The sequence below is a fragment of the Carassius carassius genome, chromosome 41 (assembly GCF_963082965.1).
Source record: "Carassius carassius chromosome 41, fCarCar2.1, whole genome shotgun sequence".
Taxonomy (NCBI): domain Eukaryota; kingdom Metazoa; phylum Chordata; class Actinopteri; order Cypriniformes; family Cyprinidae; genus Carassius; species Carassius carassius.
In genome coordinates, this window is record NC_081795.1 from 7,582,289 (window position 1) to 7,726,467 (window position 144,179).

The window sequence follows — 144,179 nt, forward strand, 5'->3', positions numbered from 1 at the left end:
TAAAATAATTTCATATATAAATAAGAAAAAATAAATATTAAACTGTAACTATGCTTCCACTATTCGAGCTCACTGATTGGTTTAAAAATAAACTGCCAATTTATCTTAGATATTTTTGCTGCATATGCTACAGAACAACAGCAGTTGTGCCAAGCGGTGCCAGCCTGAGTTATTTTATGTTCATTGCCAGTTCATTCAATAAAGACAGTTAACAATCTAGCTTCTAAGTACTAAGTTATTAACCCAACAATAGCAGGGTCAGTTCATTTTTGTGCAGTGGGCCGCGCAAACATATGTGTTTGGTTGTCTGGCCCGCGAGTTGAAAAAGGTTGGGAACCTCTGGTCTATAATAAACTGATATCCAAAGCTACTTTTGACTAATCATTCAATCACCTTGAAACAAATTGTGTCAATTTTAAAAGATCAACCCATGAGTATGAAAGACATTGCATCTGCTTTCTGAATGTGTTTCACACATATACTTCTCAAAACCACTCACCGATGCCTCAGAGTAGCTCACCACCTGCCTAAACTCCTCACTGTATCCACAGCACAACACTGGCTCTTTATGGGACACAGTCTGACTGCCTTTAGGCTGTGGTCTACAACAGATGGAATATGGAAGGAGAAAGGATGCAGAATGCATGACAACTGATGATGAATAACGTGATGATAATTCTAACTATACAGATAACCTAACACCTTATAACCAAAGGATACTTAAAACAGAATTTGAAATATTCATTAGATATCATACTTTGTCTGAAGGGATAGTAAGACGAAGGAATCTGAGGCAATGTAAAACCCCTGCAGCTGAAGAATAGAGGCACGAAGACAACTCTCCCTGGATCTGACTTGCATTTGGATGTGCAGTAAACAGACATGTCTCATCCTTAATATGCCATATCTAAAAGAAAAATAATAGTATCATTCAAAAATAAAATATTTCCATATTTATCTTGCACTGCTCTGTTCCTCTGATTAAAGGAATATTTCACAGGAAATGTAAATTCAGTCATCATTTACCTTTATGTTGTTCTAAGCCCGAATGACCCTCTTTCTAATGTCAAACATAAAAGGACAATATCCTGCCCAATTAACGTTTTCAAAACAAAAAAAGTAAAGGAGGACTGGGGCTGTCAAGCTGTAAAAACGATTCATATGCATCACAGAAGCATTATAAAAGTGATGCATATGAGTTGCACGTCATATTGCAAGTCTTCTAAATAGCTTTATATGATGAAAAGACCAGATCTGTCTGATTCATGAACTAATAAACAACATTTTAACAACTGTTGTTTAGTAAACTGGATCAACTGATTTATAGAAGAAGAAAAATACCTTAATGGATCTTTATTCTTTATTGGCTTCTATGATTCATTGAAGAACCATTGAGATTGATTAAATCCTTTCCATTTCATGAACGTTTCTTTATAGTGGAAAAAAGTTTTTATTTTCTTTTTTTATATTATATATTTTACCAAAAGGTTCTTTGGAGAACCTAAAATGGTTCTTCTGTGGCATCATTGTGAAAACCCTTTGGGACCTTTATTGTTAAGAGTGTACTTTCTAATGAAGGAATGACTTTAAAGACTTTTTACAGTGCATATGTACTTGAATCCTATGGGTCATTTTTGTATTGTTTTTGTGATTTTGGAGCTTGACAGCCCCCGTCCTTATTCACATTCATTATACTGACAAGAGTGATAAGGATATGCTTTAAAATTCCCCTTTTGTGTTCAGGATATAGATAAAAGAATGTCATATGGGTTTAGAACAACATTAATAGACAAGTGGTGCAATGCTGCATTCGTGCTGTGGCTGAGTTTAACGCCTGTTGTTTGTTATTTGTTTTTCAGATCAAGAAAGTTTCAAGCATTCAGATTTGAATTTTCAGTAATGAATTCATTTCTCACCTTAGCGGTGTTGTCTGTGGAGACTGAGGCAATACAGAAGTAGGAAACAGGGGCGGTGTGACCTTTCAAAATCCCGGTTGGTTTTCTGCCATTTCAAAATGTTAAATAACTAGCCTGGCATAAAACATCAGTATTTGAACACACAGTATCATAAGTGTGTATTTCATATTCTCTTAAATAACAGAAAAGCAGTTGTCCAGAAGAATAACCCTTGTGATTAACCCTTGTGCAGTGTAATTTGGTCTACCCATTCAAAAATGACCGGCCTTTTAAAAATTGCTAGTAAATCTCTCATTGTGCTATATTATCTTGGATTCTTGGATTTAATGTGCATAACAGTGTTGTCAAATCCAGTTTTTTTTTCTGCCGAATTTATTAGAGATTATTAAGATTATTTTATACTGTTGCCATGGGTTGTTTTTATTCCATGGGTTGAAGCGAACCACCCTGATCCCCAGTACATAATTTTGACTGAGGAGGACCCCTGCGGAATGAAATGTTAATTTCCAGTTTCTTCCAGAACATGACTGGGATAGTTTTTACTGTGATTGGACTAGAGTAGCAATTGGGCTGGTTTTGTTATGCAGACTTGGCAACCCTGGTGCATTAGCTCAGATAATTGAGATCTATGATCAATTAGTTCCAAAAAAGAAAAAAAAAATACAAAACCTGTGCTAATTAAAAGTTGCCTTGACAAAATATTGATTCCAAGAGCATAATGAGAGATTTACAAACAATTCTTTGTGGCCGGTCATTTTTGACTGTGAACACCACAAGGTGGGAATTATCACATTTTTGTTACCTTACCAAAAAAAAAAAAAAACTCTCTGTATCAAAATAACTGGAACACAACATGACGGTTAAAAGAACTGAAATAATAGAGATGCCAGTTTATGAAGACGATATCATCAGCTATAAGGCACACCTAGGGACGTATTGCATCCACATGGGCAACAGCTTGTCCATCCCATCGGTGACCAAAATATTTGGATTCTTACAGAAGTCAAAGGTTGTGACTCCTTTAGAAACGGTGAAGTTTCTCTGTGCAACTTTCGTAGATTTTCCCTCTCCACACACTTCTGTCTTCTCTCTCATCTGCTCTTGCATGTAGGTTGATGGATGAATGCTTCCTAATTAAAAACAGATTGTCAAACATCCATACACCCATATCTACTCAAACAGATCCCAGCTGACCGATTCCGAACCCTTTCCCCTCTTTCTGAGTCACGGTGTGTTATTCAAATGAGGTTAACCAGAGCTTCATTACATGGAAAGCTTTGACAGATCTCTCTTCTGGCATTAAACATGCAAGACGCCACAGTTGCTATTTTCTTTCTTCTGCAATGTTAAACAGACTTCACTCAGAAAGAAGTGAGAAAGCAAGGCACACTATTTTCTACACACTCTTTGGTGAATTTTAATGTCTAGTTCATATTTCATCCTAAAATCAACATTAAAAAATAAATAAATAATAAATAAAATGAACCCTATTTTTAAGATCATTAAGATGTTTTGCTCTGTGATGTTATTTTTATTCATCTAATCACATTTTGACCATTATTCTCTTTATCATGGTGTGCCTATATGTTTTTCTTTTGCTTGTATTTATCATAATTTCTTTGTAATACAATAATGAGGAGAAGAATGTGCTTAACTGTCATAATCACAGTGTAAAAAACTGAATAGAACAAAATACTGTAACATTTTAGACCCTTATTTTTTTATTTTGCAGAAAGGAGATCATTATAAATAATTTATAAAAACAAAAGGATTCTCTGCAAGTATTATCCTTGGATCATCTCTCAATTCACTTTCAGTGGAATATTTGCACTGGATTTCAATGTACCGTATATTTTTGTGAATTGTAGCATTTGAACAACACTCAGAGAAGGAAACATTGAAATACTACTACTACTACTACTAATAATAATAAGAAGAAGAAGAATTTAACCTTTGACACCAAGTCTTGGTGGAATTTCCATCTGCTAAATTAAATTTCTGGAGATTAAACTGCATGGTCAATCTTATGTTTGGCATGTTGTCAACCTGTGGCAATCTTTTCCATAACCTAGGGCATAGATGCATAAAAGAAGCTTACATGACAAAAAAATAATACACAAAGGACTGTCCAGGCCATTTATAGGCCTGTTTGGTTTTTGCTTATGTTGTAATTAAAATAAACATTTAATTTATGGCCTGGACTGAAAATAAGGTAAAAATCATAAACAGTAAGCAAGGTCATAAAATATTCTTAACATGTCAGTTTTCATTCACATATATCTGCTCTCCACAGATCAGTATCAGTTTACTAATTAATTTATTCATTAAATTATGAAAATCTGGACATTTTTGCATGATTTGCTCCTGTAATTTTGTTTTACGAAACTGCACATGCAAAATGAGTATTATTAAAAAAAACCTTGTTTACCTCAGCTTCTCCCTGACCGATTTCATTAGCAGGATGTTCACACAGCCCTAGAGTGCCAAAAGCTTTGAGATTAAACAGATACATTGTATTATATGAAATTCATATTGGACTAAATACATTTACTTACTTGAGTATCACCTTATACAATGATACACTCAAAAAAAATTTACTTTCACCTTTGCCAATTTTACTTAATCCGTTCATGTTGTGATTACTTAAAAAATAAATTTAACAATGAGAACTTAATTCAATCTAGTGTATTCAACAAAAAAGTGTGTATTGTCAGCTTTACTTAAAAATTATTTGTTCAGCCAACATAACATTGTTGCATAAAAGTAACAGATTAATAAAACCAATACAGGACTTGCATCTCATTGGCTGAGGATTTAGCAGTGTATTATGGGTAATTGTTGTTCTGTCACCCTCTTGCAGAAATGTAGCACCATTAGATAGGTATGTGAGTGATAGGTAAGGTATATGAGTTGATGAAATTGTTCTGATTAATTTTAGAACAAAACTAACAAATAAAAATGAAGTTTTGAAATGTAACAATGCATTTTTAATATATTTGTAATATATTTGGTAAACTATAATATAAGAAAGATCCGTCTGTTAAATTGTATGGATTATTTGCACTCTGGTTAATTCAGTGTTATGGACTTAATTCTAATTAGGGGGGAGGTGTTCCTGAAATGGCATTATTCAAATTTTATGTCATCATTAATTATATTTTTAATGTACAATTAACTCATTTGTTGCTTGTTGACTCTACTAAGGTTTGTTAAATTTACTTAAACTTATTTTGTAAAATGAACTAAATTATTAAAAACATTGTCCAAAACATTGCAAATTAGTTGGGCTGACACTATTAAATTAAGATGTGCCCAACCATAGTAAATAAGTTGAATCTACCTTAATAAATCAAGTTTACCCAACATAAGTACATTAAATTGAAATAACTGAATTGCATAATGCTGAAATAAAGCAAATTAATCACGTGGAAATCCTTTCCATGATTTTTTTATGTTCGTTCAAAGAGTTATTTTTTTGAGTGTACATTCATTTGTTTAATCTCAAAGCTTTTGGCACTCTACACTGAAAAAAAAAACCTGTTGGATTAACATAAAAAAAATATGTACATCGGTTGCACATAATAAAGTTAGGTTTACGCAACATGATTTATACATGTTAAAGCTATATAATTTGTGCTTGTTAAACGAACATGATTTTTATATGTTCAAGATACATAATTTGTGCTTGTTAAATAAACATGATTTATATATGTTCAAGATACATAATTTGGGCATGTTAAATAAACATGATTTATATATGTTCAAGATACATAATTTGGGCATGTTAAATAAACATGATTTTCATATTTTTCCATTCATATATAAATAAAACTAACCTGATTAGGTTTTAGAATACTATAAGCTGACTTTAATCTATAAATGTATTTTTTACATCCACTAGTTTTAAGTACATTAACAACATTACTGTACAGCTTAAAAGCAGTAAGACAAGCAAACACGTTTCTTAAATCAAATCGCTGTATTCTTTTTTAAAGTTAAATTTTTTTACACTAAGTGCTATTAGAACATTTTTGAAGTTAAAAATAGCTTAGATTCCATGAACAAATGTCAATGAACAATGACAGCACATCAGTACTCATTTAATTTACTCATAACTTTAAGTCAAAGACAAGGCACTGTCAAACACGTTGTGTAAAAGTTTAACAGTAATGACCATTCCTACAGTAAACTGCAACAAAACAAACATAAAGACAAATACACCGTCAAACAGGTGTAGAGGAAAAGTATCAGTATCAAGTAGTCAAAAACATACCTTGACATTTTTGTTTTCAATTTTAAAATCATAAGTCAAATTGATGCATTTCTTTGAACAGTACAACTCATTTTTATGTATGTCCTACAGAAGTGAACAGTATCAAGTAGTCTAAAACATAACATTTTTGTTTTCAATTTTAAAATCATATGAGATGTCAAATTGATGCATTTCTTTGAACAGTACAATTCATTTTTATGTATGTCCTACAGAAGTGAACAGTATCAAGTAGTCAAAAGCATACCTTGACTCCTATCAGAGTGTCCTTTTAACCAATAGACCATGGAAACAGCTCACTCATAGAGTCTGTTTCTGAGAACTTGTGCTTTCTTAGATAGAGTGGAGCCATCCAGCTCCATGACTATCTTCTGCAGTACCTCAAATGTACTTTTCATTTCAGGTGGGTAGTTCAGATTCAAGGCATACATAAGGCCAAAAAGCATTGCTGTAGCTAATGCAAAGTTGTCTAAGCCTTGTAAGATGTTCTGGCCTTCCAGGACAATCCCGATGTCGTCTGATCTGTCACGCAATTTGAGAATGTATATTCCCACTGTGGTCTCCTCTGTTGATTTTTGGAAGTCTTCGTCACCATCCTGCAGAATGCACAGACAAAATAAGATTCGACAGAACACCGGGCACTGCTCTAGTAACATTCAAACAAATGCAATTTCAATAATTTAATAATGTAGATATCATGAAAAATTTGAACTTGTTCATAACCATACAAGACCAAGAAAGACAGATGACTGATTACAGATTACTGATAGACCTCAGTTCTAGGATTGTGGATGGTAGTCCTACAAGTTTAGATCCAAGATATCCAATTGTGCAGTGGTCAGCAACCTTACCGCAGGCAGATGGATAATCACAGAATGGTTTGTTGGATCTGTCCTTTCTGAAACTTTATTAGTATCTTTTGCACCTAACTTAATAAAACATGCTATTTGACGATGTGGAATAATTCTCAAAATATACGTCCATATGCAATAGGGGTGTCGAAATTAATTGTTTCTACGATGCATCGCGATGCAGACAAGGACGATTTGGTATCAGTTCAGTAACAGACCATAACCAATAATAATGTACCGACGTGCTTTGTCGCGGTAGCATACAATAGCAGAGGGAGTTGAGACGCGAGTAATTAAAGCAACAATGTGTAATAGTTTAAGTTGATTTTTTTTTGCCAAAAAAACTTTGTTCTTCCAAAATTGTTCTCATTAATGTGTAATCACTTCAAACAACTAATTAAGTATTCTCGTAAACGTATAAGTTGCCATTTAAAATACATACGACTGAATCGTTCGAATGGCCAAAGAGGGACATACCTCGAAATTCAACCTTTGTGTGCATCTCTAATGGTAACGTAATACACTGATGAATGAGCACTGTTTTTAAACGAAAATTTATTTTAAAACAACATTTATTTGACCAAATTTAATTTCCTAATGGCATAAACAGGCTTTACACCCTTGAAACTTAAACTGCAATGTACCTGTCTATGTCACTGCAACTTCCTGAACAGGTGAACACAAGCACACACAAATCACTTTGTGAAGTAAAATTGAAAATTGAGGATGCAATTGAACTAACCTTGTGTGTATTTGACCGTATTAGCACAATAAAGACTCGAAAGATAACTTAGTCAAGTATCCAGGCGCTATTAGACAGGCTTTTAGTGCGTGAGCTTCACACGTTAGAACAGTGCATCAGTGCGCAAATTAAATGTTTAACTGACAAGGCATTAAAGCACATGCAAATTATGAACTTTTGTGAACTGCAGTGTCCCGTTCCTCTGCGTTAACATTTAATGTGAATATACGTTGTGTTGTTCAGTATGTTGGGACAGAGGCGCCAGCATGCACGACACTACGATATTTCTTCAGAAGCAGATTGTGGAGACATTTTAATCATCCACGATCAAAAATTGTCATATTGCACACCCCTAGTTCAGCTTAACATTAAATCTTGTAGGCTCTTTAATAAGCCAGAGTATCCTAATTGGGGCTTAGACTTCGAACTTCGTTATTCGAATATAATTCGAATATTTAAAAAAATTATGATATTTGAACGAATATTAGGCAGCCTTTAATATTCAAACCTTTTATGGGCATTATTTTATGTAAATGTGTTTGCTTGTAAACGTTGTTTTCGATTCAGATTGCGAGGCTTTTTCACGCATGGTGAAGTTGTGAATCGCGAGCTCATTAGCAAGGCTATTATTGGCCATCTGGGCTCCAGTAGGTGACGTGAAGCCTTGTTTATACTTTCGCCTAGATCTGCAGACTGCGGCGCGCACCGTCTATGGCGCGCACCTCCACAAACAGACGAGACATTAGCGCCTATTTTGTATATATATATATATATATATATATATATATATATATATATATATATATAAAAAAACAAACAATGGTCGCGCACCAGCGCCTACGACAATCGCGTCTGACGAGGAGTTCGAAATCTACTCTTGGTAATTGCTGTCAGATCGCTGAACAATGTGTCAGTAATGGCCTCTATGGTAATGGCTGGCTGGTAGAATATGTGAGGGAAACAATCTGTTAATGGGCCATAATGGCTGGTGGGATGTGCTTGTTTTGAGGTCTACCGAATAGGACATAACTTTATTTATTTTGTCTTTTCAGTAGCCTACTTAGCCTGACTGGCTTATTTTATTTATTTTTGATAAGAATAGTGGATAAAACCTGTCGAAAGCATACTGTTTGTGTTTAATCCAGGGTCTGATTTTTTATCAAAATAAATAAAAAAAACAGTCGTGACTGTGTTAGAAGGCATTTTAATGGTCAAAATATTATTAATAAATATTCAAATATATTCGGATATTCGTTTTAATATACAAACGAACTTCGAATATGATTTTTGGGCAAAAGTCAAAGCCCTAATCATAATATGGATAGTGTTCTCCATAAGGCCTGTTTTTAAAGGCCTATTAAATTGTAAAAATATTTGTAGTGCTTTTTTATTTGATTCTCAATTAAAACCACAATCTATAGCATTACTGTAAATAAAATGTAGTATTACTTGTTTGAGGAAAAAAAAAAAACAGAGCATTGACATTCAACAGAGCACTTAAGTATAACTTATTAATCCTGATCGGAACATCCCTACTTGCAATGGTTAATAAAAGTAATAACGTGTTATCTGTGGTATATTTTCACAGCAAATTCAGTCATTTTAAACCGTGAAAAAAAAATCCTGTGAAAGGGACTGATCAATTATCTAACTAGCAGGTTGATTAATGAGCTTTTTTTTTTTTTAAGATAAATTGAACTTACCACATACTCTTTCACTAAATTGTCTGGGTCCTCGTTGAGGTATACGCAGAGCCCCTTGATAATACACTCTCGGCCTATATCGACATCATCATCCTGGCCATGGGTGACAAGCAGAGCAGAGGTTTTTTTAATACATTTTTACCCCCACTGATCTATATAAATGACTGGATTGCTCATGGAATCCTAAACTCAAAAAAAGCACGAGGTTAAGCCACCCGAAGTGTTCGAGTGGCCATATTGCTATTCCCAACTGACTTAATATGCTTTTACGTACAACCTAGTCTTACAACTGGGTGTGCATCCAGATGGTGCAACCAGCCCCAGTTCTCTATTATATATCAGTGTTTTCCCCAATAAAATGTGTATACACAAACCAAATCCTGACATACTTGAGCCATGGGTTCCATGATGGTCTGCAATCTTCTTCCCATCTGCCCTCCTCGCTTTTGAAAGACTTTTAGAAGTTTGTCAGACAGCAAATCGATTTGTGACAAAAATCTGGACTGTAGGGATATGGTGGTAATACGCTTAAATTCAGCATTTATCTGAAAAGAGAATAAATAAATAAATGCATTTCAAAATACAGTTGAAACGCAATTTGTAAAGCTATACACTGAAAAAGGGTTAAAAACTATTAGCATTAACAGTTTTCATTAAAGACATACCTCGCTTACATCAAAAAGAGCTGGCCATCTTGCCCTGAAGTCTTGGATCATGGGTGTGTCACGAACCACCTCAAATCTTCTACATGAAAATGTCTTGTCCATTTTTATCCCAATCACCTTCCTGTTGTTGGTTTTCTTCACATCTGAAAGAAGCGCCACTCTCAGATTCTCAAGGCTCTCATCAGATTCTCCAGTGGGATGAGGGGGGCAGTAGTTAACTTCCGATCGCCGTGGTCTTTTGATGGCAGAAGCAGCACTTGTTTTGCCCTCTGGCTTATGCTTAACAGAGTTTACAACTACCTCAGGGCATCCCAGTTTCCTCAAGTGAGTGCGGTAAATTGCAAGTTTATTCTTTAAGCTAGCTTTCCAACCAGCATATCCTGTCAGGGAGCCTTTTTCGGTTAAACAAGGATGTTTCGAGGTGAGGGCCTCCCCAACGGCGTTAAACTCTTTATCAGTGACATAAACTTTATATTTCACAATTTCTTGAACCAGGCCTTCAAGAATGTTCGACTTCAGTTTAGGATCGGGAATAAGAAATGTACCCTTCTCTTTGTATGCTGCATTGCCTCGCTCAAGTTTCAGCTCTGCATCAAAGGACAACTGAGGGACACGGAAGACAGTGGGCCAAAATTGTCTAGAACTGGATGTCTCTAACTCTGTTGTGGAGAGTGTGTCAGTTTCAAGGCACATACTAGACATGGATAAGGATTCATCCAAAGAGGGATGGCAGAAAGCAGTCTCTGAAGTTGAAGGGATATCAGCACACTGTGGAGCTGAGGCCTCTGTCATGGGAATAATTCTGATTGTTCCTCTGTCCTGAACTTCATCAATTGAAATGAGGTTCATGAACTCGTTTCCAAATAGTGCATCCATAAACTGAAGCCTAAAGTTAGTTTTAACGCCACATTGTCTTTGTACCTCGGTAACAAGTTCACTGAGAGAACCTGGAAGTCCATTTTGAAAGTTCATTCTTTGACTGCTGTTGTCTCCAAGGATCACTTTAAGAATGGCTGGGGCCGTCATTGTCTGTCTCAATCTGTGAAGATGGAAAAAGATTTAGGTTTTAAATTTTTTTTTTTGCATATATATATATATATTTATCACAGTGCATGTGTCGTCACTTCCAATGGCGAATAGTAGGGTAAACGGACTTCTGGTCTAGTCTGTAGCAATGGTGGCGAGCACAGCGAGGAATTGTTGTGTTCCTAAATGTTGTAATAGTTCTACAAAACAGCCATATCTCAGTTTGCATTCTTTTCCGACTGATGAAAAAGCGAAGAAAATGTGGATTCATGCTATTCGGCGGGATGAAGGCAAACGTTTTGCAGTTTTAAAAGGGAGTACGTATGCGGGCAACACTTCACAAAATCTGACTACTCGTCAACAGCCAATCGTAAGTCGGATTCTGTGAAGTGTTGCCCGCAACCGAAAACAAACTATTACAACATTTAGGAATGCAACAACAATTCCTCACTGTACTCGCTGCCATTGCTACATTGCGACTAGACCGTAAGTCGGTTTACGCTACTATTCGCCGTTGGAAGTGACGACGCACACTGTGATAAAGGCCTATTAATTTGTTGATCTTCATTTTTTCTTCTAATGTTAACATGTATGTAGAGATAGCAGGTTTGTCAATTCAAATAACTAAGCTATATAGAACGGGAAATCAAACAGTAATAATTTTAGGACTGCAACTAATGATTATTTTCATTATCAATTAAACTGATTATTATTTTACCAATTTGTTGTTTACTACCAAAGAGGTCAAATATTGTGGGGGAAAACCCCTATATCTTTTTTTTTCTTTCTTAAAACCATTAAAACAATACCATTTACATCCAAACAGATGACTAGTTGTAGCTCTACATCATTTCAAATTCAACCTGAAAATTTACATTGGTGCCTGAAAAAGACAAAAAACATGGCCCACATGGAAGTTAGTAAATTAAAGTTAAATTGATTTGTTACACAATAACTCCTAAATTCAATATGCAACAACAAATATACTGAGAATATAAAGTGGCATGCTCATACAAGTCTAGCAAGTCAATGACAGACTAAGACAGAGCCCTTGAAATTAGTTGTCAGCATGCACACTATGACTTTGTATCTCTTCAAGGCCAAACTTAACCAACATATTGCATGCATATACCAAAAATACATGAAAACAAATTAATTGCCACTAGGTTAATTAACCAACCTTTTAAGAGGATATGCCTTTTCAAGGTCACCATACGGTCTGATCCCACCATGTAATCGGCCAATCGATAGGTGTCAGTGAGTTCACTGAGTGCCAAAAGCTTGACTTCTCTTGAAGGCGACAGGTTCAGTTCAAAGGCTCTATAGTGTTCATTGTACCACCCCAACAGCACTTTCACGATGAAGAACAAGTTCTCATTGATGATACACATCTGAATAATTTCAGCAAATTCCGCTAAGCCACTTGCTGATCCATGAGCAACTATCATACCTTTGCTGTAGGTTATGCCACAAATTTTTGCATTCTTTGCAAGATGCACTTCACATGTATTAGGGCATTTAGACTTAATAGCCAAAGCCACTTCATCTTTCAGCACATCAACTGGGACTGTGGACACATTAGGTACATCTAGGCTAGATTTACCATAGGATGGTGAGTTGATGTGGAAAGCGATCATCAGCTGATGTTTTGAAGCCAAAGTCAAAGGTATATTCTTGAAGCAACTGGTGTGTTTCACAATCTTCTTAAAGAAACCATGCTTGGCTTCGAATCGCATTGTCCAGACAGCCGTTAGAGGGCCAAAATACCTTAACATCTGAGGGTAGTGTTCAAGATAGTGGTGTTTTGGTAGAAGTCTCACATCAGGGAACAGCTCTAAGTACCTCTGTCGGTGTTCCACTATTTTACTTTCAAGGTATGAGATGGATTCATCGTTATGCACAGGAGCAACTACTAGCTCAACAATATCTTTTAAATCCATCAATACAAGCCATGCTGGTTCATTTTCTGGCACACAATGTCCATGTCCGCATGAGCGCGAAAATGACGTCATTGCAGTGTGGCCGTTTGTTTTTGTGTGTGTGTAACAGCGCGCGCGCCTCCGCATCCGAAGATGCACAACTTTGAGCCGAATCTGCCCGAGCAGACGGATATTAGTAAATCTCATCACACCGGCACCCAGTTTGCACATCTAAATCAGTTGCTTATATTTACAAAAATGAGCCTACAATAGCATTATAAGCCTTTTTAATAAAAACGTTCACGAAACTTAACGAAATGTTTAGTGAAATAAGAAAACATTTAACAGATTGTTATTAGCTGTACATGTTCTCATATCCATATATTTTGTTCTACTAATAATCTCAAGGTTTACTGGGTTTTACTTTTGCACGATTCTTTTCTAGTGTGATATTTGTGGATGTACTAAAATAAACATTGTCACGCGTGTTCTTACTTCTCACCGCACCGCTGATTCCTGGTGGTTTAGAGGACAATTACTTGAGTTGCCCCCTGTCGTTTCAAAGAATAGTACAATGGCGAGCGTGTCAATGCCTTGTCCGTTTGGGGAAATGCACGCGCAGTCAGCGGAGGCTCGGGCTGCGGTGCCAGGCGAAAATATAAACAAGGCTTCATGCAGCACGCCCACTCACAGCTGCGCCTCTGCTACCGCGGGCGTGTTTTTCCACATTCAAATATTAATTTTCACCTTTGAAATTCAGTTTTTTAAAACTATTCGAATATATATTCAAATTTAGAATATTCGTTGACAGTCCTAATGCTCATTCATGTTTATTTCGCGCTGTAACTGGTATTATTGAGGAAGAGAAGATCATGTGCTTCTCTTGAGCTGAGTGATCTCACGCCACAGCACCAAAACTGTATTTATGTTTTTGAATTTCGTAAGAAGACGGACGTATTTGAAATCTGAGACTTTTTTTTTTATATCAATAATAACAAAGCACAAAGATTATTGTGAGTTATTGGATGCGATGTGCGCTACAATGTTCCATTCATTCGTCAACTGAAAACAGGAATCCTGGTATTTAGGAATCGATATCGGTTCGTAAAAATTAGAATCAATTAAAATCAAGAAATCGATATTTTTTACCCAGCCCTAATAGAGAGAAATACTGAAAATAGAAAAAAGCAATCAAATATACTTGCAGTAGATTTACAAAAATACTCACCACTTCTATAGAGCATTTGCCAGTCAAATTGCACTTGACTAGATGAATCTGATCTCTGTAAAATATAAAAAATAATGCATTAGTTTTAAAGCAATAACATCTCCCCAGAGGTAGGCTAGTTAAGGATTTTAGAGAATTGAGCAATTTCCTTCTTAACTTAAAAAAAAAAACTGATAAATTCTTATTGTAACAGTGTTAACAATAAGTCTTAAAATGAGCTTTCATTAGTGAACAGTAGTTAATGTTTTTAACAGATCGTAGTCTATCCGTGATTCGTACTGACTAGGCTTTCGGCAGGCATGTGATTTGCGGATTAATTGCAATTTTAACCGCCATAGTTTTGTTTTGATAGTTTACACATTCAATAGATTTTAAACCCTTCCTGGGCTGGAAGAGGCAAAAGAGAATTTAATACTCGCGCGCACAGCCGCAGAGGCGCACACACATAGATGTGACACACAAAATTATGATTATTATTATTTATTTCAATTTGGATAGCACGTGAAGGCAGCATTAGAGAGCCAAGCATGTCACTGCAACTGGAGCTAGAGGCTTCATTTGCCATAGAAACAGTGTCCTGAGTCACGCATGGGTATTGGTTGGGCCAACCTGAAGCATTTTTTTTTTTTTACATTTTACTTTTTTTTCCCAGCATAAAACACAATTTTAAGACCATGTAAGATTTTTTGTGAGGATTTGAAATATGACAATAAATTTGAGTGTGGAATGCATTTTATGAGATTTCAGTATTTCCCAATTTAAGTCGATTACGTTCTGTAACATCCCCTCCCCCACCCCTTTGGCTCAACTCACTCCCTGACAGGATTTTTCCATTCGTTGCAATTAAGGCGTCAAGTGAAATTACTTGCTTTGAAGGAGAATTCGCAATAAACGGAGAATAACAATTATTTTCTTTTTTGATCAAGTTTAAAATATTATACAGTTCAGCCAGACGGCCTTTTAACGTTCTGTAAGTATCCCCTCCCTCCCCCACCCAAAAGTATTTGGCGCCATCCCTCCCTGACGCGAATTAGTTGTCATACACAGAATAAAAAACGAAAACATATGCCTTAAGGACTGTAACTTGCACAATTTGAAAAACGTTCATACAAGTCATGATGTAAAACAGGGGTTGCTGTTACCGTTAACGCGAACCAGCGTTTAACATTCGCACTAACTTTTGCCTTTCCATAAAATCAGTAAGGTAACTACATAAAAACGTTTACCCAAGTGAAAATACGTTCAAACGGACTACTAACTGTTTCTCAATGACATTTCAGTTCAAAATATTAATTACCTTCAGGGTTTAACGTTCCACCACGATAACTTGCAGATTCCACCTTCCAAATCGAGAGAGAAAATGGTGGACTGGCAAGCAGCAGAGCAGTTACCTTTGCGTGACGTGTTCGCAGGGGGCGGAGCTTCCAGAGAAAACATAACTAATTTCTTTCATTTAAACATGATTATTTCTAAAAGGTTGAACATCCTTCAGCATTAAATGAATGGCACAAGACTAAAATATGTTTAGATGAGAAACATAAAATAATCATGTAGGAAATACGAAATGCATTTGTGCAAATTCAACAATCTGCCCATTGCCATTTTTTCAGTGTAGGGCTGTGTGAACATCCTGACAAAACAGGAGATTATTTTTTATTTACAAGGAAAGCAAACATGGAAATATCATCAAATAAAGTAAAATGCTCTGAATGTATGAGCCGACATAACGTAACCTTCTTATTTCAAACCTTGTTTCTTATGTAATGTTATCTAATATTATGTTAAATTGTAAATGCAAAGCTAATAATGTTTTTAATAATTTTATGTTATTTAAAAAATAAATATTTGAAAACAATGAACATTAATAAAACACTATAAACTAATAAACTAATAAAAAAACGTTGGCGTCTGCCCAACAGTAATCCAGGTTTAAAGGCACAGTTTCTAGAAGACTCAACTGACAGCAAGGCTCCAAAGTGGAAAGCTCAAAAAACTGAATCTCTCTGGATCTGTAAAGTAGGAAAAGAGATGCTGTTTAAACTGGCTGAGGTTGAGATCAGATTTGGCTGTTGTAAAATCAGTAGGTTTTTCCTAAGATCACTATAAAGTTGCATAACTCTACTTGTGTAGCAGAGCAGTCCCCAGGCTGCTCCAAAGGAATTGTCCCTGTAATAACTGTAGGTTGCTTTGCATAATAGAGTCTTCATTTTCATCTTTCATCTTGATTTAAACTAGCATGCCAAGAGCAAAAATATTGCTTAGAAGGTTATGTACACTACAGCCCATATTAAAGACTGTAAAAATAAATGTATTTTAAGAGAAGTTTACCTGTTCCAATAATCAGTTTGTTATAGTCAGGCATTGGCACAAAATCAGCAGCCCATTTTGGTTTTCGACCAATGGATTTCTCTGCATATAGAAACAGAAAAAAGATTCAAATATAATAGTGGGTCCATAAAATGTAAAAAGCAGAACCTCAAAACATGTTACATAAAAAAAAGAAAAAAAAGAAAAAAAATTAGTGCAAAAAATCCAGAATGTAAAAGTAACCTACAAACACATTCTTCTTGTTCTTTAAATAAAGCTTGGGGGTCCAGAAGCTAACAACCTCATCTTCTCTAAGAGTCACAACGCTGTCATTAGGAGGGAAGCGGATTCTCAGAACGGGCTCCCCGCGGTTTAGAGACTTGACGATAGCTAGTAATATGAAGGCTGCAATCTTACTGCGACGCACAGTCTCTTCCTTCTCTTTGTTTTCCAGGTATACGTATGTGCAGAACTCAGTCTAAAAGAAAAGGTGGAACACTTAAATAGACTTTAATAAAATTTGGTGTGGAAGTGTGTTCAGTATTTTATGGTACATGTATGAGTCTTATTCACTAACCATGCAACCGCACATATTTGTGACTAAAACCTAAGCGAGAATGCTTTAATTTCTAACATTAACTGTAGGATAATGCAACATTTGAATATTAATATTATAATACTATAAAAAATAAAATGGTGGTATGGATTCATTACGTTACATGTTTGGAAATTTGAAATAAACTGAAGTGTGAACTTAACTTCAGTCATGATTACTATTTGACAAGGTTGGTTAGCAGTTTTTATGCACAAATATGTCTGTATTTAAGGTTAGTGAATGAGACTCATTTCAGCAACTTGCTCAAAGTTTTTTCAAGTGCAAAAACTCAGCTCAAAAAATTTGCATTTAACAAATTCTCTTCATCTATTAAACGAAAGCAAGTTTGAGATTTCAAGGGGAAAAAGTTAATTATCCATACTCACTCGATTTTGCCATCGCCAGTGTAATCAATCTTCATGAATAGCTGTTGAATCTGAGTATCTTTCTGTGACATTTCAAAAAGTGTTAGGCCAAGGAAATGGGTGGAAAGACAAGAGAGAGAAAATATGTCCAATCACATGATAAAAGATTAATCCATTTACGCAAGCAATATGATATAACTGAAACGCTAAACCTCTCAATACAGTATTTTTACAGACAGATGAAATCATCATATCTCCATAGAAAGGCAACGGTTGCAATCATACAACTGATTTCAAACCAGGGCATTTTTTCACAACAGACTGGAATTCTGCATAATCCAGCATATAGATGCCAGCCTTTGCAAACTCCTGCACAATACAACATTATTAGTCATTTAATTTAAGAATTCCAAATAATCCAAATATTTTGAATACTTACATCATAGGCCAGCTTAATTTGCTTTAGATCATGAATGGACATCATCTCAATCTATATTGGACAGTAAAAATAAATTAAACAAAAGTTATTAAAGGATTTCAAAGAGGAGTCTAAAGGTTTGAAGGAGCATGTATAAAGTATAAATCGACAAGTGTTGTTTGGCATTTGTTGAATGATCAAACAGCACCTGTCAAAAAAGTACACAGCTGCTGGTATTCGATGGGCTGCTGTTGTCACGTTCTGCTCCTTACATTAATGAATTCAATTCAAATTGAAATGACTTTGTTGCAGCATGATGTCCTTCATTCAATCGGTAGTCATGACAGATTGCTCTGCAATGGTGCCCATCCAAAGGTCATCCAGCTAATGAATGGGTGAATGGGCAAAGGTTTGGATTTGGCATATTTAATGAATGTTTGATATAGGAAGAGTAATCCATTATACTCAACTGACAACTTTAGGTCAGGAGATTGAAAAGAGTCTGATTAAAATAGCAGTTGTAATATGGTTACTTCCACATCAAAACCTGGGACATAAAAATGCTTATTGAAGATTAAATGGCTTGTCAACACAACATATGATATGGTTAAAAGCATATTAAAAGATACATATACATGCTGTAACATACCTAAAGTGGATGCTCTGTGCTCTGTTTAGAGAACAACGAGTTTAAAAATGCTAACCAACAAGATTAGAATTATAGGAGGGGTGGAGCCTGTTGAGGAGGGGGGTGGGGTTAAATACATATATTATTATATTAAATTAAAACATTATATTTGACTCTAATTTCAAATGCAACATTATGGATTTGAGGAGTACCTCAGTCCAGCTGCCCAACCCCCTCATATATCACTGTAACATTTCATTTGCATACCTTGGCTGGTGAAATGATGCTGGGGCAAGTTGCCATTCAATCTAGGTGGAATATAATTGTTGGGAAATCCAGCCAAGCAGCAGATGCTGCACAAGCGTGACCCTTTGACTTTTACCTTGAGCTCATAGAGGGTGCCAGCAGGATCTGCTCTATGGCGTTGTCGCATGTCGACTTTAGCAATATCTCCCAGGGGGAGAGAGTGTCGTCTGGGTTCTTGCCTTAAAAGCTCCCTCTCCAGCCAATCGGGAAGATGTTGGCTCCTCTCTTTAGAGTCTAAACAACTGAAGACAGACCCACTAGAATGAAGCACCCTGTCAGTCTGCTGTCTGTACCCCACACCCTGCTTCTGGCTCAGTCCAGCAGCTCCATGCACTGGTCCAAACTCTGACGAAATACTGCATAATTATGAATATACTGCTGAATATAATGTTTATAATTTTTGTTGTTGTTGTTTATAATACATTTTGCATTAATTTCCCTATTCAGTATATGTGTGTGTGTGTGTGTGTGTGTGTGTGTTTGTGTGTATATACTACATAATTTTTATTAGTTTTTTTAAGTATGATTTTATTAATTATTAATTGTATTATTTTATATATAATCAAAAGTGAATATTTTTTTTATTTTTACTATTTATTAATTTTATTATATTTATTTCAATAGGAACATACAAAAAATATTTGCAGAATATTTAAATGTCAAGTTATATCTTAAAGGTCCGATTCTTCGTGATCCCATGTTTTAAACTTTAGTTAGTGTGTAATTTTGTTGTTAGAGTATAAATAATATCTGTAAAATTCTGACAAGCGAAATATTTTATTTAACAGAATTCGCCTACAAAAAACGACCCGTTTGGACTACATCCCTCTAGTTCCTGCTGTAATGACGTCACTAAAACAGTTTTTTGACTAACCTCCACCCACATACAAAAAGGGGCGTGGCCTTGTTGCGCTCCGATGGAGAAAAAGAAGAGCTGCGTTTGTGTTTGTCGCCATGTCGCCGAAACGGTGTTATTTTCATCTTGGAGTCCAATCACCTTTGTTTGGCCTTCACGGGGACGCTGTACTTGGAGATTAATGGTTACAATTTATGTTTTACTCGGTTCCCGAAAATTATAATCCACATGTAAAACTATGCGCAGCATGGGCGTCAGTTTGGTTTGAAATGTGGTGGGGACAGAGACGCATTCAGAAGTGCATTTTCAGAAGTGGTGGGTACAATGATGCATTTTTTTTTCTCTTTCGCGCAGGTCATGTTTTGAAATACGTCCTGTATCTTATTAATGTAAATAAATAAAAATGTATACAAAAATGTGATGATGTCCGACTCGTTTTATGAAGAAGAAAGCCGTACAAAGCATTAGACATATGATATATGACCCACTAATCTGCTTCATATCATCATATAAGTACCATGTTGACAATATGACATGGCCATGACGTGGTTTAATGTACCTAAACAATGATTACCAATTTTCTCTTTCATGTTGCTTTGTTATAACCACTGAAAACGGGGAAAAAAATCTAACCCAAAATCGGGCCTCGCTCTACATTATCCCGCTTATTACATGGCTACCCACCAAATAAATCAATAATTTGACACAAAATATTGATTTAAAAAAGAGTTTATTGATTTAAACACTTATTTGTATTGTATTGTATTGTATTGTATTGCTTCCGCTAAAGAAAATAGTTCCGTCTCTACGATTAGAATCCTGCCGCGTCCACAGCAACGCTCTGTTTTTCATGGCAACGGTGTTATTATCAAGAAATAACAGACAACACAACTTAAGCACTACAAATTTTATTAAGATTGAAAAAGCAAAAATACGTGTAGCACATGAACACTATTGACTATCACACCATGATCTGACTGCTCTCAATTCACAACAACATGCATCCATCCAATCTACATCAGGCATTTTGACTAAAACTTGATCCATTCCTCATCATCCTCATCATCATCATCATCATCATCACAACTATTTCAGAATTCAGCAATAGATTCAAGCAATAATTAAACAAGATACTGACTACTCAACAATCATCTCCCCCAACACTTGCTGTATGAACGCAAACCGTAACTAGCTAATTAAGTTGGTGGCTAAGGAAGTCTAACGTAACATTAATTGCAAGAGAAGAATTAAAACAGCCGATCCCTTGTGTGCAAATGCACAAGACCTAGCCATAATACCAGCAAATCTTAATAAACATAAGTTATCGCGTCTTACCTTTGTGTCAATGGTCTGCAGACCCATGCTGTGTGTACAACAACATCCATTTGTTCTACAGGTTATCACTTTGATATGTTATAGTCCATGGCACTAGGATGCAACCTTGTGATATTGTATGAAGGCTAAATGACTTGCTCGTCTATGATACATTCGCCAGAAATTCTGGCCAATCCCAGCAAAGACTAGGTAGCCTCGTTCCCGCTCGTTCACTGTCCATTTCAAACTGTCAACTCATTTGAAAAACATTCTTTAAAAAAAAGAAGCGCGATAGTCATATAGACGGTTTCATCGGGCGCACGCGCCTGGACCTAAGTTAACTCCCGGTCTGTGTTGTGTATATCGGTCTGGCTGCAGTGCCTTCTACAAACGCGGTTAAAGTCAAGGCGATGAGTAGACTGAGGGCTCAGGTGGTTGTGCTGCGGGATGTGTTTCCCATACATTTATTTATTTTTGGAAACTCACCACAATTTTAAAACTGATCGATTTTCAAAAAGGCTTCGCTGAATAAACATGAGTAACGTTATGTACTGCACGTTTAATAATAATAATCCCTTACATTTATATGTTTAAATATCAAAACGAGGCACAGGTGTTTTTTATATCGCTGTATTTCTGAAGGAAGACTTGCATGTTATATGCCTGATAAAGCAGCGTGTGTGAGCGTACTTTGTTTACAGCTGTTACTGGGGAAACCTCCATTTCTCGCGCTTTATGTCTATGCTTTAAAACATCTCCTATTGGCAAAGAATGGATTTGCATTAAGTCCGCCTGATCCATGCAGCAAACATATTTTGTTTGTTATCAAAAAATATCTACTCTAGAGGGACTTGGCTGTTGTTATTGATTCTATTTGGAAGTCTACCGGAAGTTAAGTTAGGTCCGCAAAAGCGCGCATGCGCAGTAACGTTTGTTTATGTTGTTGCCGTTGAAACCGTCTATAGAGAAAATAATAACAGTGACACGATGACTCCCCCTCCCCCAACCTAGAACGTATCCCAATGTTACAGTTGTTGCAGTTTTAATGAACAGAAAAGCGTGTAGCCATCGCAGCAGCAGAACTCGAGGTTTAAAAACCCTCGAGTTTTTTTACTTTAAAAAAAAAAAAAAAGTGGTGGGTACAAAATGACTCATGACGAAATCTGGGGGGGACGCGTCCAACCCCGTCCCCCCCGAAATCGACGCCTATGATGCGCAGCACATTTTGCTGAGGACAGCGAGCTTCCTCAATTCGCACAAAGATTATTCTTGAAAGATGGAGCAGTTCCCTCTTTGTCTGGAGAAGGCGTTGTTTATGGACCACAACCGGTAAGTGTATTTTATTATTTAAGTTGGTGCGTTTAACAGTTTCTGTAACTTATTACGCAAAGGACAAAGCTGTTTAGCTTTGTTAACTAGATGTTAGGGCTGTGCAAAAAAATCGAATGCGATTTTCATGAAAGTGAAGTGACATTCAGCCAAGTATGGTGACCCATACTCAGAATTTGTGCTCTGCATTTAACCCATCCGAAATGCACACACACAGAGCAGTGAACACACACACACACTGTGAGCACACACCCAGAGCAGTGGGCAGCCATTTATGCTGCGGCGCCCGGGGAGCAGTTGGGGGTTCGATGCCTTGCTCAAGGGCACCTAAGTCGTGGTATTGAAGGTGGAGAGAGAACTGTACATGCACTCCCCCCACCCACCATTCCTGCCGGCCCGGGACTCGAACTCACAACCTTTCGATTGGGAGTCCGACTCTCTAACCATTAGGCCACGACTTTCATGCGTATCTCGTCAGTAAAAACACTCCTGTGATTATAAGTACATCTCCAGCACGTGCGTTTTTTACTGTCTATGGTTCAGATCAAGATTGCCAGGTTTTCAAAACAAATCCTGCCCACTTGCTTCTCAAAACTTAAACTAATCCAAAACTAGCCCAATCACGTTCCCAGGAGGGCCGCGTGCGCTAAGCTGCTGTCGAATCACAACACAGGAACCGTTGGCACAATCACAACTCGTTACGTTTTCTGAAGGAGGGACTTTATAGAACAAGGAAGTCATCAGCCCGTTTTTATGACAGTGAAAACAGCGGTATACAGATTGGTGAATTGTGTGAAAAATACTGTGTTTTTTTACACGCGAAACACTGCACACTGTAAACACAATCAAAGCTTCAAAAAAGCACGAAAAATGGGACCTTTAATTATTAGGACATAATTAAGTGAGGAACAACTAAATCAAATATTTACAGATTCATAATCAGACTAAAGAGCTTTAAATATTTTTGTTTACTTTTGGACTATAAGAGTTCTATACAGTTCTATGTGATGAAAGATGAAATATCTTTATATCTTAATATATCTTAAATATCTTAGCCTTTTCATATAAAGCCCCTAAGCTATGGAATGTACTTCCTCTGCACGTCAGAAATGCACCAACGTTGGATGATTTTAAAAAGTTGATTAAGTCACATTTATTCAAGACTGTCTTTCTATAATGAATTGTTGTATTGCTTTTGGTGTTTTGTTTTACTTTACTTATTACTTTATTACTGTAGCGCTTTGGGTCTAAGAAAAGCGCATTACAAATAAAATGTATTATTATTATCAGTTCTGTTATGACAAGAAAGATAACAAATACCTTGTTATACATATCATATATGTTGCATACCACTTTTTCCTGAATAAACAAAGAGAAAGTAGCAACTTCATTTAGTGAAATTTACACCTCCTACATTTCCTTTTGTAAAGTGAAAGCCAAGGGTGGGTTAAGTCAAATCAAATTAGAGTTGAGCAATATCTTCATATTTGTCTGTCAAAGTAAAAATGAATTATTCTTCAAGGACAAAAACTGGTAGTGTTCCAGCATGGCACCAGCATTTACCATCTTCCTTCTTCCCTGGCAACATCAAAAAATATGATCAACAGGAATGAAACTCAAGGTCAGACGCTGGAAAATGTCTGAATACCAATGTGGTACAAAACATATCCTCATACTGAGATGAAAGTCATGAAGCAGAACAAATTAGTCTCTGTAGCAGGAGCTGTTTCGAAGTAGCACTGAACAAATTACATTCATGCATTTAGCAGACACTTTTATCCAAAGTGACTTACAGTGCATTCAGGATATAATTTTTTTTTTTTACCTAACATGTGTTCCCCTGGGAATGAAACCGACAACCTTTTGGGTTGCTAATGCAATGCTCTACCACTGAGCCACAGGAACACCATATATAGGAATTAAGAATTAATTAGTAATTAAGCACTTTAAATGTGGGAATGGGAAGCCTCTTCAAGATATAGATCAATAAAAAAAGAATAAAGCAGAATACCTGGGCTTGTTATGGGTCTCAAGTTGGGCTCCTGCAGAGGAGGCCCGAATTTTTCCTGCCTAGCGGCATATCTAGAGGAGTCTTTGAGAGTGTCTCGTCTCCTTGGCTTGGCTTTCATTCTCCTTAGACGCTGCTTTCTTGTTTTGCTGTACAAGCTATGGCTGCGTACAGATCTCCCTGAACTTAGAGAGACCGCACACCTGAGTCTCAAGGTTTCCTCATTTTCTTCATTATTTTAGAGAGTCTAAATTTGATTAAGTCTAAATTTAGCCTTAGAATTTATTCATAGTTATCTGTGGTATTTATATATGTCTTGAATATATAAACTATACTAAAAATATTTATTTCAGCACTAATAGAGCCTTAAGAGATTTATTATTCCCAAGAGACAAATTATCAACTATTTTGTTCATTTCAATTTTTTTGTATATCTGTTTTTGCCAAATATGGCTAGCACAAATCTCAGAAAAATTAATTGCGTATTGTAAAACATGATTTATGCCTATTATCAGTTTTCATTTCAGTGTTTTATTAAGCACACCATTTAAAGATGCATAAAGGCAGTTTCATAAAAGCAGGAATGTTCTATCTTCTGGAAGAAAATCAGAACTCTAAATAATAAAAGAAAAAGGAAAAGAAAATGCAATGCACACATACTCATATAGCTTTATATAGCTTTCATGGTTCAAAATGGCATCTTTATAAAGGCCCAGGCCAGGCTGATACCCTCTCCAGTGTGGAAGAGTTTTGCATGATCACACCCCTATTCTTCCCTTTACATCCATCAGCAGAGAAGCTGGTTATGTGCATTGTCTTCACATCCTTATTTTCTGGTAAAAGGTAAAATAAAAAAATATATTATTTAACACGATAAAATCCTACACTTTAGGAATTATATTTATGTCATTTTTTTCTCAAGCAAGATTATAGTAGGATACTCCAATGAAATATCACAATTCTTGCTATTACCAATCAAATTAGTTTGATTTTAGTTTTAAATATTCAAATAAGGATAAAATAACTGATAAATGTCTAACAATATAAAGTGTCATTTAATGCATTTAAACCTAAAAGTATTCTGATGTTTCAGTCAGAACACACAGCATCACACTTTCTCATCAGACAATATCCTACAAAACTGTCAAAATTATTCAGGTGCGGTTGTTATTAGCATTGAAGAGATATCTGTACATTTACCTCCGAAATGTTTATTGTAGGTGGTCTCCAGTTTGTTGTTTTCCCGGTTATTGATGTGACTGTGAATCACTGTAGGAACTAAAATGTAAAAGTGAAGTTTGTTATTCTTCTCTAATCTGTGTGCCATACATATATATTACTGTTTTGTTATCAATAATTGAATAATTATCAAGCATTCCCTTTTTTAATTGTCAAATAACTGACTGCTGAACTCTTACATTTAAATTAATAGTTACTAAAAATGAAAATATGCTTAAAATGTTTTCTCCTGCAGGTGATCCTCGATGTAGATGAGTTAGTCAGAATAGGTTTGGTGAAACTTAGCATTATATCACTTGTTAACCAATGGATCCTCTGCAGGGAATGGGTGCCATCAGAATGACAGTCCAAACAGCTGATGAAAACACCACAAACATAACACCCCATGTTGTCCTGTAACACCAAAATCCACTTACATATTTTTTTTTTAACTGTTTCGGACTGTTTTCGTTCATAACTGGTGCTTGATGTGTGCATATTTTTCTCCTGATTCAGACAAGATGACTTTTTCACTAGAGAAAGCAATATTAGCTTGAAGCAATGGTTTGAAGTTAAAAATGTCTTGATGGTTTTGTTTATTACAAACATACACCTTTTTGCTTCGCAAGATGTTAATTGATGGACTGGAGTCGTGTAGATTACTTGTGGATTATTGTGACATTTTTATCATCTATTTATTTTAGACTGTCATTCTGGTGGAATTTATTCACTGAAGAGGATCCATTGGTAATGCTAAACTTTTCCAAATGTGTTCCAAAGAAGAACCAAACTCATCTACATTTTGGATGGCCTGAGGGTGAGTGAACTTTCAACAAATTTTCATTTTTGGGTGAACTATTAAATCTGATCAGGTTTTTTAGTATATTCTTTTGTGTTTACATTGTGTCTAGGCTAAAGCTAGGGTTGGTTGTCCTATCAGTTTCAAACAAACTACTTTGACCAGTGCACTGAAACAGAAGTGCAACTGTTTAGTGGAAGCTTACCAATACCCCTCGCCGCTACACCATGCAGCTTATTGCACCCATAGCGAGAGTTGTTCCCCAGAAGCTCAAGTTTCAGTTTGGGTGGGCGGTAGTTGTGTCTCATTTCAGTCTGGGTATAGTAATGGACAGGATGGCTGTGGTTAAAAGGTGTAAAGACTGCATGGTTCTTCATAATTCCTGTGATTTAAACAGAACATAAAAAAGCAATCATAAAATAACATGCAATAATCTTTGGAACCACAAGATTTGATATTAAATAAGATTCAAATGGCTTTGAAATGTATAAACAAATGTCTTTGCAGTAATTCCTTAAATTCACCTTGAGGTAATCCAAGAAAATCAGTCCTGTAGGTCGAGCTATACTGGGCACTGAGAGCCTTTTGGATTTCCTTCTCAGTCAGCAGGTGCTGAAGAGGGGAACTACCACCAAAATGCTTCATTTGATCTGCAGAATGCCTCCATACCATGAATGCCTTTGTGTTAAAAGAAAGAACCATCATTTACTAACCCTTATGTTTTACCAAACCTGTATGGCAGGACACAGGACACAAATATAGTACTACTGGTGTGCTTTTTCTGAAGCTTAACAGTCCCAGTACACACATTCATACAACCATTAGCATGAAAAGATGCTTTCAAACTACTCATCAACAAGCCAACAAACACAGCAAAACACAAAATGTGTTACAGTATGTACCTGGCTTGGGTGCGGGTTGTTTCTTCTGTTTCCTGATGCTGTGGCAGACCTTATGCAAGTAGTTTTGGACATAGGCTTCCAGCAGAAATCTTCACTGTATGCAGTTGCTCCTACCGGATCATCCAGTTTGTATGAATTTCTATAGATATTGCCAGATGTTTTTGGTCTTGTATTTGAAACAAATAAAAAGTTAAGATGAATGATACCTCTTACATTTTTATCACTTTTCTTAAAAAAAATAATAATAAATTAATACATTTCACCTTAGAGTTGGAATAGATGAAATGGGTCTATAGATGAAATCTCTTTTATGTGAGGTCTCATATACGTCCCATCTCTTGTTAACATCTAGATTAAAATGTACAGTGGAAAAGAAACTAAAACCAATACTGAATCATACTCAAGTAACATGTTAAAATCACAATAAACTTGTCTAACCATATATTGCCATGGTTGTCTTGACAGATTATCGCCCTCTGCTACTGTTGTCCAAACGACAATAAAGTTTTTAGGATCTGCGTGTACTGTTCACCAGGAGCTCCGTCGTTTGTACAGATCAGTGCATTCCAAGAAAATCCTCTGCTGAATTTTTATTTTTGACGCACCTGTTGTTGAAACGTTCCTGAAATTCTTTCGAAAAGTTTTCACTTGTTGATCTGCATTGCTAATGCCTATCTGAGGTTATCTGTAAGCTAATGTTGTTATAGGAAACGCACAACAACGGGCGCGCGAGCGAGTATTGCAAACTGACGCTCCGCGGGGGGCTTTTAGCAGATAATGACGCACATGAAGGCACTTCAAACCCAAAGACCCGCTGATAACATCAAGCGGCCAAAAAGGTGGCCCACTGAAATCACCGAAAGTTCCACGCATGCAATGCAATTTTAAGCAAAATAGCCCCACATGCAATAAAAACAATAAAAAGTTTAAAAATCTATATGATTATAATAGACCACGAGAACTGTATTTATTTTCTCAAACGTTCCTTAGTTAAAAGTACTAAAAAACAGAATCAGAAAAATTCCTTAGGATTTCTCTAAAACTTACAGGAGTTTAATTCGACTTTATTAGGGCCTAGCGCCGCTCAGTGGAAAACATAACATGGTGCATTTCAAGATTACCTTCTATAAATTGTCAAGGTATCACAAAAAAAAAAAAAAACATTTGGAACAAATGCAAATGTTATATGCAATATAGTACACATAACAAGGAAAAGATAAGCACTGATTAAAACCGGTGAAATAGTTTGGATATATTGCTCGATTTCTTTTTCAAAGGCAACATAACGGGCTTTTGATAAAGTTACGACGACAAATGTGTTATTTGTTAAGAAGCAATAAAAGATTAATAATAAGTAGCTTAAGCCTACTCATTATTTTCAGGATTCTTCACTGAATTATAAAGCCCTAAATTTCAGGTGATGTTTATTAAACCCTTGTGTTATACTCATTTTTAAAAGAAAAAAAAATCAATGAATTAATTTAATTTATATTTAATGAATTGGCCACTGTTTGTTGAATAGACCATCCGTGCATGGATAAAATCTAGTATTTGTACGATTTCAAAACAGAAACAAGAATTAACCGGCAAGGCAAACCATATTTTTAGGCGTAGACTTTTAAATAACTCGGTTATAATGTACGTGTAACGTGAATAGCTATGCATTGTGCTTTGCAAAACTCACAACAATTTGTTTTGATATTCTTTAAATGGGTTAAAGTCTTTATTAACGGTGCAGATCCCTTTAAAAACCCCGCGATTAACAGCCTGGTAGTAAGCAGGTATACACTATTCTTTTTATGTCTTCCGTCAGTTACCAACGCGCAGTTGTGCGGTGAAATCCTTGAAATGCTATGAATTCAAAGCAAATAATCGTCAAACAATTACTTAGAGACAGCGGCGTGCTTGCAGATACTACATTAAGTACCCAGCAGAACAAAACGGTGTCTGATACTAGTACGCGTGTATCAATGGATGGATTTTCATATTTACGCGCCGTTGAAAAAATATGACGTACAATGACGAAGAGCCAACCACACCTCTGCTCTCGTAGGTGCTATAGTGAGCCGACAGCCAATCACAGGCGCTTAAGACTTGGCGGTAGCCAATAGGATTCCTGACTGTATAATGTGTCTCTCGTGAGCGGAGGGTTCTGCACGCACTTGGAAGAGCGCTCGTCGGTGTTATTGTACTTCACAGCCCCATTATCTAGGCATCCACAGAGGCTGCAGATAAAGAAGGTTGGTGAGTTTTGCCAAAATATGCGTGTAAAGGTCTTAATTAACGATTTTTTCAAAAAGAAGTCGTAGATTGCAACACATTTCCCTTTTTAGTTGCGTATTTGGGGGAAAGCAGAGCGACCGATCTTTGTCAGAATCTATTCGCCAGTCATTCAGTCAGTGCGCTCAGTTACGTTACATAGTGAAATGTCCTGACTGGAAAAAATCTTCTGAAGATAAAATATGGTTGCCTTTTCCTTGTGAAATGACAGTATTCTATTAGTATTTAATGGGATGGGTTGTAATATTTGTCAGGTAACGTTAGCCATCCCGGGCAGCTAAAGCATTTAGCTTTTTGGGGTCTCAGTTAAAGATGTTATTGTGTAAGTTAAACCAGTGACGTGGGTGCCATTCTCACACTCAGACTAAAATAACACCGAATAGATTTAGCAGTCCCAAGGAAATGTTTTAGTCATTTTGTTAAATTTTTCTTCAGAATGGGACGTTTTGCGGCCGTGTTTAGTAATATAATATGGCTGGCTTGCGGAGGATACTCAGTGCGTTTTGTCTGTGAGTGGCGGGGGATGAGATAAAACTTAATCAAGCTTGTTTGCACTGCTTTTTAAACTCGTAAGAAAGCCCGAGGGTACATTTTAATAAACGCTGGTGTTTTCCAAGCAAAAACGCGCATGCGGGTTTACAGTTATATTTATATTGTTTCCCACCGCCGGTGTTGTGCGTATGCGGTTCTGGCTGGCAAACATAAAGGGAGAGAGTGAGGAAGGCAGCCATGTTGGCTCTGCTAGCTGTGCTCATGTGGCTTCAGTTGAACGGCGGACTTACGAGAGCGAAACGCCCATTGCATAGCGCTTATAGTTACAGATACAAAGCAGCTTCTTCCATAGGGGAGGCGATAATATGAGAAAGCGGAGAGAAACGGACTAAGTGATTTTTTTGTCCTCTAAATTACCCAGGAATGTGGGAGGAGACAATTGAAGGAGACTTTCTCTCATGAAGACGGCTTTTTCAAAATGGAAGAAGAAATATTATTGTTGCACCGTTTAGGCGTTTTAAGGCGGGCCCTTTGTAATAAATCTGCCAGGTCTTGGGGCGATGCTTCTGTGAATGTTCTGTTTATGTAAAATACACACAAATAAAAAATAAATACTAGTAATGAATATTAAATCATTAAAAATGTGTTTTTATTTACGAGATTGAGGATGTCCTTGTCTTTCACCGTGAACTTGAGGTGGTCTTTGTGCATCTCCCTGTCCATATCAATAATGTGATTTCACTGCACATTTTATCTTGCTGATTTTTTTTTATTCCTTTTAGAGTCAGTATGTCCCTCACAGTACATAATAATGATATATAGAAGATAAATATATATATGCAGAATTGCAGTGGCATTTATTTTAATGCATTTATGACTTTATGCGTTTATGTATTTTATGTCTCATGTTTAAACTATTGTTTTAGCAATAAAGATATATCTAAGTGAAGTGACATTCAGCCAAGAATGCTGACGCATACTCTGCATTTAACCCATCCAAAGTGCACACACACAGCAGTGAACACACACCAGGAGCAGTGGGCAGTCATTTATGCTGCGGTGCCCGGGGAGCAGTTTGGGGTTCAGTGCCTTGCTCAAGGGCACCTCAGTCATGGTATTGCCAGCCCGAGACTTGAACCCACAACCCTAGGGTTAGAAATCAAACTCTCTAACCACTAGGCCACAACTTCCCATCTACATACATGTAGGAAGTGTTTGCATCATAATAGTAAAAGAATCCAAATGATTAAAGAGTATAGCATGTGATGTCACTTTCTATTTATTTGAGGATATCTTTTTTCCCAGAGTGTAAAGATGGGGAAAGATCCAAGGAAGCCCAGAGGAAAGATGTCCTCTTATGCCTACTTTGTGCAAACCTGCCGTGAAGAACACAAAAAGAAGCACCCTGAAGCCTCTGTAAACTTCTCAGAATTCTCCAAGAAGTGTTCGGAGCGATGGAAGGTACTGTTCTGAAAAACACTGATAAAGATGATGCCATTATATTATGGATAAGTTGTGCTTTTAAGCTTATTTGGAAAAATCTTTGCAAAAATCTGGTGTTTAAGGTATACCTTGCACTTTTTGATGCAGCCTTTTCTCATTCTGAACAGACAATGTCTGCCAAAGAGAAGGGCAAATTTGAGGATTTGGCCAAGCAAGATAAGGTTCGCTATGAGAGAGAAATGAAGAACTACATTCCACCGAAGGGTGAGAAGAAAAGGCGATTTAAGGATCCTAACGCACCCAAGAGACCACCGTATGTTTGCGCTGTGCACTGCCTATTGCAAAATAACATTCTTCAAGATGGTCTGTTTTAATACATGTTTCTCCCCCCTAAGGTCAGCATTCTTCATTTTCTGTGGTGACTACCGCCCTAAGATTAAGGGGGAGAACCCAGGTCTGTCCATCGGAGACATTGCCAAGAAGCTTGGAGAAATGTGGAATAGCTCAGCGGCTGAGGTGAAGCAGCCCTATGAGAAGAAAGCAGCAAAGCTTAAGGAGAAGTATGACAAGGTAAAGCGTCTTCCATCTTTTTTTCCTGAACAGTCTTTAGTGTTCTCAAACTGCTACATTGTGGATGCATCCTGATTAATTGGTTAATGTTTTTGTCTCCTGTAGGATATTGCACTATATCGTACAAAGGGAATTGCTGGCTTGTCCAAAAAAGATGGTGGGGAGGATGATGATGAGGATGAAAATGAAGAAGAAGAGGAGGATGAAGATGATGAGGATGATGAGTAGATTAGCTACTGATGTAGCCTAGGTTTTTGTTCATGCCATAAACCCAATTGTATACAAATCACATCTTCAAACGTAATACAGCAGAAACAAGATTTGTTAGGCTGTGTATATGCTACGTTTTTAAGATGTACAGTGTTATTCTCCTTTTGTAAATTTAACACTATGTGTCTTCAGGTTTCAGATTTTTTTAAATCTTTGTTTTCGTTAGTGGTAGTTCTTGCCAGGAACAGTTAAAGGTTTAATGATACGACTTGAACTGTTTCTCTGAAGGTGCGTAGCACAATTATCTGGTTTATGTAGATCTGTAGTGCATCATATTAGTTTTTAAAAATATTTTTCGTATTTGCCGTCACAAGGTCCTTTAACTGTACTTTGAATACCACTCTAATTACAAGAATGCAGCTTTGTTTGACATTCAAAAATGTGTCTGAAGTAAACATTTCTTTTTTTTAGGAAACTGTCCTGTTTTTTCTTCCGGAGCTACTGTAGTGACGTGATTACATACGATATACTTAATATCTGCAGTGACCGTATCAATGATGAGTGATTCTTCCTCATCTAAGAAGTGTAATTGGTTCATGTATGTGTTGTGCTACGAACTGGTTTTCAAAATTGCAATATCAACATAGAAATTATCTGCATCAGTCAGTGTAGCATTTTTGCGAAGGTTTTTTGAAGTATCTGTTTATTATGTGCAATGTTACCAAAAAAAAAAAAATGAAGACACTTTCACTCTTATCAGAAAGCAAAAACGTAACCTTGAAATAAGCACTCGTGACTGAAATAGCGGAATTAATGTTATATATATATATATATATATATATATATATATATATATATATATATATATATTATGGAAAATGTAAATAGAGCGACACCCTGTGGCCGTGACATGTAACTGCTTTGTTTACTATTACACACGCATATGGGAGGCCGTTTCAGCATAAAAACGTTCCAGCGTTACTCGTCTTAATTATATTTTTACTAGTAACAATTAAATTAAAGAGCTCTATAATTTAATTTGTACTAGTAACAATTACAATTATAGAGCTCTATAATTCAATTTTTACTAGTAACAATTATGATTGTAGAGCTCTCTAATTGAATTATAGAGCTCTGCAATTGTATTCTTACTAGTAAAAACTGAATTAAAGAGCTCTATAATTGTAATTGTTACTAGTAAAAACTGAATTAGAGAGCTCTTTAATTCAATTCTTACTAGTAACAATTCTAATTACAGAGCTCTATAATTGTATTATTACTAGTAGAAACTCCTATTCATGAGATGCAAAACAGATTGCAGATTTCCCGCCTACAAAAGTGAGTTTCAAAGTAAAAGCCCTGTAGAATGGTTCTAAAGTATCCTGAAATATTTTACAGACTTAGGTAACATATTAATCATGTTCACATTAAAGGAAAATTAAGATGATGCCTGAGATGAAAGCCTTTTGACAAACTTGATATTAAGGAGTATAAATTAATTTTAAATATTTACAGTGTTTAGTATTGTTATGCAATAATAGAATGATTGCGTTTGTTGTTTAGTAAAATAGAAAACATTAGGCCAAATAGTCTTAAACTTTTTTATAAATTGTGACTCGAGGTTCAATCTAGCCTAAAGTTTGTTCAAGTTTTTTTTTTTTTTTTTTTTTTTCTCCAGGTTGCAAGATTTTATATTTTGCTTCAAATAAGCTTATGCCTGTTGTGGTTGCATGTGTTCAGGGCTCCAGACTAACTTTTTTCACTAGGAGCACAGTGGCCCCCAACAGAAACTTTTAGGGGCACAACCAGAAAAATTAGGGGCGCACACCGTAAATCAACATGCTAACCAAATCTACTAATTTCCACTGTATTACTAATAAATACTTTAATAATAGATGAAGAAATTACAATGTGCTGTTTCAAATTCAGTGTCACATTTTATTCTGCACTTTTGAAGATGCAACAAGGTAAACTGACAGCACCATCGCTGTTATGACAGTACAAATAGTAAACAAAATACCATACATTCAGAATAAAAAAAAGTGCTTAGTAACCTATCGGTCATTTCACAGTTACAAACAATACTTAAATGTATGTAAACTTTAGGGGCAATATTATCTCTGCCTCATCTGCGCACTGACTTACAGTTTGTTTTTTAAAAGCAACTAGAGTTGTGACGTTCGCGAACGAACTGATTCTTTTGAACGGCTCATAAACATGAACGATGGGAGCCGAGTCGCGGCTGGAGGGGAGCCGTTCTTTCTGTCGTTCTTTTTTCCTATGCGTATTTCACACAGATGCACACAAATGAGCTCCTCCGCGAGACAGAACAGTTATAGGGGGAGGGGCGCACCCAGCGCAGGCCAACCCTTTATAGCGTGATGATATTAGTTATTAGTTGTGCATGTTCATTGCAGCCCACTTTGTTATTGTTCATTGACTTGAAGGGGCTGATGTCCTATTTGCAAAGTTTACAGTAGTAATAGTATGTAGTATGTAGACATTTCCATTTTATTTATTCTAATTTTATCTACTTTAAATATTTTTTGTTTTCTATCAAAATGTTCTTGTGTGATAACAATGTTCTTGTGTGAAAGTGTTTGTAGTAAAAGCTGTTTTGCACAGAAATTCATTGCAGCCGGCTTTGTTTTTGATGTTTATTTTAGTAGGTATTGTATGAATAACATAAGTCAACGTATCTTTAACACACACACAAACACACACACTATTCTGAAATAATAAATATTTCAGAATAATTCAAACTCAGATATTGGTGTGTGATATCTGAGTTTTAATTATTTGACTACAAATCTCACCTCATTTTTCCTCCCAGTAATTATTTCCAGGATAAACTGAGATGCCCCCAAGCTGGCTTCTTAAAACTGACTAAATATTTAAAAAGAGCCGTTCTTTTGAACGGCTCTTTGAAAGGAACGGATCGCGAAGATCCGGATCCCCTCAAAGAGCCATAAATCCCATCACTAAAAGCAACCGACAGTGGAGTTGCATTTTGAATAATCATGTCACGTTATACTCAATGTTTTCGGCTGAGGTAATGTGTAATCAGTGTGTTGTGATTTAACTGCGGAAAGCCTGCACTATCAGCAAATACTGTGTTCCCCGCAGTTCCGTGGGAGTTGCTTTAATAATCGCAATTCATGTAGTTGTTCGACTGTTTAAAGTACCTCAGCCGGTTGAATTCTTTCAGCCAGTCTTCTCGAAAATGGTGAGTGCGGGCTTTTTCGCCAGACCAACCTCTGACTCTGCATCATCATCCAGGTCGGAAGAACGAATCAATAGTTCGCTTGCCCATAGCTCAGATGCACGCACATATCAGGTTGTGATGATATTTGTCTCCGTTTCCTTCCCACAGATGTTTATGCGCGCTCGATTATCTCTAGGCCCCTCCCCCTTCACACATTTTAGCCACTTACAGTGTCCATTCCCTATTCTTCTCACACGCATTGGCCGCCTCACAGACAGGCATCACTCAATGAGACGCGAGTATGTGCTCGCGTCTCATGAGTGTGTGTGTGTGTGTGTGTGTGTGTGTGTGTGTTTGATTTTCAATTATCAATCAATCCATCCATAACCAAGATAATTACTAGACGATTTTCATTATCATTACTATTACTATCATCATTATCATAGATTTTGGCCTTTACTTTGGCCTTTTCAGAACTTTTATTATTATGATCATTATTATTATCAATATCATTATTATTATTATCATTACTATTACTATCATCATTATCATAGATTTTGGACTTTTATCATAGACTTTTCAGTGTCCCACATTAGGAAGCACCAGATTGTTTTTAAACAACTTGCACTAAGAGCACTAATATGTCTATAATTTCTTTTATGAATGTGTTATCTGCATTTTCTCTTTTATTTTATTAGGAGACATCCTGGGGATTTTAAAATGGTATTGTGTTTGAATTGAAATGTTTTGGCTACAAATCGCACATATTGCAGACTGCTTGCCCTGCCTCTCCACCGTGTACTTCGTCCATGTCGACTGGGGGCGCCAAAGTTTCCCGCCTGCCTGTTTATATACCCCAGTTGAATATGCATAAAGCACGATTAGCATAATGATATGTCGCCCTATACAGAGCTCTGTAATGGAATTGTTACTAGTAAGAATTGCTATTGTAGAGCTCTGTAATTCAATTTGTACTAGTAAGATTGCAATTACAGAGCTCTCTAATTCTAATTGTTACTAGTAAGAACTGAATTATGGAGCTCTGTAACTTAATTCTTACTAGTAACAATTCAATTAGAGAGCTCTGTAATTTAATTATAGAGCTCTCTAATTGGATTGTTACTAGTAACAACTGAATTAGAGAGCTCTATAATTTAATTATTACTAGTAAGAACTGCAATTACAGAGCTCTCTAATTGGATTCTTACTAGTAACAATTATGATTAGAGAGCTCTGTAATTCAATTGTTACTAGTAACAATTACGATTAGAGAGCTCTCTAATTCAATTGTTACTAGTAACAATTGAATTAGATAGCTCTGTAATTCAATTATAGAGCTCTGCAATTACACATATCTTTAATGTGTATTTTTTACTAGTAATAAATCAATTGAAGAGCTCTGTAATTCAATTGTTACTAGTAAGAATTCGATTAGAGAGCTCTATAATTGTAATTGTTACTAGTAAGAATTCAATTACAGAGCTCTATAATTGTATTTGTTACTAGTAAGAATTCAATTAGAGAGCTCTATAATTGTAATTGTTACTAGTAACAATTGAATTACAGAGCTCTATAATCCCAATTGTTACTAGTAACAAATACAATTATAGAGCTCTATAATCCTAATTGTTACTAGTAACAATTGAATTACAGAGCTCTATAATTAAAAATGAATGGAAGTCAATGGAGACATATGACTAGTAATAAATAAATTGTAGAGCTCTCTAATTGGAATTGTTACTAGTAACAATTGAATTAGAGAGCTCTATAATCATAATTGTTACTAGTAAAAATTTAATTATAGAGCTCTGTAATTGTAATGGTTACTAGTAACAATTTAATTGTAGAGCTCTATAATTGTTATTGTTACTAGTAAAAACCGAATTAGAGAGCTCTACAATCATAATTGTTACTAGTAAAAATTGAATTATAGAGCTCTATAATTGTAATTGTTACTAGTACAAATTAAATTATAGAGCTCTTTAATTTAATTGATACTAGTAAAAATATAATTACGACGAGTAACGCTGGAACGTTTTTATGCTGAAACGGCCTTCCATACACGCATCGATGATGTCATCTTATTCAGGTTTCACCTTGATGTCCTCTAAAAGGAGCAACACTGTAAGGGGGAACAAAAAACAAACAAACAGTGTGCTCTAAAGCACCTATTCAAATCATTTTAACTGCAGTTTTGTGGTTAAATGACTTCCGATATTTATGCTTGTAAAATAATTTATCAGTTGATATAATTATTCAGGATTAAAGGGAAACCACAAGTACACAATAGAAAAGCTCTCATCCATCATATTTGTCATAGCTCAATTGGAATCCAAGCAGTACGATAATTTAGAATTAATTACTTGACCTGAACGCAAATAGGCTACCTGGAAGACGGGAAAAGACTGAAACAAACGCCTCAAGGATAGAAAAATAAGACAGACTGTTTCTAGAACCACCAGAGGGCGCTTAATGTCTGCAGTTTGAATAATGTTGCTAATGGAGCCTTGATTGCAATTGACAAAGCAGTGAAGCAAAGAAAGTACCTCTCTGGGTTTTAAATTAGATTTGAAACTAAAGAATCCAAAGAACCCAATATGTTTTCTTTAAAGCCGCACTATACCTTTTCTTATTACAAATAAACTTATGTGCACAAACAAACTAATAGCATTTAAAGTAAATAATGTGTACTAGACATCTCTTTTAAACAAAAATATATTTTATTCTACATGGAGCGGGTTGCACCCCTCAATCAGTAAACACCTTATTGATTAGCTATGTATATTTTGTACAGGCAAGCAGATGAAGCCAGAATATAAAGTCAGTGTGCAAAGTTTCACGTTAAATGGTTTCCCATAGAAAGCCATTTGAAGGAAAATACTGAACCATTAAGCGGACTGCGTTCATGTTCCAGCTTCATCTGCTTGCCTGTGTAAACTATTAATTATTAGCTAATATAGAACATATTACTGTTTAAAATATATTAAGGCACTTTAAGTGTTTTTACAATGTTTTGTCGCATTGTTTATTGATTGAAATATTGCAGCTGGTGCTTAATATGGATTTCAAATGGCCAAAACTTGCATCTTGTTCACATATCATTGTGTTTATTCTTTTGAGAGGTGATCTAAACATGTGCGGCTGTGAAACAGATGGAACATTGACAGATTTGTCCTGCAGTTCTGTTAGATATTTTGCCTCCATCGCTTCGAACCGGTCACGTGACTGAAAGCTAGTCTTATTATCATATTTGTAGGAAAGCACCTGCCAGACATATAAAGAAATAAATCAAATAATATAACCAAGACAAAAGACTTGCTTTATAAACGACAGAGCCAGAGTCAGCAGCAAAGTCCCTGCTGAAGTGATGAAATAAACCACGATGACGCACTCCTCATGATAACAGACACTCAGTTCGGTCGCAGTGACACCAACAAACAACACAGGACCATGTGTTTGTTCTGAATACAATGTATTTAATGCAGAAAAACAAAAGATAAACTGACAGTTCGTTACAAAGCAGTACCAAAGAAGTGTCATGCTTTCAGGCCGACAGGTGTCACTATAATTTCCATTTGTAAATTGTATGTGTCTCATCCACTTCAAGCTATTTTTAGCTGTATTTTTAGCGTTTGATATTACAAACTGTTGTGTCTTACCCACAGTCTATGGCCTTAATATTTTAATGTAATATCTTAATTATGAACACACTGGTTTTAAGTGTAAACTGTTTTTCTGTCTACTGCATGTTGTTATGCTTCTCTTTATTTCCCGGACCCTACAGTCAGCGGCTTACAATTACAATTATGTGGATGAAAAGTAGTAAATAACATCAGATAAAAAAAACGCTTGGGATAAAAAAGCACACATGTTCTGCTTCGAAATCATGACGTCAGGAATTCACGCATGCGCGCCGAAGGGGAAACCATGGGAAACTCGCCGGAACACCGGAAGTCTCGCAGATTCATAGAAATTAGAAAACATCTCGGTTACGTATGTAACCACGTTTGCCTGAATAGGGAACGAGATGCTGCGGTGACGTCATTGTATGGAAACACCCCTCGATGTGATTAATGTCTGAAGCCCTATATCATCCCGGCAATCCTATTGGCCAAATAGCGCTTGGCACCGCCCTACGCATGCGTACGCATCGTATACCTGAGTGCGGTGCGCTATTTCGCTCAGATTTCATGAACTGAAGAAATGCTATCAAGGTACGGAACGGCCGGGACCGCAGCATCTCGTTCCCTATTCAGGGAACCGTGGTTACATACGTAACCGAGATGTTCCCTTCCATAGATCACTTCGATGTTGCGGTGACGTCACCGTATGGGAACCCTATACCATCACCCCTGACGTACCTGATAGTTGGAATCCAAGGAAAGCATCTGCTCAAGTGGACAGAACCCGGGAGCCAGGAGCCATCCTCACATCCAGACTGTAAAAAGTGCTTGGTGAGGAATATCCTGCCGCAGCACAGACATCATATATAGAAGAACCACAGAGAAAGCTTGTGATAAAGCCACTGCTCTCGTGGAATAAGCTCTAACTCCTAAGGGCGAAGCGAGTCCGCGCGCCTCATAGGCTAAAGATATAGTCTCCACCAAACAATGGGACATGCGCTGCTTTGTGACAGCATGGCCTCTATTTTATGTCCTAACAGACAATGTGACGATTGCGATCCAGTAAAACACAGGGAGAGAGAGAGATCCAATTGCTGGTATGCTTTATTGGGGTAATCCAAATCGTAGTCAAAACAAGCCAGGGTCAAAACCAGAATGCAGTCCAAAAACAAACAAACAAAGAAGGAACAGGAAAGGGAACAGGAACGGGAACTCGGAATACGAGGAATCTCGGAGGACGAGAAGACTGGATACGAAAGGAAAGGACTCCATACAGACAACAGGAAAGGACTGGTAAATATAGGGAGGCTAATGACAATTAAGTGAAGGCACCTGGTGCAATTAGCAGGAGTGCAAGTACTGTGATGAAGGGACAAGGCTAGTGGGAATTGTAGTGCCTACGGTGAAGTGCCTAAGGGGAAGTGAGCCCACTAGTGGACACCCAGGGAAACTAGGACTAGACAGCGTGACCACGGAGCAGCTGCTAGATGCTCCACCCGAACCCAAGAAGAGACAAAAGACAAAAAGAGACCAGGAGGGAGGTGGAGCGGCGGAGGACCAGGGGGAAGGACGGAGGGCCAGGTAAAAAGGGGAAACAGAAACAAGAGGAACAGGTAAAATGGGGAAACAGAGACAAGAGGACGAGGTAAAATGGGGAAACAGAGACAAGAGGACCAGGTAAAATGGAGAAACAGAGACAAGAGGACCAGGTAAAATGGGGAAACAGAGAAAAAAACAAGGAGTCCAGGAGGGAGGAGGACCGGCGGAGGATCAGGGGGAGGGACGGAGGGCCAGGTCCTTAGAGGGAAACAAAGAGAAAGACAAAGACAAGGAACCCAGGAGGGAGGTGGACCGGCGGAGGATCAGGGGGAGGGACGGAAGGCCAGGTCCATAGATGGAAACAGACAGGAGAGAACAACGACAAAACAACAACAAAACACAAGTCGAGAAAGGACATAACGTGAAGCCCACCACATCCGTGTGGTCGAGACAGAAGACCACCAGGGCGGAGCAGAAGACCACCACCTCCGTGTGGTCGAGACAGAAGCCCACCAGGGCGGCGCAGAAGACCACCACATCCGTGTGGTCGAGACAGAAGCCCCCCAGGGCAACGCAGAAGACCACCACATCCGTGTGGTCAAGACAGAAGCCCCCCAGGGCGGCGCAGATGACCACCACATCCATGTGGTCGAGACAGAAGCCCACCAGGGCGGCGCAGAAGACCACCACATCCGTGTGGTCGAGACAGAAGCCCCCCAGGGCGGCGCAGATGACCACCACATCCGTGCGGTCGGGACAGAAGCCCACCCAGGCAGCGCAGAAGACCACCACAGTGGGATCGAATAAACAGGAGAGCAAGTCTGATTAGGCAAGTATGAAACAGAGAACATTAACAAGTTAGGGGTAGCCTCTGTGGCCACGACAGGATCAGTCGGGCGCTCAGAGAGTTCGGCTGAGGCGTGACGAGGCTCTGGAAGTTCCGCAGAGGTGAGGAGAGGCTCTGGTAGTTCAGCCGAGACGAGGAGAGACTCTAGTAGTTCAGCAGAGACGTGGAGAGGCTCTGATAGTTCAGCAGAGGCATGGAAAGGCTCTGTTAGATCAGCAGAGACATGGGGAGGCTCTGGTAGTTCCACAGAGACGTGTAGATACTCTGGTAATCCCATGGTGTTTAGACTGGATTCCAGAAGATCAATGCTGACTTGACTCTGCTCATGAAGATCATTGGTGGCCTGACTCTGCTCCTTAGGATCATTGGTGACTTGCACTTGTTCATGAAGATCATTGGTGACTTGCATTTGTTCATGAAGATCATTGGTGACTTGCATTTGTTCATGAAGATCAATGGTGACTTGCATTTGTTCATGAAGATCAATGGTGACTTGCATTTGTTCATGAAGATCAATGGTGACTTGCCTTTGCCCATGAAGATAGTCGGTGACTTGACCGTGCTCATGAAGAATACTGGTGACTGACAAATCCGCCCCGAAGCCGAACCGTCCATACTCCGTGAGCTGAGCGCCCTTGACAAACAGCTCCCCAACCGGTCAAAGACGCGTCCGTCGTGACAGTCTCTCGGGAAGCACAAATCCCCAGCCGAACTCCAGCTAGAAGGAATTCGGTTGACATCCATTGTCTTATTGACATAACACACCTCCGTGTCACCGAAATCGTCCGATGCAGAAGACAATGGAATGAAATGTTCTGGCTTGTCGTCCACCACTGAAAAGGGCGCATATGAAGTAAGCCCAGACGGATTACAGGGGATGCCACTGCCATTAGACCTAAAAGTCTGAGGCACAAACTCACCGTCACTGTGCGACCCACTTTGAAGTGAAGCATGCATGACGCGAGAGACTGAGTGGCGGGAGAGATAGTCTTGCTGTCATCGCGCTAGAGTCCAAATTTATTCCAGAAGGTTATCCGCTGAGAGGGAATTAAAACACTCTTCTAGAAATTCGTGCATAAGCCCAGGCTGTTTAGATGATTCAGCACAAGAGCCCAATGGGAGTGTGCTTGATTCTGCGATTGTGCTTAACACCAGCCAATCGTCCAGGCAATTCAATACACGAAAGCCCTGGAGCCGCAACAGGGCCAGAACTGCGTCCATGCATTTCGAAAATACTCGATGAGCCAAGGCTAAGCCGAAAGAAGAACACAGTATTGATACGCTTTGCCCTCTAAAGCGAATCTGAGAGGGGTCTACTTTTATAGCCCGCAGAGATGCTCCTGCCGCAGCACCACAATTTGGTTAACAACCATGGGAGATTTCCACTGCAAAAAGGCGGGCCTTTCTGAACTGAATGGAGTATCCATGACGAATTGTGCGTAACACCCATTGTGAAAATGCCAGGCAAGCGCTACCCTGCGGCCCATAAAATGTAGTGGTTTCCAAGCCTCCGCCTGCAGCGTTCCCACATGCATTAACGTCCGTAGCAAGGTCACAGCGTCCATAAGCAAGGAAAGCGCATGTGTAAAAGTCACTACGTTTCGTTGTGTCTAATCCTGAAGCGTATCCACGGCAGAATTAAATCCAACAAAATAAACATCGAGTCACGCTGCTAGCGTGATTACAGCAGCTGTGTGAGCCGTCATAAACAGGCTGTCTTAGTCAGTCTCTTGTGCCGTCCCTCAAACTCTGAAGGCTGGATTGTGCAGAGTGTCTGAGGGGGCGTTCAAGTGATAGCTCGATCCAATGATGCTGTGAGACAGTCAGTGTTAGAGCGTGGGGACTGCAGTGAGAGGGTTGGATGTGCATTAGCGGTCCAACAGCACTCTCTAATGGAGGGCACAGTCCCTGGCGAACAGGAAGGGAAGCGTATGCGCCAAAGTCGCTGCGTTTCGTTGTGTATAAGCCTGAAGCGTATCCAGGGCAGGATTTAATCCAACAAGATAAACATCGGGCCACGCCGCTAGTGAGAACACGGCAGCTGTGAGCCGTTCATAAACTGGCCGTCTTTGTCAGACTCTTGTGCCGTCCCTCAGACTCTGAAGGCTGGATTGTGCAGAGTGTCTGAGGGGGCGCTCAAGTGATAGCTCAATCCAATGATGCTCGAAGTGCCTTCGCTGCAAGACAGTCAATGTTAGAGCGTGGGGACTGCAGTGAGAGGGTTGGATGTGCATTAGCAGTCCAACAGCACTCTCTAGTGAAGGGCACAGTCCCTGACGAACAGGAAGGGAAGCGCATGCGTCAAAGTCGCTGCGTTTCGTTGTGTATAATCCTGATGCGTATCCACGGCAGGATTTAATCCAACAAGATAAACATCGGGCCACGCCGCTAGCGAGAACGCGGCAGCTGTGCGAGCCGTCATAAACTGGCCGTCTTTGTCAGCCTCTTGTGCTGTCCCTCAAACTCTGAAGGCTGGATTGTGCAGAGTGTCTGAGGGGGCGCTCAAATGATAGCTCAATCTAATGATGCTCGAGGTGCCTTTGCTGTGAGACAGTCAATGTTAGAGCGTGGGGATTGAGGACGAGAGGCTTTTGCCATCCAACTCAGGTTTTTGTAATGTCGGCGAGATTAGCCAAGGTGGCGCTCGACCGTTAACATCCCCGTCATAGAACGGTTCACTGCTCGGGCAGTATGTTTGGTAGCACTTAGCGCCAAATCTGTTGCCCCCGCAGCTTTTTCACAGCCTCCAGTTGTAATATCTTTCTCGTTAAGAACCGCAATAAGTAAAGTAAATTTGCCGAGATTAGACATGACTCGACACGCCTTCAACGAGACTTTAGGCCGCGGCCGAGTTCGGCGCGATCCGTTCGGCTAGAGAGTTCGTCCACAGCGGCATCGCTGTATAACAGCAGTCCGCCATGTCAGCAATGGTGGCGAAACCTGCGGCGTTCGTGACGTGCGCTGATTAAGGAGAGGCGCGTTTCTCCTGTCCGTTCGGAGGGAGAGAGCCGCATGTGCCGGCCAGAGCCTACTCTGAGTCCGAAGCTGCGGTGGACAAACATAGTTTGAAAAAGCAAATCTGCTGATTAACACCCTCGAGTGGGGGAGAGCGAGCAAAGTGGAAAAACTCCAGTGCATCACTGTATTCATAGTCAAAGCCGCACAAATCTTCCCAAACCACCACCTCGTGCGGCGCCTCAGCGACCGCAGAAGCATAACGGTGGGGGTTAGACGCGAGGCGACCTATAGAAAATACACTCCAGAGCACTCCAAAAAAGAGAGAACATTTAGAGAGGCTGCTGCTAACGAACCTCTCATGAGTGCCTCCTCATGATAAACCCATTATACGGCTCTTACCTTTCGTTGACTTGAGTCACACCGAGGGGTGTTCCCATACGGTGACGTCACCGCAGCATCGAAGTGACCTTTGAAAGGGAACGGCTTACTTCCGCATTGACAAATAAGGTGGATCGGTTCTAAAACCACGGGTACGAATTAAAAACGTACAACCCAAGTCTCTTGTTAACTGATTTAATCGCATCGATGTAAGCTACTTATATAAAATACAATAGGATAAAAATATTACAAATCAGTCTGGAAGTATTTAATTCAGAGTTGCTTCAAGAAAAAATTTAGTTGTTCAGTTGTTCTTTTCCTTTACAGTTCAACGGTTGTCTGGTGGCTCTTCTTTTACAGCTTCTCTCCATTCATTCACCTTTTGGGCAAATGCCATGCTGGCATCCTCTGAATTCATATGGAGAAAGAATGAGGCTTGGCTGCCTTGTTAGAGGCGGGGAAACATTTAAATAGATCATTGTCTGTTCTGTTCACATTAAATGTGGACCGACCGATGTGGCATCAAACCAAAGGAAGACCAGAGACGAATTGTAAACTCAACTGGAGTCTCAGCTTAATACTCAAGTTAGATATCATAGATAGACAATAACTGTCATAAACTATCTAATGTACCAGAAAAACTATAAGTTTTATTTACTTATAAGTTATTATTAGTTTATTAACCGTTACCTGCGCGTTTTGGTGTTACTCTTGGAGAGGCGGTGTATCTGGAAGCGCCAAAATCGTCACAGCACAGGAGGACAATACCATCCAAACACACACACACGCTGTCCAACACTGGACAGAGAGATGGTACACATAAAGAACCAGTGGATCTTCAAATATGTGTTAATAAATAAGCTCTTATTTTTGTAAATGGACACGAGCAAAGATGATCAAGTTTGAATTAATACATCTCTGTATATTTCTCATGCACGCGACGGTGAGTATTTTTATTTATTTATACAAATAAATGTTTTTAATGTTTTTGTGAAATACTTGTATGACATTTCTCAAGATCTGAACAGTTTCCCTAATATCATGACAGGCTTAATAAAAAATTGTCAGCACCTTCATTTAGTATGGATTATTTAATTAATAACACATTTTAAATATATAATACAAATATTTAATATTTCATTTTAATACAATGTTTTTACAATGATTCATTTATATTACTTATACTTATCTTTATTACATATTCAATATAAGTAATTCGAATTTAATGCATTTAAGAGTAGCCTGTGTGTGCGTATGTCATAAATTATATAATATTATAAATAATTGCAATGTAGTAAAATGTGTCTATTATACAAACATGAATAAACAAGTGTGAGTTACTTGATGTATTAAACTGACCAATACAAGAAATCCAAAAACAACTTTTTTATTTAAAAATAAATGGCAATGAAGTGAAAGTTTATGGTGCGTTTAGCTGAGCAGGATTAGAACATTCCGTTTTATTCCCTGAGCCTCTCTTTGGATACCAGATTGTCCAGATCTAAGTTGACATTTTAGAGCTTAACAAAAGCAGGTACCTTGGGAGCCCACCCAAATAAAGACACATATTCAAGTTGGCGTGGGATACTGTGGTAAGGAGATCTTTCAAAGCACAGACCTTACACAAGTCAAGGTGTACTGTTGCCGCTTTTAGAAAAGGTCTTTCACAAAAGAACCCCTTCCTGCACGTCATGTGGGATTTAATGGCTGAAACTGCTCCATGTTTCTTGCCCCACACCTTTATATCATATGCTATGATCCTGGCAGTGGCTAATTTAATTTATAAGTAAAGATTTTCTTCTTTTGTTCCCACAGATATTCTTCTATGGTGTTTGCTCTTTCAGTTCACCATGGACACAGTGGGATAATAGTAATGAGAAGAAGTGGTTCAACATCTCAGCTCTGCCATCTACAAGCAAATCAGGCTTAGCCCCACTTTATATTAGAAGGTTTACACAATTATCCTTTTCCAAATCTGTATATTCATTTAAAGTAAAGGAAGACACACCACCTGGTGAGCATTGCTTTTTTATCTGAGTTGTCTCATCTGTTTTGTTTTTTTCGTGGGGACTTTGTTGGATTAAAGCATTTGCTAATATACTTCAATTCAGTATTGTTTGTGTCGCCTTCATAGGGACCATTGTGGGACATGTGGAGGCAGCATATAGTGAAGAGAATGAAACCTCAGTGTACTCTGTTCAGGAGGATGATGGTGATGGTCTTTTCCTTCTCAATCCACATTCTGGCGAATTCCTCCTGTCCCGAGCCCTGGATTTTGAGATGGAGCGCTACTACATCCTGACTGCAGCAGCTCAGCAGGGGGAGCGTGAACTCACCAGGGTCAGAGTGTACTTCAGTGTGATCGATGTCAATGACAACCCACCAGTGTTCAGCCAGAATGGCCTTTCGGCATCCATACCAGAAGACTCACCTGTTGGAATGTGCTTTCTAAATCTCAATGTTTCAGATCGGGATGAGGGTAACATTAAACTACATACACTCCAATTTTTAAAAAGAAAATAATACTTTTATTCAGTAAGGATACATTAAACTGATCAAAATACATTTATATTTTAACAAACAAGTTTTATTTCAAATAAATACAGATTTTTTTTAACCCTTGTATTCATGAAAGCATGCTGGAAAAAAAGTATCATGGTTTCTGATACTTTTCTATATCTTAAAAATAGAAAGCAGTTATTTAAATTGTAATAATTTAAGCACAAGATACAAAAAATCGTAGCCTAAACTATTGAATTGTAGAGTATGTGATCTTGTGTCTACTTTTTTTGTGCCTGTTTTTTTTTTAAATATTTCATCATTTGGATTTTATAACTCCTTAACCAAATTGAGACACATTAAAGCAAAATGAGGACACGTAAGAACACACAAGTCCATTTAACACAGATAGCACAATGGGTGGTACAGGTCATAGCTTTTATTTGATTCAAGCACAAAATCTCCAAGTTCACACTTTTGAAAAGCTTTGGGAAATGCAGAACTGGCTTAAGGGGTCTCATTAAATCTTACGTCATTTCTCCTTTGTTAATGAATAGGGTTTTCTCTCTTGGGGATGCTGGCTACTTCTAATAATGGAGAACCCCTTTCCCAGCTTCTCTTATTTCAGGTTCAGGATAAAGCATATTGTGTGTTCCATATATTCAGTTCACAGTGAAATTCACAGTTCCTTTTGACCCATTTGGGCAAGTTTTTGATGAGGTTGTCCAGGATTACACACAAGCCTAGCAACAAGAGTGACCAAGATTATAGAGAATGTTTTGTTCTGTACGTTTGTTCTGGTGATGTTGTCTAAAGATGTTATACCAAAACAGTTATTTTCAGCCTCAGGGATTATTCAGGGACTTTTAGGTTGCTTCTGGATTTGTAAGTAGCCTTTTACTAAACTGCCAGCTGGCAATTATTAATATCACTTTTGCCATCATCTAACACAAGTTAATCTTTAAAAACACTGATAGTTCAATAATGCTGTTAAGTGTTATCTTTATCAGTTCTTAAATTTAATATCCATTTTTCATAATGTAAAAGTGTTTGTGATGCCTATATTTATGTGATGCACTTTATATTTTAGTGTTTTTGTTATAAGTTATTTAGACAAAAATAAGTATAGAATTTTTATATTAGCCATTTAGCTGCAATCGTGCCACAACATGAAAATAATTATCAGTTTATTCGTATCAGCCAGAATTTTAATCAGTGCATCATCCGTAGTTTATTCTGTACATATTTAGTGGGATTTTATTAAAATTTCATTTGGCCTTGCCTTATTGGATTCTCATCACTGATAGGAGCAGACTTTATAGCAAAACAGTTGATTTCCGCCTCAGGGATTGAAGTTTATTTCCTATAACTGGCCTACATCATGTCCTTTTTCTAAAATACTGAACTTTTATATGTAAATCTGGTGATTAATAAAATCACCTGTTCAGTCATTGCATTATAAGTGTGTTTTATGTTTGCTAATGTAATTCGGGTGTCTTTTTCTTGCATCTGACAGGTATATTTGGAGAAGTGGATTTGATGGTGACATCTGGAAATCTTGAGAACAATTTCTTTATAAACCAGCATCAAACTCTATGTATAAGAGGGAAGTTAGACAGAGAAACAAACGCTATGTATAGTCTCATTGTCCAGGCCAATGATTGTGCTTTACCTACAGAGGCTCGACTTACAACCTCAGTGCATGTCACCGTCTATCTACTGGATGTCAATGATAACTCCCCTCTCATCACAACCCCAAGTACTGTTAGTTTTCCAGAGAACGCACCTCTTCATTCTGTCGTTACGGTTATACAGGCCACAGATGCTGATGCTGGATCCAATGGTGAAGTTGTTTTCAGTTTTGAGAGTGCAGAAGAAGAACCGTTTAGTATAAATAGTTCAACTGGGGTTGTGTACCTGCGAAAGCCATTGGACAGAGAAAGCGAGGATGTTGTCACAGTCACACTGAACGTCAAAGATAAAGGTGTTCCTTCGTTGTTCAGCTCAATGTACCTCACAGTGCTTATTGAGGATGTAAACGATTACAATCCAGAGTTCACTCAAAGCTCCTACAGTCTTTCAGTTTATGAGAATGTACCTCGTGGAACAAGCCTGCTCAGAGTTAACGCAAGTGATCAAGATATTGGGTCAAATGGGCAGGTGCGGTTCTCTGTCTCAGAGAGTGAGTTCATGGTAGACTCTGTTCTAGGTGTGGTCTCGGTGATAGACAAGATGGACCGTGAGAAGAAGCCTTTCTACAGCTTTTTTGTCATAGCAGAAGACCAAGGAGATATTCAAAGGTCCACCACAGCAACCATTAACATCGCAGTCCTGGATGTTAATGACTGTGTTCCTCTTTTATCACCTGAATCACTGACATTGCATGTCTTTGAAAATGGGGAAGACTCTACTCAGCACTCCCATCAGGTACGTAATATGAAATGGACTTCTGATTTAGTTAACTCACTTCAGTTGAAATCTTCATGAAGATGTGAAACATGTCTTTTGTAGATACATGCCTCTGATGAAGACTCTAATGAAGTTAACGGTCAGCTGACATATTCTATAGAATCAGGAAATGATGAAAGTCTCTTCTCACTTCATCCCAATGGAACATTTCAAATCTTAGAAGATCTTGATAGGGAACTGAAAAGCCAATACATGTTAAAAGTTATTGCTGTTGATTCAGGTAATCATTTGTCTAATTGACCCAAATGTCTCTTGAGATATAACCACTTAATTTGCTAGGTTATCAGTTAGTTTGCTATTCTAGGGATGCTGTAATCTTAAAATGAATATTTTTCATACTGTACACTATAATGCTTTGATGCCTAAATTTAAAACGATTTATTTGATGTTTTTAGAGTTTTATTTTAAATGTAAATATCATATCTAATTTTAACATCTGCCATATACTGGTTATCAACCTGAACAGGAAAATAATTATTGATTTATTGGTATCAGTGATTTTTAATAAGTGCATCCCAAATTTAAGTACAAATTCTGAGTATTTTTCTAATTTCTTTGTCCATTCTTTCTAGGATTTCCATCACTGACTGGCACAGGCACCTTGGTTATTGTTGTTGATGATGTCAATGACAACATTCCAATATTTGACAAGGAGTTGTTCAGTACTCACATATTGGAGGATTATCCTGTTGGGACTGTTTTTCTGAGAGTTGCAGCATCAGACTTAGATGATGGTACCAATGGACAGCTAAGGTAATTTGATAATTACACTAGTGTGGTCATAATGTTAGCATTTTCAGTAAAATCACTTTCACACTAGTTTTTGTCTTATATTAGCTATAGTGTTATTTAAGTACTTTTTTATTTATATTTAGAAAATATATATTTAAGTTTTAAATTGTTGTCTAATATTTATATTTTATTCTATTTCAACTTTATTTCAGTTACCAAAAGCAATTTTGGATTTTTTTTAAACAACAACAATACTGATATTAGCCTGTGTAATATAATATAATTGACTGTAAATATTTAACTTATATTTCACTTGTAGATATTCTTTAGATGACCTAGATATTCCTTTTTCCATCAATGAAACATCTGGAGATGTATTCACTGTAAGTGCCTTGGACAGAGAGACAGAGTCTTTTTACAGATTTTCGGTGACTGTCACTGATGGACATCCCACAAAGCCTCTTTCCAGTTCAGCTGTTGTTTCAGTAACAGTTGAGGATGTGAATGATCACTTACCATCCTTTCTCTATGGACCATATGTGGCTAATGTTCCTGCTGGGATAACCAAAGGTGAATATACACTATTGTGATGACCTTAGTAGCAGTTATCTGGTGTTTTTAGACCATTACCTTTTAGATTCAAATAAACTTTCCTGCATTTTACAGGATCAGTTGTCTGCACAGTGATGGCAGAAGATGCAGATGCTGGATTGAATGCAAAACTAAATTTTTCTCTGCATGGCCAACATGCCTATCTCTTATCCATTAACTCTCGCACAGGAACAGTGTTCATTACAGAATCTGTGAATAAAAGAAATGATATCACAGTTGAAGTTCATGTGCAGGATGGAGCAGATCTGCCAAAAATGGACACAACAACTTTGACTGTCAGATTCCAGAATGATACATACTTTCCTCATGTTGCAGTCCAAGTTTATAAGGATGTCCTCTCTGAGGATTCACCCAAAGAGACCCTGGTGGCAATTGTCACAGCAGAAACACAAAGAAACACACCGATGTCTTTCTATCTGGCCTCTGGAAACTTTGGGGAGGTTTTTGAGCTTCACCACAGCACTGGTGAGCTGACTGTCAAGGATCCCTTAGATTTTGAAAGCAACATGCATTTTCATCTAATAGTTGAAGCCAGAGATTCAGGGATACCGCCTTTTTCATCATATGCTGAACTTAATTTGAATATCAGTGATGTAAATGATAACCCACCAGTGTTCTCGCAAAACATCTACAAATGTGAAGTATATGAGAACTTGGCTTCAAGAAGGGTGTGTAATGTGTTAGCAACTGATGCAGACTCTGGAGTGTTTGCAGAGGTGGAGTATTTTATTTTGGCTGGTAACATTGAGGTTTCATTTAAAATAGACAAAATTCATGGCATTCTTTCCACAACAAAACGTTTGGATCGAGAAAAAATACCATATTATAATCTTACCCTGAAGGCCATTGATAAAGAAAATAGTCTTTCAGCCATCGCAACAGTTATCGTTGTAGTTCTTGATACAAATGATCATGCACCTCGATTCTCACAGATTTTCATCACAGAGATTCCTGAGGATGCTCCTCTCGGCTTTTCAGTCATTCAGATAGCTGCTACAGATGAAGATGTTGGTCTAAATGCTGTCATTGAATATACAATCATTGGCCAAAATAGTGAGTTCCCGTTTAGTATTGAAAAAACCACGGGCATTTTACTAGTACTTCATCCTTTGGACAGAGAAGATCAAAATCATTATATAGTAAAGGTTAACGCGAATGATTCTGCTTGGAGCATCAGCACAGACGTCACCATAGAAATTACAGATGTCAATGACAACACACCGATCTTCTATCAACCACGTTACACTCTCACTGTTCCTGAGATAAAGATGCATGAAGTTTTCCTTCTCCAAATTAGTGCTACTGACCGGGATCTTGGTGAGAATGCCCAAATCCTTTATTTCATTGACCCACCAAATGAACTTTTTTTGGTTAATGCATCAACTGGGAAAATTTCAACCAAACAACCCATTGTTCTCCATGAATCTGAATCTGTAAATTTGACTTTCACTGTTGTGGCATTTGATTGCGGCAGTGTTCCTTTGAACAGCTCTAGCATTGTTTCAGTGACATTAGTACGGCATAATCAATTCCCACCCTCGTTTTTACCCTTCAGGTCTTTAGTACCAGTTCCTTTAACCCTGGATGTTGGAACAGAAGTGATCCAAATATCTGCTATAGATCAAGATTCTCTTGTAAGGAACAACAGTGTTGAGTACTTCAATAGTGGTGGCAATGGATCTCTTTACTTTGAGGTAGAACATAACAGTGGAAGAGTGCTGGTAAATAAAACTTTTGCAAATACCCTTAGCACCATCCTAACACTTCAAATCACTGCCAAAGATAAAGGCCTTCCTCCTTTTTTTGCACAGACTGAAATCAGTTTTGAAGTTACACATGAGAACCTTTTTGCACCACATTTTCTTAACAGAAAATTGGAGTTTTTTGTTCCGGAAGATTTGCCCATTGGTTCAGTTATTGGAAAAATCCAGGGCAAAGATAAAGATGTTGGCATCAATGGTGTTATTTCTTATTATTTTGATGGTGGGAATGAAAATGGATTGTTTTCCATAGGACAATCTTCAGGATTGATAATGCTTGTTAAAGCACTTGACTTTGAGGAATTTGAAACTCATCATCTAAACGTCATTGCTGAGGATGGAGGCTGGCATCCCAAGATGGAGAGACTTAATATCACAGTATATGTAACAGATTTAAACGATAACCCTCCTGTATTTACATCCACAAATTACATTGCCACAGTTTCAGAAAATGCTTTAATTGGTACCTCAGTTTTGCAGGTTTGGGCAAAGGATGCTGACACAGGAATTCACTCCCAAATCACATATACGCTTATTGCAGGAGACATCTTTCTCTTCTATTTGGACACCAAAAATGGCACAATCACCACTTTAGATATATTTGATTATGAGCAAAAACAGCATTATGAACTTACAGTCAAAGCTACCAACATCGGGTTTCCATATTTGTTTGATATTGCCCGTATACACATCCAGATCGCTGGCCTCAATGAATTCATCCCTGCTTTTCAAAAACATATATATAACTTCACAGTGTCAGAGGCTTTGCCACCACAAACTGAAATAGGAAGGGTTGTTGCCATTGACTATGACCAAGGGCCTGATGGAGAAGTGTTTTATGTGCTTGCTGGACAAAGTAAAAAAGCTAATTTTGTGGTGGATGAGCATACGGGAATAATATATGTCTCGAAAGATTTGAAAAATCGCCTCCAAAATAATGAAATCCTACGGGTGCTGGCAAAAAACAGAGGGGCTATTACAGGATTTAATGTTGATGAGACATTGATACATCTAGACATACTAGATGAAAACGATCCCCCTAATTTTGATTCAATGCTTTACACTGCAACAGTGTTAGAGGACATCTCGGTTGGGACATCCGTAACTAAAGTCAAAGCGGTGGACCAGGATGTGATCCTAGAATGGAGCAGGTTTTCTTATAGCATTGAACATGGAAATATCAATAGTTCCTTCATTATAGATCCCATCAGTGGGGTAATTTCCGTTAACAGTCACCTGGATAGAGAAATGTGGGCCTTCTATAACCTGACTGTCATTGCTGTTGATGAGGGCTCTCCTGCTGTAACCGGAAGCACTAAGGTAGCTATCGTCATTTCTGATGTCAATGACAATCCTCCCAAACTGCTGACCACAGAAGGGTTTATTCGAGAAAACCAACCTGCTGGCACTCTGGTTTCCACCTTAGCAGCCACAGATGATGACCTTCCTCCAAATCAAGGTCCTTTCACGTACTGGATGATGAGACCTGCTGAGGATTTTTCACTCTCATCTGATGGCGTTCTTGTTACCTCAAGACCCTTTGATCGGGAGCGCAACCCTCTTTTTCATATACATATTGTGGTTCAAGATGCTGGTAAGCCACCAATGTCCTCCACCACTTTGTTACATGTTAAAGTTCTTGATGAAAATGACAATGCACCGCTCCAGAGAAACATTAATATATTGGTGAAATATTATGGAAGTTCCTTTCCAGGAGGACTAATCGGAAATGTAAGACCGTCCGATCAGGACGAACTGGATGTCTTCAATTGTACAATTAAAAATGGGCCACTTAGGATGTTTAGTTTCCCATTTGGGATGTGTAATTTGTGGTCCTCCCATTACCAAGGAGAGGCAACATATAATATTTCAGTTGAAGGGAGTGACCAGCTCCACCCTTCGGTCAACAACAGCATCTACGTCAATTACAAAGGTTTTACCAATGTCTCTCTGGACAATTGCGTGTTGTTCTACATCTCTATATCAACTCTTGAGGAATTTCTGTCTTTGAAGTATTTAAAATTCGTCAAAGCTTTGGATAGCCTCTTTAACCTACAAGCTTCCAAAACACATGTGTTTGGAATGAAGTTGCAAGGAGATAAAATGCTGCTTCTTGCTGCAGTGAAAAGCTACAATGGTCAGTATCTAACTGGAGAGGTGGCAAGCGGAATATCAAACATGCATAAAAAGTTACTGGAAGCACAAAGCAATGTGACTATATTCCAAATAACCAGTGACCCATGTATGCTCCGTCCTTGCCATAATGGTGCCACCTGCAACAGAAACATTCACATCAGTCAGGAAGTTGCTGTGTTGGAAAGCTCCAGTCTTATATTTGTTTCTCCATATTTTGTGGAGATCTTTAACTGCTCTTGTCGAGCAGGCTTTACAGGTGATGCATGTGAGCTAGACTTTGATGAATGTACCAAGGAGCCTTGTAAAAATGGGGGAAACTGCTATAACAATCCAGGAACTTATTTTTGTCAATGCAAAGATGGATTCTCAGGACCGCACTGTACTATAGTTGATAATGAATGTCTAACAGTAATTTGTTTAAATGGAGGAACGTGTTGGAACAGACAGGGAGGGTTCATCTGTGATTGCAGCCCAGGCTATGAAGGTATGGTCATATAACTTATGTAATATATATATATATATGTATGTGTGTGTGTGTGTGTGTATTTTAATGATTGGTTGTAAATAAATTAACCATTTATTTTTGTCACAGGAACATTTTGTGATCATATTGTTGACCACTGTGGTTCCTCCCCTTGTGTATATGGAACCTGCTCCAGTTTTCTAACAGGTTATTCTTGCCAATGTCCATTTGGTAAGCAGAACGTTTCTGTCTACATTTATTTTATATATGTTCTTATATGATTCAATTTGTGTCTTGATTTTGTGATGTTGCCCATATTCACATATTTTAAATATTTAGTTATTTTTTAATTGTAAAATTAATAAAATGTGTTGTTGTTTATCATTATTTTATTTATTTATTATCTCACATAACCTTACCTGTGTAAGTAAATTCAATGTATTTTTTTATAATCACTATATTAATATTATATGATTTTTATTTATAAAAATAATAATGTATTTAGCTCAAATTTTATTTGTTGTATATAAAGAAAATAAAAACAATATAATGAAGAATATATTATAATATATTTATATATAATAAATATTTAATAATACAATTTATAATATCATTTTAAAATATAAAATTATGAATAGTGCCTATTTCATTACTGAATTCAGTTTATTCATTATAATGTTAATTTTAAAAGATATATTCCTGATTATGTCTGGCATTCCTATTTATTGTTAGGTGTGAGCGGAGTTGATTGTGAAAAGCACAGTTATGGCTTTCAGGAACTTTCTTATATAGAATATCCACCATTGGATCAACAATCTAACTTCATCTATTTGGAATTTGCGACTGTTCAACAAAACGCCTTGCTTTTGTACAACCATGGTGACCCATCAACTTCAGACTTCCTGGCCCTTGAAATAGTGAGTGGAAGACTGTGCCTGTCTTATGATCTTGGATCTGGAGTCATAAGATTGGAAACAGGCAAGATAGTGGTTGATGGAAGTTTCCACAACATCACCGTAAGAAGAACTGGAAATGTACGTGATCCTCATACATGATTATTTTTCAGTCTTATGACTCAAGCCATATTTTGAGATATTTTGCAGGTGTACATGCTTTTGTGTCTCTCAGATAGCCTCTCTTGAAATAGACAACTGCTCTGTCCATGATCCGCAAGGATTTTGCTTGTCACAAAATGGTGCCACTGGAACCCAAAGGTAGTATTTAGTTTAATCTCACCATTTTGTTGCAGATTAAACATAAGATTAAAAACTGCTATTATTTATTTATGTAACTGAACCTTTAAATTACATTCACAAACAGGACTCTGGAAGTGAGCTCAAATAACATGACGTTTGGTGGTGTAAAGTCCATTGATGTCATTTTACAGAGGCAAATCAGGACTCATAACTTTGTTGGCTGTATGAGAAACATACAAGTGAACAACTTCAGTCCAGATTCCTTAAAATCCTTGGCATCACAGAATGTTCTTAATCGGTCAGTTTCTAAAGAATCTTTGTAACTGTAAATTTTTTTCTAGTATAATGCAATGCTTCAGTTGATTTCTTTTTGATGATCAGATGTCCACAGAGAGATATTCCTCCCTGTGAAACCGCAGTGTGTTTGAACGAAGGAGTTTGTCAAGACCGATGGTCGCACCATCACTGCCAGTGTAGAGACCAATTCACAGGACCCAACTGTGCCATGAGTAATTTCAATCATATCTGTTTTTTTTTTTTTAATGTGATAGTTCAACGTTTAAAGTCATAAAGTGAATGTAATTCTTTCTAATAGATTTGGCTGAGCAGAATGTATTGTTTCTAAACGGCGAGGCCTACATTGAGTTTGCCGTCAAGGAAATCTACAGACGAAACCATCTTCTCCAAGCCATTTTGGATGGGGAGGAAGGAGACTCCCAGGGATTTGACAGTGTTGAGGTCAAGATGAGGACTGTCAGAACAAATGGCATTTTGGTTGTGTGCTGGTGTCAAACTGCTCATCTGAAACTTAAGGTGAGCTCTGAGAGAAATTTAAAGGAATATTCTATACAAATTAATCTCAAATGGTAGTGTTTGCAGCATAATGTTGATTACAACAAACAAAACAAAAAAATATTTCAACCAAAAAAAACGAGGTTACAGTGAGGCACTTATAATTAAAGTAAATTATTTAAAGCAGAAATTTGAATATGTATTATTTAAGCTGTAAAGTTGTTCATGCCCTTTTTAAATTTATTTAGGATTTTCAACCATGTTGTCCTGGCAACAACATTTTAAAACTGAGTATAAATTAAGGTAAAGGCAAGTCTATATTATTCTATTCTAAGTGCTTTTGTTTTAATAAAGAAAATTAAGATTATTTTTGCTGGTAATCAACATGATGCCAAAAAATGCTGTTAGTTATGGCCAGCTATTATTGATCTCAGAATATTTGTTTAATAATTTATCTTTAATAACTTATCATCAATGTTTTTTTGTTTTATACAACAGTAAACATCTCCTAAACCCCTTTGATTAACCTCAAATCTACAATATCTGAAGTACAATACTTTGTCAGTGTTGTCTGATAAATCTGCTAGTTCAGTTCATAACATGTTTTCTCTTGCCTCCTCAGATATCAGATGGAAAACCTCTGTATGTGTTCACCAATGTCACATCCGGGCAGCAGCTAGAGCTCTCAATGGAGGGAAATGTATCCGATGGGCAGTGGCATGTTCTTCAGCTGCGCAGAAGAGGCTCATACATCTCTCTGTTTCTGGATGAACAGCCTGTAGTGAATACCACCAATGGCACAATAACTCACTCCGCATTCTTAGTGGAGACCATTTTTCTGGGCTCTGCTCCACTGAGAGAATCCAAAGATGTCCCAGGGATGATCCAAAATTTAGGTTAGATTGCCCCTGATTTCTTGTTTAGTTGGTTATACACTACTGCACCTTGTATTGCCAAAAGCAGACAATACATTATAGAGTAGAATTTGAACATTGGTTTATTTTTTTCAGATTTTAATAATAGTGTCAGTGTGGCAACGTATCAATTATGAAACAAATTTGCTTAAACTATAAACAGCTTTTTTAATTCAGTTTTCATTTAGTTATTAAAACTGCCACCTTTGACATTGATCATAAAACCTTTATATTTTGTTGTTTATGTTGCTTTTCTTGACTTTCAAGGTTTCAGAGGCTGTGTGGAATACATCAAATTCAATGGTCGCCTCCTGTCCTTCAGTGGCTACAATGAGATAGTTGATGCCAGCTCCAGCCCACCTGTCTTCCAAACCTTCTGCGTATCTCCAAACCACTGCGTTCTGACTCCATGTCTAAAGGATTCCTGTCTATCTGAGCCCTGCTGGAATGATAGTGACTGTGGGTCTTCTTTCAAAGACGACTACTGGTGCATCTGTCTGCACAATGTGTCTTCGTGTGGACCTTGCTTATCTGACAAAGTCCACAGCGAGGCCTGTTCTCAAACCCAAAAGAGCGCCCCCTTATGGATTGTAGCAGTTATTATTCCCATTGTCCTTATTCTTCTGATCCTAGTTCTCTGTATTGTCCTCAGAAGACAAGGCAAAGCCTGTCAGGGTGAAAAGAGGAATCAAATCTACCTCATACCACCAAGCAAACAGCATGGCACGGATAACCTGGCATTTAGTTTAGGCCCTGCTGATGAGTCTTCTCGGAATGTCTCAAATGAAGCCTGCAAGCAACCAGATCTGATAAAACCAAGGGATTCTATGCAAGGAGTGGAAAGCTGTTATGAAAGTGGACCTTGTTGTCATGTCTCAGGTTTTGGAGGGAGTGAACTGGAGTACTATGAGATTGACAGCACATACTCGGATGTGAACACCATACAGCTGAAGAAGGAGGATGAACGTGGAGATCAGGTGAATGGCAATCCAAAAGTTTCTCAATCCATCATGCAACCTCAAACGAATCATAATCCATCTCCTAAACTTCATCAGAGAACATCTGGAGGTGATTTTCACCAGTGGCAACGTCAATCCCAATTGTTCTTCAAGAGAAAACTGGATCCTGATCTGACAGGCCCTCCACAACATCTCTCAGCAGATGAAGTCGAGAAACTAAACAACCCACGGGACCACAAGGGATACCTCCATCAAAATTTCAGAGAGTGTCCCATAAAGCCATGCAGAGATGGGCCAGTAGAGACATCATCAGAGAGTGAAAGCCACTGCTCCTTCACCGGCTCAGAGTTTGACTGTGAGAGAGAACTGTCGCTCATCAGCTCACACGACAAAGATGAACATCCACCTGAAGGCAAGGACACATGCGGTTTCAGTGATCTTTCACCTAAATTAAACATGGTTTAAAAATAGGGTGAATATTGGTTTGACCCTTTAGTTATAATAGTTATAATATTCAGAAATATATATATATATATATATATATATATACACACATACATACATACATACACATACATACAAACATATATATATATATATATATATATATATATATATATATATATATATATATATATATATATATATATACATATAAACACAAACACACACACACATTACAGTATATACACTAAATTAAACTTAATTTGTGTTTTAACCTTTTTTAAATTAAACTTAAATGTAAACATTTAACCAATTTAAATTTTTACTTGTTCATTTAATTAAATTTTTTTAAATTTTTTTTCAAATTTACATGGGTCAGAATTAAATGAGTTACTTTTTCACAGTAAATATTGATCAGGCAACATTTAAAAAAAACTGACAGCCTTATTTTTATTATCTCTGTATGCTAGAGAAAAATGTGCAAAGCAAACAAAAGGTTAAGTTTTTAATCTAGTTAATCACAACACTGCACTGAATGCATAGTGACATCTTGTGGTTGGACCAAATGAATAAAAAATATAATAACGTTAATAATAAACATGTAGCTCTTCTGGAGTTTGAGCGCTATCTAGTGGCCATTTAATTTCTGTCCACCACCAGAGCCTTCCAAATGTCACACTGTTTTTTAGGAAACAAAAGACATTTACTTTCTTACCTTATGATACTCCTCCCACCCCACCCCACTGTTTCAGCTGCAGATTGGTCCAGAGGACAGTTTATTTTGATAGCCCCTTCACCCTTCAGAGATGTGGTCACATCCCCCTCCGTCCAGAGTCCCACCTCTGTCTCAGGCGGGATCCAGCAGCTTGAGAATCTCCTAAATATAGGAGTTCATTTTAACACCTATGCGGATGTGTTTGAGGACATAGCCAGCTTACAGAGCCATCAGCCAAATGACTGTGGATTTCAGAGTGATCAAGAGGAAATCATTTGAAAGAATGTTAAAAACAAGGTACACAGTTCATTTATCATTCATGTACTTTAAATCACTGACCAAAACTGGACCAGTGAAATACTGGTGAATCATTCATTTCATAAGAACATTAATAAAAGTCTACAAATACTATGTATAATATATGGAAGGCATATGTTCAAGTGATAGTAAATGTACCAATAGTGACTTAATCATCAATATTGTTTATATCGGTGTTTCAGGAGCATAATAATATTGTTACATTGGCGCCATCTGTTGTCAGATCTTTAACTTTTGCATCTGTTTTATATCCTACACTTGAATTTATTCAATGTGCCACCCGCCCCCCCCCCCCCCCCCCCACCCCCCGCAAAAAAGTAGCTTGAACAGAAATGGACCTTTTGAGATATCATTATTCTATAGTGGGGTAAGTTTTCACAATGAAATAAAATTCACTTTAGAGAAATTATTTTTAATTTGCCCCATAAATATATGAAAATGTATTAATAATAATAAAACTCACAAGAAACATTATATATATATTTTTTTTATTTGAATATATAATTTTAAAGGCACAGTGTAATCATTCAAATAGATGAGTATCCCACTGTTCTTTATTATAATACGTTTTTAATGTATTAGTTATCAAAGCTATTTTTTTTTTGCTTAGGACTGCACAATTTAGTACACAGTAAGCAGTTATAGTCAAAGATGATTTATTTAATTAACAGATGACAGTATTAATAAATAAAATATGATGTCTTGGAAAAGTGACAGTAAAGAGTGATTTGTTATCTTTGCTAATTATGCTTTTGTTTCTTTATTAGGCAATAAAAATTATCAATAAATGGTTAAAAATGCAACAAAATATGTAATATGTCCTTACTCTGCAACATTTGATCATAATAAGCATTATATACAACATGTTAGGTATACAGGTTCATTAAGCTTATATCTTTGTCTCAACATGAAAATGCTTTCAGCTCAAGGTTGACTTTTTTGCCTCTAATTCTCTTCATGAAGACAGCCTTGATTTCCTGAGTTCTCAAACAGTAAATCATGGGGTTAACAACAGGTGGAAGAATACTGTACCACATAACAAGCATAATACGAACACCTGTAGTTATTTCGGTGGTTACGTCACATATATACACAGTACATCTAGGCAAAAAGTAAAGGCATATGATTGAAAGTTGAGGGGTGCATGTCGAAAATGTTTTAAATCGGGCCTGAACACTTGAGAGTTTGAAAACAGATCTGATGATGGCAATGTAGGAAAATATGATGAATATTAGAGGGCCTAAAAGAACAAACAAGGATACAGCTAGAGCATTTCTCCTCAGCTCAGTCTTATCTCCGCAGCCAATTCTAGCTAATGAATTGAAATCACAGAAACATTGATTTATTATGTTAGTAGTGCAAAAGGGAAGTTTTTCAGTTTGATAAGTAAGCAATGGTAAAAATCCTAAAATAAACAGCCAACACACTGTGCACGCATATGCAATATGCTGGTTTGTGATAACAGCAGGATATCGAAGTGGGTAGCATACTGCAACAAACCGATCCAGGGCCATTAGTAGTAAAATAAAAGAATTAACTGTCCCAAAATAATGAGCAAAAAACATTTGCACTAAACATAAATTGAATGGTACATAATCGTCTTTAGCAAGATACTTTGCTGCTGCTCTGGGCAATGTTATGGTTCCTAACAAGAGATCACACATTGCAAGATTACAAAAGATAAAGTAGGTGGGTTTATGAAGGCTTTTCTCATAAACAATAAATGAAATGATTGAAATGTTTCCGCTTGCCAGTATTACATAGACAAAGAGTAAAAAGGTCCCCACAGCTCCATAATACAATGAATGAAGTCCTGGAAATCCTAGCAGGTAGAATTCAGTTATCTGAGAGATGTTGGCAACTGCCATTGCTCCAAAAATCCCCCAGAAACCGCCTAGCCTTTGACTATAAACAGAAAAAAATAATAATAATAATTGATAACTTTTAAATATTACAGTAAAGTAATATGAATCATATGCAAAGATAATTATTTCATTAGGCCATTATATGGGTAGTCAAGCAGAATGTGCTTCACATTTCATAAAATAAACCAATAACTTAAATGAATTCTTTAGCCTACATGACTTCATATATATATATATATATTGCAGAGTAACCTTGCAATTTGGTGGGAGAGAAACTCTTCTGTCCAATGCACCTCTGCAATAAAATAAATGCATTGACTCATCAGTATATGAACTCTTCCCTTCCCTTTCATGAGAGACACGTGATGAGACACGTCATACTATATGTTTGGTGCTTAGATAGGCTCTTTAAATATACCGTCATATTTTATGTATGTTACTTTGCTAAATGGACAATGCAAATATATTTATTTGTATGCAACATGGTGATTTTGGTTATGTTGCCAACACCAAACAATTACAGTGAAATAAAGGTGAATTTAAGATGAAAGCCAAGAGACAATAACTGGGTTGTTTCAAAATGAAAGGGAGCAACTGAATATCTTCACAAATATATGCCAATGCCATTAATTTAAGGAATCTAACTCTTATGGTCATGTGATTTTGTCACTTAATTTTTTAAAATATATTTTATTTTATGCACATTCCATAAAACTTGTATTATAAATAGTAGTTTAGTTTGTCAGCATTGTATTATTATAGTTATTTTTTTTTATCGGATCTTTAATAAATACAGGGTTATGTTAATAAAAAATTCCTTCTTTGAAATTGTGAACGTAGCCTTCATTCTGGTGTTTTGTCAATATACAAATTAAATAATTATGAATAATTTAAAAATAATTGGTTTGTTCAAATTGACTCCAAAATTACAGGTTTATGTGACATGATAATTTGGGGTGCATCATGCAGGTAGCTATCTTCCTGTACATGATTTGCATTCACACAAAACATAACATCAGGCAGAAACTATATAGCAGTCAGAAGAAAACAAAAAGTCCACTGTAGCAAAGTTCGTTGGTTGGAAGGAAGAGGACAAAGGGGTCGGCGGGACTGCTGACAGTTTTATTATAAAATAAAAAGAACTCAAAAGTTACAAACACCCAAACGGTGACTCTTATTCTGACAGCGCTAGTTCCGGGTTACTCTTTCCGGTTTCCGTTTTCGTTTCCGGCCTGGGTCAGCAGTCCGTCTCTCTCTCGCTTGCTTCCGATTCTCCTGGCGTTTTAAACTCTCTCCACGCCAATTACTAGAACAAGAACAATTACTAGAACAATATCAGGTGATGATAATTTCTGCCCAAACCACTCACTTACCGCTCGTCTCCTGATTCTCTCTCCCGCTGCAGACTTCGCTAAACCACGCCCCCCCTGCCACATACCCCCACTGCCCGACTCAGGCCGGGGAGCCCCCCCATATTTCTGGAGAGGAAGTCGGCCACCGCCATCTGAACACCCGGCCTGTGGATCACCCTGAACTTAAATGGCTGAAGAGCTAGATACCAACGAGTGATCCGCGCGTTGCTATCCTTCATGCGGTGGAGCCACTGCAGCGGGGCGTGGTCCGAACAGAGGGTGAACTGGACCGTATCTGGCACCTCCTTTTTAGTAAGGTCAGTCAAAGGGCTGGTGAGGTCCGAATAATTAGGAATAAACCGTCTATAATATCCCGCCAGCCCCAAGAACTGCCTTACCTCCTTTTTGGTCTTGGGACGTGGGCAGGTCGCAATAGCGGCTGTCTTATCAATTTGGGGACGCACCTGCCCATGCCCCAAGTGGAAGCCCAGATACCTTACTTCCACCCGCCCAATCGCACACTTCTTTGGGTTGGCCGTGAGCCCTGCTCCCCTCAGCGACCTCAGGACAGCCCTCAGATGCTGCATATGCCGCTGCCAATCATTACTAAATATAATGATATCATCTAGGTAGGCAGCCGCATACGCAGCATGGGGCCGCAGAATCCTGTCCATGAGGCGCTGAAAGGTAGCTGGGGCCCTGAACAAGCCAAACGAAAGGGTAACAAATTGGTGTAATCCGAACGGCGTTGTGAAAGCGGTCTTTTCTCTGGACAATGGAGACAAGGGGATCTGCCAATAGCCCTTTGTTAAGTCCAGTGTCGAATAAAAGCGAGCCGCGCCCAGCCGATCAAGCAACTCGTCAACCCGCGGCATTGGATACGCGTCGAATTTCGACACAGCATTCACCTTGCGGTAATCTACACAGAAACGGACTGAGCCGTCCGTTTTCGGAACTAAAACTATCGGGCTCGCCCAGTTACTATTAGATTCTTCTATTACCCCCATGTCAAGCATAGCGCCTAATTCAGCCTGAACTACTTTTTTCTTGTGCTCAGGTAAACGATACGGCCGGATGCGATACTCCACCACATCCCCGTGTACGCACCGCACCTTAACCATGCGGCTTGTATCCAATGCCCCCGGTTGAATCAGGCTTTGATGGATTGAGGTTTGGTTACATCCTGAATCTACCAAGGCCGGATATGTACCCCCCTTGATACTCACGGGTATTTGGTACTCGCCAGCCTGACCGGGGGTGACCTGTGGGACGTCCGGGACCCGGATCATCGTCCCCACCTCCATCACTGGATACCTGTCCACAAAATGCTCCAGGTCCCCGCAACGCCAACAGGCCAGCCCAGACCTACCCGCCGCCCCAGTGGCAGGGAGTGGATTGGAAAATTGGCGCAGAGATAGCGGAGACACGGAAGCACCACTGTCCCCTACGTCCCCTGGGCGGGGCCCTTGGACTCGCGACGTAGCCACCTGGGCCTCTCCAGAGAGCAGGGGAATGAGGCGCACCGGCCACTGCTCACGGGGCCACCCGCAGGCCTCCGCTGACTTTTCAAACAGCTCCAGGAAGGCCTCCGGATCGTCCTGGGGCCCCATCTTGTGCAGTGGCAGGTGCATGGGTGCGACGGGCGGCCCGGCGGCCTCGGCGCGAACCTCCCGGTCAATCCAGCTCCGGAACCTCTCGCGGTCCTCCTGCTGGGCCTGAACAATGGCCTGAAAACGTCTCTCCTGGTCGGTCCTCAGGTCCAGCAGGGCCTGGTGTTGTTCGCGGTGAAGGACCGCGAGGGAGGCGATGATATCCGCAAGCGGCGTGGCGGCCGGACTTTGCATGGCGGCCTACTTCCTCCCGGGTTTCGGCACCAGTGTAGCAAAGTTCGTTGGTTGGAAGGAAGAGGACAAAGGGATCGGCGGGACTGCTGACAGTTTTATTATAAAATAAAAAGAACTCAAAAGTTACAAACACCCAAACGGTGACTCTTATTCTGACAGCGCTAGTTCTGGGTTACTGTTTCCGGTTTCCGTTTTCGTTTCCGGCCTGGGTCAGCAATCCGTCTCTCTCTCGCTTGCTTCCGATTCTCCTGGCGTTTTAAACTCTCTCCACGCCAATTACTAGAACAAGAAACAGGTGATGATAATTTCTGCCCAAACCACTCACTTACCGCTCGTCTCCTGATTCTCTCTCCCGCTGCAGACTTCGCTAAACCACGCCCCCCCTGCCACATCCACATTGATAGCAGTAGTTCTCCATTAATACAAAGAAGTATTCCTATAATAAAATTATAGTACTCATACAGTTAAATTGTTCTTGCAAGTAGAAAAAGGGTAAGGGCCTTTAGGACATTATGTAGTTATGTTGGATTTTTACTTTGTCTATTATCTGTTATACTTTTAACTGCATCTTAGCCTATTGTAAATAGTCTAGAATATTTAATATTTCTCACTCAGTTTATATATTTTCTTAGTTATGTTTTTTAATAAACGTTCTAGTTATTTCCAATATCAAATGAATGGCAAGAAACAATCCAGTTCTACATGATAAACATTTATACCAATTTGCAAAAGAAAATTGAAGAAATAAATATTTGGAGTATAAATCTCAGTTTTATATATTTACAGTGATTCATTAACACAGACCAAAAAAAAAAAAGAAACCCGAAGTTATTTATATCACGAATGCCTTTGTAAAAATAATTTATTTATTGACACTAGCCTTATCAAAAGATTCACAGACAGAATAATAAGGTAATAGTAAAAATTTATCAAAGGTTGTGATTGGTTGAGCACCCTTTCAAAAGGTACAAATATATATAAATTAGATACTAATATGTACTCTTTGGGTAGTAAAATGTAACATTGCAGATTGTTTTTATTTAAAGATAGCTACATAATAAACTGCAAAAGAGATATTCAAAATATCTCAAAACCCATATCAAAAACCCATATGACCTGCTCATAAAGGCAATACTAATGCATCAAAATAGAGTGTTTATAGTGTAAATGACACAACACAACACTGAAATATTTTAGGCACTGTCTCATTTTCCTCCTTTATATATATTTGATCTCTTTGGTTCTGAAGCAGTATTTCATTGGATTGAAGCAGCAGACTGTACCACATAGAGTGATTGGCAAGTTACTTCCAAAATGTAATATGAAAATCGGACCAACAATCTAGGAGGAGTAGGAAAAAGTAGGTTCTCTTAAGAGAGCTCTCTCGTACTGCGTCTTAGCTAAGACGCTACGGGCAAAGTCTCTTTTCACGAAATACTGAATCAAAAAAATTATCCTTAATTTTGTATTTTTGTAAAGCGCATTTGCAGCAGTACACAGCCATAGGCGAGACGGCTCGTTCGCTCATTGGCTTGTTCTGCGGCAACTGCACAGCCTATAGCTCTTATATATCAGACCAATAAGGGCGCTTCGCGCCCTTCTTGCCACTTCCCGCCGAAACGGGTGTGGCCCAACCTATAAAAGGAGCTCGAAAAGGCTGACTCACCTGATTTTTCATCTCTTCAGCGATGCTCACGCATCGCTGGATCACGGAGGAAGCAAGCGCGGTCTGAGAAAGCACATCAGCAGGACGAGCCATTCTGAAGCTGCTGGCATCGCCGCCTTCCACTGCCGTTCCTGCTGCGCTATCCGGCGCCTATATCCTTTCAATTCTGTTATATCCAAGCTGTTCTTATGTGTGTGTGTGTGTTCGCCCTGCGAACTCGTAAAAGAGCTCGCGTCTTTTTTAAGATGCCTTCCTGCGGCTCGTCAGAGCCCCACTCAGCGAGGGAGACCGGTACGTCATCTGTGTCTCCTGCCTGGGTGAAGATCATGCAGCGCTCGCGCTCGCTGACGGCGGATGCCCCCACTGCGAGCTGTTGCCATGGTGACTCTGAGGACTCGCCTGGCCTTTTTCTCTGAGCCTGCATTCTCCGCTGCGCTGAGGCGCCGTAAAAGCATCGCTTCCAGCGGATTCCAGAACCGTCTTCAGCTCAACCGAGCTCGCCGGTTCGCCCTGCTTCACCGACCCCCCCCCCCTGCATCGCTTCCCGGTGGGCAGCGCCCGCTGTTTGCCGGCGCGTCGTCCGAGGAAGTCGATCTCAGGGCCGCGTCGGGGGTAGAGGACACGCGCTCTCTGCTAGCTTCGGGCAGTGAGGGCTGGGCGAGCTCCGAGGATCTCGCGCCTTCTGCTCAGAAGCCCAGCAGACGAGCTGACATCGAGAAGGAGCCGGGGCGAATACTCATGGTGGCCGCGATGAGTCTCGGCCGCAAGTGGTTTGCACCAGCGCCCCCCCTCTCGTTCCCGGCTGGATGGTATTTCCCTTTCGGATGAGCGTACTTCTCAAAGCCCGCCTCATTTCTTCCTGAGCTTCACGAAGAGGTGGCGAAGGCTTGGAACGCTCCATATTCAGCGCGAACTCGTTCGTCTGTCTCACTAGCATTCTCCATACTGATGATGCTAAAAACAGGAACTACCACTCACTTCCGCCGGTGGAACAGGTGATAGCGACGCACCTTTGTCCGCCCTCTGCTGGACGGCGGCAAAAGCGGTGTTGCCATCTAAAGCCTGCTGTGTGATGCTGCGTCGGCACTACTAACGATGGCTGCTTCATCGAAGCGCAGGTGTACTAGTTCCGCTGTGGCCGAGCTCTCACCCAAGCGCGCCGCTGTTTCAGTTCCAGGAATTGTGACTGTCTCAGCGTTTTCTGCAATGCGCAAGCCTGCACAGTTGCCCGCTTGCCTGCACACAAAAGCCGTTATCACAACAGCTTCAGCAACGTAGCTCGAGACCCCCGTTCTCGCTCTACCGGCCGTCGCCCCGCGCCGCGGGGACCGCGGCAGAGGATTACGGTGAGGCCGGGAGCCCCGAAGCCATCCTAGGAAAGCCATCTATGCATGCTGCATGACGCTGCGTCGGCACTACACACGATGGCTGCTTCATCGAAGCGCCGGTGTACGAGTTCCGCTGTGGCCGGGCTCTCACCTAAGCGCGCCGCTGTTTCAGTTCCAGAGATTGTGACTGTTTCAGCATTTTTTGCAATGCGCAAGCCTGTACGGTTGCCCGCTTGCCTGCACACAAAAACCGTTATCACGGCTACCCAGATATTTCCCGAAAAAGGTGTAATTTCTGGTGTCCCGGCCATGGCCGATGGTGCTATAAATGTAGTGACGATGCCCACTACTCAGTGCCCATCTCCACATATAAGCACAGCCCTTCACACAGGGCTCGTGCCCATAAAAGAGACTCAAGTCGATCACGCGCACTACATAGTAGACGTGCCCACTCCTCAGTGCCCACAATCACTATGTCACACGCGTCATGTGGTTTCTGTAAAAACGAAACCCGTGCACGTTCGTCCGGCCACGGCCGATGGTGCTATAAATGTAGTGACGATGCCCACTCCTCAGTGCCCATCTCCACATGTAAGCACAGCCCTGCACACAGGGCTCGCGCACATAAGATCGACACAGATCAGTCGCGCGCCGCATAGTAAACGTGCCCACTCCCCAGTGCCCACATACACTATGTCACATACGGCGCGTGGCTTCTGTAAAAACGAGGCCCGTGCACGTACGCTCTGCACAGGCAGACAGCGAGTTGAAAGTGGTAAATGTGCACATATGCAGCCCACAGTTACTCGCAGACATATCGAGTCCCACGGGACCTGCTCAGCCTTCCCCCAGTCGGTTAAGCGCCGGGAGGAGGTCGAGGAGGAGCGATCTCCCCGCCTCAAATGCGCAGCACACCCGAGCGCCGCCGTTGCCCGGTCAACAGAGCGCGCTTCGCATTCAGCCCTTAGCCATTCATGCAGATGCATGGTCAGCGCTTCCAGGGGTTTCGGATTGGGTGCTAGGCATTATAAAGAGAGGCTACTCGCTACAGTTTTTTCGACGCCCTCCGCGCTTTTCAGCGCGCATCGAAACTATGGTCAAAACAGAAGTAGCACACATACTTCTTGCCGAAATATCAAAACTGTTGAGCAAAGGGGCTGTAGAGCCTGTGTCTCAAGCTCAAAGCGAGGGGGGGCTGTACAGCAGATACTTTCTGGTGCCCAAGAGAGACGGGGGTCTCAGGCCCATACTGGATCTAAGACAGCTGAACAAGGCATTGATGAAACGCAGTTTCAAAATGCTTACGACCAGGAAACTCCTCGCGCAGATTCGCAGAGGGGACTGTTTCATGTCAATAGATCCGAGGGACGCGTATTTTCAAATACAGATAGTGTCAAACCACAGGCGATATTTGAGATTCGCCTTCGAGGGCCAGGCATACCAGTTTACAGTCCTCCGTGGCTCCTCATACGTTTACGAGGTGCATGGATGCAGCACTCACTCCTCTCAGACTCAGAGACATGCGAGTGCTGGATTATTTGGACGACTGGCTGGTTCTGGCCCGATCACGAGCGGAGCTCATGGACCACAGGGCCGTTTTACTCGATCACCTCGAGAAGCTCGGCCTCAGTGTCAATTGGGCGAAGAGTTCGCTGAACCCCAGTCAGACGATTCTGTTTCTGGGTATAGTTCTGAACTCGTGTTCCATGATGGCGCGGCTATCACCACAGCGCGTGATGGGCATTCAGCGCGCAGCGAGTTCTTTCCGCTGCGGCGCGACCGTGTCGCTCAAACACTGTCAGAAGATGCTGGGCCTCATGGCCTCAGCATCTCCGGCTCTGCAGCTGGGCCTGCTCCGCATGTGCCCCCTGCAGTTCTGGCTGAAGACGCGGGTGCCGTGCAGAGCGTGGGCGTCTGGCCGGCTGCATCTCAAGGTCAATCAGAGCTGTGTCACAGCTCTGGCACCTTGGACAGCGAACGGTTGGTGCCGATCAGGTGTAAGCCTGGGGACTTCCCCGAATGTGAAGATGGTGTCGACGGACGCCTCCACTTCGGGATGGGGAGCGCTGCTCGGGAGCAGACCGTTCTTTGGCCTATGGTCAGAACGGGAAAAGCTGCATCATATCAACTGTCTGGAAATGCTGGCAGTGGAGAACGCGCTGATGCGCTTTTGTCCCCAAATCAAGGATCACCACATCTTAGTCCGTTCGGGCAACATGTCTGTGGTGTCCAACATAAATCGCCAGGGCGGTCTCGGGTCCTGAAACCTGTACAGGCTAGCGGAACGCCTCCTGGTTTGGGCTCAGCGCGACATGCGTTCGCTGAGGGCAGTGCATGTGCCTGGGCTACAGAATCTGGGTCCAGACAGGCTGTCCAGAGGCAATGTTCCTACAGGCGAATGGTCTCTACACCCGCAAACAGTCCGGCTGTTGTGGGAGAGATTTGGCAGGGCGGAGGTGGACCTCTTCGCGTCCCACGAAAACGCTCACTGCCCTGCGTTCTTTTCCAAGAACGAAAGTGCGCTGTCACGGGAATGGCCGTGCTGCCCGCTTTATGCTTTCCCTCCCGTCTCCCTCCTTCCGCAGGTGATAGAACGGGTGAGAGAAACGAGATGTTCAATACTGCTTGTAGCACCTCTTTTGAGGAACCAACCATGGTTCCCAGATTTGATGCAGTTAGCAGATGTCGCCCCGTGGCCAGTACCGTTGAGGAGGGACGCAGGCCAGGGGCTCGATTTGGCACCCTCAACCGGAGTTGTGGTCCCTCCATGTGTGGGCGCTCAACGGTTACCCGCTGATCTCGCAGTGGGAGTGCTGAATACCATCACTCAGGCTAGAGCTCCGTCAACACGACGTCTGTATGCCTCGAAGTGGTCGGTGTTCTCCAGCTGGTGCACAGCTCGAGGATATTCACCCCTTAGTTGTGAGGTGACGGAGGTTCTCTCCTTCCTACAGGAGCTGTTGGATAAGGGCAGAGCCCCATCCACGCTCAAAGTTTATGTGGCGGCCATCGCAGCGTTTTCTAAAACAGCGCTCGGTCAGTCAATAGGAAGGAATGATTTGGTCATCCGGTTCCTCAGAGGAGCTAGGAGGCTGAATCCTCCCAGACCTCCATCAGTCCCTATGTGGGACCTCGCGGCGGTTTTGGAGGCCATGAAGGGTCCCCCTTTTTGAGCCTATCCAATCAGTTAGCCTTCAGCATCTGTCGTTCAAGACAGTATTCTTGTTGGCTCTCGCTTCGGTGAAGCGTGTGGGTGATTTGCACGCGCTCTCTGTGAGCCAGTCATGCTTGGAGTTTGGGCCTAATGACTCAAGGGTCATACTCAAACCTAGGCACGGTTATGTGCCGAAATCCCTCAACACGCTGTTTCGGGCTCAGGTTATTGCCCTGTCAGCCCTGCCGGTGTCAGGAGAGGATAGAGACTCGAGTCTTCTTTGCCCTGTCAGGGTTTTAAGAGCTTATGTGTCTCGCTCTGCTGCCTTTCGGCAGACGGAGCAGCTGTTTGTCTCGTTCGGTGGACGTTCCAAGGGAATGGCTGTTTCGAGACAGACTCTATCCAGATGGATAGTTGACGCCATAGCGTTAGCTTAAGCTTCCAGGGGCCATCAGTGCCCGTTGGGCGTCAGAGCACACTCCACAAGAGGCGTCGCCTCGTCGTGGGCGTGGTCTACTGGGATCTCCTTGCAGGATATATGTATGGCGGCAGGTTGGGCCTCGCCGTCTACATTTATCAGGTTCTATAACCTGGAGGTTCCCTCCTTGCAAGCAAGGCTGCTGTCGGTATAGTCGAATCAGGGCCCTGAGGGGAATTCTGAGTTCATGAGCGCTATGCGCTGCCGACTGTTATATGGGCAGTATTGCGTAAGACCCGCATTGCCACATTGGTCAGGCTTGCCTCGGCTGTGTGATGTCATATTGTGGCATCTACGGATGTTGCTAGATATGGGACGGAGGGCTTTCCCCCTTTTCTGTCCTGGACTCTCTGTGAGTCCCTCAGGTGACTGTGCACTGTAAATCCTGGGCGTTGCTTCAGGTTTATTGGTGTGTGATCCCTGCGCGCACGGCGTTTTGCATTGGGTTCCCGTAGCGTCTTGGCTAAGACGCAGTACGAGAGAGCTCTCGTAAGAGAACGTACTCGGTTACTAAATGTAACCTCGGTTCTCTCTAGAAGAGCGAACGAGTACTGCGTTCTCTGCCGTGCGCACGATTCACTCTGGTTCGCTTCGGCGATGAAATAAATCAGGTGAGTCAACCTTTTCGAGCTCCATTTATAGGTTGGGCCACACCCGTTTCGGCGGGAAGTGGCAAGAAGGGCGCGAAGCTTTTTTGCTTCAGTATTTCGTGAAAAGAGACTTTTCCCGTAGCGTCTTAGCTAAGACGCAGTACTCGTTCGCTCTTCTAGAGAGAACCGAGGTTACATTTAGTAACCGAGTACGTTTTCAACATTAATCAAAATGGTGGACAAGAAATTTAGCCAATATTGGTATCAGTGTTCTCGTCATGATACAAGGAATCCATCAACATCAGTCTGATTACAATAGGTTAATGTAAGCAACGGTTATTAGCATTTTTCTAAATTTCATTATAACTTTTGACTAAAAGGTTGCACTCCCCCCAAATGTTTTAAGCACCATGAGGGTATTGAGTCGAAGATTTTTGTAATTAGTTTTGTAATGATATGCTAATTTGTTCGTAAAATACAGCATTTTAGAACATAATTAAAAATGGCCGACACCCAAAATGGCTGACATGGGAAAATTGGGTATCATTCGATTTGGCATGATGCACTGAATCTAAAGAGACTAGTGGAGATATAGCCTCATGTCCACTTTTGCATGCTTTTCGTAGAATCCATTCACGTGCTATTCGGAAACGGTATGTCTAATCAACTTGAATTCCATAACTTTTTGCCAGCGTGGTCTGAAGATGATCTGGTTAAGTTTTGTGACAATTGGTTCAACGGCCTAGGACGAGTTTGAAAAATTAGTTTGAACCCTTAATCATCCCTCAAATAGAGTTTACACTTAAGTGCCTTGGGGTCATATAGACCCCAAACTTTTAAAGAGCGATTGCATAAGGCAATATACTTTTTTTATATGATAAACTATATATATATATATATATATATATATATATATATATATATATATATTTTTTTTTTTTTACTTCTCAACTATGCATTTATTATTTTGTGTTTTTTTGGAGAAAAATGTTGTGTTTTTCTTTTTACCTATTTACTGCACAATTACTGAAATATGCAAAAAAAATTGGCTTATGAAAAAAATTTTTTTTATATAAAGAAATCAATGAAATGACCTAAATTAAATAAAAAGGTTTGTGTATATTGGGCCATGTGTTGGGGATAGAATCCTGCCATCTGCTGGTTAGAGAAAAAAACTTTAAATTTATGCATTTAGCAGACACTTTTATCCAAAGCGATTTACAATGCATTCAGGCTATCAATTTTTACCTATCATGTGTTCCCGGGGAATCGAACCCCCAACCTTGCGCTTGATAGCACAATGCTCTACCAATTGAGCTACAGGATCACTATATGGTTTATGAACTTTATGGTTTATAGTTCAAGAAGTGCAATGATTAGATTAGATTAGATTAGATAAGTAGATTAGATTAGGCAGTATTATGGACATAATTTACAGATTTTAAATACAATCAGCATGACATACAGATAGGTGTACTATGAACATACTATAAAGATGGATTATGTAAAAGTGTATGTACACTATAGGGAGAAACTATGAACATATGAACATCATTTACAATAGTGCAATGGACAGTAAAGTGCATAAAAAATATTTCAGTGTGCAAATGGATTACTCAGTGTTCTGGATGAACAGACAGTAGTGCAAGTAATAACAAGTTTACTGTTTTTTGCTTGTTTGTAAATAAATCAGATATAGTGATGAGGAGGGGTGAGAAGTGTGTGTGGTGTGGAGGTTGTCAGAGGGCAGAGTTCAGTAAGGAGACAGCTGTAGGGAAAAAGCTGTTCCTGAATCTTGTTGTCCTTGTCCGGAGGCTCCTGAAGCACCTCCTAGAGGGCAGGAGGTTAAACAGTCTGTGGTCAGGGTGAGAGGAGTCCTTAAGAATGCTGTAAGCTCAACGTAGACAGTGTTTCCTCTGGATATCCTCAATAGGAGGAAGTGGTGTCCCTGTGATGTGTTGGGCAGTTTTCACCACCCTCTGCAGTGCCTTGCGGTCAGCCACTGAGCAGTTCCCATACCAAACTGTGATGCAACTCGTCAGGATGCTCTCGATCGCACACCAGTAGAAGTTCACCAGGATGGCTGAAGACAGCTTCTCCTATTTTCACTTTTTCCCATTCATTTTCAATGTGGGGTCAGTCTGACCCCAGTGACCATAAACTTTGTTGGCGCATTCTGTCATAAGTGTGCAAAAAAAAAAAAAAAGAAATCATACACTCATACAGAGGTTATTTTTATATGTCTTTCTATACTGGGAATAGTGGAGGACTAGCGTTATTATCACATATCACCGAGTTGGTTGACATGCCTGGTTCGGACAGCATATCTATAATATGGGAGTTGTCTATATCCCATAGTGAGATACTGTATGAATGTTTGAAAGAGAAATTTAGGTTACTCACATAACCCCGGTTCTCTGATAACATGAGTGAGGTATCCTACCACATTTCCCTCCTTGTAGCAGCATGGAGAAGAGATATGCTGAGAATGAAGTAGGGAATGATAGCAGTGATATATATGAGGGAGGCGACAATGCCACACTAAAGTCACTGCTTTCTCCATCTCAATCTTAAATCCAAAGAAACCTCCCACACAGTGACATATTGTTTGGGATTTCTTGCAAAAGATGTGGATTTATCTCTAATAATTTATTTATAAATTTTTGTTTAAAACCTTGCACCTTATTCTTGTAAGATGATTCTAACTAACATATATATGTGCATACATACACCTATATAGGTACATATATGCACGTATATATGTACCTATATGTTCACCTATAATAGTAAAATTAAAATTCATAGCTGCTAGGCAACATAAATAAAAGTCCAAAATGTAAAAATGTACTTTTTTTTTTTTTAACTCAAGATCAATCAAATAGTACAAAACAAAAAATATAGTACAAGAACAAAAATAAGACAAAAAACCTGCTAGGCAACATAAATAAAAGTCCAAAATATAGAAATGTACATTATGTATTTACAAGAACAATCAAATAGTCGAAGAAAAAAAATAAGACAAAAAACTGAACAGAAAAAAAAAATCTTTATTATTCTTTGAAGGTCTGTCATGACGCGCCTCCTCCTCCTCCTCCTCCTCCTCCACCGCCTCCTCCTCTTCCTCTTCCTTACTGCACTATTCCAATGACGTTTGATTGGGGTGCGAGATTTTTATTTTTTCCTCACTTTTTTTTCGGCCCACAAATTTTTTAGCGGATAGGCATTTTCGTCCACACGGATCTGGCGTTTTGGAAGAGTGAAACCGATGTTTTGAAACCAGGTCCCAGAGTGGATATATTTGGATACTCTGTCTTTGCGTTTCGTCTCGACGTCGAATCCGTACATTTTCTGAAAATATGGCGTCATCAGCTCATGTCTCGCCCCTAGTCAAACACCACTACATCACGTAACAGCAACAAAAAACATGAACAAACACTGAACGCTAACATTAACACGGATTAATAAATGTATTGTTCCATGTTCGTTGGTGTACCACGCACAGCAAATCTTCTTTTTCTTCTTGTTTAATGGCGATTAACTCCAAAGGAGCATTATCGCCACCTACTGTTTTGGATGGCAAATTTCGCGCAGCAAATCCATATCTTTTTCTCCGTTTTAAGTGTATGCTGGTCTAGCATGTATACTACATCGGTTTCGTGTGGATGCGGATAATTCTTGAGACTAGGGAATTAATTCTTAGTTTTTGCCTTGATAATAGAAAATATGAGCTAGGCATCATGTATGACAGTCAAAAATGAGATATGAGCTACAAAATGTCCAGATCCTGCCATTAGCTATAAAGAAGACATATCTTGTATGCATAGGGCTTATATGTGGATATGAAGAAGCAATACAGGAGACCTATATTTCCTGTATATGCACCTCAATTTTGCCTATATGTGGCATATATATGCATATATATTATCATATATCTGCATATATGCAGCATATATGTGCATATACACTGCATATACTGTAGGTTTCATATATGCGCATATATCCACATATAGGTTCTTTCCATGTGGGAATGATCATGACTTGTATACTTGGAAGCTCTTTAGAAGATATCCAGCCTTTTGCCAGGATCAGTGGGCCCCAAACTGAGACAAGGAGCCTTACTGATATATGATTGTAATGAATTAAACCTTGCTAATCATCGGGAAGAAGGAGGCGGGAACCGGCGGACAATCAAACAACATTTTAATAAAGCAAAATAAACACAAAACAGCGCACCAGCCCCTCACGGACGACTGGTGCGCGCAAATAAAAACCAAAACACAACTAAAAGCCCAGGCCTGGTCCTCTCTCGTCCTTCACTGTCGTCGCTCCAGTTTTATATCCTTCCATCTCCTCCGTGGGCCTCGAGACCGGCGGGTCGAACAGGTGTAGCTCATCTCCAATCACTCCACCGGCCTCGCTCCCATGTCCCTCGGCCCCGCCCCACTCGTCACAATGATATAATTAGTGCTGGGCAATGTTTTTTTTTTTTTTGTTGTTATACATACAACTTAAAATGCATTCAAAAGTAGTGTATTGTGCACTTTTCTTCATTTAAAAGTATAGGCTTACTGCTATATGAACAAAAGTTTAACTCGTGTGTGCGGGAAACATTTCTGAGCAGCAAGAGTGATAGATCTGTAAAGCAATACATTGTGAGACTGACGTGTGTTACCTTGTCCCATACAACTCAAATTAATAAACCACAAAGTTAACAAAAACGATTCACTCCACTGTGTTGAGAGAGAGCGCTTCTCTGCTGTCTTTACGTGCTATCAGAAACTTCCTGTTTCCAACTTATAAAGTCATGCTTACGAGCTTGTTGCATTCTTTTCTGTTAAAAATAACAGTGGACAATGGTTTGTAAATGTTGATGCTTAGCCTAAATAATTTGATCAGGAGAATCCCCTCCTGTGCCTATGATTTGTCTATATGTGTATTCAGAGCCAGTGAGCAACAGACTTTCATAATAAAAAAAACGCATTAACACACATTAAAATATTTGTTGTTGTTAATCAATAAATGCATTAAAGTGATAATAACGCATTAACTTGCCCAGCATGTGGCATATAATATAATATAATATAATATAATATAATATAATATAATATAATATAATATAATATAATATAATATAATATAATATAATATAATATAATATAATATAATATAATATAATATAATATAAAGGGCCCTATTTAATGATCTAAGCACATGGTCTAAAGTACACAGCTCAGGTGCACTTAGGGCATTTCCGAATCCACTGAAAACTAATTAAACACTTAATTTTCTTGTATTTAACTGTTTAAAGAACAAAGATTAAATCCAAGTCAGGCTTGCGCAGTCACATTGTTTTGCATTTTACTAAAAACAGTTAATTGCACATTTAACATAAATGTCTTATTAAAGAGGTGAACAGATTATCTGTAAAATAAAACAGTATTTGTATAGAGCTGAACAATTATTTATATGCATCAGTGTTCATAAAATATCTCATTTTTGAATAATGCATATATTATCACACACACACTGGCCACTTTATTAGGTACACCTGTTCAATTGCTTGGTAACACAAATTGTTTAAACCACGCATCAGAATGGAGAAGAAAGGGGATTTATGTGACTTTGAACGTGGAATGGTTGTTGGTGCCGGATGGACTTCTGAGTATTTAAAAAACTGCTGATCTACTGGGATTTTCACACACAACTATCTTTATGGTTTACAGAGAATGTTCATAAAAAGAGAAAATATCCAGTAAGCGACAGTTGTGTGGACAAAATGTTAATGTCAGAGGTCAGAGGAGAATGGGCAGACTGGTTAGATATGATGGAAAGGCAACAGTAACTCAAATAATCACTTGTTACACGAAGGTATGCAGAATACCATCTCTGAATGCACAACACGTCAAACACTGAAGCAGATGTGCTACAGCTGCAGAAGACCACACCAGGTGCTGCTCCCATCAGCTAAGAACAGGAAACAATTTGCACAGGCTCACCAAAATTGGACAATAGAAGATTGGAAAAACATTGCCTGGTCTGAAGACTCTCGATTTCTGCTGCGACATTCAAATGGTAGGGTCAGAATTTGGCATAAAGTTCATGAAAGCATGGATCCATCCTGCCTTGTCTCAATGGTTCAGTCTGCAGGTGGTAGTGTAATGAAGTGGGGGATATATTCTTAGCACACTTTGGGCCCCTTACTGCATGTTTTGAGTTTGAGCTCCATCAAGTTAATACTTTATTGTCTATTTTTTTCTTAAAATCAAATTTATACACCATCATTTCCATTTCTATACCAGGGGCATCATGCACTCATTATTTTTGAGGGGGCAAGAATTGGGGGGTGGAGGTGGGGTATCGTGATTCTCACCTTTATAGATTATGTTGATCTATGATGGTCAAAGTAACCTAATAATGTAATCTATTAACTGTGCATACAAAACCGTCTGTTAATTAACAGATAAGGGTGTCTTTCCATAACATATTTTTTAATACGACTGAGTTTATATTTATAGCTGGGTAAAAACTACAAGCTGAAATCAGTTAGTGATCTCAATTACATGACAAAAATTATAGTTAGAAAAGAAAGAAAAATACATGTCAATGACAACGTGAAGTGAATAAATCAAAATTTCCCAACCCTAGGTCCGTAAAGGAACTGCAAGGGAATCAGTGAAAAGGGGTAACAGAAATCACAATCATAAGCCTCGGAGACAAAATAAATAAAACATGGAAACTTAGGGTCTCAACTTTCACTTCCTAGCTTCAATGACTTCCCTGAGGTCCTGTCTCGGCTTTGGGAGAGGCTGCTTCCCAGCATCACGGGTCCTCAGAGGTGGGGCTCTCACAATGACACTTGCTTTCCGACCCTGCCACCAGCTGGGCCTTGCAGCAGGTTCAGGAGGCTGCACGGGAGGATGTGGCCTATGGCAAGGGATGCACTGCTCAAATGCTGCTGACTTAACCTTTGCCTCTCTGAACCTACAGACTACTGTCTCAACAGCAGTTCCGAAGAGTCCAGTAGACGAAATCGGGGCATCAAGGAGAAAGGACCAGTCCTTCTCCTTTAGCTCTGACAGTTTCAGCCATAAATGCCTCTCTGTGAGGATCAGAGCCCCAAGTGATTGGCCGATGGCATGAGCTGCTTGCTTGGTTGCACGGAGGGCCAGATCAGATGAGTGGCGAAGTTCCTTGATTTCGTCAGGAGCCACACCTCCCACTGCATCAGCGTCCCTTAGCAGGTCCGCCTGGTAAGCCTGCAATTCAGAAATGTAATGCAGGGTTCCGCTGACCTGCCCAGCCACTGCGTATGCCTTGCCCATGAGCCTGCCATGCTCACCTCAAGACTTGGCCATGAAGCCAGTGCTGAAGTGGTCTCATATGAAGCAGCCCCAGTGGAGTGACTGCTACAGCAGCTGTCATATGCCCCAGGAGCTTCTGAAATTTGTTTCAGTGGGACTGCCGTCGGCTGTGAGGTCAGTGGTGGGACAAAACAAAACAAAAAAAATTCCTCCGGGAGAGGGATTGGTGCATTCACCATCTCCTGAAGAGCAACTTTCTCCATCTCTGTGTCGGCCATCTCAGGATTATGAAGAGGCCGGTCAGGGACAAGGGGGCATTAAGGAACATCACTCATGTCTGCCAGACACAGCCAGTGATCCTGGACAGCGCTCCTGGACCAAAAGCGTGGACATCGCATGACCCAGAGAACTCACCGAGACCTTCACGTTTCTTTGGGCAGGAATGCCACCAGAAGAGTTCTCAAGGTATGCTGTGGTACACACGGATGCCTCTACCACCGTATGGGGTGACATGTACAACAGGCAAGCAGTCTTGTTGGTGTGGACTGGCCCCCAACTGCCGTGGAATATCAATTGCCTGGAGTTTTTAGCAGTGTGTAACGCCTTGAACCATCTCAGAGGATGCTTACAAGGCAGGCATGCATTGGTCTATACGGACAACACTGCAACCATTGTGTACATCAACCGACAAGGTGGTCTGCTGCATGTCCAATGCGTATGCCATCTGTCGTAACTCACCTGCCACCTCCTCCTTTGGAGTCAGAAGCATCTGAGGTCATTCCATGGCATTCACATTCTGGGGCTGCACAACTACACAGTGGACAAACTGTCACGAGCGGCGCACCCTGAAGAATGGAGACTCCACCTCAGACGGTCCAGCTGATTTGGAGACACATTTGGAGTTGCTCAGGTAGACCTGTTTGCCTCTACAGGAACCTCTCACTGCCATTTGTTCTATGCCTCGGGGCCTAGACAAATACACATTTCACCCCTGTGAGCCTTCTCGCACAGACACTTTGCAAAGTCGGGGAGGATGAGGAGCAGGTACTGCTTGTGGTGCTCTACTGGCCCACTCGGGCCTGGTTCCCAGAACTGATGCTCCTCGAGACAGTCTCTCCCTGGCAGAATCCTCTGAGGAAGAATCTACTGACTCAAAGATGGGGCACCCTGTGGCACATGTCTGGTCATTGTAAGGGACGTGAAGGGACGAGCACTATCTACGAGGCACGCTTGCATCTTAAAGTGGAATCTGTTCATCTAATTGTGTTCCTCTCATTGAGAGGACCCCCGAAGATGTCCAATGAGTGTATATCTCTCCTTCTTGCTTGAAGTGTTGGAGCAAAAGTTGTCTCATTCCAACCTTGAAGTATTCGTCACTGCTATTTCTGCTAACTATGACCCTGTGGAGGGAAGAACTTTGGGGAAGCATGACCTGGTCATCGACCTCCCTCTATACCTTCTTGGGATGTGTCTCTGTTACAGACTCTGCTCCTGATTACACTGGCCTCTATCAAGAGGGTAGGGGACCTGCACACATTTTCGGTCAACGAATCATGCCTAGAGTTTGGGCCGGCTGACTCCAAGGTAATCCTGAGGGCCCGGTCTGGCTATGTGCCCAAACTTCCTACTACTCCCTTCAAGGATCAGATAGTGAACCTGCAAGTGCTGGCCTCGGAGGAGGCAGAGCCAGCCCTAGCTTTACTCTGTATAATCCGTGCTTTATTATTGTACGTGGACTGGACACAAAGCTTCAGGACCTCAAAACAGTAATTTTTTTTGTTACGGGGGCCAGCAGAAGGGGAATGCTGTCTCCAGGCAGAGGATGGCCTGCTGGATAGAAAATCAAGCACAGGGTGTGTCCTGCTCTTTCAGGTTACAAGCTTATTCTACTAGAAGTGTTGCATCCTCCTGGCCACTGGTTTATGGTGCCTCGCTTACAGATATTCAGCAAGCTGGATGATCTCCAACATGTTTGCTAGGTTTTATAGCCTTCATTTTGAACTGGTATCCGCCTGTGTTCTCACTTCAAATGAGTAGAAGCACCAAGAGGCCTCGGTTTACTGTCGGCTTGCTAAAACCACTCCAGAGAGTGTGTACTATAGACCCTGTCGAGCTCCTCCATCCCTCAGCAGCCAGACGTTTTGGAATGTCCAGTTCCAGGCCCTCACTCGATGTATCTGTGCGAAACAGTAATGAGCTGGGTTCCATATGTAAAGACCTAAGGGGGTCTCATGTGTGTAAAGTCCACAGTGTAGCCTCAGAGCCCGTGTTTCCCCGGCGGATTTCTGCAATTTCCAGGTGCAGGGGGCTCGCACAGGACAGGGGCAGCATCAGTGGCATTTTGGTAGGGATTTCCAATTCTTTGGTCACCAACGTTATGTCGAAAGTGACCAACTGAAAGGGAATGTCTCGATTACATATTGTAACCCTCGTTCCCTGAAGGAGGGAACGGAGACATCACTTTCCGTCTCCACGGATACTGTACCACCGCTGAGTGGCCAGGTAACCACCTCGGCTCCTCAGTGAAAATTTGAGTATTCGGTGCACCTGCTGCCTATTTATACTCGCGATCATAGGCAGAGGGTGAACCAACTCCAGGGTAAGGCTAACCAACCCGTATTTTTAGGCAACAACTAGACATGGGTGTCTGAATTTGTATTTAACATGAAGTGATAAAAAAAAATTAGAAATTGATAATTATGCTATATAACGTTGTGAATTCAGTCAGAGTACTGCACACACTCAAAGTGTTTAAGTAAGTCATTTAAGTGATGACTTATCTGAACGCCTCTGATTGGTCACTGCATTCCTAAGCTCAACTGAATTGTGTGTGATTGGTTAAAATGCGTAACACTGCAAAAACTTCTAAAATGAAATACAGTGCAACATGAGCAGATCTTAATTTGATGCCACAATTGGCACTGTCTGTCGATTTTCACTTTGTTAGCAACAGACGTAATAGATGGAATTTTAGTCCAATTTAGTGTCATTTTTGCCCCAAGTCTCCTTTGCCAGGGGAAGGTTAAGCCTTCCCGAGCCCTATACACACTCCGTCTATGCTCATGCTGCAATCAGCAACAGCTGGATGCAATCATTGCATGCTAATGTGCTTTTGCTTGATTAGTTTACACTCAAAGTAGATTGGTCTCTCTAGCCAGATTTCCCATGTCTTTGGTCATTTTCTGTCAAGTGCTCACAGAATGTCTTTGACCATTCTAATATGGCAGATGACTAACATATAACAGCCCATAGAAAGTCACTAATGAGGCATCTACATAAACATATCTATGGGTCAGAATCACCCTGTTACAGCAATGGACTTTTGGTTGTATTTCTCTCTGTTCCTGTTCTGCCTTGTTTAGTTCCATTACCTTATTTCTGTTCAGTTCTGATCTGTTTCAATGGCAATTTGTAGCTGTTACTCATTCATTAGTTTTCTCAAACATGCTGTGTGATTACATTGTCTTTCACCATTTGTGAACTTAATGCTTTACTACAGCAGAGTAATTTCACAGTATTTTTTTTAAATATCTGTTAATGCAACAAATATTTTTTCTAATATGAGAAAATTATCCTATTAAATGGTTTTGCTTCCATTAATCAAAACAGAACTATTCAGACCTGCAGTGGAGACAGGTTTTTGCACAGCTCTTGCCCAATAATAAACCATCAAATTTCATTTGTCAATATTTGTGTGCCTTTAGTATATTAACCAAACTGGGATAGCTCAAAATGAAATCATAATGAATATTATACAGTTTGGCCTTATGTTGGCATTTTGCATCAATGATACGAGTCAATATAAAGAAGGAAAATTGTAAAAGAACTTACTGAAAACATAAGAACAATCAGTACTGCATATTATACAGAATCTCACAACAAACATTTAGGATAAACAATTCCTGGGGAAATAAAGTAGGAATCAATATATATATATATATATATATATAAACTACAAAGTACATGCACTATGTTATTCTTATCTTTTTTTTCTGTCAATACATCTTTGATATCTTTAGTCTGTAAATCATTGGGTTGAACTAATTAATGTTATATGAGTACCCAGACTGATTAGAATGGTCAAATCCATTTCCAATACTTACTGGAATCTGTTAAATGTTTATAAATATGGGAATATTATCTATAGAGCTTGACTAAAGTTTGTCGAACTCAATAAATTAAACATGTCGGACCGACTGTAAAGGAATGCCAATTTGTTTCTTTTGGAATGGTCTTTTTAAAATCTTTTTTACCTCTTCTGTTCTCAAACAATAAATCAGGGGGTTTATCATGGGTGGTAGTAGGTTATACATCATAACAATGAGTAATCGCAAATCAGTACTGTACTTCACACCAATGTTGGCAAATAAATAAATAAGACACCTGGGTAGAAAATAGAGAGCAATTATGATGAGTTGAGGACTGCAAGTGGAGAAAGTCTTCATCCTTCCTTGAGTGCTTGAGATTCGCATAACTGCCACAAAGATGGAATCTGTTAAATGTTTATAAATATGGGAATATTATCTATAGAGCTTGACTAAAGTTTGTTGAACTCAATAAATTAAACATGTCGGACCGACTGTAAAGGAATGCCAATTTGTTTCTTTTGGAATGGTCTTTTTAAAATCTTTTTTACCTCTTCTGTTCTCAAACAATAAATCAGAGGGTTTATCATGGGTGGTAGTAGGTTATACATCATAACAATGAATAATCGCAAATCAGTACTGTACTTCACACCAATGTTGCCAAATAAATAAATAAGACACCTGGGTAGAAAATAGAGAGCAATTATGATGAGTTGAGGACTGCAGGTGGAGAAAGTCTTCATCCTTCCTTGAGTGCTTGAGATTCGCATAACTGCCACAAAGATGGAGCAGTAAGAAAATACAGCAAAGGAGCCTACTAGTACTACAAGGGCATAAATGAGGGCTGGAATACTATACAGTGATCTCTCAGTGCACGTCAATGTTGTAACAGACACATGATCACAGTAACAGTGTATAATGGTGTTTTCGGCACAATAAGGGAGAGGGTAAGCTCGGATGACTATCATTAAGGGTCCTGCTAAACTCAAAATCCAAGAGCCAATGATCAAAATGACTACATTTCGGTTTGTCATGAGACTATGATATTGAAGTGGATAACAAATTGCTGCATAACGATCCATAGCCATTACTACCAGAACATTTGAACAAACACCACCTAAATAATGCACAAAGAACATCTGAACAAAACAACCCAAGAATGAAATGGTTCCATCTTGGAACCAGTATCTGCTGATAATCTTTGGTAATGTTGCTGTGCTGAATAGTACATCACACATGACTAGATTTATAATGAAATAATATACAGGCCTCTGAAGGCTCTTAGTTGTTACAAAAGCTGTAAAAAATACAGCATTTCCCACCAATGTAAACACATAAACAAGAAACAGAATGGCTGATATTAGGCCATAGTAATGAGGCTGAAGTCCAGGAAAGCCAACTATGACAAAATCCTTCACAGAGCTGATGTTTTCCACTAACATGATGAATATCAGAACAGTCTTTTCATTTTCTGTATGAAGAATGCAGTACAAAAATGTGCAATGAGCAAAAAGTTTCTTAATGTTATAATGTACTTGTCATAGAGTACATTCTAACTATAATAATAACAATTACCAATTATAATGAAGGATAAAGAGAAGTAAACCTGCCACACTTGTTTCACAGGCTACTGTTAAAGTACATTCTGTTCCTTACACTGACATATGCTGGTCTCAGTTTATTTATATCTGACATGTAAATTATGAAGACTATGGCCTATTACACATGATGTAGTTTCTCCAGGGATAATTAAAAAAATTACCATAAAGTTCCTAATTTCTAAAATGAAAATTTTGATCGAAAATTATGTTTTGATGTCCTTCCTGATTGTCATGATTTAGGTTTTAACAAACTGACACTGGCTTTGATGAGCATTACTGTAGCAAATTCAGCAATTACTGTTATTTAAATGAGTATGCCAAATAGGCTACATGTCTTAAAGAAATAGTTCACCCCAAATTAGAATTATGTAATTATTTATTCGCCCTATTGTCAATCCAAACCCATAAGATATCATTTGTAATATGGAACACAAAAAAATTATTGAATATTGTTCACCCAACTCTTTCCCATAATAATAGTTCATAGGCTGTCAAGCTCTAAAAAAAGCACCAGACCATAAAGTAAACATAAAAGCCATACAACTTGTGCTCTGCAGCTACAAAAATAACAGCATATATACAATTCAATACATTATATCAAAATAATGACTTTATTTTAATTTTTGGAAAAGGTCAAGGAGGTCAAGACCTCTGAGATGGGACCACATCTTTTAAGCCTTCAATAGGAGCAACATTAAATGCTAGATTCATTTTATTTCAGATGAAATTAGAAGAAATGACTGCATATTGAAATGGTGCATGTTGATATGATGGCAGATGTGTGATATATATTGAACAAAACTGGGGGGGAAAAATATAATCTTTTTGCTGTTGATGTTGTCATTGCCTGCCTAATCATGAGAGCTGCATTGAGAACCACAGTGAATCCAACTTTATCTGTCAGTGACACTGGAAGTATTACTGAATAAAACACATTCAACAAGAGCAGAGTTCCTAAAGTTAGATAAAAAACAAACAAAAAAACAAGCATTTCACTTTCACATGCATACAAAAATATATGTATATATTTATATTGTATATATATATATATATTTACATATAGTTTTCAGGTGTGCATTCATAAATATTTCATCAGTATTCTGGAAAAGTTAAATATAGCATATCAGAGCAAAAGTAAGGAAATGCCAATTTTCCTCTTTTTGAATTGTCTTAAAACCTTTTTTACCTCATCTGTTCTTAAACAATAAATGAGGGGGTTGATCATGGGTGGCAATAGGCTATACATCATAATAATAACTAATCGCAAATCAGTGTTGAACTTTATACCAATGTTGCCAGACAAATAAATAAAACACCTGGGTAGGAAAAAAAGGGCAATTATGATGAGTTGAGGACTGCAGGTGGAGAAAGTCTTCATCCTTCCTCGAGTGCTTGAAATTCGCATAACTGCCACAAAAATTGAGCAGTATGAATAAACGATAACAGCTAGAGAGCCCAGCAGTACTGCAAGAGCACTGATAAGGGCTGGAACACTATACAGTGATCTATCAGTGCATGCCACTGTTGTGATAGAAACATGATCACAGTAACAGTGTATAATGGTGTTTTCTGCACAATAAGGAAGATGATAAGCTCGAATGGCTAACATTAAGGGACCTGCTGAACCCAAAATCCAACAGCCCAGAATCAGGTTGAGTACATTTTGGTTTGTCATAAGTCTATGATATTGAAGGGGGTAACAAATTGCTGCATAGCGATCTATAGCCATTAAAGCCAGAACAAAAGAAACAACACTGCCTAAATAATGCACAAAGAACATTTGAACAAAACAACCCAAGAATGAAATGGTTCCATCTTGGAACCAGTATCTGCTGATTATCTTTGGTAATGTTGTGGTGCTGAATAGTACATCACACACAACTAGATTTATAATGCAATAATAAACAGGTTTCTGTAGGCTCTTAGTCATTACAAACAAAACAAAAAATACAGCATTTCCAGCTAATGTACAAATATAAACAAAAAACAAAAGGGCTGATACAAGCCCATAGTAATGAGGCTGAAGTCCAGGAAAGCCGATTATTACAAAATCCTTTACAAAGCTAATGTTTCCCACTAACATAATGAATATTAGTCCATTAGCTGTTTGAGAAAAAAAAAAAAACATTATTTAATATTAGTGTAATAATTGCAACTTTACAATAAATACACTTCATAAAACAGTATTGATTTTATAATCCCACTTACAAAACTGATAAAATACATTATAATTATATAAGAATAGACAGTTTAACAAATAATAATAAAGAAAGAAGATAAACAACCTGCCACACTTGTTTCACAGGCTTCTGTTAAAGTACATTCTGCTCCATACACTGGTGTAGGTGAGATGTGCTGGTCACAGATTTTTATATCTAAAAATGTAAATGATGAAGACCATGGCCTGATACACTGATGATGCAGTTCCTTCAGGGATATTGACAGCAGGAACAACTAGTACTTTTGCTCTGAAAATTATGACCTTGAGGACCAAATTTAGTAAATGAGGAAACATCTCTTAAAGGGATAGTTCACCCAAAAATGTTAATTTTGTCATCATTTTTTCACCCATGTTGTTCCAACCCTGTATGAATTTATTTCTTCTGTTGAACACAAAATGCTATATTTTGAAGAATGCTAGTGACCAAAAGTTGCTGGCAGCCCTTGACATTGCATAGTATTTTTTACATACTATGAAAATCATTGGCTGTCAGGAATACACATTTTTCAGAATATCTTATTTTGAGTTTAACAGAAGAAGGAAAAACATACAGGTTGGAGCAAGCCTATGATTAAGGTTAAGTAAATGATGACATATTTTTTTTATTTTAAACATCTCTAATGGTTCATCCCAAAATGATAGTTCTGTCATTATTTACTCACCCTCATGTCATTCCAAACCCATATGGAAAGGAATATTATTGAATATTTTTTAACCAAACCTTTACCAAAACTTATAATGGCTACAGAAGTCAAGCTGAAAGAAAAAAAGAACCAAACATACCTTAGAGGAGTCATAAAGTCAGCAGTCTAACTTTGCAGTGTGCTCATGGAATATCAATTAAGCACTGCATTAAAAAGGTGGAATTTTCACAACAAAAGATGTTGTGTTTAAAAGGAGTTATTTCATGCTAGATTAATTTTCTGTTATATACATTTAGATTAAAGGGTTAGTTCACCCAATAATCAAAATTGTGTCATTAATAACTCACCCTCATGTCGTTCCAAACTCGTGAGACCTCCGTTTATCTGTGGAACACAGTTCTCAGAGAGCTCTCAGTCCCTCCTTTGAAACTGTGTGCAAGGTATACTGTCCATGTCCAGAAAGGTAAGAAAAACATAATCAAAGTAGTCCATGGGACATCAGAGGGTCAGTTAGAATTTTTTGAAGCATCGAAAATAAATTTTGGTCCAAAAATAGCAAAAACTACGCCTTTATGCATCATTGTCTTCTCTTCCGTGTCTGTTGTGAGAGAGTTCAAAGCACAGCAGTTTGTGATATCCGGTTCCTGAACGAATCATTCGATGTAACCGGATCTTCTTGAACCAGTTCACCAAATCAAACTGAATTGTTTAAAATGGTTCGAGTCTCCATTAACTTTTTTAATGTGGCTGACACTCCCTCTAAGTTAAAACAAACCAATATCCCGGAGTAATTCATGTACTAAAACAGTACACTGTCTTAACTGCTGTGAAGAGAGAACTGAAGATGAACACCGAGCCGAGCCAGATAACAAACAAAAGATTGACTCGTGGGGTGGGCGCTCTGGAGGCCCCTCAGGAGAGTCTTACATGGGATGGCAGAGCTCCAGAGCGATAGCCTTTCCGGTACAAATAGCGGATCAGGCAGTTCAGGGAGCCATGGAGGAGCAGGCAGAAAAGGAAGTCATAGCGGAGCAGGCAGAATAGGGAGCCATGATGGAGCAGGCAGACTAGGGAGCCATGGCGGAGCAAGGAACTCAGGGGGCCAATGGCGGAGTAGAGAGTTAAGGAGGCCATGGTGGAACAGGCATCTCAGGGGGCCATGGCAGAGCAAGGAACTCTCTGCAACATTAACAGAAACTAAGATAAAATTATTTGTGTTTTGTGTTCCGTTTGTGACAAAAATGGTGTCACATACACGCCAGGCTACAACACCATCCAATCACAGCGCACTCCCTCACCTGAATACTGATCACACTCACCTGCCTCTCATCAGCACTCTCATCTACCAGCACATAAAAGGCACTCACACACACACCACCACTGTCCGGTCTCGTTCGCATAAAGGACTCTCCTACCTGCTGACTTTAAGGACTCCCCGTGTGATACTTCCCTGACATCTCCAACGCCTCCAAGTTCCCTCCTGTTACTATCGTGAGTGTGTGTGTGTGTCCCTCGTCCTACTTCTCCAACTCCTCCATCGCCATTCGGATCCCCACTCTGCGCAAAGGACAGTATCTCTACTCAGTCTCTCCTCAGTCACTCATTACTGATCTGCTTGTGTTAATAAACCATTACCTGTGATCTCTCGTCTCCGACCCCTCTGTACTGTAACAGAAGACCGGACCAAGACCGCCTGACACAAGCTTGAGTCATCCTGACCCCTTTCAAGACTTCGTTGACGCCTTACATCGAACACTCACCATGACTCCATCACCTTCACCAAAACGTCACCACTTCCTCACCGTCTGTGCACACCAGTCCCATGGCCAAACCAGCGCCCTTCTCTGGTTCGCCGGAGGAATGCAGCGGATTTCTCCTCCAATGCTCGCTGGTCCTGGAGATGCAACCGCACTTATATCCCACCGACAGATCCAAAGTGGCATTTCTCATCTCCCAATTGCAAGGTAAAGCACTTCAATGGGCTGATTCCATATGGACCCAGAATATCCCTGTCATTCAGTCCTACTCTAGCTTTGTAGACCACTTCAGAGAAGTCTTTGGAAAACCCGAATTCTTCAACTGGTGAGAAACTGTACAATTTAAAACAAGCCCTCATAACCACCTATCGTCAGGAATTGAATCCACAAGTGCGGTTGCATCTCGCTGCATATGAGGACACCATCGGACTTGAACGCTTCATCCAGCTCTCCATTCGCTTCGCCACCCATATGCAGTCATGTCTCGAAGAGCACCAGGGCCAGCCTCAGCACAACATCTCCCTCTGCCGACCAGTATCCGTCAGCCCTCCAAAACCAGCTCACAAACCCATGCATCTGGACACTACTCGTTTGACAGTGACTGAACAGCAGAGAAGGCTGACCCAGAATCTGTGTTTATACTGTGGATCTCCGGGGCATATCCTCCCCACTTGCCCCATACGCCCTCCTGGTTCTGGAGGAATCCACCGCTAACGTGATACTCGGGCGCCCGTGTTTAGAGCAGCACAACCCAGTCATCTCCAGGAAGTTTGGTGAAGTCCTGAAGTGGGGTGACAACTGTTTCCAGGACTGCCTGTCCAGGTTTTCTGTTCCAACCGAAAGGTTGGTGGTTCATTCCCCAGCTTCACCTGACCAAGTGTCGAGGTGTCCTTGAGCAAGACACCTAACCCCCTGCTCCTCCCGACGAGCTGGATGGCGCCTTGCATTGCTGACACGTTGCCGTCGGAGTATGAATGAGTGTGTGAATGGGTGAATGTGAGGCAACTTGTAAAGCGCTTTGGATGGCCATGGGTCTGTTGAAAGCGCTATATAAATGCAGTCCATTTACCATTTATTTACCATCGTCTCTGCTTCCTGAACATCTTTCTGTCTGTACTACATCCTTTGAAAGTCCAATGGAGAAACGGTCTGTGGATATACCCTCGTGTTACGCCCCCTTCAGTGATGACTTCTGCCCTAGGAAAACCTCCAAGCTGCCTCCACACCAGCCATGGGACTGTGCCATTGATTGCTTCCGGGTGCGCCAGTGCCAAGGAGAAGGATTAATCCCCTTTCCATCCCGGAGGAGAAGGCCATGGAGGAATACATCGAGGAGGCTCTGGCCCAGGGCTACATCTGTCCATCAACTTCCCTTGCTGCTTCAAGCTTCTTCTTCATGGAGAAAAAGGACGGAGGCTTGCGGTAATGTATCGGCTACCGATCCCATCACCGTCAAATTCAGGTATCCACTTCCTCTCGTCCCAGCAGCTCTGGAACATCTCCACCATCTCTGGAACATCTTCACCAAGTTGAACGTCCGCAGCGTGTATAACCTCATCCGGATACGTGAGGGGGACGAGTGGAAAACAGTTTTCAGTGGACACTACGAGTACCTTGTGATGCAGTGTGGCCTGGTCAACGCCCCCTCTGTATTCCAGGATTTCATACATGAGGTGCTCTGGGAGTTCCACCTCAAATTTGTCCTGGTCTACATTGATGACATCTTGATTTACTCCAGGAGCTTGGCAGAACATTGTCACCATGTTGAGGAGGTCCTGAAATGCCTGAGGAAATACCAACTCTACCTGAAAGTGGAAAAGTGCTCCTTCCATCAATCCTCAGTGCAGTTCCTTGGCTACAACATTGACAGCAGTTGCATGGACGGGGGGAAGGTGGATGCCATCAGGAACTGGCCAACACCCTCTACCATCAAGGAACTCCAACGATTCCTTGGCTACTCCAACTTCTACCGCCTCTTCATCCAAAACTACAGCTCCATAACCAGTCCTCTTACGAGCCTCCTCCGGAATAAGCCTAAGTCTCTGTCCTGGACCCCTGCAGCCACGGATGCCTTCAACAACCTAAAAGAAGCCTTAACTACCCCTCCGCTCCTGGTCAATCCCGACCCCCAGACAGGCCTTTCATCGTGGACATTGATGCCTCCACCACAGGAGTTGGAGCGGTGCTTTCTCAGCAGCAGGGGAACCCCAGTGTGCCATTTTGGACAGGCTCTTAGTACTGTAGGAAGTTTTCATTTCACGTCCTTCATTAGGCATTATTCTTTTGAAGGGTTTATCATTAGCATCCTTTGATCACCTGCAATCCTTTGCACACTTTCCAATTCACCAAAAATAATTAGCTGAAAAGGAATTGAGCTGAACCACTAGGAGATCAGTTGATTGTCATTATATGTATTAGAAAACATTTAATTCTAAAGATTTTTAATATAAAAAATGTATTTTATTATCATTTTTGAGCGATGACCATGGGGATGGAAACATACATGTATATGACATAGCCATTCGCACTTACTAGACCATCTAATTCTAGCATTTAATGGCGAGCAGGACCTCATTTGCATGCAGCATTCCGTTTGACAAGCACACTTTGTTTCATGTCCTTCATTCAGCCTGTTATGAAGCATGCATCAGGTGTATCATTTGCATCCTTCAATCACCTACAACCCTTTGCATACATTTTAATTCACTGAAGATAATAAGATGAAAACACTGTTTCGAAGAGCTCAAATACAACACGCTGGCGATGCCTACTGGTCAAAACTATGCAATGAAAACCCAGGCCAAACATGCATAAAAGCAGCTTTAACAAACCAACTGCAAATGTTTTAATGAAACTGTAATCTATCAAGACATCAAGTAAGAAGTTTCTGTATGTGTTCTTTTATTAATTTGCAGGGCTTGTTTTGTTTTATGGGGGGCTTTTATGGTAAGTTTTTTCCCCTAGTTTTGTTACATGTGTTCATACATTAGACTTATATTTATGACAAGCTTAGAGTTAAAAGTTAAAACTTGAAAATTGGATGAAGGGAAGAAATGTACACTTTATGTACAATATGTGGTAATGTTTATTATTAGAGAGATTGGTGATAAGAAAATTGGAAAATGTGTAACCCGAGCATACTATGAAGACAGCAGGTCTCATGACAGTGATTCGCAGTTCTAACACTTCTTTTAATAATCTCTCCACTGGGATTATTTGGAAGTCTCTAGGTCAATTAAACCACAAATTGATTTATCTGTTAATAAATTAGCACATTGGGGGAAGTCTCGCTGCCCAGGACTGTATCTCTAAGGCATATGAATTAATAACCTATAATAATTAACTTCTGCTTAGGTGACAGTAAACAAAGCAGGATTTTCTTGCATGGTATGGTATCCCCTACTTGCATCAGATGGTCATTGGTCATGGATCACCGATCACCCGTCAAAGCAGGCCACCAGTAACATCTTGTTTTAACAGGCCTAATCTTGTTTTTTTTTCTCTTTCTCTCATGTTTTTCTGAGATGTACAGTGTGCAGTGTCTCTCAGGACCTCTACCGTACAATTGCTAGGTGACATTCAATTAAATGAATAGTAAACATCAAGAAGCATCTGATTTGTTGCTGATAAACAGTCAGTAACATGCAAACAGTTGCCATAAAAAGCGTCTTTTCCCCAAAGTCTTATTTTGCTACTTGTTGTTCTTGGTCCCTGAAGAGGCAGGCCTCCTTCATGATCACTGAATGACATATTGTTTATCAAACATTATTTTCCTTCTATATGTCTCTGTGCCTCTATGTGTTTGAAAAACAAAAACTGACCCTAGAGCAAAAAACTTTCAATCAAATATGATGCAACTCTTGCTCAAAAGTTTAAAAACACTTACATGAAACACTGTTTACAATTAAATTTTAAATTATTATTAGGAAAGGTATCTGGTGTGTGTGTGTTTGATTTACCATTTATTTGTATGTGCTAAACAGATAAATGAGTATTGTTGACACAATATTTGCATCAGATATTAAATTCTCAGCCATTCAATGGCTCTTTTAGAATAATTCATTTATAATTACCCTACATTTAATAATGAAGTGCTACAAAAACTATGTAACATGCTGTTAAATTATAATAGCTGATGCATTTTAGCATAGCAGTCCTCATATTCATGCACCAACTGTTACATTGCTGTCAGGAATAACTGATTCTGGTTTGTTAAAGATCAGTGGATTTCCTGAACTCATGTCAGGACCGAAAGTGTGACAGACAGTATATGGATGCTTTATTCTAGTCTAGTCTAGTCAACTTTGGTCTAGTCTATTCTGTCTTTGTGCTGCTTCTGGAACAAGACAAATTGTGTATATATATATGTGTGTGTGTGTATATATATATATATATATATATATATATATATATATATATATATATATATATATATATATATATGGACAGATAGATTATGCTGTGAGTGGTCACTTCCGGTGTTTGAAACAGTTTTATTAACAGATTTTATTTAAAGAAATACTAAGTAATCGCGTGAATACATCGATATTCCTCCAAGTATACACATTTTTCAATTAAGAGCCAAAATGGATGTTGTTAAGGGAAGCCCTTTGATCACATATACGTCCAGGTATGTGTCTCGTTATTCTATCAAAAATATCAATAACAAACCATTAATTCTGCACTTGTGACAGAAATTAATACATTTTGGTCATCATGAAGATCTTTCTAATGATAAACTGATCTAAAAATGAAATAAGAATTAATAATTTAGTAAATGTTATTAAACAGCTGCCAGAAAGGCCCAACTTCATAGTCTTAAAAAAAAACTACTGTAGATATGTGTCTAACATATTTATTGTTAGCAAACTAAGTTAGAAATATAATATTTAGATTATATGTTGAAAAAATAAAAAGAATCTCAGGACATCTTTAAGAGTTTATGATTTTCAGGGAATTAAAAGAAGGGCTGTGTGTATGCATTGGTGCTGACTTTCTCCTGTTTTATTATGACTATTATAGGTAACTATTATACCTACTATGCCATAAAAAGCATTTAAAAAGTAGTTTTGTAAGGTCACAGAGCCATTGCCCTTCTAAACAAATTTGTAATGATGTTTTGATCTACAGTACTCTAGGTGATGGGAGACAGGATTTTCCCAGGTGTCAGAGCTGTTTGTACATGCTCTCTTGTGAATCAACACACACAGTAATTAGTCGTCTGTTATGAGTGCTGCTCATTAACAGCTAAAGCTTTATCAACAGAGTTATTTTGAGACATAAACACTCTTTTAAAGATGATGCAACTCTTGCCAAAAGTAGAAAATGTCATCAATCATTTAATCATCTTTAATAATAAAAGTCAGCATCAAAATACAGCAATTTTTCTTATTTCGTATTTAGATTAGCTGCAGTAGCTATGCATTATATATGTGTGTTTTATTTATTTATTTATTTATTTTATTTTTATAATTTTTTTGCTTCAGAAATTAAATAACTTGCTTTTCATGCGTGAATGAATAAAAACCAATTAATATTTCTGAGACATCTCAGGATACTATTAATACAATTCAGATGGAATAATTATGAATTAAGACTCTTGTTGTGTGCTGTGGTGTAGCAGCATAGAAGCTATCACAGACATCCCAACCTGCAAAAAGTCATTTCAGGGAGGTATTCCCCCCCCCCCCCCCCCCCCCCCCCAAAAGGAAGGAAATACATCTCAGCTGTAGTCACCTTCTCAGTGAAACTTTGCCTATCTGAATGGGAGAACTGAGATCTATTGGAGCAGCCTTCCCTGCACTTAGCCTTCCTAACATGTTGTGGTCCCTAAAAGTTATAAAAGCATAAAATATTATTTCTATAAGGTATAGGCCTATGTAATTATTCGTTAATTATGTTTAAAGATGTAGATTACTTTTACTATTTATATAATCTGCTTATACAATTATGTAAACTGCATTTATTTATTTTCCATTGCAACCTTAAACGGGTCTAAGGAGTTGTTTTCATGTAGCCTTGGCAACTAGCCTGAATAATATGCAGATGAAATGAAACTTGTCAACTCACCTCAACATGCCTTTTGCAATCATATAACCCCCATGGGCAATGCTTGAGCAAGACTGTTATTATGTTTGACACCTATAAGACAGGGGTACACTTTCGTGTAGTCTGCCATAAAATGTGTCTTATACTTTTTTTTGTTTTGTGGCACTCTCCCTCTGCAATGGTGCTCCTGTTTCTAGATAGACATAACTGATTAATCTTCTCTTCGGGAGAAGAGATAAAAGCCCGCCCCCACTGACAATTGATTGGTTGATTTGCAGAAACAGGCCAATCAGGATGCTCTCTGTCTTACATGCGATTCGCACACACGCACATTAGCACACACACGCAAGGTCTCTCACTCCCTCTCCCTCTCTGCCGTGCGTGCGCTACACGGTTTGAAACACAGTATCTGTTTCGCATGTGCGCTTTTGCTCGCTCGGTATAGATTCCGGGAGATTTTAACTAATTTGCGGGTCTCAGGGAGCCGCTTTCAATATGCGGGAGACTCCCGGAACTTCCGGGAGACTTGGGATGTCTGCTATCAGGTATATTAATTATATTTTGGAGAAATCAACTCTGTTTTTCATGACAGCAACAGTGAAAGTCCTGATATGAAACCAAATCTGTGTGACCATTGTATTAAACACTGCTGTACTGTCAGGCATCATGGTTTCTATGCTGAATATGGTGCTGCTCAGTAAGGTTGTCATATTAAACAGTTTCTGCACTTCTGATATGGCTGTTAGAGTTCACATCAGCAGCATCCCAGAAACTGTGAAGATCGCAATAACCACAACAGTAAGCTCAGGAAAATTACAGGTTGCAGACTACTGGAAACATGTCAACAATACCATTATTGTTTTAATTTTCCCAGCATTATGGGTATTTACTTCTTCTATGTTCTAAGATGTTGTGGAAAGGGGGCTCCGAGAGAGTAACTTTGTCGCATACAAAGGTTTCTAGTGATCCTGATGACCTTGATTTGCTAGTTCAGGTGTGTTTATTTAGGCCTATGAACTCTGACGGAAGGTCCTTACTGTAGGTGGAGAAAGTCTTCAACCTTCCTTGAGGACCTGAAATTTGTGTAAATATACAAAGATGGAGCAGTAAGAGGATCAGCTCCACGGTCAGCTCCACGCGATCAGCGGGAGCTCAGTGATCATCTATCTGCCGAGAAGCAGCCTCTCCTCGGCTAGACCTTCTGATGTGTGCCGCTGGCTCTGATGTCTCTTTAGTGGTTAAACATAAAATATAATTAAGCTGCGGGGGAAATCTAACAGGTTTTCTTTGGTCTGTATTCAATTTATCTATATGTTAAAATGAAAATAAAAAAGGCAAATCTATATAATATTTCGTTTCATTGTAATGGCTGTATATATACACATATCCCTGAACTAAGTACATTTCTGCAGCTGTTATTATGCTTAAATGAAAATGAAAGGAGGCAGTGGTATTTGATATCCTATTTCGTTTTATTGTAAATATACAGAGAGGAAAATAGTAGCCATGGTCAGCTGACTGAAGTTATCAAGTACGCTGCTGTTTGCAGATTTACCGGACTTGCTCGTCGCGGACATCACACTCCCGAGTCGAATGCACAAAGTCCGCACTACCGAGAATGCACGTCCAAAATCAGCGTACATCGTATTGAGAAACGCGCGCAGAACTACGTCACCAGTCTATTTGCCTAATCTTCCCAGTAATTTACACCGCGGAGGAAACGCAGAAAGCAACAGGTCTGGGGGGGGGGGGGCGGGGGGGGGAGTTCCTGGGAAAAAAAGTTCCTGGTACAAATGTTCTGGGTAATTTCGGTGGAAACGCGGCAAAAGTTCCTGGTACAAATGTTCCGGGTAATTTCGGTGGAAACACGGCAATATAAAGCTGTCTGAGTGACATTACTGTGGCTCCCCCAGGACCCTCTGAAAGTGTTTCAGTGGTACCACCATCCTGCCTCTGAAGGAACTCAGGCAGTTCAGCACTGACTGACCATGTTCGTTGGTGAGACGTGCCAACATACTCACAGAATTAAACTCCATACTGAGAAAATATATTTTCTGCACGAGGGAGAGCTTGCTCTTTTACATTTAATTTTTTGCTCTTCTCTCAGTTGACATGAATCCCCAACTGACTGAGGTGCTGAAGCACCGGGTCCCTGTGAGTCAATCGTTGAGTCAGTTAAGGATCCTGATGCCCACTTCCCATAGTGGGACAAGGGCAACCTCCGTGACTTTCATGAAGACAATGGGGCACAGGTAGAGCCTGAAAGGAAGGACCTTATACTGCCATGAATGGCCCTTGAACGTAAACCATAGAAATGGTCTGTGTCGAGGAAGTTTCAGTGATTTTAATGGGAGTTTTTGAGAATGATTTAACTCTGGACTGTCAGTGAACATGTTCTTTGATAATGTAAATGTTATTTGCTCTCTTTCTGTACAATGAAAGTAGCCGGTTTTATCTCACATTAACTTTGAATGTAAAATTCACATTGAATATAAAGTCAGTCATATTAAAAATATGTAATGGCATAACACCTGTATCTGTTACTTAAATAAACAGACAGGTTTTTATGCATAGTTAATAGATTACATTATTAGGCTACTTTGACCATCGCATATTATCTAACATAATCTATAAAGGTGTGAATCAAGATATTTAATGTTATAGTTAAGCAAGTCTCCCTTCACCCATCCTCACCACTTTCTACAGAGGAACCATAGAGAGCATGGTAACCAGCTGCATCACAGTGTGGTACTGGAACTGTAGTGCAGCATACCGCAAGACCCTCCAGTGGACAGTGAACACAGCTGAAAAGATCACCAGTGCCCCTCTCCCCTCCATCCTGGACATTTTCCTTACACGATTCTCCAGCAAAGCCATCAGTATTGTGAAGGACCCCACCCATCCCTCCCACAATCTCTTCCAGCTTTTACCATCATGAAGACGGTACAGGAGCATCAGAGCCCACTCCACCAAACTGCTCAACAGTCCCCACACCTCCCCAGCCTCCTCTAAAACCCTACACAAGCCCCCTACCTCTTGAAACATGGACCATCTCACCTCCTCTGACCCCCAAACACCCCCCAACCTTACCTCATCACAGAAAAATTGTCTAAAACAAATTTTTTTTTGTGCAATTCTCCTCTATGTGCACTAGACTGTTGTGTGTACATAATCCCACAAAAGAATCAAATATGTGTTTACATGCTTGTGCACTACAAATCATCCTGCACGGTTCCCCAGCCAGCTGCTTGACTTACAATGTTTCTCTTTGCACATGTACAGTATTATGGGAAGCATTCATATAGTCTATATATTTTTCCTTTTCAGTCTATGTATAGGTACACATTTATATATAGTATATTCATATTCAAAATCTCTAGGTTAGTTTGTGTATAGGTACAGTGTTTATGTGCAGCATCTGTATAGTTTGTATTTTGTTTTTAGTTTATGCATAGGTTAACATTTATATATAGTATTTAAAATCTAAATCTGTCAGTAGGGTAGTTTTGTATAGGTATAGTATTATGTGACGCATTCTTGTAGTCTATATTTTTTAGCTTATGTATAGGACAACATTTATTCATAGTATATTTATAGTCAAAATCTGTCAGGTTACTTTAGTTATGTATAGGTTTACACAGTTTTACTACATTGTTGTATGTCTGTATTTATGTAGCACCGTGGTCCTGTGAGGCACGGCATTTCGTTCCACTGTATGTCCACACATGTAGCCGAATGACAATAAAGCTCAACTTGAACAAGTCCTTGTGCACTTTCTAAAGTCCACACAGTGGTACGTTCTTTCATTCTAAATTCCTGTATGGTAAGGGCTACACACGGTGGCTTCGTGCCCTTTTTTGAGTTGGTTAAGCCCCGGTTTCACCTTCTGCAACTCTTCACCTAGTATCCTCCGGATACCTACCTTAACAGGGTGTTTCTACTAGGGGTCTGTTGAGACAGTTCCTTCAGCAAGCTCATGCAGAGAAAGCACTTGCCCCCTGAGTGACAGACCAAGACCTAGTATGATTCTAGGCACTTGGTCGTATCCCCTTAAAGGAATCTATTCCTGATTCCAAGCCATGTGCTCTACCCTGGGCCCAAAGAAGCAGATGTCGCGTTCTCCAAGTGCCGGTAGTGACATCATGGGCTTTCGCCGGCCAATGTTATTTACTTTTTTAGATATATGCTTCAGACATCGGTAACACTGAAGGGGCTCTCGTTCCCCAATCAGGGAACCATGGTCACATAAGTAATCTGAGACGTTTTCTAAACCCTCATATATTACCTACATGTGTGTGTCTCGTTTGCACTGATTGTTTCATGTGGGCGTGACCACAGATTGTTTCATCAGCGGCAGCTGCAATCCATTCCAGCTAAAATTTATTGCCCTGTCTTTTGTCTTGTGTTTGCCAGATCATTGTTTAAAGCCTCCTGTGTTCGTGCCTGATCCTTTTCGTCCTTGTATTTTTCCTGTTTCACTGGAGACATATTGCTCACCACTGGTTGTCTTCACCACCTCACTCACCTCAGGATCGCCCGTCTCAGGATCCCACGTCTCAGGATCCCACTAAATAGTGGGAAGTCGTGGCCTAATGGTTAGAGAGTCGGACTCCCAATCGAAAGGTTGTGAGTTCGAGTCCCGGGCTGGCAGGAATTGTGGATGGGGGGAGTGCATGTACAGTTCTCTCTCCACCTTCAATACCACGACTTAGGTGCCCTTGAGCAAGGCATCGAACCCCCAACTGCTCCCCGGGTGCCGCAGCATAAATGGCTGCCCACTGCTCCGGGTGTGTGCTCACAGTGTGTGTGTGTGTGTTCACTGCTCTGTGTGTGTGCATTTCGGATGGGTTAAATGCAGAGCACAAATTCTGAGTATGGGTCACCATACTTGGCTGAATGTCACTTCACTTTCACTTTTTCACTTTCACTTTTCAGTCCCTGCGTCACGCCGCTCTCCTGCTGTCTGGGTTCCGGACCTGAACCTTGGCCTCGAGAGATTCTACTGCTCTATATTCATTGTCTGGCCTTCTGCTGATTCTCAGGTGTTCTGTGTGAACTTGGTTCATTAAACATCTTTGCTATTGCTTCAGTCCTATTTTGTCATCACAGAATGATCTGACCAAACTATGGAAGCAGCAAGCTCAACCCTGGCGGAGGTTTCATCAATCATAGTGTCTCCTGGATGGATCAGCAGCAGGAGAGCATTACCAAAAATGGACACGCAGTTCAATTGCTCATGACGCAGGTGTCCATGCTCACCCAGCAGATCCAACAGCTAAGCATTCCCGCTGTGCAGCCCACACCGCCTGTTCCCTGCGCCAGAGACAAGTCATCGACCGGAGCCTGCCTACCCAATCCAGTGAGTTATGCAAATTAGCCGAACTTCTGTAAATCATTCCTTACCAGATGTTTGATGCATTTTTCGTTGCAGCCCAGAACGTTTGAGATGGAGGAGTCTAAAGTGGCCTTCGTTTTTCACGCTACTTACGGGACGGGCAGCCTTGTGGGGAACGGCGGTGTGGGAGAACCGGGACCAATGCTGCGCCTCGTTCCACGCACCAGCCGCCGAAATGAAGAGGGTCTTTGACCGAGCTCTAGCCGGCAAGGAGGCTGCCAGAAGACTCGCGGACCTTAAACAGGGTGATTTTTCCGAGCCCATGCAGGTGGGGAGAGCTCAGCTGTCCCGGGAGGAGAGAGAAAGGCGGAGGTCCCGTGGACTCTGTCTTTACTGTGGTGGCTCTGGATATTTTTTACACTCTTGCCCAGTAAAAGAACAAGCCCGGTAGTAAGGTTGAGGCTACTATCGAGTGGGAACTTCGCCAGGAAGTCCTCATTGTCTACTCTCCTTCCGGTGAGACTGAGAAGGGCCAACGACACCTACCCCTGTCTGGCACTTCTGGACTCTGGAGCTGAGGGTCATTTTATGGACTTATGGACATCTTGTGGACAAGTTAACACACGCCTCTCTCCGACCAGATCTCCGTTAAGGCCCTTGTGTCTGAACCTGTGTTTCAGGGGAAGGCAGCGGTTCTGTCAAATGTGCCCGCGGAGTACCTGGACCTGAAGGAAGTGTTCAGTAAGTCTTGTGCTTCTTCTCTCCCTCCGCATCGTTCCTATGACTGTGCTATAGAGTAAGTCTCCATCTAAAGGAAAGCTTTACTCTCTTTCTATCCCTTGGAGGGAGGCCATGGAGAAAAATATTTCTGATTTTCCAGCAACTGGGTTCATCCGACCTTCCTCTTCTCCTGCGGGGGCGGGGTTCTTTTTTGTTGGTAAAAAGGATGGTTCTCTGCAACCTTGTTTTGATTTCAGAGAGCTGAACAACATCACAGTGAAGAATATGTATCCATTGCCGTTGATGTCTTCAGCCTTCAAGAGGTTGCAAGGAGCATCCATTTTCACAAAATTGGATTTACGTAATGCCGTAATTACGTAATCATTTGGTTCGCATCAGGAAGGGCGATGAATGGAAAACCGTATTCAACATGGGCATTTTGAATATTTGGTTATGCCATTCGGTCTTTCCAACTCCCCAGCGGTTTTCCAGGCACTCGTGAATGACATGTTGAGAGACATGGTAGATCAATTCATATATGTTTACCAGGATGACATATAAATATAAAAAAACAAAAAAAAGAGGTTGCTAGAGAATGGGGTTTTTGTCAAGGCGGAGAGATGCATTTTTCATGCACAATCTGTTTCTTTTGTAGGTTACATCGTCTCTTCAAGGTTAAGGCTGTGATAGATTGGCCAAGTCCAGATTCCCGTAAGGCCCTACAGCGGATTCTGGGATTCGCCAGTATATATAGAAATTAAAACTTTTATTTAGCACACAAGTGATGATAAATACAATAATCCTGTTACAAACAATGCTGTTCTTTCAATTCATCAAAAAAAAAAATATATATATAAATATTCAAAGCTCTTTTTAACATTAATAATAATAATTATATATATATATATTATATATAAATAACTATTTAACTGCACTCGCAAGTGAATCTCAAGTTATTTTGTGGGATAATTACATTTATTCTACATAAACTGCAAACATAAAAATATAAAATTATATATTTATTTTGTCCTCACATTCTTTCTTGTAACTCTTCCCTCTCAGTCGCACAACTAAGTGAAAGGCTCATTATGCAGATCATTATGCAGGCCTTTGTCTTCTCAGGTGTAAATCATACTAATATTCATGGTCAATCACACCTACTCGCATATGGCCTTTCGAAACAAAAAGTGTCGTAGAAAAGTTAGATCAATCTATTGTTTTCTGTAAGAGAGTAAACAAGATGATTTTATCATTTTGAAGCAAAGATTCTAGGCTACAAGCTCCAGGTTTGACGCCTTGTGAACAAATGTCTGTATGTGTTTTATGACCTTATTTCAGTGACTTAAAAATATTTGCTTTTCTCTAACTATGCATAAATGTTGTTTTTCTAAAAAACACAATCATGTACATACATGCTATTTACATATTATTGCATCCCAGTTTGTGCTGAATACATTGTTTTCAGACATGTTTATAAGCAACTGAAAAAATCACAAGGCATGTCAAAACTTCTCCAGGCCCCCAGAACCCCCTTAGACCTCAGAGGGTTAAGCATCAATAAACTGATGTCTTATTTCATGTTTAGATTTTATTCTTTATTACAGCAAATACAGAAATAACAAGTTGAGACATCGTAACAGAAAGACAATAAAAAAAACCTTATGAGCAGATCTCAAGCATACTTATGTGAAAATGGATCCTTGGTTTGCATTATTTTAATTATATGAACATGATATGAACAAACATGACAGTTAACAACATATGGGTGTATGAAAACCTAGGGTAGCATTAAATATATAAGCATAATACTGACTGCTCACAAAAAAAAAAAAAAAACATTCATATATCTTGCACAATTTTCTATTTTGTTGTTTTAACTTCGGGTCAGTAATTTAGAACACAGTATATACACCTCTTAAAATCAGATGCATTCAATCATGAATCAATAAACTGCATATCACTGGTGTTCACCAACACACATTATGTCTTAAATGCACGTTCATGTTAGTAGTGAAGCAGAGTGAATTTAACTATTTTCTGCTCATACACTTTTATTTTCCACATAATGAATCTAAAAATATATAGAATTTTTCATATAGGTAATTTAACTGCTAATGATGGAAGAACACAAACAATCATTACAGTCATTTTGAAATGCTCTTTCTAATTGGCATAATTCTGTTTTTAAGCACTTTTCGAATTAAGACTCTGATTTCAGCTGTGTTTAAAACATAAATAATAGGATTTAACATTGGTGGAAGAGTAAATGAAAGAGATATGCTGATGACTCTGGCATTGGGAGTCAGAGAAGTAATTGCTGAAGCAATAAAAAGGCATATTGTAGGAAGAAAGTATATTCCGACCAACAAAAGGTGGGAAACACAGGTCTTCAGTGCTTTTAAACGTGCTTCCCAAGTTGTAATTTTACTTAAGGCAAAAAAAATGCCCATATATGACAGGACTATAATGCATAATGGTGCTACAAGGAACAAAGCAGCAATGAGGTTATTAATAAACACATTGATGCTATTGTCGTTGCATGCCAACCTCAACACTGGTCCATAGTCACAAAAAAAATTCTGCACCACATTAGATTTACAGATTGAAAGTCGGGTCATCAAAGACGTTGACAGGGCCACGAGAGAAGTGTTAAATGCCCATACTAGTAAAAACACTAAAGACATGACAGTATTATTTAGTAGGGCATGATATCTCAATGGCAGGCAAATTGCAATGAAGCGATCAAGCGCCAGAACAACAAGAGTGACACTTTGCAAAGTAATAAAGAAGTTCACAAAAAACATGTTTGCCAAACAAGCATTGTAGGAGATGTACTGTGAGTCAGAAAAAAAAGTTTTCATCATGTTAGGAATCAGTGCATTAGTTTCACCAATATCAGCCAATGCCAAATTAAACACACCAATGTACTTTGGACTGTGCAGGCTTCGTTGAAGAGCAATAATGAGAAGCACTATAGAGTTCCCAATCACAGCAATAAAATATGTGATACATAAAAAGATATAGTAAAAACGGCTGTACGGTACACCTGAAAGTCCAATAATGAAAAAGTATTCAGGGCGAACAATAGACATATTCTGAACAAAACTTTCATTTAAAGTACTCATGGCAGCTTTGTGTTCGATGTTTTTTAAAAAAAATCAGTAAACAGAAATTACCATGAAGACTTAAAGTTTAGGCAAGTCACAAAATTGTCATCTTAATCTTTTAACAACTATTTTCAAATGCTGAAATTATTTCTGCATAATATTTCAATCACAAACCTGTATAGATAAAGTTTTAGAGCCAGAGCAAAAGATGACTGTGAATGTCTGAACACTTGTGAGCTACTTTGAATATTACTCAGCTGAAAAGGCTCATCCTTATTCTCTTATGTCGCGAAGATCATTGGGCATTTGCGTCATTGAATCCAAATATATCTTCTGATTCATCTCTTGAGAGCCTTCAGACAAATGATGTAATACTACTTTGCTTATGTAAATGTTCTGGCCACTGATTTAGCTTTAGAGGAAGGCTTAATTGTGTCCTTTTCTCTCAAAAATTACTCCACTTTGTGAATGTCAAGGTATATTTAGATAGTTACTCCATATTTAGAAGTTAAGACCAAATCATCAATTCTACTCATTTTCCACTAAATTATACCATCTAATGGGCATTAGTGGTTTTCAGCGCTATCTCCCTGCGATTTCACATTCGAGATCGCTGTTATGAAGATGATAGGCTTCAGATACTTCACTTATATTACATGATCAGTATTCCCTCCCTATTTAGATGATGTCCATCTTATGATATTCTGCAATCTGTCTCAGTGCATAACTAACACGACAGTGGTGTCCCAGTTCAGGATCTGCATCCTTTGATCCTTTCCAAGGCTGAATGCATCACAGGAGTACAACCCCTTCATAGAATGCAGCGCCTGAATTAGGACAGAGCTACTGAAGCATTTCTACATCAAACATGAAGCTAATAGTGATCAGTTGATTCAAGATCAGCGTGAGTCTATTAATAATTTGATTTCTACATTTTTGCAAAAACTCACGTTATAATCAATGACACAGTTCCTGTTGCATGCATGCTCTCTTAAGTAGACAAGATCGCTAGTGTGGGTATTTGAACAGGCCCACTCCATTCTCATTAGATTGCATGAAAAATGCAAAAAGAATATACATAATGGTTTTATGTAAAGAAATAAAAAGTAATCGTGTGGATACAATGAAATTTCACGTGTACACACTTAGATTAAAAGTTATAATGTACACTGTTTAGTCAAGCCCTGTGTGGCAAGGGGGGCGTGGTTCTGCGAAGTCTGTAGCAGGAGTGAGAGGACGGGGCCGGGCGGTAAGTAAATCAAGAGCAGATGAAGAACACCTGTCCCTGATTGCAGTGATTAGAATGGAGAGACCAATAAAAGCCAGTGGGACTGAAGGAAAGTTGAGAGAGAGTTAGATAGATAGATAGATAGATAGATAGATAGATAGATAGATAGATAGATAGATAGATAGATAGATAGATAGATATAGACAGTCTGATATGTATAAAGGGAATCGACTGAAGGCAGTGGTTTCCCTATGATCTTGGATGCTTTGTTGACAGTCTGCTGTAGTTTTTTCTTTGTTTGGCTGTCTGTGCTACCATACCATACTGTTATTGATGATGTAATGATGGACTCGATGATAGCGGAATAGAACAGAACAAAGAGCTGATGTTTGATCCGGTATTTTTTAAGCTGTCTGAGGAAGTAAAGTCTTTGTTGAGCCTTTGCAATGATTTGATTAATGTTAGTTGTCCACTTCAGGTTATTGCTAATATGTGTTCCTAGGAATTTAAAGGAGTCAGTGATGGTGATTGAATTGCCATTTATTTGTATTGGTGTTTTAGGAAATGGCCTACGTCTAAAGTCAACAATGAGTTCCTGGGTTTTGGCTGTGTTGAGCTGGAGGTCATTGTTCGAACACCAATTTACAGCTTGGTCCACCACCATGCGGTACTGTGTTTCATCATTGTCTGAGATGAGGCCTACAATGGTTGTGTCATCCGCATACTTTATTATTTTCACTGAAGTGTCCATGGATCTAAAGTATGATGTATAAAGGGAAAAAAGCCAAGGGGAGAGAACACAGCCCTGAGGAGCTCCTGTACTGAGGGTGAGAGGGTCTGAGGTTATGTTATTAACTTTCACCCTCTGTGTTCTATTCCGCAGGAAGCTCCTTATCCAGTGGCATATGGCTGGGTCAATGTTCATGTCCAAGAGTGTGGTAAAGAGTTTAAATGGGTTAATAGTGTTAAAAGCGGAACTAAAGTCTATGAACAGGATGCGTGTATAGGTGTTTGGTGATTCCAGATGTTGCAAGGTATGGTGGAGTGCTATGGTGATTGCATCCTCAACGGACCGGTTGGCTTGGTAGGCGAATTGATATGAGTCCATCTTCAAGGAAGTGCAGGATTTCAGGTATGCCAGAATAATCCGTTCAAATGCTTTCATTACCACAGATGTTAGGGCAACTGGTCTGAAGTCATTGAGGCAGGTGATCTTTGAGGACTTTGGCACAGGAATAATGACGGAGCATTTAAAGCTTTGTGGGACTGTACATTGGCTTAATGAGATGTTAAAAATGGTGGAAAAAACAGGCGCCAATTGAGCTGCACAATGGCTAAGCAAAACAGGACTGATCCCATCCGGTCCTGCTGCTTTCCTGATCTTAAGCCTCTTAAATGTAATTCTCACCTCATCCTCCTGGATGCAGAAGGGTGGTGTTGATATGGGGTCGGGGGGAATGACTGGTGAGGTAGGTTTTTCAAATCTTGCATAAAAGTTATTTAATATGTCTGGGAGATTTGGATCACTGCTAAGGGGGGAGTTGGGGCATTTTTTGTAGTCTGTCATGTCCTTGAGATTTTTCCATATTGATCTTGAGCTGCTTGATGAAAATTGTTGTTCCAGTTTCGTTCCATAACTCTGCTTTGCTCTCCTTATAGCAGCTCGTAGTTTATATTTGGCAATTCTGTATTGACTCTTGTCTCCACTTTTGTATGCACAGTTCTTTTCTTTGCGTAGGAGATGTAAGTCTTTGGAGAACCATGGTTTTTTATTGCCATAGAATGTCACTGTCTTGGTGGGGATGCATATTTCCTCGCAGAACTTTATGTATGATGTCACAGTATCAGTGAGTTCGTCGAGGGAGTCAGAGGCTGCACTGAATATGTCCCAGTTTGTGCATTCGAAACACCCTTGAAGCGTTTCAATGGCATCTATGGACCAGGACCTGACAGATTTGGATGTTTTCTTAACGGATTTAAGCTTTTGTCTGTACTTCGGAATGAGGAGCAACACAGCATGGTCAGACCTCCCCAGTGGAGCCCTCGGGAATGCCCGGTAAGCATCTGAAACAGAGATATAGCAGTGATCCAGTATTTTGCTATCTCTGCTGTGGCAAGTGACTTGTTGCTTGTAGTTTGGGAGTTCAGATGACAGGTTTGTGTGGTTAAAATCACCTAACACGACGACAGACTTATCAGGGTTGGAGTTTTCAACAGACGAGATGTGTTGGGAGAGATCGCTAATGGCTGTGTTAGCATTAGCTTGTGGTGGAATGTAAACACCAATTAGTATAATTGAGGCAAATTCTCACGGGAGGTAATATGGTCTGCATTTCAAACTGATGAATTCAAGATCGGGAGAACAATGACGATGAAGGATTGTTGAATTGTTACACCAGCGCTGATTTACCATGAGAGAAATACCCCCTCCTTTAGATTTGAGGGATAGTTTGACTGACCTGTCGGCTCTGAAGATAGTGAAGCCAGGGGGGGTTACCGCCTCGTCAGGAACCGATTGATCCAGCCATGTCTCGGTAAAGCAGAAGGCCGAGCAGTCACTGTAATTCCTGGCCGTTTGTGTTAAAAGCAGAAGTTCATACATTTTATTTTTAAGGGATCGCACGTTTGATAAGATCAGTACCACTCCAGTTCTCCGTCTTTTTGTGCTAGATGTATTTCCCCATGGTGGTGATCCAGTGTTGTTTACATCCAGTATATCCTCTGGAATGTTGGCAAATAATTCCAAATTGTCAGGTGTAATCCTCCTGATATGTAACAACTCCTCACGACTATATGATGTGATGCATGATGTTTTCCTCACATATAACACAGACAAAAGTGCAAAACATAATAGCAGAGCAGGTACCGGGGCAAGCCTCCCGGCAGCCATCTTGGATCAATATCAATATAGGTTGGACTGGGAACTTGTGAGCTGCTGCCATTGGGGAAAAGCACTGCTTTGAAGCGTTATTTCTGTCTGTGCTGTAGTTGGGAGATGTGAATGTGCCCTTGCACACTTTTTGTTTTTTTATTAATTTATTTGGAGGAAATAAACACGAGTCCCAGTCACGCCGATCCATGTCTTCTCCCTTTCAACCCATCCCTACATTGAACCTAACCACACTGGTGCCGAAACCCGGGAAAGGAAAGGAGGACATTATACAGTCGCTCGCCGATCTTCATCAAGAACAGCATTGGGGCTTGCTGGCCCTAAAAGAGGAAGGATATCAGCGTTTCGAATCGATCCTCAGGGCCCAGCATGAAGACCACGAGCTGCTGTGGAGCTGGATAAACCAAGGGGTTCGGGCCGTTCCCTCGCCAGCCAGAGACTTGGCTTTGCCCCTTCCACTTAATAAAATGGGGCCCCAGGATGACCCGGAAGCATTCCTTGATTTATTTGAGAAGTCCGCTGAAGACCGGGAATGGCCCACCGCTGACTGGCCAATGCGGCTCAACCCTCTGCTGTCTGGAGAAGCACAGGTAGCCGCACACCAACTGCCAGTCAAGAATCTGCTGGTGTACAAAGACCTCAAACGTGCCATACTCCAGCGGGTCGGCCAGACCCCAGAACAGCATCGTCAGAGATTCAGGTCACTCAGCCTTGACGAGTCCGGCCTGCCCTTCATCCTGGCACAACAGCTCCGCGACTCATGCCACAAATGGCTGATGGCTGAGGGAACCGACGTCAAGGAAATCATCGACAGTGTGGTACTGGAGCAGTTCGTGGTGCTGCTCCCAAAGAAGACTGCGCAATGGGTCCAGTGCCACCACCCGACATCGCTGGACCAGGCCATCCAGCTTGTGGAGGATCAAATGGTGCCGTGTCCAGGGGTCGGCGACCCCCTTCCGGCTGCTTCTCTCTCTCTCTCTCCCCCCTCCCCCTCCCCTCTGATTTATCTTCCAGGCCTGTTCCTCTTCCCTGGTCCCGTGGGGGGCTGGTGCCAAGGCCGGCGTCAAGGTGAGGAACAGGAGAACCAGGAGCATCGTTCTGGGCACCTCCCCGGGGAGGGGGCTTACCCAACGAGCCCTTCACCTCATCTTCTCCCCCGCTACTCTCTAAACGTCAATCCCTTGACCAGCTTCCTCCCACCAGGATGGGGGAAAAGTCTGGGCTGGCTTGTTGGCGCTGCGGGGACCCGGCTCACTTTATCGATCGGTGTCCTGTGATGGAGGTGGGGACGCTGATCCGGGACCCCGATGTGCCACAGTCCCCCGTGGTGGATTATCCGATATTGCCCATGGAAATTCAATTTAGGGGACAAAAACATAGAATAGAGATGGCAGTTAACCAGCACCTCCGGCATCCGCTAATTTTGGGAACCAATTGGCCAGCCTTTAATGAGTTATTGGGCTATTTATGTGCAGATGCCTCTTGGGGAGAAAAGGGTAAGAGGAAGGTAGCGGTGGTTCAGGTGGGGGAAGCTGAGCCGGAACCTGAGGGAGCTAATCATCCTCACCGAGCGCAATGACTTTCCCCTGGAGCAATCCCACGATGAGACGTTAAAACATGCATTTGATCAGGTTCGCTCTATTGATGGCCAGGTCCTTCATCCTGAACAACCACTCTCCTATCCTTATTTTATGATTCAGAAAGATAAATTGTATTGGGTGACCCAAGATTGATCCAGCCATGTCTCGGTAAAGCAGAAGGCCGAGCAGTCACTGTAATTCCTGTCCGTTTGTGTTAAAAGCAGAAGTTCATCCATTTTATTTTTAAGGGATCGCACGTTTGATAAGATCAGTGCCGGTAGTGGGGGCCGGTAGGGCCGTCTCCTGAACCTGGAGACCACTCCAGTTCTCTGTCTTTTTGTGCTAGATGTATTTCCCCATGGTGGTGATCCAGTGTTGTTTACATCCAGTATATCCTCTGGAATGTTGGCAAATAATTCCAAATTGTCAGGTGTAATCCTCCTGATATGTAACAACTCCTCACGGCTATATGATGTGATGCATGATGTTTTCCTCACATATAACACAGACAAAAGTGCAAAACATAATAGCAGAGCAGGTACCGGGGCAAGCCCCCCGGCAGCCATCTTGGATCAATATCAATATAGGTTGGACTGGGAACTTGTGAGCTGCTGCCATTGGGGAAAAGCACTGCTTTGAAGCGTTATTTCTGTCTGTGCTGTAGTTGGGAGATGTGAATGTGCCCTTGCACACTTTTTGTTTTTTTATTAACTTATTTGGAGGAAATAAACACGAGTCCCAGTCACGCCGATCCATGTCTTCTCCCTTTCAACCCATCCCTACATTGAACCTAACCACACTGGTGCCGAAACCCGGGAAAGGAAAGGAGGACATTATACAGTCGCTCGCCGATCTTCATCAAGAACAAAATTGGGGCTTGCTGGCCCTAAAAGAGGAAGGAGATCAGCGTTTCGAATCGATCCTCAGGGCCCAGCATGAAGACCACGAGCTGCTGTGGAGCTGGATAAACCAAGGGGTTCGGGCCATTCCCTCGCCAGCCAGAGACTTGGCTTTGCCCCTTCCACTTAATAAAATGGGGCCCCAGGATGACCCGGAAGCATTCCTTGATTTATTTGAGAAGTCCGCTGAAGACCGGGAATGGCCCACCGCTGACTGGCCAATGCGGCTCAACCCTCTGCTGTCTGGAGAAGCACAGGTAGCCGCACACCAACTGCCAGTCAAGAATCTGCTGGTGTACAAAGACCTCAAACGTGCCATACTCCAGCGGGTCGGCCAGACCCCAGAACAGCATTGTCAGAGATTCAGGTCACTCAGCCTTGACGAGTCCGGCCTGCCCTTCATCCTGGCACAACAGCTCCGCGACTCATGCCACAAATGGCTGATGGCTGAGGGAACCGACGTCAAGGAAATCATCGACAGTGTGGTACTGGAGCAGTTCGTGGTGCTGCTCCCAAAGAAGACTGCGCAATGGGTCCAGTGCCACCACCCGACGTCGCTGGACCAGGCCATCCAGCTTGTGGAGGATCAAATGGTGCCGTGTCCAGGGGTCGGCGACCCCCTTCCGGCTGCTTCCCTCTCTCTCTCTCTCCCCCCTCCCCTCTGATTTATCTTCCAGGCCTGTTCCTCTTCCCTGGTCCCGTGGGGGGCTGGTGCCAAGGCCGGCGCCCAGGTGGAGAACAGGAGAACCAGGAGCATCGTTCTGGGCACCTCCCCGGGGAGGGGGCTTACCCAACGAGCCCTTCACCTCATCTTCTCCCCCGCTACTCTCTAAACGTCAATCCCTTGACCAGCTTCCTCCCACCAGGATGGGGGAAAAGTCTGGGCTGGCTTGTTGGCGCTGCAGGGACCCGGCTCACTTTATCGATCGGTGTCCTGTGATGGAGGTGGGGACGCTGATCCGGGACCCCGATGTGCCACAGTCCCCCGTGGTGGATTATCCGATATTGCCCATGGAAATTCAATTTAGGGGACAAAAACATAGAATAGAGATGGCAGTTAACCAGCACCTCCGGCATCCGCTAATTTTGGGAACCAATTGGCAAGCCTTTAATGAGTTATTGGGCTATTTATGTGCAGATGCCTCTTTGGGAGAAAGGGGTAAGAGGAAGGTAGCGGTGGTTCAGGTGGGGGAAGCTGAGCCGGAACCTGAGGGAGCTAATCATCCTCACCGAGCGCAATGACTTTCCCCTGGAGCAATCCCACGATGAGACGTTAAAACATGCATTTGATCAGGTTCGCTCTATTGATGGCCAGGTCCTTCATCCTGAACAACCACTCTCCTATCCTTATTTTATGATTCAGAAAGATAAATTGTATTGGGTGACCCAAGATGCACAGTCAAAACAAGATACAGCTCAGTTGTTGGTACCCAAGAGCCGTCGGGAAATGCTTTTCCAGGCGGCTCACTGTAATCCAATGGCCGGACATTTAGGACAAACGGCTACACTAAACTGCCTAATGACCCATTTTTTTTGGCTGGGCATTCACGAGAACGTGCGCAGGTGGTGCACGTCTTGTCATGAATGTCAGTTGGTGAATCCACCAGCCACTTCAAAAGCAGCATTGTGCCCCCTTACCTTAATGTAGGTCCCCTTCAAACGAATTGGCATGGACGGCACGGTCAGCATGGTGACACCACTTTGCGCTAGTCCTGGTGGATTATGCAATGCGATTTTCTGAAGCAGTGCCGCACCGCAGTATCTCCGCTAAAAGTGTTGCAGGTGCACTGTTTCAACTAATCTCCCAGGTGGGAATCCCGAAAAAGATTTTCACCGACCAAGGTACGGCATTTATGTCACGAACTATTCGCGAACTTTATGAATTATTGGGCATTAAATCGATTCGTACCAGCATCTTTCACTCACAAACAGACAGACTAGTAGAACGTTTTAATCGCACGTTGAAAACCATGATTCGAAAGTTTGTGCAGGAGGACTCCAAAAATTGCGATTAGTGGCTAGAACCCCTCTTGTTCGCCCCCCAGGCCCCCGTGGGGGTTTCCCCCTTCAAACTCCTTTATGGACGTCAGCCCCGGGGGGTACTAGACGTTCTTAGGGAGACTTGGGAGGAGAACCTTCAACTAGTAAAAATGAAATTCAGTATGTCCTGGACCTGAGAGCAAAACTCCACACACTGGGGCGGCTTTCAATGGAGAATTTGTTACAGGCCCAGGACAGGCAGAGTCGACTGTACAACAGGGGGCTAGACTTTGTCAATTTGCACCAGGAGACAAAGTTCTTGTATTACTCCCTACTTCTAGTTCAAAATTACTCGCCAAGAGGCAGGGGCCCTTCGAGGTCACACGGCGACTGGGAGATCTCAACTATTTGGTGATACGAACTAGGGCTGTGCGATTAATCGAAATCGAAATAAAATTGCGATTTGAGTGTGAGCGATTTCTAAATCGCTTTATAGCACGATTTTCCGCGGCCCTGACCTCCCGCAGTGTGTTATCTGAACCAATCAGGATGCAGTGCACCTAAGTGGAGCGCGAGAACAGAGCATACTGGGCATATGCCTAACTCCAGGTATTCTGTTCTGACCAATTGCGTTGCTTGAGCAAAGGCTAAACAGATAGCGTACACTTTCAGAAAAGAACTCCAGAAAACAGTCTTCGTAACTTTAGTGACTTTACTGGTGATTGTTCTTCTCACTTCTTTTATGTAAAACTACAAACAAGAATAAATATGTATGAACATTATGTACACCTTTACATACACATCCAGCTTACATTACAGTTCGGTTTTGTACATGCCAAGAAATTATATTCAAATGAGATTCTATACAAACAGAAGAGAAATTAGCAGTATGCTAAAACAAAGTATGGAACCAATAATGCGAATCATATCTGTATATAACAAAATACAACAATAATCCTGATCTACACTTTTCTTTAATCTACACAACACTTAACTTAGCACTTACAGACATATATTTCCAAGGTTTTAACGATGGAATCAATAGCCCATAGGAACTGTATGAACATTCTTCCCGACTGCATTCACTGAGAGAAACCGAAAGTAAACTGCAAATAAAGTGCAGTACCTTAAATGTCCAGTAGGGCGCGGAAAAGAAACACTGCTAGACATAATCAACAGCACACTCCCCACCTGGTATAATAAATTATTATACCATTATTGATCCTACTGTGACGTCCCAGGCAGGAGTAGTACTACTTTAGAGACAGGCCTTAGGTATACCTTAGCAGATCCTTCTCTAACTGTCTTTACCTCCACCTTCCTCACATTATCATCACTGCTGGGTATGGTTTTCAGAATGAGTCCAATTGCCCACTCATTACGTTTCACTTTGGTATCTTTAAGCAAGACAACATCACCTTCCTCGAGGTTCCGTCTTTTCTCAGTCCATTTCCTCCGTACTTGCAATGTTGCAAGATAGTCTCTCCTCCAAGCTTTCCAAAAAGCATCCGCCAGACACTGAACTTGTTGCCATTCTTTCTTGTAGAGGTCCTTAATGTCAAAGTCACCAAGTGGTGCTGGTACAATACTAGCCTTTTGATTGAGGAGCATGGCAGGGGACAGAACTTCCAATGTGTCTGGATCAGAAGAAATAGGAAGTAAAGGTCTAGCATTTATTATTGCCATGACTTTGGACATGAGAGTAGTCAAAACCTCATGGGTAAGACGGGAAAGGCCGGTTTTTAGCAGCAATGCATCCAGAATATGCTGTGCTATGTGGATCATTCTTTCCCAAGCTCCCCCCATGTGAGAAGAGTGGGGAGCATTAAATGTCCATACGGAACCTTGCTCCTGCAAGTAACCTTTTAGTTCTGGATCATCTGCATTGATTTTCAGTTCTCGACAGGCTCCGATGAAATTTGTTCCTCTGTCACATCTGAAGTGTTTGACTGGTCCGCGAACTGCCAAAAACCGTCTGAGGGCATTAATGAAACTTGAGGTTGACATGGACTCAATGACTTCCAAATGGACAGCCCTTGTACTTAAGCAAGAGAAAATGACAACCCATCTTTTACTTTCAGCACTGCCACCCCTAGTGTGGCGTGATATTATGTTCCATGGCCCAAAAACATCCAGACCCACATGAGTGAATGGAGGATCCACTTTCACTCTGTCCATAGGTAAATCTGACATTCTCTGTTCTTCGAGTCTACCTCTTAACTTCCTACAGAAAACGCACTGATGAATCACATGGTTGATTAGTCTAGTTCCTTTTACAATCCAGAGACCTGCTGAACGTACTGCACCGGCAGTTAGATGTCGTCCTTGATGTGCCACTCGATCATGGTAGTATCTGACCAACAACGTGGCTACGTGTTGACTTGCTGGAATTATTAGTGGGTGTTTTTCCTGTTCAGACAGTTCTGCTGATTGTAAGCGACCTCCCACTCGAATAAGTCCTTCGGTGTCTACAAAGGGAGATAGTCTCTTCAGAGCACTTCGCTGTGAGATTTCTTCACCTTTCTCCAAACTCTTGAATTCATCTTTATAGTGCTCTTGCTGCACACATTTAATAATAGAAGTCGTTGCTTGTGTGCACTCAGACTGGAGACATTTTTTTGCACCAATGCCAGCCTTTGCAATCCCCTGTATTTCTGTCTTGAGAAAATGATTTTGCAACATGGCCAAGCATGGCTATACTTCTTACAAGAGATCTCCACTCAGAGAAGCGTTCGAATCTGTGTGATCCCAGAGACTGTTCTGTCATCTGCGTGGCCAAGGTTACCACATGTGGGCGAATGTCCTGATCCTTCTCTGGCTCTACAAGCTCAAATGATTCATTTTCAGGAGTGTCCCCGAGAATAGGCTGATGGAGAAATCCTGGACCATAGAACCAATTAGTCTGAGGTAGGATAGCTGCTGGAATGAATCTGGTGCTGAGATCTGCCGGATTGAGGTCTGAATCAATGTGATGCCACTGTTCTGGCTTTGTGGAATGTCTAATTTGGGCCACTCGATTAGCAACATACACATAGAATCGCCGGGAAGTATTGTAGATGTATCCTAAAACGATTCTACTGTCAGTGTAGAACTTTACTGCAGTTAGTTCCACATCCAGCTCTTCTTTAATCAGTCCTGCCAGCTCGACAGCAATAACTGCCGCACACAACTCTAGACGTGGCACTGTGAGAGCAGGGTATGGTGCCAACTTTGATTTGGCCATAACAAACTCAATGTGACACTGACCGTCTGTAGTTACAACCCTCAGGTAGGCAACTGCTGCTATGGCTAATGTAGAGGCATCAGCAAAAAATATTATCTCTCTCTTGGAAGTGTAGGAAATGGAGACTGGAACATAGGGTCTGTGAATCTGGACTTCCTTGAGATCTGCTAATGAATCTGTCCATGCTTTCCACTGGGCTTCTTTATCAGCTGGGAGTGGCGTGTCCCAGTCAAACTGCTCTGATGACAGCTCTCTTACTAAAGCCTTACCCTGCATGGTAACAGGAGCAACAAGTCCCAAAGGATCATAGAGACTGTTAACCGTTGAAAGTATGCCCCGTCGTGTGAATGGTTTAACTTCTGTAGATACCTGAAAAGTGAAACAGTCAGTCTCTAAGTTCCAGCTCAACCCTAAACTTCTTTGGAGAGGAAGAGGATCGACACTCAAATCCAGATCCTTCAGGTCATTTGCTCTTTCAGATGGAGGGAATGCTTCCATTACTTGATGACTGTTTGATGAAATCTTGTGAAGCTTGATGTTTGACTCAGCTAACATGTTTTTGGTGTTTTTCAGTAGACTGATGGCTTCAGCGGCACTGGATACAGAGATCAGGCCGTCGTCCACATAAAAATTCTTATGGACAAAGTGCTTGGCTTCTCTTCCATGCTCGTCTTCTCCAAACTCAGCTGCTTGTCTCATCCCAAAGATTGCCACAGCTGGTGACGGGCTGTTACCAAAAACATGAACTGTCATTCGGTATTCTGTGATTTCTTTGGAGAGATCGTTATCCTTGAACCACAGAAACCTCAGAAAGTTTTGGTGATCTTCCCTGACCTTGAAGCAGTAAAACATCTGTTCTACATCAGCTGTAACTGCAATCTGCTCCCTACGAAAGTGCATCAAGACCCCAAGGAGCTTTTTGTTTAGATCTGGTCCACGAAGAAGAATGCTATTCAATGAGACGCCTTCATATTGCACACTAGAATCAAAGACGACCCTAATCTTCCCATGTTTCAGAGGGTGGTACACACCAAATATTAGTAAATACCAGCATTCTTCATCAGGCTGCAGTGGGGGAGCTATTTCTGCATGTTGGTTGACATGCCTGGTCTCGGTTGTTCGGCAGTGGGCTGTGAGGTAAACGGAATGGTAAGGGAGCTACCCAGTGGTTTGACTCATCTATGTACATTTCTCTGTTCATAACCTCAAGGAAGATGTTATCCTCAACAGACAGTGAAAGCTTATCATCCTCAGGAGTCCTCTGAAAGACTTTATCTCCCAGGTGATCCGTAAAATAGCTTGAGACAGGACAGCAAGATAGAGTGGATTGGTATTGATCGTTTGGAGTACCAAACTGTTCTTTGACCTGAATTCCTTTTGAGCAGGGTGTGAAAAAAACACATTTTGCAATATGTTTGTTCTGAAAACATTTGCAGTCTCGGATTTGTGTACTCCTCCCATACAAACCTCTCCCACAATGACCCAGCCTAAGTCAAGACGCTTACCATATGGCAGGTTACCAGGTCCATTATACTGTTCTTGAACCTTATGCACACTTAGTATGTCCCTTCCAAAAAGAAGAAGAATGGGAGTGTTTGCATCATAAGGTGGTATGTTGTCAGCCATTGGCTTGAGATGAGAGAAGTATTGTGCTACTCCAGGAGTAGGAATTTTGTTGCGATCCTCCGGCAACTATTTTTAAAAGATTTTCATTTTGTATAAATTGTATCTTAATTTTGATCAATGTTTTATCAATCAGTTGCCCGTATTTAATAAATAAGAAGAATAAATAGCCTAGCAGACAATGTAATAAGGCGCCGGCACGATCACTTGCATTGCATGTGAACTAAACTCAGCGTGTGCCTCAGATTTGAGAAATATAGGCTATATATTACAGAAAGCTTAAAATGTCTTCTTTTAAACGAAAATATTCAAGCCAAAATAAATGGGCTACTCTCTGATGATGTAATCCATGTGAAATGTGCATTTCTCTCTGGCGTTCATGGCGAGTCTGCATTGTCAACTTCATCTTTGCAGCGACACAGAAAACACCAGTTTATTATTAATCAATAAAATGACTCCTTGCATATTTTGGAACCAGCAGGCCATTCTGAGTTGAGCGAGACCCCACGGAATGAGCGAGCGGATCGGGATATTCAGAAATGCATTCTCCGCTCACGAGCTCTGATCGGAACAAACCCGAGCCTCAATGTCTGCTGACCTTGCAGAAACATACAAATAGACAAAGCCAGACTAGACTATTTTAGTACAAATTATGAGCTTACTGACGATATTTTATAATTCTTGACAAAATTATAATATATTAAGTTTTGTTGTTTTTAGTTTTTTTTGCCTAGTTAGTTATGTTCCTATGGCCCAATTACGCTACGATGAGCATTTACTGCTTTTTAAAAATGCGGGTCAGGAAGCGGGTCGGGTACAATATTTTATTTGTATTTTTTTGCGGTCCAAGTTGCGGGCGGGTTAGTCGAAAACGTCGGTCGGGTGCGGGTTATTAATACATTGACTCGCGCATCACTGGTGCGAGCGGATAGTTTTGCGCATTATTTTAATGTGCTTTCGCGTTACAATAATGCGCTCTCGTTGCTGCTTCTGAACCGTGTACACATAACTTACTGTATACGCACTGCAGATGGAGTACGTGTGACCCTTGGGCAATGAATATATTGGGCAAAACATATAACACCTGAGGCACCGCTACAGTGAGCTCTATGACCAATGCATGGTAAAAAAAAAAAAAAATTGTTTTTTCCATATGTCTAGACATTTTGTTTGACATCTTTACTTGGTGATTATTTTGACTTATGTCTGTTCTAGAGACATTTTATAAAGCTCTCATTGGTTTTCTTTTGGAAATAGGTTTAAAATTTATACTGAATGCATTTATGACTGTAAAGCATGTCTGTGTGTGTCAAAATCGTGATATCCCTCCGATATTATCTCTTGGGATGGGAGTTCACCCTCTGCTCGGGCCATGCCCCCCTGCAGTGGCTCCACCGCATGAAGGATACCAATGCGTGGATCACCCGTTGGTATCTAGCTTTACAGCCCTTTAAATTCCAGGTGATCCACAGGCCGGGTGCACAGATGGTTGTGGCTGACTTCCTCTCCAGGAGTGGGGGGGAGGCTGCAGGTCGGAAGGCTCCCCAACCCGAGTCAGGCGTTGGGGGTACCTGTCTCTGATTGCAGTGATTGAAGTGGAGAAACCAATAAAAGCCAGTGGGACTGAAGGAAAGTTGAGAGAGAGTTGGACTGGGAACTCGTGAGCTGCTGCCGTTTTGGAAAAGCACTGCTTTGAAACATTATTTCTGTTTGTGCTGTAGTTGGGAGATGTGAATGTGCCCTTGCGCACTTTTTGTTCGTTTATTATTTTATTTGGAGGAAATAAACACGAGTTCCAGTCATGCTGATCCTTGTCTTCTTCCTTTCAACCCATCCCTATGTTGAACCTAACCACACCCTGTGATAAACCTGAGCAAACGCAATTGAATATGTTCAGGTATGTGTCTCATTATTCAATTCAAAATATCGATAACCACTCATTGATTTTGCACTCCAGGGAAAATGTAAGAAATTACTGTAATTGTAACAGTTTTTGATTATAATCCTAAGTAGTGATCAAATATCAAAGCTGTCCAATCCAATGATACATAGTTTTTCAAAATCAAAGAAGAATTCTATATATAGCATTGTCAGAGAAAATTTCTAAACTTCGATTTCAAGTTTTCCTTTCTCTTTGGAGTGTTTCAAGCTGTTTGTGAATAGATAAGATACCTAAAGTTGTCACGGCAGGGTTCCAATGAGGCACGGAGATAGAACCAATTGCGAGTAAGTCTTTTATTAAGGGGTAATCCAAACAGCATAAACAGTCCAGGCAGGGGTCAATAGGAAACATCCATCCAAAACATAAACTAAAGAAGAAGACAAGGCAAGGGCACGAACTGACGGACATGAATAAACACCGTGGGAACTGAGGACACCTAGTGGAACCCCAGGGAACACAACCCAGACACTGTGACAGTACCTGCCTTCTACGGAGCGGCTCCCAGACGCTCCAAGACAGACACAAAACAGAGACCAGGAGGGAGGTGGACAGGTGGAGGCTCAGGGGGAGGGACGGAGGGCCAGAAAAGAAAAACATGGGGAACAGGCACCAGAATGTAAACACAACACAGAAAGACCAGGAGGGAGGAGGACAGGAGGAGGTTCAGGGGGAGGGACGGAGGGCCAGACTGACAGAAAGGAACAGGGACAGACATTAACACAAAAACCAAAGGAAAAAACAACATGAAGCCCCCCAGGGCGGAGCAGAAGACCACCACACCCTTGTGGTCAAGGCCAGAGCCCTCCAGGGCGGAGCGGAAGACCACCACAACCGTGTAGTCAGGGCAAGCGCCCCCCAGGGCGGAGCGGAAGACCACCATGTCCGTGTGGTCAGAGCGGAAGCCCCCCAGGGCGGAGCAGAAGACCACCATGTCCGTGTGGTCAGAGCGGAAGCCCCCCAGGGCGGAGCAGAAGACCACCACAACCTTGTGGTCGAGGCCAGAGTTCCCCAGGGCGGAGCAGAAGACCACCACCACCATGTGGTCAGGGCGGAAGGCCCCCAGGACGGAGCAGAAGACCACCACCCCCCTGTGGTCAAAGCGGAAGCCCTCCAGGGCGGAGCAGAAGACCACCACATCCCTGTGGTCGTTGCACAAAGCCCCCAGGGCGGATCAGAAGCCCACCACTTCCGTGCAGCCGGATCAACGGGAGGACGAGACTCTGGTAATTCCATGGTGTCTCTACTGGACTCCAGAAGATCGGTGCTGGCCTGACACTGCTCATGAAGACCATTGGTGACTTGCATTTGCTCATGAAGATCAATGGTGACTTGACTCAGTCCTTGAAGATCACCGGTGACTTGACTCAGTCCTTGAAGATCACCGGTGACTTGACTCAGCTCTGAAAGGTCAAAGGTGACTTGACTTTACTCTGAAAGGTCAACGGTGACTAGCCTTAACTCTGGAGCATCAGCGGTGACTAGCCCTGACTCTGGAGGGTTAACAGTGACTAGCCTTGACTCTGGAGGGTCATCTGAAACCCGACTCGACTCTGGAGGGTCATCAATGACTAGCCCTGACTCTGGAAGGTCATCGGTGACTAGCCCTGACTCAGGAAGGTCATCGGTGGCTAGCCCTGGCTCTGGAAGGTCATCGGTGACTAGCCCTGACTCTGGAGGGTCATCGGTGACTAGCCCTGACTCTGGAGGGTCATCGGTGACTAGCCCTGACTCTGGAAGGTCACCGGTGATAAGCCCTGACTCTGGAAGGTCATCGGTGATAAGCCCTAACTCTGGAGAGTTCCCTGGCACCTGACTCGACTCTGGAGGATCAGCGGTGACTAGCCCTGACTCTGGAGGATCAGTGGTGACTAGCCCTGACTCTGGAGGATCAGCGGTGACTGGCACCTGACTCGACTCCGGAGGATCCACTGGCACCTGACTTGACTCCGGAGGGTCCACGGGCACCTGACTCGACTCCGGAGGGTCCACTGGCACCTGACTCGACTCCGGAGGGTCCACTGGCACCTGACTCGACTCCGGAGGGTCCACTGGAGGGTCCACTGGCACCTGACTCGACTCCGGAGGGTCCACTGGCACCTGACTCGACTCTGGAGGGTCCACGGGCACCTGACTCGACTCCGGAGGGTCCACGGGCACCTGACTCGACTCCGGAGGGTCCACGGGCACCTGACTCGACTCCGGAGGGTCCACGGGCACCTGACTCGACTCCGGAGGGTCCACGGGCACCTGACTCGCCTCCGGAGGGTCCAAGGGCACCTGACTCGACTCTGGAGGGTCAGCTGAGACTCTCATCCTGTGCAGCGGCGCTGGGCAAGCAGCCATCTTGGGCCATGACTCTGGACAGGCGGCCATCTTGTACTGTGGTGCTGGTCTGGCGGCCATCTGGGGTTGTGGTGCTGGACTGGCGGCCATCTTGTACTGTGGCGCTGGACCGGTGGCCAATTTGGGCATTGGCGCTGGGTTAGCGGCCATCTTGTGCTGTGGCGCTAGGCTGACGGCCATCTTGGGCTGTGGCACTGAACCGTTGGCCAAAGTGGGCATTGGCGCTGGGCTGGCGGCCATCTTGTACTGTGGCGCTGGACTGGTGGCCAATTTGGGCATTGGCGCTGGGTTGGCGGCCATCTTGGGCTGTGGCGCTGGAACGGTGGCCAATTTGGGCATTGGCGCTGGGTTGGCGGCCATCTTGGGCTGTGGCGCTGGAACGGTGGCCAATTTGGGCATTGGCGCTGGGTTAGCGGCCATCTTGTGCTGTGGCGCTTGGCTGGTAGCCATCCTGGGCAGTGATGCTGGACTGGCGGCCATCTTGTACTGTGGCGCTGGACCGGTGGCCAATTTGGGCATTGGCGCTGGGTTAGCGGCCATCTTGTGCTGTGGCGCTAGGCTGACGGCCATCTTGGGCTGTGGCACTGAACCGTTGGCCAAAGTGGGCATTGGCGCTGGGCTGGCGGCCATCTTGTACTGTGGCACTGGACTGGTGGCCAATTTGGGCATTGGCGCTGGGTTGGCGGCCATCTTGGGCTGTGGCGCTGGAACGGTGGCCAATTTTGGCATTGGCGCTGGGTTAGCGGCCATCTTGTGCTGTGGCGCTTGGCTGGTAGCCATCCTGGGCAGTGATGCTGGACTGGCGGCCATCTTGGATGGTGGCGCTTGGCTGGTAGCCATCCTGGGCAGTGGTGCTGGACTGGCGGCCATCTTGGGTTGTGGCGCTGGAACGGTGGCCAATTTGGGCATTGGTGCTGGGTTAGCGACCATCTTGTGCTGTGGCGCTTGGCTGGTAGCCATCCTGGGCAGTGGTGCTGGACTGGCGGTCATCTTGGGTTGTGGCGCTTGGCTGGTTGCAATCCTGGGCAGTGGTGCTGGGCTGACGACCACCCCGCCGGAAGAGACAGAAGTGGCTGGGGCATCCCACCGAAGCCGATGCTGCAGGTAGCGCACAAATTCCCAGAATTCCAGTGTCTCTAACTGCGCCATCTCCTCCTGAGACACTGGATCATCCAGCCCGCCATTGAAATAGTCCTTGAGGGCCGCATCATTGTAGCCCATGCCCTCGGCCAGGGACCAGAACACCTGGGCCAGGGCACCCACTTCATTTCCCTCTTGGCGGAGGGCGATCAACCGAAGATACTTGGCTCGCCGCTCCGCCATCTTGGCTGGGGAACAGAAAGACGACATACCGCTGGTTCCTAGAAGGACGGAGTCGTTCTGTCACGGCAGGGTTCCAATGAGGCACGGAGATAGAACCAATTGCGAGTAAGTCTTTTATTAAGGGGTAATCCAAACAGCATAAACAGTCCAGGCAGGGGTCAATAGGAAACATCCATCCAAAACATAAACTAAACAAGAAGACAAGGCAAGGGCACGAACTGACGGACATGAATAAACACCGTGGGAACTGAGGACACCTAGTGGAACCCCAGGGAACACAACCCAGACACTGTGACAAAAGTTGCAAAGACTAAAGTCTCAAACCCAAAGAGATATTCTTTATAAAAGTTAAGACTCATCAACACCCTGCTAAAATACCTCATTTAACCCTTGTGCATTGTTCAAATTCACTACCCTTTCGTTATGTTCGGGATGAAAAAAAAAACACTCAATTAAACTGCTGTAAAAATCTATCAGATAAATATTTTTTAATTTTTTTTGCATAAATCTATTAATCAACCTCAGTCCTGATCAAAGTTAAAAATAAAATCCAAGATTTTAACTCTTTAATTGGCAATTCATAAATGATGTCACTGATTTGAGGAAAAAACAAACAAAATGACTTCTTTTCAATATAAAAGTAATTGTGGAGGGATTTTATTTTATTATTATTTTTTTTACTTTTTTACTTTTTCTTTGGCATGTCAAAGATTAGTAACAACACTGGCTTTGATGCATTTTTAGTTTTTGTGCAGCATTAGATTTAAATTTTTTCTCCCTGATTTATTGTTCGTGGCTGTTTTTGCCCCATTGACTTCCATTTTATTCCATATAATTTTTATTCCAGGTTTTCCCTGTTGGGAAGTAACATTTGTTATTTTTAAAGTTGATCACTAGGTGGGACCATTAACCTTTTAGATAGCCCTGTGCAAAAAAGGCTTAGTTTCTGGCTAGTATATGGAGTATAACAGCAAATTATAGTGTTTGTATGTGTGTGAGATTCTTGATTGTTGGTGGTTTTCCCTTTTGGGAAGAGGTAAAATTTGTTATTTTTACAGCTGATCACTAGGTGGGACCATTAACCCTTTAGATAGGCCTGTGCAAAAAAAAGCTTAGTTTCTGACTTATACTCCATATAGCTCCATATACTGTACAACAGCTTATTATATTGTATGTGTGTGTGTGTGTGTGTGTGTGAGAGAGAGAGAGAGAGAGAGAGAGACCACCACATCCACCACCACATTCAACCTTAGATAAGCTGCCTCTAATCCGGTCAAGTCAGGCAATGCTCCACTCAACTAGTGTGTTGCAATTGACACACTTTGCACTGCTCCATGGGCTGTTCTCGTGGTGGTGTTTAGCAGTGCTCCCCTTTATCAGAGAGCTGGCTATGAGCATGCTACTTAAAATTGGGGTGTCTCACATATATGAGAAATATATCTACAGAAAGCTTGAAATATCTGCTTTTAAACTAATCAATTCAAAATTAAAGCGTTACGTAATCTGTGAAGGTGAAATGCATTAACATAGATTTTTCCTCTGAAACAAAAAATGAAAATTTAAATAAAATTTATATTTTATGTTTTGAGAATGGCCAACCCCGTCTCTACAGATATTGTTGCTTCTGGTTTGTGCATTGTAAATCAAAGAAAGTCTACAAAATAAATCGTCTCCCACGTATTGTCACGTCCATAATGTGTGTGTATTTCCCAATCTATAGACGGATATTTTACTGATGTCTGAACTCTGTTTGGGATTAAGAAAAACTTAGAAAAATGGTTCAATATATTGGTAATGAATAGGTTACATTCTGTGAAAATTTGTATTTCACACAAAATAAAATTAATGCAACAGTTTGCTTCTTTTTAAGTTAAGGCAACTTCCTCTGAAATTAAGTTATAATAAATAATAAACTATATTGCGCTATACAGTTGTCAACATTTGAATTGGATCAAAATCTTTCTTCAAAGTTGTCCTAAAACCAAAATGACATTTGTCCTACTTTGCCTAAACCAAGATTGAAATGTGAAAGAGCAAGAGATTCACACCTTTATTTGAACCCCCACAAGATATACAGAACTACCACAAAAAAAAACCCAACCCCGCATATCTCCTACAACTGAGGTTTTTGTTTGTTTGTTTGTTTTTTTGGAGGAAGGTGCAAATTTTACAATTACAGTCACCTGCGCCACCTGCCGGTAGTTTCACAAATGATTTTAACACGCAACTGACCTGCAGTTAACACTGTGGCATTACCCATTCTGGTTGTACACCTACTTTACTTTAACAGGGTGTTGCTACTAGGGGTCTGTTGAGACAGTACCTTCAGCAAACCCAGTAACTTCAGTAGCCCCCTCGGTGACAGGCCAAGACCTAGTATGATTCTAGGCACTTGGTCATATCCCCTTAAAGGAATCTATTCCTGATTCCAAGACTTGAGCGCTACCCTGGGCTCAGGAGTCTGGCCCTAACAGGTAAGTTTTTTGGTGTATGTAGCCTAGGCCTTTGGTCATAGGGAATAATGTCACTGACAGCTGTCTAATGTCCCAGGGGCAACTCCCATGGCTATGGTAGAGTTGGTACTTAGTACTCGCCGTGGTTTTCTGGCATGCACTCCCCTCAGCATAGTGGGTATACCGTTCCTCATAGCGACCCCTAGACGATGCAGTTCAAAATTCCCTTAAAAAGGGAATGTCTCAGGTTACTTGTGTAACTATGGTTCCCTGAATAGGGAACAAGACACTGGTTTCCTGCCATGCTTTGGATGCAAGTTTCAGACGAAGAAGCAGATGTCGTTTTCTCCCGGCACCTGATTAAACTATAGTGGCACTGGTAGTGACATCATGGTCTGTAGCCGGCCAATGTCACTGTCATTTTTAGATATATGCTTCAGACACCAGTCACATTGAAGGTGCTCCCCATAGCGACTCCTAGAGGACACAGTGTCTTGTTACATAAGTAATCTGAGACGTTTTCTTAACCCTATTGCTTATTTATAATGTGACCATACAGCTTAACTATTTTTCAGTTAAATAAATGTTCTATATTTTAGTTCAGTAATATTATTTATTTAATATTTTGAACAGATCTTTTGGTACTAAATACTATTTGTGCAATAATTATGGTCCAATAATAAACATATATTATTTCTATTACTTAAAGTACAGTTAGTGTATGTAAGGTTAAAATAGAAAAAAGAGTTTTAAAATCCAATGCAAAGAGGCAAATTAGAGTCATTTTGTGGTCAGAAAAAAAATTATCATTTTCGTTTGAAATGTGTTTACCCACTAGGTACCTGTATGGCTCTTTAGTAAATACAGTATATATAGAATATTGCAGGTCATGCCTGCTTATGTATTTTTAAGTTCTTCATTTTAAGAAATATTAAGACATGATTGAGCACTAGATTTTTAAATGAGAAATGTAAAAAACTCTTTTTCATCCTCTGATACATGCATAATTACACATAGTGAATGCATGCAAATACTGAATTTAAAGGTCCCATGACATGGATTATTTCCTTTTCTTTAAATGCTTTTTAATGTTTCCTTAGGTGTACTTATATTATTAGTATGATTTTTACATTTAAAATTTAGAAATAAAAAGCATTTTTATATCCTGATAATAGCCCTCTGGCTTGAATGCTCTGTTTGAAGGGGCGTGTCTGCTGTGACACTCTGAGTAAACGACAACTGTTGTGATTGGCTGACATCTTTGCATTTGAAATGCGTATTACATGTGGAACCCTCTCAAATACTACAGCTGTCGAGATTAACGAATCGTGGATTTGTTGATTATATAATTATTTTTTCTATCTTTTCCCATCACATGAAAGGCTGCAGTGATGAGCATTGAGTAGACAGAGTCTGTTTATCGCGTGAATGCAGTCATCTCGTCATTATTGCAACACGTTTTCTCTCACAAAATGCTTTCACCACAACTAACAGCAAACACATGAATACAGTAAGAGCTTTGTTGTGCAGCATAACAGCGTCATTCATTGTAACGGCAGTTTGGGCAAGAGTGCAGATAATATATACTCGCAATGTGTGACAGCTCCGAAAAAAAGGAAGCGTTCTTTGATCGCTCTCTGTAGTTTAATCACAATTTAGATAACAGATTTGTTTCATTCTACTAAGAGAAACAATGTGAAGTTGATCGTTTAGTCACTGGCTTGATTCACTGATGCATAAACAGTATTAAACGATTTAGAAAGAAAGTCTGTGTGAACTTGAATAATTAGCTGCACATCAGAAATCACTGATCACAGATCAGGCATTAATGAACACTGTTACTCACTGTTTGTGCCGGTGCTGTCGAATCCATATCATAAAAGTCTGTTTGTAACGCCTGTGCTGACATTGCGACTGAATTATATGTAAATATTTGGGCGGGCAAAGCAGAGAAAGGGGAGGTAACATTTCTCTTTACAACGTCACAAAGAGGAGATTCCAGATCAGACCGTTTGAGCTTCCATTTTCTCAAAGGCAGAGAAAGATAGTAAAATCTCGATTTGCACCGATTAAAATTTTTAGAAACTTGGGGACCACAAACATGCTAGGGGAAGTCATATTAATGTTAAAAAACCTCAGAAAGTGAAATTTTCATGTCATAGGACCTTTAAACCAAGTTTAAATTGTGATAAAAAAGCATTCAATTGCACTGAATTGAATTGATATTGAATTGAGATTGAAACCCTTTCCTCTCCTCATGGAGTGTTGCTGTTGTTATTCCTATAGTTTCTCCCAGAAACTGACGCATCTCAATGTCATTGTGTTATTTTTAACATATTCCCTTGTATCAATATATCTTGTTAAACTGACACTTTTAAGTGCTACTTTTAGAGAGGTTTACCCCTAAATAAATGAGATAATAACAAAAATTAAAAAATTAAGGTTTAATATGTGACCTCCTTTATCAATACACAGGATTACCTTAAGCATCAATAAATTGATATCTTAGTTCATGTTTAGATTTTATACTTTATTATACAGCAAATACAGAAATAACAATAAGTTGAGACATTGCAACAGAAAGACAATAAAAAGATCCTTATGAGCAAATCTCAAGCATACTTATGTAAGAATGGAACCTTAGTTTGCATTATTTGAAATATATGAACATGATATGAACAAACATGACAATTAACGGCATTTGGGTGTATGAAATTCTAGGGTATCATAAAATATGTCAGCATAATACTGACTGATCACAAGAAAAATTCATTCAAATATCTTGTACAATTTTCTGTCTACTTTGTTGTTTTATCTTCGGGTCAGTAATTATGAACACAGTACATACACACTCTTAAAATCAGATGGATTAAGTCATAAATAATTAAACTGCATATCACTGCTGTTCACCAACACAAATTATGTATCAAACACCTGTTCATGTTAGTATTGTAGCAGAATGAATTTAACTATTTTCTGATCATACACTTTTATTTTGAGTCTAAAAATATTTATGAAAAAATATATATAAAATTTTTGATATAGGTCATTTAATTGCTAATGATGGAAGAACACACACAATCATTACAGTCATTTTTTTTTAAATTTCATTCTAATTGGCACAATTCTGTTTTTAAGCATTTTTCGAATTAAGACTCTGATTTCAGCTGTGTTTAAAACATAAATAATGGGTTTTTACATTGGTGGAAGAGTAAATGAAAGGGATATGCTGATGACTCTGGCATTGGGAGTGAGAGAAGTAATTGCTGAAGCAATAAAAATGCATATTACAGGAAGAAAGTATATTCCGACCAACATAAGGTGAGAAACACAGGTCTTCAGTGCTTTTAAACGTGCTTCCCAAGTTGTAATTTTACTTAAGGCAAAAAAATGCCCATGTATGACAGGACTATAATGCATAATGGTGCTACAAGGAACAAAGGAAAAAATATTAATGCTATTGTCATTGCATGCCAACCTCAACACTGGTCCATAGTCACAATAATAACTCTGTACCACATTAGATTTACAGATTGAAAGTCGGGTCATCAAAGACGTTGACAGGGCCACGAGAGAAGTGTTAAATGCCCATACTACTAAAAACACTTGACAGTATTATTTAGTAGGGCATGATATCTCAATGGCAGGCAAATTGCAATGAAGCGATCAAGTGCAAGAACAACAAGAGTGACACTTTGCACAGTAATAAAGAAGTTCACAAAAAACATGTTTGCCAGACAAGCATTGTAGGAGATGGACTGTGAGTCAGAAAAAAAAGTTTTCTTCATGTAATCAGTGCATTAGTTTCACCAAAATCAGCCAGTGGCAAATTAAACACACCGATGTACTTTGGACTGTGCAGGCTTCATTCAAGAGCAATAAGAAGAAGAACTATAGAGTTCATAATCACAGCAATAAAATATGTGATAAATAAAAAGATGTAGTAATAACTGCTGTGCGGTATACCTGAAAGTCCAATGATGAAAAAGTATTCAGGGCGAACAATAGACATATTCTGAACAAAACTTGCATTTAAAGTACTCATGGCAGTTTTGTGTTTGTTCTTTAAAAAAAAAAATTCAGAAAATAGAAGTTACCATGTAGACTTAAAGTTCAGGCAAGTCACAAAGTTGTCATCTTACTCTTCTAACAACTATTTTCAAATGCTGAAATGATACCTTTATGTAAAGTTTCTGCATAATATTTCAATCACAAACCTGTATACATAAAGTTTTAGAGCCAGATCAAAAGATGAGAATATCTGAACACTTGTGAGCTACTTTGAATATTACTAGGCTGAAAATGCTCATCCTTATTCTCTTATGTCGCGATGATCATTGGGCATTTGTGTCATTGAATCCAAATATATCTTCATCTCTTGAGAGCCTTTAGACAACACATGATGTAATACTATTCTATGCTTATGTAAATGTTCTGGCCACTGCTTTAGCTTTAAAAGTAGGCTTAATTGTGTCCTTTTGTTCCACAAAATTATGCCACTTTGTGAATGTCAAGGTATATTTAGATGATTACAGGTGCATCTCAATAAATTAGAATGTTGTGCAAAAGTTCATTTATTTCAGTAATTCAACTCAAATTGTGAAACTTGTGTATGCAGACAGACTGAAGTAGTTTAAGTCTTTGGTTCTTTTAATTGTTATGATTTAATTGATATGTTTGATTTCTCAACAAATTAAAATACTTCATAAGACGAAAAAAAAAAATAGTGAATTGTTGGCCTTCTGTAAAGTATGTTAATTTATTGTACATGTACTCAGTACTTGGTAGGGACTCCTTTTGCTTTAATTACAACCTCAATTCGGTGTGGCTTGGAGGAGGTCAGATGTGGTACTGCTGAGATGGTATGGAAGCCCAGGTTTCTTTGACAGTGGCCTTCAGCTCATCTGCATTTTTTGGTCTCTTGTTGGTCTCTAGATTCTTTATAGGGTTCAGGTCTGATGAGTTCGCTGGCCAGTCAAACACATGGTCATTTAACCAACTTTTGGTGCTTTTGGCAGTGTGGGCAGGTTCCAAATCCTACTGGAAAATGAAACCAGCATCTTCAAAAAGATGGTCAGCAAAAGGAAACATTAAGTGCTCCAAAATTTCTTGGTAAATGGTTGCAGTGACTTTGGTTTTCAAAAAAATACAAAGGACCAACACCAGCAGATGACTTTGCACCCCAAATCATCACAGACTGTGGAAACTTGAGTAGAAACACTGGACTTCAAGCAACTTGGGCTATGATCTTCTCTACCCTTCCTCCAGACTCTAGGACCTTGGTTTCCAAACGAAATACAAAACTTACTCTCATCTAAAAAGAGGACTTTGGACAGCTGGGCAACAGTCCATTTCTTCTTCTCCTTAGCCCAGGTAAGACGCCTCTGACTTTGTCTGTGGTTCAGGAGTGGCTTAACTAGAGGAATACGAAACTGTAGCCAAATTCCTTGACACTTCTGTTTGTGGGCTCTTCATGCCTTGACCCCCAGCCACAGTCCATTCCTTGTGAAGTTCACTCAAATTCTTGAATTGATTTTGCTTGACAGTCCTCATACTGTAAGGCTGCGGTTCTCTCAGTTGGTTGTGCATCTTTTTCTTCCACACTTTTTCCTTCCACTCAAGTTTTTTGTTAACATGCCTGGATACAGCACTCTGAGAAACAGCCAGCTTCTTTGGCAATGAATGTTTGTGGCTTACCCTCCTTGTGAAGGGTGTCAATGATTGTCTTCTAGACAACTGTCAGATCAGCAGCCTTCCGCATGATTGTGTAGCTTAGTGAACCAAACTGAGAGACCATTTTGAAGGCTCAGGAAACATTGAGGTGTTTAGAGTTGATAAGTTAGTTGATTCGAACTTATTTGTTGAGAGAGTGAACTGGTGGGTTTTTGTTAAATGTGAGCCAAAATCATCACAATTAAAAGAACCAAAGACTACTTTGATTACTTCAGTCAGTATGCATACACAAGTTTAACAATTTGAGTTGAATTACTGAAATAAATGAACTTTTCCATGACATTCTAATTTGTGAGATGCACCTGTACTTCATATTTAGATGTTGAGTCAATTTTATCAATTCTACTAATTTTCCACTAAATCATCTGTGTTATATCAATGTTCATGCAGAGGAAGAAGGCATAACTTTATTATTGCTGCCATCGCCGCCGTCACGTTGTTAAGATGCCATGTGTTTCATTTGTAAAAGCGAAATTACTTTGTTTGGACTTCCAAAAGATGATACAACTAGAAATCAGTGTTTAAGTTCTATTTACAACACTGGTCCAGAACCGTTCAACCCAAATATTCAGATGTGTGCAGCACATTTCATGGAGGACTGATTCCTGATTTTGGGAGAGTAGACTACAATGCTGGCTGTTCTGATTCACAGTCTGTAAGTATGTTTACATATTTAAAGAATTAGACAATGATGATTTAAACAAAATAATGTTCTTTTTAGCAACATCATTTGCTAAAAAAATACAAAGTGTCACAGAGCAATTGCCCTTCTAAACAAAACTTTTTAATGATGTTTTGATCTACAATACTCAAGGTGATGGGAGACAATATTTTCCCAGGTGTCAGAGCTGTTTGTACATGGTCTTTTGTGTAACAACAGATAAAGTAATTAGTCATCTATTATGAGTGCTGCTCATCAACAGTTTAAGTTTGACAAAACAGAGTTATTCTGAAGCGTAAACACTCTTAATCTTCCAAAGATGATGCATGCTTGCTGAAAGTTTAACAACAAATACAGAAACTTTTTTGTACAATAGTGCAGAATGTATCAATTAATTAATGATTTAATCATTTTTGATATTAAAGGTCAGCACCAACATACTGCAATACATATGAATATGCATTGTATAATTATGACATTTTACTACAAAAAATGCCTTTCTTGGGTCAATTAGTTGATGAATGAATGAAATGTATGTTTCATTATATTACATATATCAGGATGCAATTATTACAGTCTAGAGGGAATAATTAAGAACTCTTATTGTGTGCTGTGTTGTAGCAGTGTAGAAATTATTAGATGATTAGATGGTCTGGACTGAAATGTTTTCCTCTATACAATTTATTTGAGGCTGAAGACAGAAATGCATGAACATCTTGGATGACATGGGAATGAATAAATTATCAGGAAATTTGTATTATGGAAGTGAACTAATCCTTTAAGAATGACCGTCTCCCATCCTTTATACAGGCTACTGTTTAGTTATTTACCACAAAGGCCCACAAATAAATATAGTTAAATAATTTAAAGTACTAGTTAAAAGTTTGGAAACATTTATTTTATTCTTATTACTTAATAAGAGTAAAATAAATGTTTGTGTGTGTGTGTGTGTGTGTGTGTGTGTGTGCGTGTGCGTGTGCATGTGCGTTCTTGTTTTTGTGACATATCAGGACACAACTCTGTCACTTTATAATGACATAGGTATGACATTGGTATTACAAGGAGAGGATGACGTATGAGGACATAACCCATGTCCCCATTTTTCAAAACGCTTATAAATCATACAGAATGAGTTTTTTTTTTTTTTGAGAAAGTAAAAATCCACAAAGTTTCCTGTGAGGGTTAGGTGTAGGGTTGGTGTAGGGCCATAGAATATACAGTTTGTACAGTATAAAAACCATTACGTCTATGGGATGTCCCCACTTTTCACAAAAACAAACATTTGTGTATGTGTGTGTGTGTGTGTGTGTGTGTGCATGAACTGTGTTTTTGCATTTGTGTGAATAACTGCATTAATTTGTTCAGTTAATTTCCCCTGGATTGTAACAGTATCCCCAGATATTATTAGAACAGTACGGTAATGAATATTTATTGTTTTAAGTGCCTCCTAAAGGCTGAGTATTATTTGGTCATATCTCATAATTTTTTGGATTTGAACAAGAATAGTTCACTTAGATTGTACTATAAGAAGAACATTGTTTTTATTTTTATTTTTTACCTATTACAATTTTTGACCAATCAAACTGAAATGTGGCTGATGTCCAGACGAAGACTCAGTTCCAGCTGGCCCTCCGAGCTACTGGAGTGTCCAGATAATTGGTTATAACATACAGGTGTTACATCATTGTTTTGTCAGAATGATCTCAGGAGATTTTTGAGAAAATATATATTTGAATTGAATGACATGGATATCAGTGAATAGACTAAATGTGCAGTAGGACAGGATAATAGGTCTTTATATTTACAGAGTAATTCAAACTTGCTGACAGACAAAAAAGTCAGTCATTATTTACTCTGGCTTTGTAGGTTTATTAAATGTTATACATTTTCATTAATAGACAATGCTGTGTATTCTTTGAATTTATTCAAATGGATTTATTATGTCTTTGTGGTAATTTCAATTTTCAGCTTGGAGAAAACACCAATCCCAAAGCTGCGATGAATTCTGTAAGTGAATATTTTTCTGAGAATAACTCCATTGTTCATCCTGAATATTTTTTCATCGTTGGACTTTCAGGTGTACCATACAGCACTTATTACTATATTTTCTTATTTTTCCTCTATATTATTGCTGTAATTGGGAACTCTGTAGTGCTCTTTATTATAGTTGTTGAACAGAATCTGCACAGTCCAAAGTACTTTGGAATGTTTCATTTGGCCCTGGCTGACTTTGGTGAAACTAATGCACTGATTCCAAACATAATGAAGATTTTTGTTTTTGATTCACAGTACATCTCCTTCAATGCTTGTTTGGCCAACATGTTTTTTGTGCACTTCTTTAGTACTATGCAGAGCCTCACTCTTGTTGTTCTGGCATATGATCGCTTCATTGCAATTTGTTTGCCATTAAGATATCATGCCATAGTAAATAATACTGTCATGTCTGTAGTGTTTTTAGTATTATGGGCATTTAACGGTTGTCTGGTTGCCTTTGTGGTGTTTTTGATCAAACGACTTTCATTCTGTAAAACCAATATGATACCAAGTTATTATTGTGATCATGGACCAGTGTTTAGGTTGGCATGCAATGATGTTAGCATTAATGTTTTCATGGCAAAACTCTGCACAGCTTTATACTTTGTAGCACCATTTCTCATTATAGTTCTGTCATATCTGGGTATTTTTTTTGCCTTACGTAAAATAACAACATGGGAAGAACGTTTAAAAGCTCTGAAGACCTGTGTTTCTCACCTGTTGTTAGTGGGATCCTTTTTTCTACCCATAATCTGCATATACATGGTTGCATTTGTAATTTATCTCACACCCAATGCCAGAATCATCAGCACATCACTGGCATATGCTGTTCCACCGATGCTAAATCCTATCATTTATGTTTTAAATACAGCTGAAATCAAAGAGTTAATTCGAAAATACATAAAAAAGAGATCAACACAAATTGAGAGTGTTTCAAACTAACTACATTTATTATATCTGTTTCTTTATTATTTAATTAAATTTGTAGTAAAATACATTCTCAAAAATATACTGGGTTATATACAATAAGTTTTCTGTTGAGCTGTGTATCAGCATAAGAAGAAACATGAATTGATATGCTTTTACTTATTATTGAATGTATTTTTTGTATCTATTACATCTTGTTTAGATGTAGACCCACCCAAGTTAGACCCATCTACATTATTATGTAACCGACTTAAAAATGTTATGACAAGTCTTACAGAATAAAATAAATAAATGACTAATTTGGAAAACTAGTCTTAGCCTTTTATGCAACCAACCATTGACAAATCACCAAGATAAGACTGTTTAACAACCCAAAGGAATTTCCCTTTGACTTTATTCAGTGAAACAGACATGTAATGCTCATAAAAAGGACTTTGCTCTATCAGTTCATAGATAAATGTATCCATGAATGAACATGCATATCCCCAGGATATTGTATTATTACAGTATCATTTTTCAAGTCTAAATAATCATTGTGTGATTCCATAAATAGTGGTGTATATCCCTTCCTCATAATATGCATTTTGAGATTTTATGTTTTAATAATTTAGGGTTTAAAAGGCCACATAACTGGCAGCCCACTCTGATCAAGCAAATGAGTCAGCTTCCAAATTAAGAAACCTTTTCTGTTTGAAATTACATCTTTGGCATTGGTCAAAACTTGAGAGGTGTGTCCTCTGCAGAAGTAAAAAGCCCATATCTCCAGACCAGGGCCGGAGTGGGACTTATTTACAGCCCAGGAGTTTCATGCATTAGATTGGCTCACTTTAGTTCATGACTGACTATATTAAAATAATGTAATTAAAACCTCATAAGTCTGCAATAGTGCACTGTTCTGTACAGGCCTCATAATTCATTTGATTAAAAATGTAATGGGTCACTAGTAACACTTGGGCCTAAAAAGTTTTAATATTGTATTTAATGTGATCATGTTTGCTTAATCACACACTGTGGTACAACAGCTTAACAATCACTGTTGTGCACATTGATCATAAACACAGCTAAAAGCCTCCCTACCAGTGGCCATCCTTAACAAAACTTAACATAGAGCACAGTTTTATCAGTTTTATTTATTTAAATACAAGCATATAATTCAAATGGAATTTATGCAATTTTTCAAACCTATCAAATCCAGGCCTGCTCCAAACCCCCGAGCGGAGAAATGCATTAGCAAAAGTGGAGACATCAGACTGCAACAAGGAATGGGGAGATGAAGGTAATCATAGTCTTTAATAATCCAAACTCAGGGAAACACAGGGCCGGCTGGAGACACACATGGCACATCAAGATGTTTAACACCGGACTAAGGAACATAGGGCAGACAACACTTTAAATACAAGACTTAACTAGGTAATTAATGAGACACATCTGAAACAACTGAGACAATCACACATGGGAGAAACTGGGTCACGGGGAGCATGTGGGGAGAAAAACACACATAGACAATCCATGTGCTTGACTGAAGCCATGGAATAAAATAATAAAAAAATGGTACTTTTGAGTTTATATTTCACAATTCTGACTTTTTTCTTGCAATTCCAAGATTATATTTCACAATTCTGATTTTTAAAAAAAATCATCATTCTCTCTTTTCCACTCGGCTCACAATCATGAGTTTATAATCCCACACTTCTTGCTTTTTTTCCTCAGAATGGACAAACTTGCAATTGTTGAGTTAAATCGAGTTATAAAGTTTGAACTAGGAGATATATACATTAATTTGTGAGAGAGAAAAAGTCTGAATTGTGAGAAAAAAATAGGTAAATGTTATTTAAATAGTATTTCATTATGGGTTTCACCTCACACTCTCAGCTGCAAAAGTGCTGTTCACTCTAGTCTTTCACTGCCATCCAATGGCTACAATGGATAGGTTGAGCATCAAGAAGTGTTAGAATCAGAGCACTGTTTAGAACCCGAACGCTTCTTATCCAACACTCTCCTGAGATCCACTCTCTTCCTCTAAGTATACTTCAATACTCCTTGGGACTAAATTGGCCCACTTTCTAGTATACAAAAGTATACTTTTAAGTATATTTTAAGTATAACTATTTGGACGACTGGCTGATTCTGGCTCAGTCACGATCAGAGCTCGTGGAGCACAGGGCCATTTTACTCGATCACCTCGAGAAACTTGGTCTCAGTGTCAACTGGACGAAGGGTTCGCTGAACCCCAGTCAGACGATACTGGTTTTGGATATAGCTCTGGACTCACGCTCCATGACGGCGCGGCTGTTGCCACAGCGCGCGTTGGGCATTCAGCGCGCAGCGAGCTCTCTCCGCTGCGGCACGACATTCTCGCTCAGAGAATTTCAGAAGATGCTAGGTTTCATGGCCTCAGCATCGCCAGTTCTTCAGTTGGGCCTGCTCTGCATGCGCCCCTTGCAGTTCTGGCTGAAAGCGCGAGTACCGCGCAGAGCGTGGATATCCGGTCAGTTGCATCTCATGGTCAATCAGAGCTGTGTTACAGCCTTGAAACCCTGGACAGCGAACGACTGGTAGCGATCAGGTGTAAGCCTGGGGACTTCCTCAAAAGTGAAAATGGTGTCAACGGACGCCTCCACTTCAGGATGGGGAGCGCTGCTCGAGGGCAGACTGTTCTTTGGCCTGTGGGCAGAACGGGAAAAGCTCCAACATATCAACTGTCTGGAAATACTGGCAGTAGAGAACGCGCTGACACGCTTTTGTCCCCGAATCTAGGGCCGCCACATCTTAGTCCGTTCGGACAACATGTCTGTGGTGTCCTACATAAATCGCCAGGGCGGTCTCAGGTCCCGAAACCTGTACAGGTTGGCGGAACGCCTCCTGGTTTGGGCTCAGCACAACTTGCGCTCGCTGAGAGCAGTTCATGTGCCTGAGCTACAGAATCTGGGTCCAGACAGACTGTCCAGAAACAACATTCCCACGGGCGAATGGTCTCTACACCCACAGACAGTCCAGTTGCTGTGGGGGAGATTTGGCAGGGCAAAAGTGGACCTCTTCGCGTCCCACGAAAACGCTCACTGCCCCGCGTTCTTTTCCAAGAGTGGCCGCGCTGCCCGCTCTATGTTCCCCCCCCCGTCTCCCTCCTTCCGCAGGTGATGGAACGGGTGAGGGAAACAAGATGCTCAGTACTGCTTGTAGCACCACTTTGGAAGAACCAACCATGGTTTCCAGATTTGATGCAGTTAGCAGACACTGCCCCATGGCCAGTGCCGTTGAGGAGGGACCTCCTCTCGCAGGACCTCCTCTCCTCCATGTGTGGGCGCTCATCGGTTACCCGTTGATCTCTCAGTGGGAGTGCTAAATACTATCACTCAAGTTAGAGCTCCGTCGACTCGACGGCTATATGCCTCAAAGTGGTCAGTATTCTCCAGCTGGTGCACAGCTCGGGGACGTTCACCCCTTAGTTGTGAGGTGACGGAGGTTCTCTCCTTCCTACAGGAGCTGTTGGATAAGGGCAGAGCTCCCTCCATGCTCAAAGTTTGCGTGGCGGCTATCGCAGCGTTTTCTGAGACAACGCTCGGTCAGTCAATAGGAAGGAACGATTTGGTCATCCGCTTCCTTAGAGGAGCTAGGAGGCTGAATCCTCCCAGACCTCCGTCAGTCCCTGTATGGGACCTCTCGACAGTTTTTGGAGGCCATGAAAGGTTCCTCTTTCGAGCCTATCCGAACGATTAGCCTCAAACATCTGTCATTCAAGACAGTGTTCTTGTTGGCTCTCGCTTCAGTGAAGTGTGTGGGTGACCTGCACGCGCTCTCGGTGAGCCCGACGTGCTTGGAGTTTGGGCCTAATGACTCAAGGGTCATACTCAAACCTAGGCACGGTTATGTGCCGAAATCCCTCAACACGCCGTTTCGGGCTCAGGTTATTTCCCTGTCTGCCCTGTCGGTGTCAGGAGAGGATGGAGACTCGAGTCTTCTTTGCCCCGTTAAGAGCTTTAAGAGCTTATGTGTCTCGCTCCGCTGTCATTAGACAGACTGAGCAGCTGTTTGTCTCGTTCAGTGGACGTTCCAAGGGAATGGCTGTTTCGAGACAGAGCCTATCCAGATGGATAGTTGACGCCATAGCGTTAGCTTACACTTCCAGGGGCCTTCAGTGCCCACTGGGCGCCAGAGCACACTCCACAAGAGGCGTCGCCTCGTCGTGGGCGTGGTTTAGTGGGATCTCCTTACAGGATATATGTATGGCGGCAGGATGGGCCTCGCCGTCTGCATTTATCAGGTTCTATAACCTGGAGATTTCCCGCCCTGCAGGCAAAGCTGCTGTCGGTATAGTTGAATCAGGGTCCTGATTGGAACTCTGAGATCGCAAGCGCTATGCGCTGCCGACTGTTATGTGGGCAGTATTGCGTAAGACCCGCATTACCACATTGGTCAGGCCTTGCCGTGACTGTGTGATGTCATATTGCCGCGTCTACGGACGCTGCTAGATATGGGACGGAGGGTCCCCCCCCCCTCCTGTCCTGGACTCTCTGTGAGTCCCTCTGGTGACTGTGCACTGTAAATCCTGGGCGTTGCTTCCAGGTTTATTGGTGTGTGATCCCTGCGCGCACGGTGCTTTACATGGGGTTCCCGTAGCGTCTTAGCTAAGACGCAGTACGAGAGAACTCTCGTAAGAGAACGTACTCGGTTACTAACGTAACCTTGGTTCTCTCTAGAAGAGGGAACGAGTACTGCGTTCTCTGCCGTGCGTACAATTCACTCTGGTTCGCTTCGGCGATGAAATAAATCAGGTGAGTCAGCCTTTTCGAGCACCCTTTATAGGGCTAGGCCACACCCGTTTCAGCGGGAAGTGGCATGGAGGGCGCGAAGCGCTCTCATTGGTCTGATGTTACATCAGCCTGCGCTCGATAGGCTTGTGCAGTTGCCGCAGAGCAGCCAATGAGCGAGCGAGCCGTCTCGCCTATGGCTGTGTGCTGCTGCAAATGCGCTTTACAATAATTCAAAATTAAGGATAATTTTTTGCTTCAGTATTTCATGAAAAGAGACTTTTCCCGTAGCGTCTTAGCTAAGACGCAGTACTCGTTCCCTCTTCTAGAGAGAACCGAGGTTACTTTAGTAACAGAGTACGTTCTGTTCAAATTCCCTTTAAAATCTTAAATGATTCCCTTTGAGCTAAATTGACCTGTTTCCCTTACATATTTATGGTGGAGATAATGCGGGCAGTTTAATCTAAATTGTGAGCATAAACCAAGTTATTTAATCTTTTATTTTGCTGCGGATGAAAGATGAGAAGCTAGCGAGACGTGTGTGTGTGTGTGTGTGTGACCCGTGACGTAAGCAGCGCGCGCCCGCTTAAATGAATGAAAGCAGAGGAGACTGCAAGTCCGCCTCTCCATTGTTAACAGCAGTAAGTGAACTTAAAACTAAACATCTGAGATCGTACAATAAGGTAGAAATTGAGCGTGTTCCTCATTTTTGTAATGCCTTGCTTATAGCTGATTGGACTTCACTGCGTGTTCCAGTGCCTCTCAAAAGCTATCTCAGTCACCAATCGCTGAACGGAGATAAACTGCTGTGATTCAAAGGGATATAAATCGGCGAATAAAGAATAGTTTTGAGCGTGTTCCTCAATCTATGTATCAAAGCCACAGTATTCATAGTTTGATTACCAGTGCGTGTTCCACTGCCGAATCAAATTTGATATTTGACTCCCCCAAGTTTAACATTAGAGAATAATGTTTGGCTGTCTGTGTCCGTTCACAAAGTGAATGCAATCTCGCATAACATTGCGTGTGTCCGAGAGTAATTTGAATGGGAGTGTTTTAAAAGCTTGATCAAGTAAGTTTTAACTGTGTACCAACAGCGAAGGAAACCTTTTGTGTTTGTGCCCAGAAAAACTGGCACAGAGATTTAGATCGCCATCACTGTGTTCCCCTACAGCAGGAAGCTGCTATTTGAAATAAGATCAATTTAACTCTATACGAACTGAGAGTTTAGGTGCCACATCGCAAAACCAACTAAAAGCGGTGTTGTTATGTGTACAGTGTTGAAATGAGCCGACATTTCATGTTACATGTTTAACTGTACGTCCAATGCAATGATTCATGCGCTAACGTTAATCCACTAGAATGTGATTTGGTTGCCACAGTTACCGTGACACAGAAGTCTCAGCGCACTTCCAGAGCAACTTTAAACTGCGCATGCGCAGCGCAGACGCTAGTGTAAACAAACTCCCCGGTGTTGCTAAGCTAACGAAACCGTTGCATTTACATTGAATGTCTATTCTAAAGCCACTAGCCTCAAAGGTTAGCAGTTAGCATTACCATCCAGTGGATGAATAGTGTGTGTTTGGGCAACGCTGACGTGATTTAACCCTTTAAACATCTTAACTAACACTTGTTAGTCTCTTTCTCTTTTATTGCCCTTTTCTCACTATACCACTTATTTTCATTTTACTAGAAAGGGAAATACTGACTCACAATTATTAATTGTCAAATTGAAATTTAATTGAAACATTAAATTTATTTTGAATAATTAAAATTTCCCTCTCAGATCATTTCATATGATATTTAATTCTAGTATTCTCTTTTGGGCCTAATTATTTTAGGAATGAATAAGCCTTGAACTTGAAAGTTTAAGTAAACTAGAGAGCCTAGCTTGGGAACGACACACCTGAGCCCTAAAAGGAGACATTGTTATCCCTCACTACAAGTTCAAATAAATTAGAAAGACAACTCTCTTTCACTTAAAGTTTATTTTGTTTGATTAGTTGTGCAGCAACTAAAACAACACTCTCCTTGTAGTTGAGATACCTGCTACTGAGACTTACCATCTCCGTCCTCTCTCTCCTTTCCTTTCCTCTTCACTTTTAACATTTGTAGGACATGTAAGAACCATCAATCAATTCTAAGTGAATTAAATACACAATCGTGTCTCAAAGACGACGAATCATCCTTATGAATTTGATTGTAATCATCCTCTCCCTTGTTCTTCCTAACCTCCCTACATTTGGAAACGCAATCCAAGTTTTAGCATCTCCTCCAACATTGAGATAAATTTAATAGAGATACGTGTTGAAAATCTGTCGCCTTTGCAGCCTCCCTGGTGAGCGGTCCAACTGTAAGGTATACAGTGTCAATCCTGTCAGACTAAGGAAAGAGATATCAGCATTATTATTGTATTCTTTTGTCCAAAACAAGAAATATAATAATATTGTTTACCTTTTTGATAACATTTAATTGGAAAAAAAATTATTTTCCTAATTTGAAAAACATAAATTTTTGCTTGTCATTGATTTTGTTTTTCACCCCTTTCTCTCTTTTCCTCTTCCTCATTAGAGTGAC

The 144,179-nt window shown here is 40.5% G+C and overlaps 10 protein-coding genes and 2 pseudogenes across 11 annotated transcripts; 4 read left to right on the forward strand and 8 right to left on the reverse strand.

Annotated features, from left to right (window-relative positions):
- Positions 1-404: 404 nt before the first annotated feature.
- LOC132123036 (WD repeat-containing protein on Y chromosome-like) lies at positions 405-24,567 on the reverse strand (annotated as a pseudogene).
- Positions 24,568-24,950: 383 nt separating this feature from the next.
- Positions 24,951-28,150, reverse strand: LOC132123212 (testis-expressed protein 26-like). The gene is made up of 7 exons (XM_059533785.1): positions 27,804-28,150; positions 27,629-27,713; positions 27,366-27,531; positions 26,988-27,141; positions 26,669-26,845; positions 25,647-25,724; positions 24,951-25,279 (listed from the first exon to the last, which is right to left on the reverse strand). Exons 1-7 carry the CDS (start codon positions 27,814-27,816, stop codon positions 25,149-25,151), a joined length of 804 nt encoding a protein of 267 aa, XP_059389768.1. The 5' UTR covers positions 27,817-28,150; the 3' UTR covers positions 24,951-25,148.
- A 1,313-nt stretch (positions 28,151-29,463) lies between these two features.
- Positions 29,464-32,835, forward strand: LOC132123548 (high mobility group protein B1-like). Of its 2 annotated transcripts, none has more exons than XM_059534239.1 (5): positions 29,464-29,605; positions 31,443-31,598; positions 31,748-31,893; positions 31,976-32,150; positions 32,256-32,835. In XM_059534239.1, exons 2-5 carry the CDS (start codon positions 31,452-31,454, stop codon positions 32,376-32,378), a joined length of 591 nt encoding a protein of 196 aa, XP_059390222.1. In that variant the 5' UTR covers positions 29,464-29,605; positions 31,443-31,451; the 3' UTR covers positions 32,379-32,835. The 2 variants fall into 2 exon arrangements, with proteins under 2 accessions (XP_059390222.1, XP_059390223.1); XM_059534240.1 differs by having other exon boundaries at positions 29,467-29,609.
- Positions 32,836-42,109: 9,274 nt separating this feature from the next.
- LOC132123037 (protocadherin Fat 4-like) lies at positions 42,110-50,635 on the forward strand. The gene is made up of 5 exons (XM_059533565.1): positions 42,110-42,152; positions 47,045-47,389; positions 48,926-49,836; positions 49,921-50,098; positions 50,451-50,635. Exons 1-5 carry the CDS (start codon positions 42,110-42,112, stop codon positions 50,633-50,635), a joined length of 1,662 nt encoding a protein of 553 aa, XP_059389548.1.
- Positions 50,636-51,856: 1,221 nt separating this feature from the next.
- Positions 51,857-59,925, forward strand: LOC132123549 (protocadherin Fat 4). Its single transcript, XM_059534241.1, has 9 exons — positions 51,857-55,602; positions 55,711-55,812; positions 56,314-56,615; positions 56,710-56,795; positions 56,902-57,075; positions 57,159-57,286; positions 57,373-57,590; positions 58,192-58,465; positions 58,751-59,925. The coding sequence occupies exons 1-9, from the start codon at positions 52,491-52,493 to the stop codon at positions 59,905-59,907; spliced, it is 5,553 nt and encodes a 1,850-aa protein (XP_059390224.1). The 5' UTR covers positions 51,857-52,490; the 3' UTR covers positions 59,908-59,925.
- Positions 59,926-61,821: 1,896 nt separating this feature from the next.
- LOC132123038 (olfactory receptor 2AT4-like) lies at positions 61,822-62,787 on the reverse strand. Its single transcript, XM_059533566.1, has one exon. The coding sequence runs from the start codon at positions 62,785-62,787 to the stop codon at positions 61,822-61,824; it is 966 nt and encodes a 321-aa protein (XP_059389549.1).
- A 17,161-nt stretch (positions 62,788-79,948) lies between these two features.
- LOC132123039 (olfactory receptor 6N1-like) lies at positions 79,949-86,024 on the reverse strand. Its single transcript, XM_059533567.1, has 4 exons — positions 85,074-86,024; positions 84,751-84,843; positions 80,189-80,266; positions 79,949-80,101 (listed from the first exon to the last, which is right to left on the reverse strand). Exons 1-4 carry the CDS (start codon positions 86,022-86,024, stop codon positions 79,949-79,951), a joined length of 1,275 nt encoding a protein of 424 aa, XP_059389550.1.
- Positions 86,025-87,306: 1,282 nt separating this feature from the next.
- On the reverse strand, positions 87,307-88,266 carry LOC132123213 (olfactory receptor 6N1-like). Its single transcript, XM_059533786.1, has one exon. It carries the CDS (start codon positions 88,264-88,266, stop codon positions 87,307-87,309), a length of 960 nt encoding a protein of 319 aa, XP_059389769.1.
- A 16,786-nt stretch (positions 88,267-105,052) lies between these two features.
- Positions 105,053-106,051, reverse strand: LOC132123214 (olfactory receptor 1E16-like). The gene has a single exon (XM_059533787.1). It carries the CDS (start codon positions 106,031-106,033, stop codon positions 105,053-105,055), a length of 981 nt encoding a protein of 326 aa, XP_059389770.1. The 5' UTR covers positions 106,034-106,051.
- A 9,157-nt stretch (positions 106,052-115,208) lies between these two features.
- Positions 115,209-118,881, reverse strand: LOC132123550 (uncharacterized). The gene is made up of 2 exons (XM_059534242.1): positions 115,599-118,881; positions 115,209-115,342 (listed from the first exon to the last, which is right to left on the reverse strand). The coding sequence occupies exon 1, from the start codon at positions 118,713-118,715 to the stop codon at positions 117,192-117,194; it is 1,524 nt and encodes a 507-aa protein (XP_059390225.1). The 5' UTR covers positions 118,716-118,881; the 3' UTR covers positions 115,209-115,342; positions 115,599-117,191.
- An 11,813-nt stretch (positions 118,882-130,694) lies between these two features.
- On the reverse strand, positions 130,695-131,544 carry LOC132123040 (olfactory receptor 1E16-like; annotated as a pseudogene).
- A 4,344-nt stretch (positions 131,545-135,888) lies between these two features.
- LOC132123215 (olfactory receptor 52E8-like) lies at positions 135,889-136,869 on the forward strand. The gene has a single exon (XM_059533788.1). It carries the CDS (start codon positions 135,892-135,894, stop codon positions 136,867-136,869), a length of 978 nt encoding a protein of 325 aa, XP_059389771.1. The 5' UTR covers positions 135,889-135,891.
- Positions 136,870-144,179: the final 7,310 nt, after the last annotated feature.

What these genes read in the sequence shown, in the direction of transcription:
- LOC132123215 (XM_059533788.1), top strand. Translation starts at nt 135,892, where the DNA reads ATGAATTCTGTAAGTGAATATTTTTCTGAGAATAACTCCATTGTTCAT.
- LOC132123212 (XM_059533785.1), bottom strand. An exon ending in ACAACCCGCACCCAAGCCAG is followed by an intron (nt 27,142 to 27,365) that starts GTACATACTGTA and finishes TTTAACACAAAG; the next exon opens with GCATTCATGGTATGGAGGCA. An exon ending in CTACAATAAACATTTCGGAG is followed by an intron (nt 25,280 to 25,646) that starts GTAAATGTACAG and finishes ACCTTTTACCAG; the next exon opens with AAAATAAGGATGTGAAGACA.
- LOC132123213 (XM_059533786.1), bottom strand. Translation starts at nt 88,266, where the DNA reads ATGTTAGTGGGAAACATTAGCTTTGTAAAGGATTTTGTAATAATCGGC.
- LOC132123039 (XM_059533567.1), bottom strand. Translation starts at nt 86,024, where the DNA reads ATGTTAGTGGAAAACATCAGCTCTGTGAAGGATTTTGTCATAGTTGGC. An exon ending in TTGGCATTCCTTTACAGTCG is followed by an intron (nt 84,844 to 85,073) that starts GTCCGACATGTT and finishes ATTGGTGTGAAG; the next exon opens with TACAGTACTGATTTGCGATT. An exon ending in ATTGTTTGAGAACAGAAGAG is followed by an intron (nt 80,267 to 84,750) that starts GTAAAAAAGATT and finishes AAACTGTCAGAG; the next exon opens with CTAAAGGAGAAGGACTGGTC.
- LOC132123549 (XM_059534241.1), top strand. Translation starts at nt 52,491, where the DNA reads ATGCATGAAGTTTTCCTTCTCCAAATTAGTGCTACTGACCGGGATCTT. An exon ending in CCGTAAGAAGAACTGGAAAT is followed by an intron (nt 56,616 to 56,709) that starts GTACGTGATCCT and finishes TGTGTCTCTCAG; the next exon opens with ATAGCCTCTCTTGAAATAGA. An exon ending in AGGGATGATCCAAAATTTAG is followed by an intron (nt 58,466 to 58,750) that starts GTTAGATTGCCC and finishes TTGACTTTCAAG; the next exon opens with GTTTCAGAGGCTGTGTGGAA.
- LOC132123038 (XM_059533566.1), bottom strand. Translation starts at nt 62,787, where the DNA reads ATGGCAGTTGCCAACATCTCTCAGATAACTGAATTCTACCTGCTAGGA.
- LOC132123548 (XM_059534239.1), top strand. Translation starts at nt 31,452, where the DNA reads ATGGGGAAAGATCCAAGGAAGCCCAGAGGAAAGATGTCCTCTTATGCC. An exon ending in AGTGTTCGGAGCGATGGAAG is followed by an intron (nt 31,599 to 31,747) that starts GTACTGTTCTGA and finishes CATTCTGAACAG; the next exon opens with ACAATGTCTGCCAAAGAGAA. An exon ending in TTAAGGAGAAGTATGACAAG is followed by an intron (nt 32,151 to 32,255) that starts GTAAAGCGTCTT and finishes TGTCTCCTGTAG; the next exon opens with GATATTGCACTATATCGTAC.
- LOC132123550 (XM_059534242.1), bottom strand. Translation starts at nt 118,715, where the DNA reads ATGCACTTTCGTAGGGAGCAGATTGCAGTTACAGCTGATGTAGAACAG.
- LOC132123037 (XM_059533565.1), top strand. Translation starts at nt 42,110, where the DNA reads ATGAAGATAGTCGGTGACTTGACCGTGCTCATGAAGAATACTG. An exon ending in CGTGCTCATGAAGAATACTG is followed by an intron (nt 42,153 to 47,044) that starts GTGACTGACAAA and finishes TCGCCTTCATAG; the next exon opens with GGACCATTGTGGGACATGTG. An exon ending in TGTTTCAGATCGGGATGAGG is followed by an intron (nt 47,390 to 48,925) that starts GTAACATTAAAC and finishes TGCATCTGACAG; the next exon opens with GTATATTTGGAGAAGTGGAT.
- LOC132123214 (XM_059533787.1), bottom strand. Translation starts at nt 106,033, where the DNA reads ATGAGTACTTTAAATGAAAGTTTTGTTCAGAATATGTCTATTGTTCGC.